Source organism: Salmo salar, chromosome 15 (assembly GCF_965601325.2).
Source record: "Salmo salar chromosome 15, fSalSal1, whole genome shotgun sequence".
In the NCBI taxonomy this organism is placed as follows: domain Eukaryota; kingdom Metazoa; phylum Chordata; class Actinopteri; order Salmoniformes; family Salmonidae; genus Salmo; species Salmo salar.
In genome coordinates, this window is record NC_138305.1 from 67,710,169 (window position 1) to 67,842,500 (window position 132,332).

At 45.8% G+C, this 132,332-nt stretch overlaps 1 protein-coding gene, 1 long non-coding RNA gene and 11 other non-coding genes across 15 annotated transcripts in view; 1 reads left to right on the plus strand and 12 right to left on the minus strand.

The window, feature by feature from the left end:
• Positions 1-10,432: 10,432 nt before the first annotated feature.
• trnap-agg (transfer RNA proline (anticodon AGG)) lies at positions 10,433-10,504 on the minus strand. The gene has a single exon. It is a non-coding gene; the product is annotated as a tRNA-Pro (tRNA).
• A 1,338-nt stretch (positions 10,505-11,842) lies between these two features.
• trnap-agg (transfer RNA proline (anticodon AGG)) lies at positions 11,843-11,914 on the minus strand. Its single transcript has one exon. It is a non-coding gene; the product is annotated as a tRNA-Pro (tRNA).
• A 1,338-nt stretch (positions 11,915-13,252) lies between these two features.
• Positions 13,253-13,324, minus strand: trnap-agg (transfer RNA proline (anticodon AGG)). The gene has a single exon. It is a non-coding gene; the product is annotated as a tRNA-Pro (tRNA).
• Positions 13,325-17,482: 4,158 nt separating this feature from the next.
• On the minus strand, positions 17,483-17,554 carry trnap-agg (transfer RNA proline (anticodon AGG)). The gene has a single exon. It is a non-coding gene; the product is annotated as a tRNA-Pro (tRNA).
• A 1,338-nt stretch (positions 17,555-18,892) lies between these two features.
• Positions 18,893-18,964, minus strand: trnap-agg (transfer RNA proline (anticodon AGG)). Its single transcript has one exon. It is a non-coding gene; the product is annotated as a tRNA-Pro (tRNA).
• Positions 18,965-20,302: 1,338 nt separating this feature from the next.
• trnap-agg (transfer RNA proline (anticodon AGG)) lies at positions 20,303-20,374 on the minus strand. Its single transcript has one exon. It is a non-coding gene; the product is annotated as a tRNA-Pro (tRNA).
• A 2,748-nt stretch (positions 20,375-23,122) lies between these two features.
• On the minus strand, positions 23,123-23,194 carry trnap-agg (transfer RNA proline (anticodon AGG)). Its single transcript has one exon. It is a non-coding gene; the product is annotated as a tRNA-Pro (tRNA).
• A 1,332-nt stretch (positions 23,195-24,526) lies between these two features.
• Positions 24,527-24,598, minus strand: trnap-agg (transfer RNA proline (anticodon AGG)). The gene has a single exon. It is a non-coding gene; the product is annotated as a tRNA-Pro (tRNA).
• Positions 24,599-25,947: 1,349 nt separating this feature from the next.
• trnap-agg (transfer RNA proline (anticodon AGG)) lies at positions 25,948-26,019 on the minus strand. Its single transcript has one exon. It is a non-coding gene; the product is annotated as a tRNA-Pro (tRNA).
• Positions 26,020-27,368: 1,349 nt separating this feature from the next.
• On the minus strand, positions 27,369-27,440 carry trnap-agg (transfer RNA proline (anticodon AGG)). Its single transcript has one exon. It is a non-coding gene; the product is annotated as a tRNA-Pro (tRNA).
• Positions 27,441-28,785: 1,345 nt separating this feature from the next.
• trnap-agg (transfer RNA proline (anticodon AGG)) lies at positions 28,786-28,857 on the minus strand. Its single transcript has one exon. It is a non-coding gene; the product is annotated as a tRNA-Pro (tRNA).
• Positions 28,858-33,057: 4,200 nt separating this feature from the next.
• Positions 33,058-120,007, minus strand: ints15 (integrator complex subunit 15). 3 transcript variants are annotated; one of them, XM_045695916.2, is made up of 10 exons: positions 119,906-120,007; positions 117,605-117,671; positions 117,398-117,505; positions 116,716-116,830; positions 111,343-111,449; positions 87,433-87,601; positions 46,989-47,266; positions 42,392-42,617; positions 42,256-42,295; positions 33,058-33,445 (listed from the first exon to the last, which is right to left on the minus strand). In XM_045695916.2, exons 2-10 carry the CDS (start codon positions 117,659-117,661, stop codon positions 33,253-33,255), a joined length of 1,293 nt encoding a protein of 430 aa, XP_045551872.1. In that variant the 5' UTR covers positions 117,662-117,671; positions 119,906-120,007; the 3' UTR covers positions 33,058-33,252. The 3 variants fall into 3 exon arrangements, with proteins under 3 accessions (XP_045551872.1, XP_045551873.1, XP_045551874.1); XM_045695917.2 differs by lacking the exon at positions 117,605-117,671 and having other exon boundaries at positions 119,906-119,988; XM_045695918.2 differs by lacking the exon at positions 117,398-117,505 and having other exon boundaries at positions 117,550-117,671; positions 119,906-119,955.
• Positions 120,008-130,675: 10,668 nt separating this feature from the next.
• Positions 130,676-132,332, plus strand: part of LOC145860897 (uncharacterized) — a 38,285-nt gene continuing 36,628 nt past the window's right edge. Inside the window, exon 1 of the long non-coding RNA XR_014380659.1 lies at positions 130,676-131,096. This is a non-coding gene — a long non-coding RNA (uncharacterized LOC145860897). The remainder of the gene's footprint in view (positions 131,097-132,332) is intronic.

Sequence of the window (132,332 nt, forward strand, 5' to 3'; positions counted from 1 at the left end):
CAAGACTCTCCTTTATCTAACCACACTGTCCGATTTCAAAAAGGCTTTACAACAAAAGCAAAACATTAGATTATGTCAGCAGAGTACCCAGACAGAAATAATCAGACACCCATTTTTCAAGCTAGCATATAATGTCACAAAAACCAAAACCACAGCTAAATGCAGCACTAACCTTTGATGATCTTCATCAGATGACACTCCTAGGACATTATGTTATACAATACATGCATGTTTTGTTCAATCATGTACATATTTATATCAAAAACCAGCTTTTTACATTAGCATGTGACGTTCAGAACTAGCATTCCCACCGAACACTTCCGGTGAATTTACTAAATTACTCATGATAAACGTTCACAAAAAGCATAACAATTATTTTAAGAATTATAGATACAGAACTCCTTTATGCAATCTCTATGTCCGATTTTAAAATAGCTTTTCGGTGAAAGCACATTTTGCAATATTCTGAGTAGATAGCTCGCCATCACGGGCTAGCTAATTTGACACCCACCAAGTTTGGTACTCACCAAACTCAGATTTACTATAAGAAAAATTGGATTACCTTTGCTGTTCTTCGTCAGAATGCACTCCCAGGACTTCTACTTCAACAACAAATGTTGGTTTGGTTCCAAATAATCCATAGTTATATCCAAATAGCGGCGTTTTGTTTGTGTGTTCAAGACACTATACGAAGGGTAACGAAGGGTGACGCGCGGATGCGTATCGTGACAAAAATTTCTAAATATTCCATTACCGTACTTCGAAGCATGTCAAACGCTGTTTAAAATCAAATTTTATGCGATTTTTCTCGTAAAATAGCGATAATATTCCGACCGGGAGTCGTTGTTTTCGTTCAAAGACTGAAAAAGTAAAATGGACTCTTCACGTGCATGCGCGCGCCCGTCTCATTGTTCTCAGATCGACCACTTACCAAATGCGCTACTGTTTTTCAGCCAGTACCTGCAGCGTCATCATTCAACGTTCTGGCGCCTTCTGAGAGCCTATGGGAGCCTTAGAAAGTGTCACGTTACAGCAGAGATCCTTTGTTTTGGATAGAGATGACAAAGAAGGCCAAGAAATGGTCAGACATGGTACTTCCTGTACAGAATCTTCTCAGGTTTTGGCCTGCCATTTGAGTTCTGTTATACTCACAGACACCATTCAAACAGTTTTAGAAACTTTGGAGTGTTTTCTATCCAAAGCTACTAATTATATGCATATTCTAGTTTCTGGGCAGGAGTAATAACCAGATTAAATCGGGTATGTTTTTTATCCGGTCGTGAAAATACTGCCCCTATCCATAACAAGTATGATGATAAATTATTACTTTGACCAATTATTATTTTTTGAATGTATTTTTTTTATAATTATTTATTACAAAAAACACAAGGAAGGGGTAACATTAAAGTATTAGAACATGAAGGACAAACAATACAGCATGAAGACACTATCAAACATGTATCAGCCTTTCCGCAACAGAGCCATCCTTATGTGTGAGGGTGCGTGTGCATGGTAGTGATATAAAATGTCATAGTTTCCTTTTTCATGATCACAATCTTGTAAAACCCGAACCCTCCAAGATCCCCCACAGTTCCCCAATAGCTGTCCCTCAACCATTTGAGACCCCTCCCACAGTCCCCCCTGGAAGAAAAATAAAACAAAAAATACAATGAATTCCATTCCCCACCCCAAAGAACCCCCAATGCACCAACAACCAAGAGAATGAACTAAAGAGAAAAAAGGAAAAGACAGAAGAAAACACCAAACAACATTGCAAAAAAATAAATACAAATAAATAAATCTAAAACAAAGGACATCAAGGACAACTGAAATCATAACAGCAATGCCTACTTTATATGTTTGCGTGCATGTCTGGCACTATTACATGTATGTGTGTGTTCTTGTATGTGTTTATTTGAATGAGAGTGTGTGTATATGCATGTGTACAAACACCTGCACGGCATCAGCCTCAGGAAAACCGGAATTAGTTGTAAAAACACTGCCTCTTAGTGTCATTCAAATGTACTTGTATTATGTTTTATTTAGACTTTTTTTCCCTTTATCTTTTGACAATCATTCTCTCTCACACACAGCAACTCCACTCTCACTTGTCTCCAATTCCACATACCAACCCTTAGCTTCCCTCAGCCCATCCCATCTATCTCTGCTGGCCACCCACTTCGTGTTTCTACGCAACACATGTCTTTCAACTATGCTATGATGTTTAACGTACAATTTCAATCGATGTAATCGAATAGAATCTACAGATTGCATGTTGAAGGTAAATACTTTTACTAAGAGTATTAGTATACTGCTCAAAAAAATAAAGGGAACACTTAAACAACACATCCTAGATCTGAATGAAAGAAATAATCTTATTAAATACTTTTTTCTTTACATAGTTGAATGTGCTGACAACAAAATCACACAAAAATAATCAATGGAAATCCAATTTATCAACCCATGGAGGTCTGGATTTGGAGTCACACTCAAAATTAAAGTGGAAAACCACACTACAGGCTGATCCAACTTTGATGTAATGTCCTTAAAACAAGTCAAAATGAGGCTCAGTAGTGTGTGTGGCCTCCACGTGCCTGTATGACCTCCCTACAACGCCTGGGCATGCTCCTGATGAGGTGGCGGATGGTCTCCTGAGGGATCTCCTCCCAGACCTGGACTAAAGCATCCGCCAACTCCTGGACAGTCTGTGGTGCAACGTGGCGTTGGTGGATGGAGCGAGACATGATGTCCCAGATGTGCTGAATTGGATTCAGGTCTGGGGAACAGGCGGGCCAGTCCATAGGATCAATGCCTTCCTCTTGCAGGAACTGCTGACACACTCCAGCCACATGAGGTCTAGCATTGTCTTGCATTAGGAGGAACCCAGGGCCAACCGCACCAGCATATGGTCTCACAAGGGGTCTGAGGATCTCATCTCGGTACCTAATGGCAGTCAGGCTACCTCTGGCGAGCACATGGAGGGCTGTGCGGCCCCCCAAAGAAATGCCACCCCACACCATGACTGACCCACCGCCAAATCGGTCATGCTGGAGGATGTTGCAGGCAGCAGAACGTTCTCCACGGCATCTCCAGACTCTGTCAAGTCTGTCACGTGCTCAGTGTGAACCTGCTTTCATCTGTGAAGAGCACAGGGCGCCAGTGGCGAATTTGCCAATCTTGGTATTCTCTGGCAAATGCCAAACGTCCTGCACGGTGTTGGGCTGTAAGCACAACCCCCACCTGTGGACGTCGGGCCCTCATACCACCCTCATGGAGTCTGTTTCTGACCGTTTGAGCAGACACATGCACATTTGTGGCCTGCTGGAGGTCATTTTGCAGGGCTCTGGCAGTGCTCCTCCTGCTCCTCCTTGCACAAAGGCGGAGGTAGTGGTCCTGCTGCTGGGTTGCTGCCCTCCTATGGCCTCCTCCACGTCTCCTGATGTACTGGCCTGTCTCCTGGTAGCGCCTCCATGCTCTGGACACTACGGTGACAGACACAGCAAACCTTCTTGCCACAGCTCGCATTGATGTGCCATCCTGTATGAGCTGCACTACCTGAGCCACTTGTGTGGGTTGTAGACTCCGTCTCATGCTACCACTAGAGTGAAAGCACCGCCAGCATTCAAAAGTGACCAAAACATCAGCCAGGAAGCATAGGAACTGAGACGTGGTCTGTGGTCACCACCTGCTGAACCACTCCTTTATTGGGGGTGTCTTGCTTATTGCCTATAATTTCCACCTGTTGTCTATTCCATTTGCACAACAGCATGTGAAATTTATTGTCAATCAGTGTTGCTTCCTAAGTGGACAGTTTGATTTCACAGAAGTGTGATTGACTTGGAGTTACATTGTGTTGTTTAAGTGTTCCCTTTATTTTTTTGAGCAGTGTATATTAGTAACTGACTGTCTCGGTCTCTCCAGATCTCCTAACAGTACTATTTCTAGGGTAAATTTTAGATCAATGCTATGCATTTTCAGCCATTCCTGAACCTGAGACCAGAAACAGGCTAATAAATAGTCTATTGATTCTGTATCCTCACAACAAAATCTGCAGAGCTTCGATGATTTTATGCCCCAAATATTCAACATTTTGTTGATGGCAAGAATTCTATATAATCATTTTAGCTGAAAAGCACGAAGTCTTGAATCTTGTGTTGTTGTCACGTCCTGGCCAGTATAAGGTTAATTGGTATTGTAGTTTGGTCAGGACGTGGCAGAGGGTATTCGTTTTATGTGGTTCGGGGTGGTGTGTTTGTTGAAGGGGCATTTGATTTAAGTATTCTGGGGTTTTTGGGCACTGTTTGGTTTTCATGTATTCTATGTTGAGTCTAGTGTGTCTGTTTCTATGTTTGGTTAATTGGGGTTGGGACTCTCAGTTGAAGGCAGGTGTTGTCTATTTGCCTTTGATTGAGAGTCCCATATATTAGGGTGTGTTTGTGTTTGTCATTTGTGGGAGATTGTTCCGTGTTTAGTGTGTCAACATTATAGGACTGTCAGTTTATCGTTCGTTCTCTTTTGTTGTTTTTGTGTTCATTTTGGAGTGAATAAATGTTCAAAATGAACAATCGCATGCCTGCTGCGTTTTGGTCCTCCATTTCTAGCGACGACCGTGACAGTTGTTTTATATATCAACTCATACACCCTGTACCATGGAATTGGTACATCAAAAATCTCTTCCCAACTATTTTGCAATCTGTATGGCACAGTTGTCAACATCTTCGTCCTCAAATGAAACTGGTATACTTTCATATTTATGCTATTTTTATTCCTCTGCCAGTTATGATCCTTTATATTGGGCAGACAGACCAGCTCCCTACATCCTCCCGCTGCCACCCACCTCCTCCATTTTTGGGACAATGCTGTAATCAATTGGTGTACTCTTGGATTGAGCAGAACTTCCCATACAATTCTGATAACTCCATGAAGGACATAACTCTACCATTACAATTTACAATATCATTTAAGAACAAAATACCCTTTTCAAACATCTTTCCCATAAATACAGGTATTTTATCAACCAGCACATTTGAGTTCAGCCATAATATTTGTTGTAATATTTGTTCTATCTTTTCAGGGGGATGAAATTGAAATTGTAGCCAGCTCTGCAATGCTTGTTTGAAAAAGACAGGTACTTAAAAAAAGCCAATTATTCTTAATACCAATGTCTAAACATGTCGAAGAGAATACAACACATTCTATTGAAACTATTTTTTCAAATTGGCTTATACTCCCCATCACACTGTCAACTTCATCTTGAACAGAGCAGAACAGAACAGAACAAACAACACAACAATACACTCCTTCACATATCACTCCATACACATAACTCAAGGTGTGTAAACTTCAATCCAAAACCTTAAGAGGACTACTCCCTCCCCCATTTTGACACATAACTCTTCATGTGAGTAAATTGTAAAAAAACAAACACTACTGGTCAAAAAATAAAACAAAGTTTAAAATAACAAAATCGAATTATAATCACTACCCTTAAGAACTCTGTAAAGAAAAATAATTGTACCCATCCGGTCATAGGAAAATAGACTTAAGGCAGCCTACCCTTAGTCAAAGGCAATGCCCTCTCCTTCTTCACATTGGTCCAAATCACAAATATGGCTAAGATCTATGAACTTCATCATAATTATCAATATTACAAATTACCTTAAATAAATTATCCAAATGGCTTTCCAATGAGGGTGACCAAACCACACTGGAATGTAAGGACAGAGGTCAGAGTTCATACAAATCGGATGACCACTCACTGGAAAGGGGAGACCCTCACGAACACGGTGGTGTTCTCAATTTGTCTCTACGTCCCCCACAAGTGTCAGGGGACTCGTCTGAAGTCGGAACACTCTATGTGCCAACTTCTGTTTGTAGAATCCAAAATCTTTGGCCTACAAACTAATGTGACCCCACTTGTCACAATGTTCTCCGTCTTGCCCTACGTTCCCCACAAGTGTCACGGGACTAATCTGAAGTTAACAGGTACTGATTAAAATGATAGATGTTTTAACCAGGGACCTCTCGCACCCTAAGCCATAATCGTACAACTATACCAACGATCCGTTTGGTCAAAGAATTTTCACTTTCCACAAAAATGACGGTCAGGATATGAATCGATGTCTCCATGTTGCTAGCGAGCTTGACACAGCATTGGTGGTATAGTGGTGCGCATAGATGCCTTCCAAGCAGTTGACCTGGGTTTGATTCCCGGCCAATGCAGAGCATGAGATATTCACTTGTTTTAGGGGCTGGGTGTCATTTCAAGTGTATTACATTGGAATCAATGTCCTTGTTCGTGGAAGTCAGATTTGCTCTTACTTTTTGCAGATTTTCTAAATGAAGTGCGACATTGAGCCAACTAGTGAATATCACAATAGATTAGCAGTCCATCGCCTAGCAATCTTCCAAACTGTTGACCAGGCTTCAGTTCAAATCTTTTGTATTTCATCTGCTGTGTCTTTCACATTCTGTCTTCTTAAGCCGCGACAGCAAACTGATGATGAGTGTTGTCAAATTAATATTGAGCAAAATGAGATCAATTAATATTTTAAAAGAGAAAATGAAAAAATAAAACTTCAAAAAGAATGGAGCTCATTTATTTTGAGTTGATTGATGCATCAGTACGCCAATCAAAGTAAACAAATGTAAAAAATACCCATTCAAATCGATCAGTTCAGTTTTCAACTAGAGAGATTGAGACGCGTCGTATCTGTCTCAAGCCTCCATAACTGTTTATGTTACACCACCACATCTGCAATGAAAGGTGGTGGAGCTAGAGCGGTGTTAGTCAAACCATGAGACATACCTATAATCGGTCTTCTCACAACAACATCTGTAGCTTCTGAACCGTTTGACCTACAAAATCGTATGACCACTCCCTGGAAAGGGGAGACCCTCACGAACACGGTGGTGTTCTCAATTTGTCTCTACGTCCCCCACAAGTGTCAGGCGACTCGTCTGAAGTCGGAACCCTTTATGTACCAACTTCTGTTTGTAGAATCCAAAACTTTGGGCTACAAACTAATGTGACCACACTTGTCACAATGTTCTCAGTTTTGCCCAACGTTCCCCAAAAGTGTCACGGGACTAATCTGAAGGTAACAGGTACTGATTAAAATGATATATTTTTTTAACCAGGGACCTCTCGCACCCTAAGCCATAATCGTACACCTACACCAACGAGCCGTTTGGTCAAAGAATTTTCACTTTCCACAAAAATGACGGTCAGGATATGAATCAATGTCTCCATGTTGCTAGCAAGCTTCACATAGCATTGGTGGTATAGTGGTGAGCATAGCTGCCTTCAAAGCAGTTGACCTGGGTTTGATTCCCGGCCAATACAGAGCATGAGATATTCACTAGTTTTAGGGGCTGGGTGTCATTTCAAGTGTATTACATTGGAATAAATGTTCGTGCAAGTCTGATTTGCTCGTACTTTTTGCAGGTTTTCTAAATGAAGTGCGACAATGAGCCAACTAGTGAATATCACAATAGATTAGCAGTCCATCGCCTAAACCATTCAGCCACCTCGTCCTGCGCCCAAGAGGTGGCTTTTTGCGACCAGCGGCCCGAGATCTGCCTGTCTGAGCTTGTTAAAAGATCTGCAAAAGGACTCATCCGGGATTTGAACCCTGGACCTCTCACACCCTAAGCTAGAATCATACCTCTACACCAACGAGCCTTACACTAGAATAAAATTGTTTTGCTTTCTGCGGCAATGACAATGAGGATATGGATTGTTGTTGTCCATGGTGCTTGGAAAGATTGAACCTCATGTGAGTGTTTGTGCTATACTTGTGAGCATAGCAGTCTTCCAAACTGTTGACCAGGCTTCAGTTCAAATCTTTTGTATTTCATCTGCTGTGTCTTTCACATTCTGTCTTCTTAAGCCGCGACAGCAAACTGATGATGAGTGTTGACAAATTAATATTGAGCAAAATGAGATCAATTAATATTTTAAAAGAGAAAATGAAAAAATAAAACTTCAAAAAGAATGGAGCTCATTTATTTTGAGTTGATTGATGCATCAGTACACCAATCAAAGTAAACAAATGTAAAAAATACCCATTCAAATCGATCAGTTTAGTTTTCAACTAGAGAGATTGAGACGCGTCGTATCTGTCTCAAGCCTCCATAACTGTTTATGTTACACCACCACATCTGCAATGAAAGGTGGTGGAGCTAGAGCGGTGTTAGTCAAACCATGAGACATACCTATAATCGGTCTTCTCACAAAAACATCTGTAGCTTCTGAACCGTTTGACCTACAAAATCGTATGACCACTCCCTGGAAAGGGGAGACCCTCACGAACACGGTGGTGTTCTCAATTTGTCTCTACGTCCCCCACAAGTGTCAGGGGACTCGTCTGAAGTCGGAACCCTTTATGTACCAACTTCTGTTTGTAGAATCCAAAATCTTTGGGCTACAAACTAATGTGACCGCACTTGTCACAATGTTCTCAGTTTTGCCCAACGTTCCCCAAAAGTGTCACGGGACTAATCTGAAGGTAACAGGTACTGATTAAAATGATAGATTTTTTTAACCAGGGACCTCTCGCACCCTAAGCCATAATCGTACACCTACACCAACGATCCGTTTGGTCAAAGAATTTTCACTTTCCACAAAAATGACGGTCAGGATATGAATCAATGTCTCCATGTTCGTAGCAAGCTTCACATAGCATTGGTGGTATAGTGGTGAGCATAGCTGCCTTCAAAGCAGTTGACCTGGGTTTGATTCCCGGCCAATACAGAGCATGAGATATTCACTAGTTTTAGGGGCTGGGTGTCATTTCAAGTGTATTACATTGGAATAAATGTTCGTGCAAGTCCGATTTGCTCTTACTTTTTGCAGGTTTTCTAAATGAAGTGCGACAATGAGCCAACTGGTGAATATCACAATAGATTAGCAGTCCATCGCCTAAACCATTCAGCCACCTCGTCCTGCGCCCAAGAGGTGGCTGTTTGCGACCAGCGGCCCGAGATCTGCCTGTCTGAGCTTGTTAAAAGATCTGCAAAAGGACTCATCCGGGATTTGAACCCTGGACCTCTCACACCCTAAGCTAGAATCATACCTCTACACCAACGAGCCTTACACTAGAATAAAATTGCTTTGCTTTCTGCGGCAATGACAATGAGGATATGGATTGTTGTTGTCCATGGTGCTTGGAAAGATTGAACCTCATGTGAGTGTTTGTGCTATACTTGTGAGCATAGCAGTCTTCCAAACTGTTGACCAGGCTTCAGTTCAAATCTTTTGTATTTCATCTGCTGTGTCTTTCACATTCTGTCTTCTTAAGCCGCGACAGCAAACTGATGATGAGTGTTGACAAATTAATATTGAGCAAAATGAGATCAATTAATATTTTAAAAGAGAAAATGAAAAAATAAAACTTCAAAAAGAATGGAGCTCATTTATTTTGAGTTGATTGATGCATCAGTACACCAATCAAAGTAAACAAATGTAAAAAATACCCATTCAAATCGATCAGTTTAGTTTTCAACTAGAGAGATTGAGACGCGTCGTATCTGTCTCAAGCCTCCATAACTGTTTATGTTACACCACCACATCTGCAATGAAAGGTGGTGGAGCTAGAGCGGTGTTAGTCAAACCATGAGACATACCTATAATCGGTCTTCTCACAAAAACATCTGTAGCTTCTGAACCGTTTGACCTACAAAATCGTATGACCACTCCCTGGAAAGGTGAGACCCTCACGAACACGGTGGTGTTCTCAATTTGTCTCTACGTCCCCCACAAGTGTCAGGGGACTCGTCTGAAGTCGGAACCCTTTATGTACCAACTTCTGTTTGTAGAATCCAAAATCTTTGGGCTACAAACTAATGTGACCGCACTTGTCACAATGTTCTCAGTTTTGCCCAACGTTCCCCAAAAGTGTCACGGGACTAATCTGAAGGTAACAGGTACTGATTAAAATGATAGATTTTTTTAACCAGGGACCTCTCGCACCCTAAGCCATAATCGTACACCTACACCAACGATCCGTTTGGTCAAAGAATTTTCACTTTCCACAAAAATGACGGTCAGGATATGAATCGATGTCTCCATGTTGCTAGCAAGCTTCACATAGCATTGGTGGTATAGTGGTGAGCATAGCTGCCTTCAAAGCAGTTGACCTGGGTTTGATTCCCGGCCAATACAGAGCGTGAGATATTCACTCGTTTTAGGGGCTGGGTGTCATTTCAAGTGTATTACATTGGAATAAATGTTCGTGCAAGTCCGATTTGCTCTTACTTTTTGCAGGTTTTCTAAATGAAGTGCGACAATGAGCCAACTAGTGAATATCACAATAGATTAGCAGTCCATCGCCTAAACCATTCAGCCACCTCGTCCTGCGCCCAAGAGGTGGCTGTTTGCGACCAGCGGCCCGAGATCTGCCTGTCTGAGCTTGTTAAAAGATCTGCAAAAGGACTCATCCGGGATTTGAACCCGGGACCTCTCGCACCCTAAGCTAGAATCATACCCCTAGACCAACGAGTCTTACACAAGAATAAAGTTGTTTTGCTTTCTGCGGCAATGACAATGAGGATATGGATTGTTGTTGTCCATGGTGCTTGGAAAGATTGAACCTCATGTGAGTGTTTGTGCTATACTTGTGAGCATAGCAGTCTTCCAAACTGTTGACCAGGCTTCAGTTCAAATCTTTTGTATTTCATCTGCTGTGTCTTTCACATTCTGTCTTCTTAAGCCGCGACAGCAAACTGATGATGAGTGTTGACAAATTAATATTGAGCAAAATGAGATCAATTAATATTTTAAAAGAGAAAATGAAAAAATAAAACTTCAAAAAGAATGGAGCTCATTTATTTTGAGTTGATTGATGCATCAGTACGCCAATCAAAGTAAACAAATGTAAAAAATACCCATTCAAATCGATCAGTTCAGTTTTCAACTAGAGAGATTGAGACGCGTCGTATCTGTCTCAAGCCTCCATAACTGTTTATGTTACACCACCACATCTGCAATGAAAGGTGGTGGAGCTAGAGCGGTGTTAGTCAAACCATGAGACCTACCTATAATCGGTCTTCTCACAACAACATCTGTAGCTTCTGAACCGTTTGACCTACAAAATCGTATGACCACTCCCTGGAAAGGGGAGGCCCTCAAGAACACGGTGGTGTTCTCAATTTGTCTCTACGTCCCCCACAAGTGTCAGGGGACTCGTCTGAAGTCGGAACCCTTTATGTACCAACTTCTGTTTGTAGAATCCAAAATCTTTGGGCTACAAACTAATGTGACCGCACTTGTCACAATGTTCTCAGTTTTGCCCAACGTTCCCCAAAAGTGTCACGGGACTAATCTGAAGGTAACAGGTACTGATTAAAATGATAGATTTTTTTAACCAGGGACCTCTCGCACCCTAAGCCATAATCGTACACCTACACCAACGATCCGTTTGGTCAAAGAATTTTCACTTTCCACAAAAATTACGGTCAGGATATGAATCAATGTCTCCATGTTGCTAGCAAGCTTCACATAGCATTGGTGGTATAGTGGTGAGCATAGCTGCCTTCAAAGCAGTTGACCTGGGTTTGATTCCCGGCCAATACAGAGCGTGAGATATTCACTAGTTTTAGGGGCTGGGTGTCATTTCAAGTGTATTACATTGGAATAAATGTTCGTGCAAGTCCGATTTGCTCTTACTTTTTGCAGGTTTTCTAAATGAAGTGCGACAATGAGCCAACTAGTGAATATCACAATAGATTAGCAGTCCATCGCCTAAACCATTCAGCCACCTCGTCCTGCGCCCAAGAGGTGGCTGTTTGCGACCAGCGGCCCGAGATCTGCCTGTCTGAGCTTGTTAAAAGATCTGCAAAAGGACTCATCCGGGATTTGAACCCGGGACCTCTCGCACCCTAAGCTAGAATCATACCCCTAGACCAACGAGTCTTACACAAGAATAAAGTTGTTTTGCTTTCTGCGGCAATGACAATGAGGATATGGATTGTTGTTGTCCATGGTGCTTGGAAAGATTGAACCTCATGTGAGTGTTTGTGCTATACTTGTGAGCATAGCAGTCTTCCAAACTGTTGACCAGGCTTCAGTTCAAATCTTTTGTATTTCATCTGCTGTGTCTTTCACATTCTGTCTTCTTAAGCCGCGACAGCAAACTGATGATGAGTGTTGACAAATTAATATTGAGCAAAATGAGATCAATTAATATTTTAAAAGAGAAAATGAAAAAATAAAACTTCAAAAAGAATGGAGCTCATTTATTTTGAGTTGATTGATGCATCAGTACGCCAATCAAAGTAAACAAATGTAAAAAATACCCATTCAAATCGATCAGTTCAGTTTTCAACTAGAGAGATTGAGACGCGTCGTATCTGTCTCAAGCCTCCATAACTGTTTATGTTACACCACCACATCTGCAATGAAAGGTGGTGGAGCTAGAGCGGTGTTAGTCAAACCATGAGACATACCTATAATCGGTCTTCTCACAACAACATCTGTAGCTTCTGAACCGTTTGACCTACAAAATCGTATGACCACTCCCTGGAAAGGGGAGGCCCTCAAGAACACGGTGGTGTTCTCAATTTGTCTCTACGTCCCCCACAAGTGTCAGGGGACTCGTCTGAAGTCGGAACCCTTTATGTACCAACTTCTGTTTGTAGAATCCAAAATCTTTGGGCTACAAACTAATGTGACCGCACTTGTCACAATGTTCTCAGTTTTGCCCAACGTTCCCCAAAAGTGTCACGGGACTAATCTGAAGGTAACAGGTACTGATTAAAATGATAGATTTTTTTAACCAGGGACCTCTCGCACCCTAAGCCATAATCGTACACCTACACCAACGATCCGTTTGGTCAAAGAATTTTCACTTTCCACAAAAATTACGGTCAGGATATGAATCAATGTCTCCATGTTGCTAGCAAGCTTCACATAGCATTGGTGGTATAGTGGTGAGCATAGCTGCCTTCAAAGCAGTTGACCTGGGTTTGATTCCCGGCCAATACAGAGCGTGAGATATTCACTAGTTTTAGGGGCTGGGTGTCATTTCAAGTGTATTACATTGGAATAAATGTTCGTGCAAGTCCGATTTGCTCTTACTTTTTGCAGGTTTTCTAAATGAAGTGCGACAATGAGCCAACTAGTGAATATCACAATAGATTAGCAGTCCATCGCCTAAACCATTCAGCCACCTCGTCCTGCGCCCAAGAGGTGGCTGTTTGCGACCAGCGGCCCGAGATCTGCCTGTCTGAGCTTGTTAAAAGATCTGCAAAAGGACTCATCCGGGATTTGAACCCGGGACCTCTCGCACCCTAAGCTAGAATCATACCCCTAGACCAACGAGTCTTACACAAGAATAAAGTTGTTTTGCTTTCTGCGGCAATGACAATGAGGATATGGATTGTTGTTGTCCATGGTGCTTGGAAAGATTGAACCTCATGTGAGTGTTTGTGCTATACTTGTGAGCATAGCAGTCTTCCAAACTGTTGACCAGGCTTCAGTTCAAATCTTTTGTATTTCATCTGCTGTGTCTTTCACATTCTGTCTTCTTAAGCCGCGACAGCAAACTGATGATGAGTGTTGACAAATTAATATTGAGCAAAATGAGATCAATTAATATTTTAAAAGAGAAAATGAAAAAATAAAACTTCAAAAAGAATGGAGCTCATTTATTTTGAGTTGATTGATGCATCAGTACGCCAATCAAAGTAAACAAATGTAAAAAATACCCATTCAAATCGATCAGTTCAGTTTTCAACTAGAGAGATTGAGACGCGTCGTATCTGTCTCAAGCCTCCATAACTGTTTATGTTACACCACCACATCTGCAATGAAAGGTGGTGGAGCTAGAGCGGTGTTAGTCAAACCATGAGACATACCTATAATCGGTCTTCTCACAACAACATCTGTAGCTTCTGAACCGTTTGACCTACAAAATCGTATGACCACTCCCTGGAAAGGGGAGACCCTCACGAACACGGTGGTGTTCTCAATTTGTCTCTACGTCCCCCACAAGTGTCAGGGGACTCGTCTGAAGTCGGAACCCTTTATGTACCAACTTCTGTTTGTAGAATCCAAAATCTTTGGGCTACAAACTAATGTGACCGCACTTGTCACAATGTTCTCAGTTTTGCCCAACGTTCCCCAAAAGTGTCACGGGACTAATCTGAAGGTAACAGGTACTGATTAAAATGATAGATTTTTTTAACCAGGGACCTCTCGCACCCTAAGCCATAATCGTACACCTACACCAACGATCCGTTTGGTCAAAGAATTTTCACTTTCCACAAAAATGACGGTCAGGATATGAATCAATGTCTCCATGTTGCTAGCAAGCTTCACATAGCATTGGTGGTATAGTGGTGAGCATAGCTGCCTTCAAAGCAGTTGACCTGGGTTTGATTCCCGGCCAATACAGAGCATGAGATATTCACTAGTTTTAGGGGCTGGGTGTCATTTCAAGTGTATTACATTGGAATAAATGTTCGTGCAAGTCCGATTTGCTCTTACTTTTTGCAGGTTTTCTAAATGAAGTGCGACAATGAGCCAACTAGTGAATATCACAATAGATTAGCAGTCCATCGCCTAAACCATTCAGCCACCTCGTCCTGCGCCCAAGAGGTGGCTGTTTGCGACCAGCGGCCCGAGATCTGCCTGTCTGAGCTTGTTAAAAGATCTGCAAAAGGACTCATCCGGGATTTGAACCCGGGACCTCTCACACCCTAAGCTAGAATCATACCTCTACACCAACGAGCCTTACACAAGAATAAAATTGTTTTGCTTTCTGCGGCAATGACAATGAGGATATGGATTGTTGTTGTCCATGGTGCTTGGAAAGATTGAACCTCATGTGAGTGTTTGTGCTATACTTGTGAGCATAGCAGTCTTCCAAACTGTTGACCAGGCTTCAGTTCAAATCTTTTGTATTTCATCTGCTGTGTCTTTCACATTCTGTCTTCTTAAGCCGCGACAGCAAACTGATGATGAGTGTTGACAAATTAATATTGAGCAAAATGAGATCAATTAATATTTTAAAAGAGAAAATGAAAAAATAAAACTTCAAAAAGAATGGAGCTCATTTATTTTGAGTTGATTGATGCATCAGTACGCCAATCAAAGTAAACAAATGTAAAAAATACCCATTCAAATCGATCAGTTTAGTTTTCAACTAGAGAGATTGAGACGCGTCGTATCTGTCTCAAGCCTCCATAACTGTTTATGTTACACCACCACATCTGCAATGAAAGGTGGTGGAGCTAGAGCGGTGTTAGTCAAACCATGAGACATACCTATAATCGGTCTTCTCACAAAAACATCTGTAGCTTCTGAACCGTTTGACCTACAAAATCGTATGACCACTCCCTGGAAAGGGGAGACCCTCACGAACACGGTGGTGTTCTCAATTTGTCTCTACGTCCCCCACAAGTGTCAGGGGACTCGTCTGAAGTCGGAACCCTTTATGTACCAACTTCTGTTTGTAGAATCCAAAATCTTTGGGCTACAAACTAATGTGACCGCACTTGTCACAATGTTCTCAGTTTTGCCCAACGTTCCCCAAAAGTGTCACGGGACTAATCTGAAGGTAACAGGTACTGATTAAAATGATAGATTTTTTTAACCAGGGACCTCTCGCACCCTAAGCCATAATCGTACACCTACACCAACGATCCGTTTGGTCAAAGAATTTTCACTTTCCACAAAAATGACGGTCAGGATATGAATCAATGTCTCCATGTTCGTAGCAAGCTTCACATAGCATTGGTGGTATAGTGGTGAGCATAGCTGCCTTCAAAGCAGTTGACCTGGGTTTGATTCCCGGCCAATACAGAGCATGAGATATTCACTAGTTTTAGGGGCTGGGTGTCATTTCAAGTGTATTACATTGGAATAAATGTTCGTGCAAGTCCGATTTGCTCTTACTTTTTGCAGGTTTTCTAAATGAAGTGCGACAATGAGCCAACTGGTGAATATCACAATAGATTAGCAGTCCATCGCCTAAACCATTCAGCCACCTCGTCCTGCGCCCAAGAGGTGGCTGTTTGCGACCAGCGGCCCGAGATCTGCCTGTCTGAGCTTGTTAAAAGATCTGCAAAAGGACTCATCCGGGATTTGAACCCGGGACCTCTCACACCCTAAGCTAGAATCATACCTCTACACCAACGAGCCTTACACAAGAATAAAATTGTTTTGCTTTCTGCGGCAATGACAATGAGGATATGGATTGTTGTTGTCCATGGTGCTTGGAAAGATTGAACCTCATGTGAGTGTTTGTGCTATACTTGTGAGCATAGCAGTCTTCCAAACTGTTGACCAGGCTTCAGTTCAAATCTTTTGTATTTCATCTGCTGTGTCTTTCACATTCTGTCTTCTTAAGCCGCGACAGCAAACTGATGATGAGTGTTGACAAATTAATATTGAGCAAAATGAGATCAATTAATATTTTAAAAGAGAAAATGAAAAAATAAAACTTCAAAAAGAATGGAGCTCATTTATTTTGAGTTGATTGATGCATCAGTACGCCAATCAAAGTAAACAAATGTAAAAAATACCCATTCAAATCGATCAGTTTAGTTTTCAACTAGAGAGATTGAGACGCGTCGTATCTGTCTCAAGCCTCCATAACTGTTTATGTTACACCACCACATCTGCAATGAAAGGTGGTGGAGCTAGAGCGGTGTTAGTCAAACCATGAGACATACCTATAATCGGTCTTCTCACAAAAACATCTGTAGCTTCTGAACCGTTTGACCTACAAAATCGTATGACCACTCCCTGGAAAGGGGAGACCCTCACGAACACGGTGGTGTTCTCAATTTGTCTCTACGTCCCCCACAAGTGTCAGGGGACTCGTCTGAAGTCGGAACCCTTTATGTACCAACTTCTGTTTGTAGAATCCAAAATCTTTGGGCTACAAACTAATGTGACCGCACTTGTCACAATGTTCTCAGTTTTGCCCAACGTTCCCCAAAAGTGTCACGGGACTAATCTGAAGGTAACAGGTACTGATTAAAATGATAGATTTTTTTAACCAGGGACCTCTCGCACCCTAAGCCATAATCGTACACCTACACCAACGATCCGTTTGGTCAAAGAATTTTCACTTTCCACAAAAATGACGGTCAGGATATGAATCAATGTCTCCATGTTGCTAGCAAGCTTCACATAGCATTGGTGGTATAGTGGTGAGCATAGCTGCCTTCAAAGCAGTTGACCTGGGTTTGATTCCCGGCCAATACAGAGCATGAGATATTCACTAGTTTTAGGGGCTGGGTGTCATTTCAAGTGTATTACATTGGAATAAATGTTCGTGCAAGTCCGATTTGCTCTTACTTTTTGCAGGTTTTCTAAATGAAGTGCGACAATGAGCCAACTAGTGAATATCACAATAGATTAGCAGTCCATCGCCTAAACCATTCAGCCACCTCGTCCTGCGCCCAAGAGGTGGCTGTTTGCGACCAGCGGCCCGAGATCTGCCTGTCTGAGCTTGTTAAAAGATCTGCAAAAGGACTCATCCGGGATTTGAACCCGGGACCTCTCGCACCCTAAGCTAGAATCATACCCCTAGACCAACGAGCCTTACACAAGAATAAAATTGTTTTGCTTTCTGCGGCAATGACAATGAGGATATGGATTGTTGTTGTCCATGGTGCTTGGAAAGATTGAACCTCATGTGAGTGTTTGTGCTATACTTGTGAGCATAGCAGTCTTCCAAACTGTTGACCAGGCTTCAGTTCAAATCTTTTGTATTTCATCTGCTGTGTCTTTCACATTCTGTCTTCTTAAGCCGCGACAGCAAACTGATGATGAGTGTTGACAAATTAATATTGAGCAAAATGAGATCAATTAATATTTTAAAAGAGAAAATGAAAAAATAAAACTTCAAAAAGAATGGAGCTCATTTATTTTGAGTTGATTGATGCATCAGTACGCCAATCAAAGTAAACAAATGTAAAAAATACCCATTCAAATCGATCAGTTCAGTTTTCAACTAGAGAGATTGAGACGCGTCGTATCTGTCTCAAGCCTCCATAACTGTTTATGTTACACCACCACATCTGCAATGAAAGGTGGTGGAGCTAGAGCGGTGTTAGTCAAACCATGAGACATACCTATAATCGGTCTTCTCACAAAAACATCTGTAGCTTCTGAACCGTTTGACCTACAAAATCGTATGACCACTCCCTGGAAAGGGGAGACCCTCACGAACACGGTGGTGTTCTCAATTTGTCTCTACGTCCCCCACAAGTGTCAGGGGACTCGTCTGAAGTCGGAACCCTTTATGTACCAACTTCTGTTTGTAGAATCCAAAATCTTTGGGCTACAAACTAATGTGACCGCACTTGTCACAATGTTCTCAGTTTTGCCCAACGTTCCCCAAAAGTGTCACGGGACTAATCTGAAGGTAACAGGTACTGATTAAAATGATAGATTTTTTTAACCAGGGACCTCTCGCACCCTAAGCCATAATCGTACACCTACACCAACGATCCGTTTGGTCAAAGAATTTTCACTTTCCACAAAAATGACGGTCAGGATATGAATCAATGTCTCCATGTTGCTAGCAAGCTTCACATAGCATTGGTGGTATAGTGGTGAGCATAGCTGCCTTCAAAGCAGTTGACCTGGGTTTGATTCCCGGCCAATACAGAGCATGAGATATTCACTAGTTTTAGGGGCTGGGTGTCATTTCAAGTGTATTACATTGGAATAAATGTTCGTGCAAGTCCGATTTGCTCTTACTTTTTGCAGGTTTTCTAAATGAAGTGCGACAATGAGCCAACTAGTGAATATCACAATAGATTAGCAGTCCATCGCCTAAACCATTCAGCCACCTCGTCCTGCGCCCAAGAGGTGGCTGTTTGCGACCAGCGGCCCGAGATCTGCCTGTCTGAGCTTGTTAAAAGATCTGCAAAAGGACTCATCCGGGATTTGAACCCGGGACCTCTCGCACCCTAAGCTAGAATCATACCCCTAGACCAACGAGCCTTACACAAGAATAAAATTGTTTTGCTTTCTGCGGCAATGACAATGAGGATATGGATTGTTGTTGTCCATGGTGCTTGGAAAGATTGAACCTCATGTGAGTGTTTGTGCTATACTTGTGAGCATAGCAGTCTTCCAAACTGTTGACCAGGCTTCAGTTCAAATCTTTTGTATTTCATCTGCTGTGTCTTTCACATTCTGTCTTCTTAAGCCGCGACAGCAAACTGATGATGAGTGTTGACAAATTAATATTGAGCAAAATGAGATCAATTAATATTTTAAAAGAGAAAATGAAAAAATAAAACTTCAAAAAGAATGGAGCTCATTTATTTTGAGTTGATTGATGCATCAGTACGCCAATCAAAGTAAACAAATGTAAAAAATACCCATTCAAATCGATCAGTTCAGTTTTCAACTAGAGAGATTGAGACGCGTCGTATCTGTCTCAAGCCTCCATAACTGTTTATGTTACACCACCACATCTGCAATGAAAGGTGGTGGAGCTAGAGCGGTGTTAGTCAAACCATGAGACATACCTATAATCGGTCTTCTCACAAAAACATCTGTAGCTTCTGAACCGTTTGACCTACAAAATCGTATGACCACTCCCTGGAAAGGGGAGACCCTCAAGAACACGGTGGTGTTCTCAATTTGTCTCTACGTCCCCCACAAGTGTCAGGGGACTCGTCTGAAGTCGGAACCCTTTATGTACCAACTTCTGTTTGTAGAATCCAAAATCTTTGGGCTACAAACTAATGTGACCGCACTTGTCACAATGTTCTCAGTTTTGCCCAACGTTCCCCAAAAGTGTCACGGGACTAATCTGAAGGTAACAGGTACTGATTAAAATGATAGATTTTTTTAACCAGGGACCTCTCGCACCCTAAGCCATAATCGTACACCTACACCAACGATCCGTTTGGTCAAAGAATTTTCACTTTCCACAAAAATGACGGTCAGGATATGAATCAATGTCTCCATGTTGCTAGCAAGCTTCACATAGCATTGGTGGTATAGTGGTGAGCATAGCTGCCTTCAAAGCAGTTGACCTGGGTTTGATTCCCGGCCAATACAGAGCATGAGATATTCACTAGTTTTAGGGGCTGGGTGTCATTTCAAGTGTATTACATTGGAATAAATGTTCGTGCAAGTCCGATTTGCTCTTACTTTTTGCAGGTTTTCTAAATGAAGTGCGACAATGAGCCAACTAGTGAATATCACAATAGATTAGCAGTCCATCGCCTAAACCATTCAGCCACCTCGTCCTGCGCCCAAGAGGTGGCTGTTTGCGACCAGCGGCCCGAGATCTGCCTGTCTGAGCTTGTTAAAAGATCTGCAAAAGGACTCATCCGGGATTTGAACCCGGGACCTCTCGCACCCTAAGCTAGAATCATACCCCTAGACCAACGAGCCTTACACAAGAATAAAATTGTTTTGCTTTCTGCGGCAATGACAATGAGGATATGGATTGTTGTTGTCCATGGTGCTTGGAAAGATTGAACCTCATGTGAGTGTTTGTGCTATACTTGTGAGCATAGCAGTCTTCCAAACTGTTGACCAGGCTTCAGTTCAAATCTTTTGTATTTCATCTGCTGTGTCTTTCACATTCTGTCTTCTTAAGCCGCGACAGCAAACTGATGATGAGTGTTGACAAATTAATATTGAGCAAAATGAGATCAATTAATATTTTAAAAGAGAAAATGAAAAAATAAAACTTCAAAAAGAATGGAGCTCATTTATTTTGAGTTGATTGATGCATCAGTACGCCAATCAAAGTAAACAAATGTAAAAAATACCCATTCAAATCGATCAGTTCAGTTTTCAACTAGAGAGATTGAGACGCGTCGTATCTGTCTCAAGCCTCCATAACTGTTTATGTTACACCACCACATCTGCAATGAAAGGTGGTGGAGCTAGAGCGGTGTTAGTCAAACCATGAGACATACCTATAATCGGTCTTCTCACAAAAACATCTGTAGCTTCTGAACCGTTTGACCTACAAAATCGTATGACCACTCCCTGGAAAGGGGAGACCCTCACGAACACGGTGGTGTTCTCAATTTGTCTCTACGTCCCCCACAAGTGTCAGGGGACTCGTCTGAAGTCGGAACCCTTTATGTACCAACTTCTGTTTGTAGAATCCAAAATCTTTGGGCTACAAACTAATGTGACCGCACTTGTCACAATGTTCTCAGTTTTGCCCAACGTTCCCCAAAAGTGTCACGGGACTAATCTGAAGGTAACAGGTACTGATTAAAATGATAGATTTTTTTAACCAGGGACCTCTCGCACCCTAAGCCATAATCGTACACCTACACCAACGATCCGTTTGGTCAAAGAATTTTCACTTTCCACAAAAATGACGGTCAGGATATGAATCAATGTCTCCATGTTGCTAGCAAGCTTCACATAGCATTGGTGGTATAGTGGTGAGCATAGCTGCCTTCAAAGCAGTTGACCTGGGTTTGATTCCCGGCCAATACAGAGCATGAGATATTCACTAGTTTTACGGGCTGGGTGTCATTTCAAGTGTATTACATTGGAATAAATGTTCGTGCAAGTCCGATTTGCTCTTACTTTTTGCAGGTTTTCTAAATGAAGTGCGACAATGAGCCAACTAGTGAATATCACAATAGATTAGCAGTCCATCGCCTAAACCATTCAGCCACCTCGTCCTGCGCCCAAGAGGTGGCTGTTTGCGACCAGCGGCCCGAGATCTGCCTGTCTGAGCTTGTTAAAAGATCTGCAAAAGGACTCATCCGGGATTTGAACCCGGGACCTCTCACACCCTAAGCTAGAATCATACCTCTACACCAACGAGCCTTACACAAGAATAAAATTGTTTTGCTTTCTGCGGCAATGACAATGAGGATATGGATTGTTGTTGTCCATGGTGCTTGGAAAGATTGAACCTCATGTGAGTGTTTGTGCTATACTTGTGAGCATAGCAGTCTTCCAAACTGTTGACCAGGCTTCAGTTCAAATCTTTTGTATTTCATCTGCTGTGTCTTTCACATTCTGTCTTCTTAAGCCGCGACAGCAAACTGATGATGAGTGTTGACAAATTAATATTGAGCAAAATGAGATCAATTAATATTTTAAAAGAGAAAATGAAAAAATAAAACTTCAAAAAGAATGGAGCTCATTTATTTTGAGTTGATTGATGCATCAGTACGCCAATCAAAGTAAACAAATGTAAAAAATACCCATTCAAATCGATCAGTTCAGTTTTCAACTAGAGAGATTGAGACGCGTCGTATCTGTCTCAAGCCTCCATAACTGTTTATGTTACACCACCACATCTGCAATGAAAGGTGGTGGAGCTAGAGCGGTGTTAGTCAAACCATGAGACATACCTATAATCGGTCTTCTCACAAAAACATCTGTAGCTTCTGAACCGTTTGACCTACAAAATCGTATGACCACTCCCTGGAAAGGGGAGACCCTCACGAACACGGTGGTGTTCTCAATTTGTCTCTACGTCCCCCACAAGTGTCAGGGGACTCGTCTGAAGTCGGAACCCTTTATGTACCAACTTCTGTTTGTAGAATCCAAAATCTTTGGGCTACAAACTAATGTGACCGCACTTGTCACAATGTTCTCAGTTTTGCCCAACGTTCCCCAAAAGTGTCACGGGACTAATCTGAAGGTAACAGGTACTGATTAAAATGATAGATTTTTTTAACCAGGGACCTCTCGCACCCTAAGCCATAATCGTACACCTACACCAACGATCCGTTTGGTCAAAGAATTTTCACTTTCCACAAAAATGACGGTCAGGATATGAATCAATGTCTCCATGTTGCTAGCGAGCTTCACACAGCATTGGTGGTATAGTGGTGAGCATAGCTGCCTTCAAAGCAGTTGACCTGGGTTTGATTCCCGGCCAATGCAGAGCATGAGATATTCACTAGTTTTACGGGCTGGGTGTCATTTCAAGTGTATTACATTGGAATAAATGTTCGTGCAAGTCCGATTTGCTCTTACTTTTTGCAGGTTTTCTAAATGAAGTGCGACAATGAGCCAACTAGTGAATATCACAATAGATTAGCAGTCCATCGCCTAAACCATTCAGCCACCTCGTCCTGCGCCCAAGAGGTGGCTGTTTGCGACCAGCGGCCCGAGATCTGCCTGTCTGAGCTTGTTAAAAGATCTGCAAAAGGACTCATCCGGGATTTGAACCCGGGACCTCTCGCACCCTAAGCTAGAATCATACCCCTAGACCAACGAGCCTTACACAAGAATAAAATTGTTTTGCTTTCTGCGGCAATGACAATGAGGATATGGATTGTTGTTGTCCATGGTGCTTGGAAAGATTGAACCTCATGTGAGTGTTTGTGCTATACTTGTGAGCATAGCAGTCTTCCAAACTGTTGACCAGGCTTCAGTTCAAATCTTTTGTATTTCATCTGCTGTGTCTTTCACATTCTGTCTTCTTAAGCCGCGACAGCAAACTGATGATGAGTGTTGACAAATTAATATTGAGCAAAATGAGATCAATTAATATTTTAAAAGAGAAAATGAAAAAATAAAACTTCAAAAAGAATGGAGCTCATTTATTTTGAGTTGATTGATGCATCAGTACACCAATCAAAGTAAACAAATGTAAAAAATACCCATTCAAATCGATCAGTTTAGTTTTCAACTAGAGAGATTGAGACGCGTCGTATCTGTCTCAAGCCTCCATAACTGTTTATGTTACACCACCACATCTGCAATGAAAGGTGGTGGAGCTAGAGCGGTGTTAGTCAAACCATGAGACATACCTATAATCGGTCTTCTAACAAAAGCATCTGTAGCTTCTGAACCGTTTGACCTACAAAATCGTATGACCACTCCCTGGAAAGGGGAGACCCTCACGAACACGGTGGTGTTCTCAATTTGTCTCTGCGTCCCCCACAAGTGTCAGGGGACTCGTCTGAAGTCGGAACCCTTTATGTACCAACTTCTGTTTGTAGAATCCAAAATCTTTGGGCTACAAACTAATGTGACCGCACTTGTCACAATGTTCTCAGTTTTGCCCAACGTTCCCCAAAAGTGTCACGGGACTAATCTGAAGGTAACAGGTACTGATTAAAATGATAGATTTTTTTAACCAGGGACCTCTCTAAGCCATAATCGTACACCTTCACTAACGATCCGTTTGGTCAAAGAATTTTCACTTTCCACAAAAATGACGGTCAGGATATGAATCGATGTCTCCATGTTGCTAGCGAGCTTCACACAGCATTGGTGGTATAGTGGTGCGCATAGATGCCTTCCAAGCAGTTGAGCTGGGTTTGATTCCCGGCCAATGCAGAGCATGATATATTCACTAGTTTTAGGGGCTGGGTGTCATTTAAAGTGTATTACATTGGAATCAATGTTCGTGGAAGTCCGATTTGCTCTTACTTTTTGCAGGTTTTCTAAATGAAGTGCGACAATGAGCCAACTAGTGAATATCACAATAGATTAGCAGTCCATCGCCTAAACCATTCAGCCACCTCGTCCTGCGCCCAAGAGGTGGCTGTTTGCGACCAGCGGCCCGAGATCTGCCTGTCTGAGCTTGTTAAAAGATCTGCAAAAGGACTCATCCGGGATTTGAACCCGGGACCTCTCGCACCCTAAGCGAGAATCATACCCCTAGACCAACGAGCCTTACACAAGAATAAAATTGTTTTGCTTTCTGCGGCAATGACAATGAGGATATCCATTGTTGTTGTCCATGGTGCTTGGAAAGATTGAACCTCATGTGAGTGTTTGTGCTATACTTGTGAGCATAGCAGTCTTCCAAACTGTTGACCAGGCTTCAGTTCAAATCTTTTGTATTTCATCTGCTGTGTCTTTCACATTCTGTCTTCTTAAGCTGCGACAGCAAACTGATGATGAGTGTTGACAAATTAATATTGAGCAAAATGAGATCAATTAATATTTTAAAAGAGAAAATGAAAAAATAAAACTTCAAAAAGAATGGAGCTCATTTATTTTGAGTTGATTGATGCATCAGTACGCCAATCAAAGTAAACAAATGTAAAAAATACCCATTCAAATCGATCAGTTCAGTTTTCAACTAGAGAGATTGAGACGCGTCGTATCTGTCTCAAGCCTCCATAACTGTTTATGTTACACCACCACATCTGCAATGAAAGGTGGTGGAGCTAGAGCGGTGTTAGTCAAACCATGAGACATACCTATAATCGGTCTTCTCACAAAAACATCTGTAGCTTCTGAACCGTTTGACCTACAAAATCGTATGACCACTCCCTGGAAAGGGGAGACCCTCACGAACACGGTGGTGTTCTCCATTTGTTCTCCATTTGTCTCTACGTCCCCCACAAGTGTCAGGGGACTCGTCTGAAGTCGGAACCCTTTATGTGCCAACTTCTGTTTGTAGAATCCAAAATCTTTGGGCTACAAACTAATGTGACCGCACTTGTCACAATGTTCTCAGTTTTGCCCAACGTTCCCCAAAAGTGTCACGGGACTAATCTGAAGGTAACAGGTACTGATTAAAATGATAGATTTTTTTAACCAGGGACCTCTCGCACCCTAAGCCATAATCATACACCTACACCAACGATCCGTTTGGTCAAAGAATTTTCACTTTCCACAAAAATGACGGTCAGGATATGAATCGATGTCTCCATGTTGCTAGCGAGCTTCACACAGCATTGGTGGTATAGTGGTGCGCATAGATGCCTTCCAAGCAGTTGACCTGGGTTTGATTCCCGGCCAATGCAGAGCATGATATATTCACTAGTTTTAGGGGCTGGGTGTCATTTAAAGTGTATTACATTGGAATCAATGTTCGTGGAAGTCCGATTTGCTCTTACTTTTTGCAGGTTTTCTAAATGAAGTGCGACAATGAGCCAACTAGTGAATATCACAATAGATTAGCAGTCCATCGCCTAAACCATTCAGCCACCTCGTCCTGCGCCCAAGAGGTGGCTGTTTGCGACCAGCGGCCCGAGATCTGCCTGTCTGAGCTTGTTAAAAGATCTGCAAAAGGACTCATCCGGGATTTGAACCCGGGACCTCTCGCACCCTAAGCGAGAATCATACCCCTAGACCAACGAGCCTTACACAAGAATAGAATTGTTTTGCTTTCTGCGGCAATGACAATGAGGATATCCATTGTTGTTGTCCATGGTGCTTGGAAAGATTGAACCTCATGTGAGTGTTTGTGCTATACTTGTGAGCATAGCAGTCTTCCAAACTGTTGACCAGGCTTCAGTTCAAATCTTTTGTATTTCATCTGCTGTGTCTTTCACATTCTGTCTTCTTAAGCTGCGACAGCAAACTGATGATGAGTGTTGACAAATTAATATTGAGCAAAATGAGATCAATTAATATTTTAAAAGAGAAAATGAAAAAATAAAACTTCAAAAAGAATGGAGCTCATTTATTTTGAGTTGATTGATGCATCAGTACGCCAATCAAAGTAAACAAATGTAAAAAATACCCATTCAAATCGATCAGTTCAGTTTTCAACTAGAGATATTGAGACGCGTCGTATCTGTCTCAAGCCTCCATAACTGTTTATGTTACACCACCACATCTGCAATGAAAGGTGGTGGAGCTAGAGCGGTGTTATTCAAACCATGAGACATACCTATAATCGGTCTTCTCACAAAAACATCTGTAGCTTCTGAACCGTTTGACCTACAAAATCGTATGACCACTCCCTGGAAAGGGGAGACCCTCACGAACACGGTGGTGTTCTCCATTTGTTCTCCATTTGTCTCTACGTCCCCCACAAGTGTCAGGGGACTCGTCTGAAGTCGGAACCCTTTATGTGCCAACTTCTGTTTGTAGAATCCAAAATCTTTGGGCTACAAACTAATGTGACCCCACTTGTCACAATGTTCTCAGTTTTGCCCAACGTTCCCCAAAAGTGTCACGGGACTAATCTGAAGGTAACAGGTACTGATTAAAATGATAGATTTTTTTAACCAGGGACCTCTCGCACCCTAAGCCATAATCATACACCTACACCAACGATCCGTTTGGTCAAAGAATTTTCACTTTCCACAAAAATGACGGTCAGGATATGAATCGATGTCTCCATGTTGCTAGCAACCTTCACACAGCATTGGTGGTATAGTGGTGCGCATAGATGCCTTCCAAGCAGTTGAGCTGGGTTTGAATCCCGGCCAATGCAGAGCATGATATATTCACTAGTTTTAGGGGCTGGGTGTCATTTAAAGTGTATTACATTGGAATCAATGTTCGTGGAAGTCCGATTTGCTCTTACTTTTTGCAGGTTTTCTAAATGAAGTGCGACATTGAGCCAACTAGTGAATATCACAATAGATTAGCAGTCCATCGCCTAAACCATTCAGCCACCTCGTCCTGCGCCCAAGAGATGGCTGTTTGCGACCAGTGGCCCGTGATCTGCCTGTCTGAGCTTGTTAAAAGATCTGCAAAAGGGCTCATCCGGGATTTGAACCCGGGACCTCTCGCACCCTAAGCGAGAATCATACCCCTAGACCAACGAGCCTTACACAAGAATAAAATTGTTTTGCTTTCTGCGGCAATGACAATGAGGATATCCATTGTTGTTGTCCATGGTGCTTGGAAAGATTGAACCTCATGTGAGTGTTTGTGCTATACTTGTGAGCATAGCAGTCTTCCAAACTGTTGACCAGGCTTCAGTTCAAATCTTTTGTATTTCATCTGCTGTGTCTTTCACATTCTGTCTTCTTAAGCTGCGACAGCAAACTGATGATGAGTGTTGACAAATTAATATTGAGCAAAATGAGATCAATTAATATTTTAAAAGAGAAAATGAAAAAATAAAACTTCAAAAAGAATGGAGCATCATTTATTTTGAGTTGATTGATGCATCAGTACATGAATCAAAGTAAACGAATGTAAAAAATACCCATTCAAATCGATCAGTTTTCAACGAGAGAGATTGAGTCGCGTCATATCTGTCTCAAGCCTCCATAACTGTTTATGTTACACCACCACATCTGCAATGAAAGGTGGTGGAGCTAGAGCGGTGTTAGTCAAACCATGAGACATACCTATAATCGGTCTTCTCACAAAAACATCTGTAGCTTCTGAACCGTTTGACCTACAAAATCGTATGACCACTCCCTGGAAAGGGGAGACCCTCACGAACACGGTGGTGTTCTCCATTTGTTCTCCATTTGTCTCTACGTCCCCCTCAAGTGTCAGGGGACTCGTCTGAAGTCGGAACCCTTTATGTGCCAACTTCTGTTTGTAGAATCCAAAATCTTTGGGCTACAAACTAATGTGACCCCACTTGTCACAATGTTCTCAGTTTTGCCCAACGTTCCCCAAAAGTGTCACGGGACTAATCTGAAGGTAACAGGTACTGATTAAAATGATCGATTTTTTTAACCAGGGACCTCTCGCACCCTAAGCCATAATCGTACACCTTCACCAACGATCCGTTTGGTCAAAGAATTTTCACTTTCCACAAAAATGACGGTCAGGATATGAATCGATGTCTCCATGTTGCTAGCGAGCTTCACATAGCATTGGTGGTATAGTGGTGCGCATAGATGCCTTCCAAGCAGTTGACCTGGGTCTGATTCCCGGCCAATGCAGAGCATGATATATTCACTAGTTTTAGGGGCTGGGTGTCATTTAAAGTGTATTACATTGGAATCAATGTTCGCGGAAGTCCGATTTGCTCTTACTTTTTGCAGGTTTTCTAAATGAAGTGCGACATTGAGCCAACTAGTGAATATCACAATAGATTAGCAGTCCATCGCCTAAACCATTCAGCCACCTCGTCCTGCGCCCAAGAGATGGCTGTTTGCGACCAGTGGCCCGTGATCTGCCTGTCTGAGCTTGTTAAAAGATCTGCAAAAGGGCTCATCCGGGATTTGAACCCGGGACCTCTCGCACCCTAAGCGAGAATCATACCCCTAGACCAACGAGCCTTACACAAGAATAAAATTGTTTTGCTTTCTGCGGCAATGACAATGAGGATATCCATTGTTGTTGTCCATGGTGCTTGGAAAGATTGAACCTCATGTGAGTGTTTGTGCTATACTTGTGAGCATAGCAGTCTTCCAAACTGTTGACCAGGCTTCAGTTCAAATCTTTTGTATTTCATCTGCTGTGTCTTTCACATTCTGTCTTCTTAAGCTGCGACAGCAAACTGATGATGAGTGTTGACAAATTAATATTGAGCAAAATGAGATCAATTAATATTTTAAAAGAGAAAATGAAAATATAAAACTTCAAATAGAATGGAGCATCATTTATTTTGAGTTGATTGATGCATCAGTACATGAATCAAAGTAAACGAATGTAAAAAATACCCATTCAAATCGGTCAGTTTTCAACGAGAGAGATTGAGTCGCGTCATATCTGTCTCAAGCCTCCATAACTGTTTATGTTACACCTCCACATCTGCAATGAAAGGTGGTGGAGCTAGAGCGGTGTTAGTCAAACCATGAGACATACCTATAATCGGTCTTCTCACAAAAACATCTGTAGCTTCTGAACCGTTTGACCTACAAAATCGTATGACCACTCCCTGGAAAGGGGAGGCCCTCACGAACACGGTGGTGTTCTCCATTTGTTCTCCATTTGTCTCTACGTCCCCCACAAGTGTCAGGGGACTCGTCTGAAGTCGGAACCCTTTATGTGCCAACTTCGTTTGTAGAATCCAAAATCTTTGGGCTACAAACTAATGTGACCCCACTTGTCACAATGTTCTCAGTTTTGCCCAACGTTCCCCAAAAGTGTCACGGGACTAATCTGAAGGTAACAGGTACTGATTAAAATGATCGATTTTTTTAACCAGGGACCTCTCGCACCCTAAGCCATAATCGTACACCTTCACCAACGATCCGTTTGGTCAAAGAATTTTCACTTTCCACAAAAATGACAGTCAGGATATGAATCGATGTCTCCATGTTGCTAGCGAGCTTCACACAGCATTGGTGGTATAGTGGTGCGCATAGATGCCTTCCAAGCAGTTGACCCAGGTTTGATTCCTGGCCAATGCAGGGCATGAGATATTCACTAGTTTTAGGGGCTGGGTGTCATTTCAAGTGTATTACATTGGAATCAATGTCCTTGTTTGTGGAAGTCAGATCTGCTCTTACTTTTTGCAGGTTTTCTAAATGAAGTGCGACATTGAGCCAACTAGTGAATATCACAATAGATTAGCAGTCCATCGCCTAAACCATTCAGCCACCTCGTCCTGCGCCCAAGAGGTGGCTGTTTGCGACCAGTGGCCCGTGATCTGCCTGTCTGAGCTTGTTAAAAGATCTGCAAAAGTGCTCATCTGGGATTTGAACCAGGGACCTCTCGCACCCTAAGCGAGAATCATACCCCTAGACCAAAAAGCCTTACACAAAAATAAAATTGTTTTGCTTTCTGCGACAATGATAATGAGGATATCGATTGTTGTTGTCCATGGTGCTTGGAAAGATTGAACCTCATGTGAGTGTTTGTGCTATACTTGTGAGCATAGCAGTCTTCCAAACTGTTGACCAGGCTTCAGTTCAAATCTTTTGTATTTCATCTGCTGTGTCTTTCACATTCTGTCTTCTTAAGCCGCGACAGCAAACTGATTATGAGTGTTGACAAATGAATATTGAGCAAAATGAGATCAATTAATATTTTAAAAGAGAAAATGAAAAAAATAAAACTTCAAAAAGAATGGAGCTCATTTATTTTGAGTTGATTGATGCATCAGTACATGAATCAAAGTAAACGAATGTAAAAAATACCCATTCAAATCGATCAGTTTTCAACTAGAGAGATTGAGTCGCGTCGTATCTGTCTCAAGCCTCCATAACTGTTTATGTTACACCTCCACATCTGCAATGAAAGGTGGTGGAGCTAGAGTGGTGTCAGTCAAACCATGAGACATACCTATAATCGGTCTTCTCACAAAAACACCTGTAGCTTCTGAACCGTTTGACCTACAAAATCGTATGACCCACTCCCTGGAAAGGGGAGACCGTCACGAACACGGTGGTGTTCTCAATTTGTCTCTACGTCCTCCACAAGTGTCAGAGGGCTCGTCTGAGTTCGGAACCCTTTATGTGCCAACTTCTGTTTGTAGAATCCAAAATCTTTGGGCTACAAACTAATGTGACCCCAATTGTCACAATGTTCTCAGTTTTACCCTACGTTCCCCACAAGTGTCTTGGGACTAATCTGAAGGTAACAGGTACTGATTACTCAAACTCAGAAGCTAGGATATGCATATAATTAATACTTGTGGATAGAAAACACCCTAAAGTTTCTAAAACTGTTTGAATGGTGTCTGTGAGTATAACAGAACTCATATGGCAGTCAAAACCTCGAGACAGATCGTAACAGGAAGTGGAATTCTGAATTACGGACTCAACTTCATCACTTTGCCTATAAATCACACCGTGAGCAATGGTTCATTGAGCACTTCCTATTGCTTCCACTAGATGTCCCCAGTCTTTACAAAGTGGTTTGAGCCTTCTACTGTGAAAACTGACAATGAGAGTCTGTGGAACGTGGTCACATGAGGAGGGCCATCACCATTATGACGCCGGCGCCCCAGGCTACCCTCCCCTTTCGAAACGTTTTGAAAGACAATGCAATCGTCCCTATTGAATGTTATTAGAGCTCTGGTTGAAAAAGGCCCTAAAGATTTATGTTATACAACGTTTGACATGTTTGAACGAACCTAAATAAATAAAAAATGCATTTAGTTGAAAGAGGAGTCCCGCGGCCGACGGAACTTTTGGAGCAGCCTTCAGAACGCGCTAACAAGAACAAGCTATTGGAACATAAAGGATTAACTTTTTCGAACGAAAATACATTTGTTGTGGACCTGGAATTCCTGGAAGTGCCTTCTGATGAAGATAATCAAAGGTAAGGGATTATTGACAATAGTATACAAGAGTAGATTTGATATGCGATTGTTCCAAGATGGCGCTGACCTGTAACGGTAGCCTATTTTTCTGAGTATCGCACCCCCTTTTATCGAAAAGTGTGATTACCCAGTAAAGTTATTTTTAAATCTGGCATTACAGGTGCTTACAAGAGATATTCATATATATAATCTTAGAATGACAATATTACATTTTAAAAATGTTTTCGTATAGTAAGTTAGTAAATTGTAGCGCTGTTTCACCGGATGCATTTGAGGGAAAATAGTTAGTCAACGTCACGCGCCGATGTAAAATGCTGTTTTTATATATAAATATGAACTTTATCGAACAAAAAAATGCATGTATTGTGTAACATGATGTCCTAGGAGTGTCATCTGATGAAGATTGTCAAAGGTTAGTGCTGCATTTAGCTGTTTTTTTGGTTATTTGTGATGCATGTGGTTGGTCGGAAAATGGCTATGTGGCTACTTTTACGATATACTCCTCTAACGTAATCCAATGTTTTGCTTTGCTGTAAAGCCTTTTTGAAATCGGACAACGTGGTTCGATTCAGGAGAGGTGTATCTATAAAACGATATAACATAGTCCTATATTTGAAAAAAAAAAATATTACATTTTGTTATGCTAATGGTGCTAGGATTTTTCGCTGGATGTCCGTCCCGTATGAGGTTAATGAACAGAAAAGGTGGGAGGGCATACAGGCTGTCGCCAATTTATTAACGAACAGATAGGTGGGAGGGCATACAGGCTGTCGCCAATTTATTAACGAACAGATAGGTGGGAGGGCATACAGGCTGTGGTCAATTTATTAATGAACAGACAGGTGGGAGGGCATAAGGGCTGTCGCCAATTTATTAATGAACAGATAGGTGGGAGGGCATACAGGCTGTGGTCAATTTATTAATGAACAGACAGGTGGGAGGGCATACAGGCTGTGGTCAATTTATTAATGAACAGACAGGTGGGAGGGCATACAGGCTGTGGTCAATTTATTAATGAACAGACAGGTGGGAGGGCATACAGGCAGTGGTCAATTTATTAATGAACAGATAGGTGGGAGGGCATACAGGCTGTGGTCAATTTATTAATGAACAGACAGGTGGGAGGGCATACAGGCTGTGGTCAATTTATTAATGAACAGACAGGTGGGAGGGCATACAGGCTGTGGTCAATTTATTAACGAACAGACAGGTGGGAGGGCATACAGGCTGTGGTCAATTTATTAATGAAGAGACAGGTGGGAGGGCATACAGGCTGTGGTCAATTTATTAACGAACAGACAGGTGGGAGGGCATACAGGCTGTCACCAATTTATTAATGAACAGATAGGTGGGAGGGCATACAATTTATTAATGAAACATTGTAAAATCAATTTGTTTTACTAACGGTCCAAATACTCAGTATACACCAATGTTGTTGTCTTCCATGTGTCCACACATCTCTTCAGTGGCTGGGGCGGAAGGGAAAGGCCATGCTTGGAAGGAAAGGTTGAGAAGGGAAGGAGGTGTGAGGAGAGTGAGAGGAGGGGTGAGGTCCTAAGGGGCCGGGCCGGGGGCTGTACCCCAGGGGAGGGGTGTGGATGTGGGGGTAGAATCCACTCTGCTGCACTGGACCAGACATCACCAGCTGGAGCAAACTGAGAGACACCATAGAATTAGGAATTACAACTCACTCTGATTGTCCTGCATATGTAAAAGCAGGAAATGCATCCCCTATGTCTCTATGTAAAAGGAGGAAATGCATCCCCTATGCCTCTATGTAAAAGCAGGAAATGCATCCCCTATGCCTCTATGTAAAAGCAGGAAATGCATCCCCTATGTCTCTATGTAAAAGCAGGAAATGGATCCCCTATGCCTCTATGTAAAAGCAGGAAATGGATCCCCTATGCCTCTATGTAAAAGCAGGAAATGGATCCCCTATGCCTCTACTGCTATTCATTCCAATTCAGTCAATGCATTCTGAGCACCTTCCACATTCCATTCTCATTACCGGGGTTTCATTACGGTTCAACTTCGGTTTGAATTCCGTCCTGTCGCAATGCTTTGCTAACTTAGGGAGGGAGGACATGTCGCTAAATATGGATGAAATGTATTGAAAAAGGCTAAATTCCATTCATAGAGTTAGTACGCTACAGCTAGGCCTGGGGGAAAAAAATGGAAGACATTTTTTACAAGCGTTTGTACAACATTTCCGCTACAAAGCTGACACTAGTTAGCTTCCTTTTCATTCAAATAACATGGCTGGTTAGCTAGCTAGCATTAGAGCCTTCTGGCTAGCCTGTAACTTATGGTTGTTGTTATTACGTTGTGTAACAGAGCAAAAAGGTCTATGTACTTGTCATTTGATCGAATCTAACATTAGTTTATGTTGGTTAGCTAGCTAATGTTTTGAGGAGAACAGGCTAGCTCCCTGGAGAATCTAGACAGGAGGTGATGCTCGAGGAAGAAGATCAGCAGTGTTGCCAACTCCTCAGTAAGGAATGTAGCTATTGGCTGTCCTAAAAGTCGCTAAATTATGTCATCACCTAATTTGCCATGTGCATGTAATTGTGATGGATGCTGTAGGAGAGAGGAATAACGCTGTAGGAGAGAGGAATAACGCTGTAGGAGAGAGGAATAACGCTGTAGGAGAGAGGAATAACGCTGTAGGAGAGGAATAACGCTGTAGGAGAGAGGAATAACGTCATGGGAGAGAGGAATAACGCTGTAGGAGAGAGGAATAACGCTGTAGGAGAGAGGAATTACACTGTGGGAGAGGAATAACGCTGTAGGAGAGAGGAATTACACTGTGGGAGAGAGGAATAACGCTGTAGGAGAGAGGAATTACACTGTAGGAGAGAGGAATTACACTGTGGGAGAGAGGAATAACGCTGTGGGAGAGAGGAATTACACTGTGGGAGAGAGGAATAACACTGTAGGAGAGAGGAATAACACTGTAGGAGAGGATTAACGTCGTAGGAGAGAGGAATAACGTCGTGGGAGAGAGGAATAACGCTGTAGGAGAGAGGAATTACACTGTAGGAGAGGAATAATGCTGTAGGAGAGGAATAACGCTGTAGGAGAGGAATAATGCTGTAGGAGAGGAATAACGCTGTAGGAGAGAGGAATTACACTGTGGGAGAGAGGAATAACGCTGTAGGAGAGAGGAATAACACTGTAGGAGAGGAATAACGTCGTAGGAGAGAGGAATAACGTCGTGGGAGAGAGGAATAACACTGTAGGAGAGGAATAATGCTGTAGGAGAGGAATAACGCTGTAGGAGAGGAATAATGCTGTAGGAGAGGATTAACGCTGTAGGAGAGAGGAATTACACTGTGGGAGAGAGGAATAACGCTGTAGGAGAGAGGAATAACACTGTAGGAGAGGATTAACGTCGTAGGAGAGAGGAATAACGTCGTGGGAGAGAGGAATAACGCTGTAGGAGAGAGGAATTACACTGTAGGAGAGGAATAATGCTGTAGGAGAGGAATAACGCTGTAGGAGAGGAATAATGCTGTAGGAGAGGAATAACGCTGTAGGGGAGAGGAATTACACTGTGGGAGAGAGGAATAACGCTGTAGGAGAGAGGAATAACACTGTAGGAGAGGAATAACGTCGTAGGAGAGAGGAATAACGTCGTGGGAGAGAGGAATAATGCTGTAGGAGAGAGGAATAACGTCGTGGGAGAGAGGAATAATGCTGTAGGAGAGGAATAACGCTGTAGGAGAGGAATAAAGCTGTAGGAGAGACAAAAAGTGAGTAAAAACCACCCTAAATATGTTTAGAACTACAAATGAACTTTCTTCTGTCGATTCTTGTTTTTTTTTATGTCACATTTCCAACCCTCCTCCTTTACCCGGGCCTGGGACCGACAGAACAGACCCAAACACTGGGGGAGTTACTCATTTTATTAGGTGACATTTCCATCCCTCCTCCTTTACCCGGGCCTGGGACCGGCATAACAGACCCAAACACTGGGGGAGTTACTCATTTTATTATGTGACATTTCCATCCCTCCTCCTTTACCCGGGCCTGGGACCGGCAGAACAGACCCAAACACTGGAGGAGTTATCATTTTTGTAACGACGGTCGTCAGGAATGGACCAAGGCGCAGCGGGTTGAGTGCTCATAATTAACTTTTTAATGAAAACACTTACTCAAACAAAACACAACAAAACGATGGACGACGAATACAGACTTGAAGGCAAAACGACAGCAATTCAAGTGACAACCTCCCACAAATACAAACACACCCTAATATATAGGACTCTCAATCAAAGGCAACTAGACAACACCTGCCTTCAATTGAGAGTCCACACCCCAATTAACTAAACATAGAAACAGACTAACTAGAAAGAACATAGAAATAGACTAACATAGAGCAGTGACCAAAAAACCCCGGAATACATAAATCAACTACCCTCTAGATAATACACACACCCCGAACCACATAAACCAAATACCCTCTGCCACGTCCTGACCAGCCTACACTAACAAAATAACCCTCATACTGGTCAGAACGTGACAATTTTATTATGTGACATTTCCATCCCTCCTCCTTTATCCGGGCCTGGGACCGGCAACAGGGACCCAAACCCTGGGGGAGTTACTCATTTTATTATGTTGGTGTTTTACATTTACATCCTGCCCTGAATGTAAGCCAGGGCTGGATCAGCCAGCGGCGGATTCCCGCATGCGCGAGTCATTTGCAGTCTGGACGCGGAGGGGTGAACATCTCCTGCTCTGACTGCAGCTGGGAGGGACTGCTGCGCGAGGACTGGGCCGCCTGGGAGTGCTTTGGGACGGGGACGGGGGTGGGGCCCACGGGGGACTGGGGCCCACGAGGGACTGCTGCGCGAGGACTGGGCCGCCTGGGAGTGCTTTGGGACGGGGGTGGGGCCCACGAGGGACTGCTGCGCGAGGACTGGGCCGCCTGGGAGTGCTTTGGGACGGGGCTGGGGCCCACAGCAGCACCCGCTGCTCGTTGAGAAGAGTAAGTACGATACGTGCTTTCATGTCAGAGTCTCCAAAAGTCTCCAATAACACCAGAAAGTCGCTAGATTTGTCGCTAGTCGCTTTTTTGAAAATGTGTCGCTAGAGGGGTCTGAATACTCACTAAATATAGTGACAAAGTAGCTAAGTTGGCAACAATGAAGATCAGATGTGCAGCTGTTTCTGTCTGGCTGATGAAGAGCCCAGACGAGATGACAGCTGCTTCTGTCTGGCTGATGAAGAGCCCAGACGAGATGACAGCTGCTTCTGTCTGGCTGATGAAGAGCCCAGACGAGATGACAGCTGCTTCTGCCTGGCTGATGCAGAGCCCAGACGAGATGACAGCTGCTTCTGCCTGGCTGATGCAGAGCCCAGACGAGATGACAGCTGCTTCTGTCTGATGAAGAGCCCAGACGAGATGACAGCTGCTTCTGTCTGATGAAGAGCCCAGACGAGATGACAGCTGCTTCTGCCAGGCTGATGAAGAGCCCCAGACGAGATGACAGCTGCTTCTGCCTGGCTGATGAAGAGCCCAGACGAGATGACAGCTGCTTCTGCATGGCTGATGCAGAGCCCAGACGAGATGACAGCTGCTTCTGCCTGGCTGATGCAGAGCCCAGACGAGATGACAGCTAACTGCTACAGAGATAGAATCTGAGAGAGCTCTCCGCTTTAACCAATGCAAAGATGCATTTTATTGGCTTGCTAAATGAGCTGCTTTTCCTGAAAATATCTACACAACATGGGCAAAAGTATGCTCGTAAAACATCTCATTCCAACATCATGGGCATTAATAGGAGGTTGGTCCCCCATTGCTGCTATAACAGCCTCCACTCTTCTGGGAAGGTTTTCCACTAGATGTTGGAACACTGCTGCTATAACAGCCTCCACTCTTCTGGGAAGGCTTTCCACTAGATGTTGGAACATTGCTGTGGGGATGTTATTTTTGTTCTTTATTTTGGTTAGGCCAGGGTGTTACATTGCGTGGGCGTTCTATGTTCCTTTTTCTATGTTTTTGTATTTCTTTGTTTTGGGCCGTGTGTGTGGCTCCCAATCAGGCACAGCTGAAGCTCGTTGTTGCTGATTGGGAGTCACACATAAGGAGCATGTTTCCCCTTTGGGTTTTGTGGGTAATTGTTTCTGTTAATGTTTGCACCTGACAGGACTGTTGGCTGTCAGTTTTCTTGTTTTTTGTATAGTGTTCACGTTGTTCTATTAAAAACCTTTTATGATGAACACTCACTCCGCTGCTCCTTGGTCTCTCTCTCACGACAGCCCTTACAAGGGGACTTGCTTCCATTCAGCCATAAGAGCATTAGTGAAGTCGGGCACTGATGTTGGGCGATTAGACCTGGCTCACAGTCGGCGTTCCAATTCATCCTAAAGGTGTTTGATGGGGTTGAGGTCAGGGCTCTGTGCAGGCCAGTCAAGTTCTTCCACACCGATCGACAAACCATTTATGTATGGACCTTGCTTTGTGCACGGGGGCATTGTCATGCTAAAACAGGAAAGGGCCTTCCCCAAACTGTTGCCTCAAAGTTGGTAGCACAGAATTGTCTAGAATGTCATTGTTTGCTGTAGCGTTAAGATTAGCCTTCACTGCCCCCGTTATTTAATGAAGCTCCTGACGGACAGTTATTGTGCTGACGTTGCTTCCAGAGGCATTTTAGAACTTGGTAGTGAGTGATGTAGCCGAGGACAGACCATTTTTATGCGCTACGTGCTTCAGCACTTGGCGGTCCCGTTCTGTGAACTTGTGTGGCCTACCACTTTGCGGTTGAGCCGTTGCTGCTCCATGACGTTTTCACGTCACAATAACAGCCCTTACAGTTGACCGCGCCAGCTCCAACAGGGCAGAAATCTGATGAACTGACTTGTTGGAAAGGTGGCATCCTATGACGGTGCCACGTTTAAAGTCACTGAGCTCTTCAGTAAGGCCATTCTACTGCCAATATTTGTCTATGGAGATTGCATGGCTGTGTGCTCAATTTTATACACCTGTCAGCAACGGGTGTGGCTGAAATAGCCAAATCCACTAAATCCACTAATTTGAAGAGGTGTCCACATACTTTTAGCCATGTAGTGTATCTGATAAAGCTAGCTAGTTGTTCTAATGTAACGTCCATGAAATGTTAGCCACATACAGCATCATAATCATCCATCTGCAGAGCAGCAAGGAGGAGGAAAGCCTATAGGACAATAATAACTAGCTAGTGTTACAGCCACATACAGCATCATACTCTACCATCTGCAGAGCAGCGAGGAGGAGGAAAGCCTATAGGACAATAACAACTAGCTAGTGTTACAGCCACATACAGCATCATAATCATCCATCTGCAGAGCAGCGAGGAGGAGGAAAGCCTATAGGACAATAACAACTAGCTAGTGTAACAGCCACATACAGCATCATACTCTACCATCTGCAGAGCAGCGAGGAGGAGGAAAGCCTATAGGACAATAACAACTAGCTAGTGTAACAGCCACATACAGCATCATACTCTACCATCTGCAGAGCAGCGAGGAGGAGGAAAGCCTATAGGACAATAACAACTAGCTAGTGTAACAGCATCATATTCTACCATCTGCAGAGCAGCAAGGAGGAGGAAAGCCTATAGGACAATAACAACTAGCTAGTGTTACAGCCACATACAGCATCATAATCATCCATCTGCAGAGCAGCGAGGAGGAGGAAAGCCTATAGGACAATAACAACTAGCTAGTTATTGTATTTGTTGACACGTTAGTCATGTAGCAGATGCTCTGATCCAGAGCCACTAACAGGAGGAAATAGGGCTAAGTGCCTTGCTCAAGGCAACATCAGATGGTTTCGAACCAGCGACCTTACGGTTACTGTCCCAACGCTCTTAACTGCTAGGCTACCGTTATCAGATAGACATTTTCAGAAAAAAGCAGGGATAGAGCAAGCTAGTAGTAACACTATTATTCAGAACTACCACATTATCTGTGTTATATTCCAGATTATGTTTACATCTATTTGTACTGGATTGCTTTCTGTCTCATGTTGTACACATCATCAGCATGAAGATTGAATTCTGTTGAATTGTCAAGTGGACTAAACTCTCATTAAAATAACATGGTGCCTCTCATTCAGATGTGCCAAGCACACCTCTGCCAGCTTCTCCCTGCACTGACCGATGGACAGTACCCATGATCTCTGCCATTGATGGGCTCCTGGCCAAGCACCACAGAGAGAAAGCTGATATCTGCCATTGATGGGCTCCTGGCCAAGCACCACAGGGAGAAAGCTGATATCTGCCATTGATGGGCTCCTGGCCAAGCACCACAGGGAGAAAGCTGATATCTGCCATTGAAGGGCTCCTCCTGGCCAAGCACCACAGGGAGAAAGCTGGTATCTGCCATTGATGGGCTCCTCCTGGCCAAGCACCACAGGGAAAAAGCTGATATCTGCCATTGAAGGGCTCCTCCTGGCCAAGCACCACAGGGAGAAAGCTGATATCTGCCATTGAAGGGCTCCCTCCTGGCCAAGCACCACAGGGAGAAAGCTGATATCTGCCATTGAAAGGCTCCTCTTGGCCAAGCACCACAGGGAGAAAGCTGATATCTGCCATTGATGGGCTCCTGGCCAAGCACCACAGGGAGAAAGCTGATATCTGCCATTGAAGGGCTCCTCCTGGCCAAGCACCACAGGGAGAAAGCTGATATCTGCCATTGATGGGCTCCTGGCCAAGCACCACAGGGAGAAAGACATCCTGAAGCGGGTGGATAGAACATACAGCTCTACCACCAGTATCATGACTGTGTCATGGTCATTAGCTGCTACAGCTAAACTAATTTACGATTGTTTATTGTCATTAGTGCTACGGCTAAACTAATTTACTATTGTTTATTGTCATTAGCTGCTACGGCTAAACTCATTTACTATTGTTTATTGTCATTAGCTGCTACAGCTAAACTCATTTACTATTGTTTGTTGTCATTAGCTGCTACAGCTAAACTAATTTACTAATTAGGATACGGGTTACCCTAACCCTGGGTCTCGACCCCGCCCTGTGCAACTGGGTCTTGGACTTCCTGACGGGCCGCCCCCAGGTGGTGAAGGTAGGAAACAATATCTCCACTTCACTGATCCTCAACACTGGGGCTCCACAAGGGTGCGTTCTCAGCCCCCTCCTGTACTCTGTTCACCTATGGCCACGCACGCCTCCAACTCAATCATCAAGTTTGCAGACGACACAACAGTAGTGGGCTTGATCACCAACAACAAAAAGACGGCCTACAGGGAGGAGGTGAGGGCCCTCAGAGTGTGGTGTTAGGAAATTAACCTCTCCCTCAACAAAACAAAGGAGATGATCGTGGACTTAGGGAAACAGCAGAGGGAGCAGCCCCCTATCCACATCGACGGGACAGCAATGAAGAGGGTGCAAAGTTAAGTTCCTGGGAGTACAAATCACTGACAAACTGAAATGCTCCACCCACACAGGAAGTGTGGTGAAGAAGGCGCAGCAGCGCCCTGCTGCTAGCATCAGCTATGTAGTGGTTTTACTATGTTGAAACACTCGTTTTTAAATGTTCTTACATTTTTCCTCACAAGCGCATTGCTGTAGCTTCTAAATCCTCGATGTCATTTAGTAGTTTTAACGAATTTAAACCATATTTAACGAGATCTCCTCCCTGTTGGCAATGCCTGACAACGCACCAGGGAACGATTCAACCGTAGAATGTGCATTGAGGGCATTAGACTGGTTTGGATTTCTCCTTCAACAAAATGGCCGCCATCATCATAACATTCTGGAACTATGAGGGTCTATGACATCATGCACCGCTTGGGGAGATCACACACACACACACACACACACACACACACACACACACACACACACACACACACACACACACACACACACACACACACACACACACACACACACACACACACACACACACACACACACACACACACACACACACACACACACACACACACACACACACAACTCTTAGGCTGGAGACAGGACAGAACAGGTCTAGACAGGAGGAGGGTTAGTGGTGCATTGTGATTGGTTGTGGGGGAGGGTTAGGAGTGTACTGTGATTGGTTGTGGGGGAGGGTTAGGAGTGTACTGTGACTGGTTGTGGGGGAGGGTTAGGAGTGTACTGTGACTGGTTGTGGGGGAGGGTTAGGGGTGTACTGTGATTGGTTGTGGGGGAGGGTTAGGAGTGTACTGTGACTGGTGTACTGTGACTGGTTGTGGGGGAGGGTTAGGGGTGTACTGTGATTGGTTGTGGAGGAGGGTTAGGGGTGTACTGTGATTGGTTGTGGGGGGGAGGGTTAGGGGTGTACTGTGATTGGTTGTGGGGGGGAGGGTTAGGGGTGTACTGTGACTGGTTGTGGGGGAGGGTTAGGGGTGTACTGTGATTGGTTGTGGGGGAGGGTTAGGAGTGTACTGTGATTGGTTGTGTGGGAGGGTTAGGGGTGTATTGTGATTGGTTCTTACTTGTTGTGTGGGAGGCGGGAACAGAGAGCTCTCAGGTCCTCTGTGGAGAGAACACACAGGATAAGACATCACAACTGTAGAAGACAGGATATGACATCACAACTGAAGAACACACAGGATATGACATGCCTACTACCTCTAGAGCAGAGCAGCGCCCCTGCTGCCATGGAGACCTGCAGGGCCTGGGCCAGCCTATCCAGAGTGAGCTGGATGTGTGTTTGTGTATCGGAGTGGAGAGGGTTCAGTTCCTCCAGATCACCAGAGAGGTCAGAGATCAGAGAAGTCAGCTGGTCGGGCTGCAGCAACGCCAGACGACCCAGAAGCCCCTTCTCTCTCAGAATGCCCGGGAGGAGCAGCAACACCTGGAACAGATAAGTGGTTAGAGTTCATCACCTCTGACCTCTAAACATGACCTACCGTGACCCAGGACTCCCGGGAGGAAGAGTCGATGACCTCTAAACATGACCTAACCCTGACCCAGGACTCCCGGGAGGAAGAGTCGATGACCTCTAAACATGACCTAACCGTGAACCAGGACTCCCGGGAGGAAGAGTCGATGATCTCTAAACATGACCTAACCCAGGACCTCTGAGAGATGGCTGAAGAAAAACAAGGTTAGAGTTCTACGGGGTTGCGGTTCCACGGGGGTGCGGTTCCACGGGGGTGCAGTTCCAAGGGGTTGCGGTTCCACGGGGTTAAGGATCCACGGGGGTGCGGTTCCACGGGGGGTGCGGTTCCACGGGGGTGCGGTTCCACGGGGTTGCGGTTCCACGGGGTTGCTGTTCTACGAGGTTGCGGTTCCACGGGGGTGCTTTATGTTTGCTTTACTGTACACTGGCAGGTATTGTTATTTGTCCCTCTTGAGTCACGGTAGAAATAACTTAACCTGTAATTAATGTTGACGTTTCTGCCAGTGGGGGTCTACGTCGAGCTGAGGTGTTTGATGCAGTGTTTCTGCCAGTGGGGGTCTACGTTGAGCTGAGGTGTTTGATGCAGTGTTTCTGCCAGTGGGGGTCTACGTTGAGCTGAGGTGTTTGATGCAGTGTTTCTGCCAGTGGGGGTCTATGTCGAGCTGAGGTGTTTGATGCAGTGTTTCTGCCAGTGGGGGTCTACGTAGAGCTGAGGTGTTGGATGCAGTGTTTCTGCCAGTGGGGGTCTACGTCGAGCTGAGGTGTTTGATGCAGTGTTTCTGCCAGTGGGGGTCTACGTCGAGCTGAGGTGTTTGATGCAGTGTTTCTGCCAGTGGGGGTCTACGTAGAGCTGAGGTGTTTGATGCAGTGTTTCTGCCAGTGGGGGTCTACATAGAGCTGAGGTGTTTGATGCAGTGTTTCTGCCAGTGGGGGTCTACATAGAGCTGAGGTGTTGGATGCAGTGTTTCTGCCAGTGGGGGTCTACGTCGAGCTGAGGTGTTGGATGCAGTGTTTCTTAAGCAGAAACATGAAAGAATCAGTAGACAGTATGGAGCCAGTTGCTGCTGGCTGCGTTCAGGACTGATTTCTGAGAACACGTCTACAAGTTCTTCATCAGCAAGCTGTCAAACGATCCTGAATAGAGCACAAGCTGCTACAAGCCATATATCAGTACCCCAAACCACTAGTTGGCTAAGTTCCATCTCTGCTTGTCAATGAAGCTAGCTAGTAAATAGCAGGCAGCATGAGCAGGCAGGTCACGTTCGCTAAATCAGCTTATCAAGTCACTGGCGAGTGGTGAGGTTTGGTTTTTACCTCTTTCTCACAATCTATTACCAGAGTGCATCTGTCTGGTAGTGTTTCACAGGGAATCATGTTACTGGGCTCCTGAGTGGTTCAGTGGTCTAAGGCACTGCATCTCAGTGCTGGAGGCGTCACTACAGACACCCTGGTTCAGTGGTCTAAGGCACTGCATCTCAGTGCTAGAGGAGTCACTACAGACCCTGGTTCAGCAGTCTAAGGCACTGCACCTCAGTGCTAGAGGCGTCACTACAGACCCTGGTTCAGTGGTCTAAGGCACTGCATCCCAGTACTGGAGGCGTCACTACAGACCCTGGTTCAGCGGTCTAAGGCACTGCATCTCAGTACTACAGGCGTCACTACAGACCCTGGTTCAGTGGTCTAAGGCACTGCATCTCAGTGCTAGAGGAGTCACTACAGACCCTGATTCAGTGGTCTAAGGCACTGCATCCCAGTGCTGGAGGCGTCACTACAGACACCTTGGTTTGAATCCAGGCTGTATCACAACCGGCCGTGATTGGGAGTTCCATAGGGCGGCATACAAGTGGTCCAGGTTTGGCTGGTGTAAGCTGTCAATGTAAATAAGAATTTGTTCTTAACTGACTTGCCTAGTTAAATAAAGGTTACATTTAAATTGTTTTAAAGAAAATAAACAGCAGGCAGCGGGACACAATATGCTCGCCAATGGGTTTAGAATTACGGAATCTTCACAAGTTGCAGTTGGGATGCAAGTGCACATCATCTCAATTCTCATTGGCCCAAAACATTAGCTAGGCTTCCATCCAGGTGGAGACAGATTTGGCCCAGAACAGTAGCTAGGCTTCCATCCAGGTGGAGACAGATTTGGCCCAGAACAGTAGCTAGGCTTCCATCCAGGTGGAGACAGATTTTCATGCCAATATTCTAAAATCCACATCAAAACAGAGATGTGTTTCCTTGAAATTGACACAGCAAGATTGGATGGAAACCTGGTTAGGAGCAGACTGGAACTATCAAACACAGCAAGATTGGATGGAAACCTGGTTAGTAGCAGACTGGAGTGATCACTATCAAACACAGCAAGATAGGATGGAAACCTGGTTAATAGCAGACGAACTATCAAACACAGCAAGATAGGATGGAAACCTGGTTAGTAGCAGACGAACTATCAAACACAGCAAGATTGGATGGAAACCTGGTTAGTAGCAGACTGGAACTATCAAACACAGCAAGATTGGATGGAAACCTGGTTAGTAGCAGACTGGAACTATCAAACAGCAAGATTGGATGGAAACCTGGTTAGTAGCAGACTGGAACTATCAAACACAGCAAGATTGGATGGAAACCTGGTTAGTAGCAGACTGGAACTATCAAACACAGCAAGATTGGATGGAAACCTGGTTAGTAGCAGACTGGAACTATCAAACACAGCAAGATAGGATGGAAACCTGGTTAGTAGCAGACTGGAACTATCAAACACAGCAAGATAGGATGGAAACCTGGTTAGTAGCAGACTGGAACTATCAAACACAGCAAGATAGGATGGAAACCTGGTTAGTAGCAGACTGGAGTGATCACTATCAAACACAGCAAGATAGGATGGAAACCTGGTTAGTAGCAGACCGGAGTGATCACTATCAAACACAGCAAGATTGGATGGAAACCTGGTTAGTAGCAGACTGGAACTATCAAACACAGCAAGATTGGATGGAAACCTGGTTAGTAGCAGACTGGAACTATCAAACACAGCAAGATAGGATGGAAACCTGGTTAGTAGCAGACTGGAGTGATCACTATCAAACACAGCAAGATTGGATGGAAACCTGGTTAGTAGCAGACTGGAGTGATCACTATCAAACACAGCAAGATTGGATGGAAACCTGGTTAGGAGCAGACTGGAACTATCAAACACAGCAAGATTGGATGGAAACCTGGTTAGTAGCAGACTGGAGTGATCACTATCAAACACAGCAAGATAGGATGGAAACCTGGTTAGTAGCAGACTGGAGTGATCACTATCAAACACAGCAAGATAGGATGGAAACCTGGTTAGTAGCAGACTGGAACTATCAAACACAGCAAGATAGGATGGAAACCTGGTTAGTAGCAGACTGGAGTGATCACTATCAAACACAGCAAGATAGGATGGAAACCTGGTTAGGAGCAGACTGGAGTGATCACTATCAAACACAGCAAGATAGGATGGAAACCTGGTTAGTAGCAGACTGGAGTGATCACTATCAAACACAGCAAGATAGGATGGAAACCTGGTTAGGAGCAGACTGGAGTGATCACTATCAAACACAGCAAGATAGGATGGAAACCTGGTTAGGAGCAGACTGGTTCTGCTGCTATGATGGTCTGTCTGGAGGTTCTGCTGCTATGATGGTCTGTCTCACTGTCTGGAGGTTCTGCTGCTATGATGGTCTGTCTGGAGGTTCTGCTGCTATGATGGTCTGTCTGGAGGTTCTGCAGCTATGATGGTCTGTCTCACTGTCTGGAGGTTCTGCTGCTATGATGGTCTGTCTGGAGGTTCTGCTGCTATGATGGTCTGTCTGGAGGTTCTGCTGCTATGATGGTCTGTCTGAAGGTTCTGCTGCTATGATGGTCTGTCTCACTGTCTGGAGGTTCTGCTGCTATGATGGTCTGTCTGAAGGTTCTGCTGCTATGATGGTCTGTCTGGAGGTGCTGCTGCTATGATGGTCTGTCTGGAGGTTCTGCTGCTATGATGGTCTGTCTGGAGGTGCTGCTGCTATGATGGTCTGTCTCAATGTCTGGAGGTTCTGCTGCTATGATGGTCTGTCTGGAGGTTCTGCTGCTATGATGGTCTGTCTGAAGGTTCTGCTGCTATGATGGTCTGTCTGAAGGTTCTGCTGCTATGATGGTCTGTCTGAAGGTTCTGCTGCTATGATGGTCTGTCTGGAGGTTCTGCTGGACATTGAGCCTGGACATTGAAGCTGGACATTGAGTCTGGACATTGAGGCTGGACATTAAGCCTGGACATTGAGGCTGGACATTGAGGCTGGACATTGAGACTGGACAAACCTGTAGAACACTGAGATGTAGCTCAGAGAAGAGAGGCCCTGCCTCCAGCTCAGTCTCTGTCGTCCCATTGGCCAAGCCCTGCTTCCCGTCTCTTCTGTAAGCCAATGGGGCTTTGACACACCAGCGCACCAGCCCAGCCAGCGGTGTGAGGTCCAGGGAGCCGATTGGCTGGCTGGACGAGGGGGGCGTGTTCAGCAGAGTGATGAGGACCAATCGAGGGTGGTCTCGGATCCACGACACCACCATCTGTAACAGCTGTACAGGGAGAGTCAACTCCTCTATACACACCAAAACACACAGCAAGAGGAATTTAGAGATGTTTACCTGACATAGTAACAGCTGAACAGGGAGAGTCAACTCCTCTATACACACAGCAAGAGGAATTTAGAGATGTTTACCTGACATAGTAACAGCTGAACAGGGAGAGTCAACTCCTCTACACACACAGCAAGAGGAATTTAGAGATGTTTACCTGACATAGTAACAGCTGAACAGGGAGAGTCAACTCCTTTATACACACAGCAAGAGGAATTTAGAGATGTTTACCTGACATAGTAACAGCAGAGACACTGGCAGCAAAATACAAAAACTAAAGCAAAAGTAAGCAAGTGTGTGTGTCTGTGTGTGTGTGTGTGTCAGGGTTTCTGTTAGCCGGTAATAGATGGTTTTTGGCCTATGAATAAAATTGCCACCAGCCAATTGTACAGGAAATGAAAAAAATCCCATAGAAAAATAATGTTTTTTAGCCTCTTCATTGGTGGACATACCAGTCGATGAAAATACATGACCGATCATCTGATGGTCTGTATCACTGTCTGATGGTCTGTATCACTGTCTGATGGTCTGTATCACTGTCTGATGGTCTGTATCACTGTCTGAATCACTGTCTGATGGTCTGTATCACTGTCTGATGGTCTGTATCACTGTCTGAGGGTCTGTATCACTGTCTGAATCACTGTCTGATGGTCTGTATCACTGTCTGACGGTCTGTATCACTGTCTGATGGTCTGTATCACTGTCTGATGGTATGCTTGATGGTCTGTATCACTGTCTGATGGTCTGTATCACTGTCTGATGGTCTGTATCACTGTCTGACGGTCTGTATCACTGTCTGATGGTCTGCCTGATGGTCTGTATCACTGTCTGATGGTCTGTATCACTGTCTGATGGTCTGCCTGATGGTCTGTATCACTGTCTGATGGTCTGTATCACTGTCTTATGGTCTGTCTGATGGTCTGTATCACTGTATGATGGTCTGTATCAATGTCTGATGGTCTGTCTGATGGTCTGTATCACTGTCTGATGGTCTTTATCAATGCCTGAGCGTCTGTATCGCTGTCTGATGGTCTGCCTGATGGTCTGTATCACTGACTGATGGTCTGTATCACTGTCTGACGGTCTGTACCACTGTCTGATGGTCTGTATCACTGTCTGATGGTCTGCATCACTGTCTGATGGTCTGCATCACTGTCTGATGGTCTGTCTGATGGTCTGTCTGATGGTCTGTATCACTGTCTGATGGTCTTTATCACTGCCTGAGCGTCTGTATCGCTGTCTGATGGTCTGCCTGATGGTCTGTATCACTGTCTGACGGTCTGTATCACTGTCTGACGGTCTGTCTGATGGTCTGTATCACTGTCTGACGGTCTGTATCACTGTCTGATGGTCTGTCTGATGGTCTGTAACACTGTCTGATGGTCTGTCTGAAGATCTGTATCACTGTCTGAAGGTCTGTATCACTGTCTGAGGGTATGTAACACTGTCTGAGGGTCTGTAACACTGTCTGAGGGTCTGTATCACTGTCTGATGGTCTGTCTGATGGTCTGTATCACTGTCTGAAGGTCTGTATTACTGTCTGATGGTCTGTCTGATGGTCTGTATCACTGTTTGATGGTCTGTATCACTGTCTGATGGTCTGTATCACTGTCTGACGGTCTGTATCAAGGTCTGTATCACTGTCTGACGGTCTGTATCTCTGTCTGATGGTCTGTATCGCTGTCTGATGGTCTGTCTGCAGGTCTGTATCACTGTCTGATGGTCTGTCTGATGGTCTGTAACACTGTCTGATGGTCTGTCTGATGGTCTGTATAACTGTCTGACGGTCTGTATCACTGTCTGACGGTCTGTATCACTGTCTGACGGTCTGTATCAAGGTCTGTATCACTGTCTGACGGTCTGTATCTCTGTCTGATGGTCTGTATCGCTGTCTGATGGTCTGTCTGCAGGTCTGTATCACTGTCTGATGGTCTGTCTGATGGTCTGTAACACTGTCTGATGGTCTGTCTGATGGTCTGTATCACTGTCTGACGGTCTGTATCACTGTCTGAAGGTCTGTATCACTGTCTGAGTGTCTGAATCACTGTCTGAGGGTATGTAATCACTGTCTGATGGTCTGTATCACTGTCTGATGGTCTGTCTGATGGTCTGTATAACTGTCTGAAGGTCTGTATTACTGTCTGATTGTCTGTCTGATGGTCTGTATCACTGTTTGATGGTCTGTATCACAGTCTGATGCTCTGTATCACTGTCTGATGGTCTGTATCACTGTCTGACGGTCTGTATCACTGTCTGACGGTCTGTATCACTGTCTGACGGTCTGTATCACTGTCTGATGGTCTGTATCACTGTCTGATGGTCTGTCTGATGGTCTGTATCGCTGTCTGATGGTCTGTCTGCAGGTCTGTATCACTGTCTGACAGTCTGTATCACTGTCTGACGGTCTGTATCAAGGTCTGCATCACTGTCTGACGGTCTGTATCTCTGTCTGATGGTCTGTATCGCTGTCTGATGGTCAGTATCACTGTCTGACGGTCTGTATCACTGTCTGATGGTCTGCCTGATGGTCTGTATCACTGTCTGATGGTCTGTATCACTGTCTGACGGTCCGTATCGCTGCCTGATGGTCTGTATCGCTGCCTGACGGTCTGTATCGCTGCCTGACGGTCTGTATCGCTGTCTGATGGTCTGTATCGCTGTCTGATGGTCTGTATCACTGTCTGATGGTCTGTATCACTGTCTGATGGTCTGTATCGCTGTCTGATGGTCTGTCTGCAGGTCTGTATCACTGTCTGATGGTCTGTATCACTGTCTGATAGTCTGTATCACTGTCTGCTAGTCTGTATCACTGTCTGATAGTCTGTATCACTGTCTGATGGTCTGTATCGCTGTCTGACGGTCTGTATCGCTGTCTGATGGTCTGTCTGAAGGTCTGTATCACTGTCTGATGGTCTGTATCACTGTCTGACGGTCTGTATCACTGTCTGACGGTCTGTATCACGGTCTTTATCACTGTCTGATGGTCTGTATCACTGTCTGACGGTCTGTATCACTGTCTGACGGTCTGTATAATTGTCTGAGGGTCTGTATCAAGGTCTGTATCACTGTCTGACGGTCTGTATCACGGTCTTTATCGCTGTCTGATGGTCTGTATAACTGTCTGACGGTCTGTATCACTGTCTGACGGTCTGTATCACTGTCTGACGGTCTGTATCAAGGTCTGTATCACTGTCTGACGGTCTGTATCTCTGTCTGATGGTCTGTATCGCTGTCTGATGGTCTGTCTGCAGGTCTGTATCACTGTCTGATGGTCTGTCTGATGGTCTGTAACACTGTCTGACGGTCTGTATCACTGTCTGAAGGTCTGTATCACTGTCTGAGTGTCTGAATCACTGTCTGAGGGTATGTAACACTGTCTGATGGTCTGTATCACTGTCTGATGGTCTGTCTGATGGTCTGTATAACTGTCTGAAGGTCTGTATTACTGTCTGATTGTCTGTCTGATGGTCTGTATCACTGTTTGATGGTCTGTATCACAGTCTGATGCTCTGTATCACTGTCTGATGGTCTGTATCACTGTCTGACGGTCTGTATCACTGTCTGACGGTCTGTATCACTGTCTGACGGTCTGTATCACTGTCTGATGGTCTGTATCACTGTCTGATGGTCTGTCTGATGGTCTGTATCGCTGTCTGATGGTCTGTCTGCAGGTCTGTATCACTGTCTGACAGTCTGTATCACTGTCTGACGGTCTGTATCAAGGTCTGCATCACTGTCTGACGGTCTGTATCTCTGTCTGATGGTCTGTATCGCTGTCTGATGGTCAGTATCACTGTCTGACGGTCTGTATCACTGGCTGATGGTCTGCCTGATGGTCTGTATCACTGTCTGATGGTCTGTATCACTGTCTGACGGTCCGTATCGCTGCCTGATGGTCTGTATCGCTGCCTGACGGTCTGTATCGCTGCCTGACGGTCTGTATCGCTGTCTGACGGTCTGTATCGCTGTCTGACGGTCTGTATCACTGTCTGATGGTCTGTATCACTGTCTGATGGTCTGTATCACTGTCTGATGGTCTGTATCGCTGTCTGATGGTCTGTCTGCAGGTCTGTATCACTGTCTGATGGTCTGTATCACTGTCTGATAGTCTGTATCACTGTCTGCTAGTCTGTATCACTGTCTGATAGTCTGTATCACTGTCTGATGGTCTGTATCGCTGTCTGACGGTCTGTATCGCTGTCTGATGGTCTGTCTGAAGGTCTGTATCACTGTCTGATGGTCTGTATCACTGTCTGACGGTCTGTATCACTGTCTGACGGTCTGTATCACGGTCTTTATCACTGTCTGATGGTCTGTATCACTGTCTGACGGTCTGTATCACTGTCTGAGCGGTCTGTATAATTGTCTGAGGGTCACTGTCTGATGGTCTGTATCACTGTCTGACGGTCTGTATCACTGTCTGAGGTCTGTCTGATGGTCTGTATCACTGTCTGACGGTCTGTATCACTGTCTGAAGGTCTGTACTGACTGGTCTGTATCACTGTCTGATGGTCTGTCTGATGGTCTGTATCACTGTCTGATGGTCTTTATCACTGCCTGAGCATCTGTATCGCTGTCTGATGGTCTGCCTGATGGTCTGTATCACTGTCTGATGGTCTGTATCACTGTCTGATGGTCTGTCTGATGGTCTGTATCACTGTCTGACGGTCTGTACCACTGTCTGACGGTCTGTAACACTGTCTGACGGTCTGTATCACTGTCTGAATCACTGTCTGACGGTCTGTAACACTGTCTGACGGTCTGTCTGATGGTCTGTATCACTGTCTGATGGTCTGTCTGATGGTCTGTATCACTGTCTGATGGTCTGTATCACTGTCTGAAGGTCTGTATCACTGTCTGAGGGTCTGTAACACTGTCTGAGGGTCTGTAACACTGTCTGACGGTCTGTATCACTGTCTGATGGTCTGTCTGATGGTCTGTATCACTGTCTGAAGGTCTGTAGTACTGTCTGATGGTCTGTCTGATGGTCTGTCTAACGGTCATTATCACTGTTTGATGGTCTGTATCACTGTCTGATGGTCTGTATCACTGTCTGACGGTCTGTATCACTGTCTGTATCACTGTCTGACGGTCTGTATCACTGTCTGACGGTCTGTATCACTGTCTGACGGTCTGTATCACTGTCTGACGGTCTGTATCACTGTCTGACGGTCTGTATCACTGTCTGACGGTCTGTATCACTGTCTGACGGTCTGTAACACTGTCTGACGGTCTGTATCACTGTCTGATGGTCTGTCTGATGGTCTGTATCACTGTCTGATGGTCTGTATCACTGTCTGAAGGTCTGTATCACTGTCTGAAGGTCTGTAACACTGTCTGAGGGTCGGTAAAACTGTCTGAGGGTCGGTAAAACTGTCTGATGGTCTGTATCACTGTCTGAAGGTCTGTATTACTGTCTGATGGTCTGTAACACTGTCTGATGGTCTGTATCACTGTCTGATGGTCTGTATCACTGTCTGACGGTCTGTAACACTGTCTGATGGTCAGTATCACTGTCTGAAGGTCTGTATCAATGTCTGATGGTCTGTATCACTGTCTGATGGTCTGTATCACTACCTGATGGTCTATATCACTGTCTGATGGTCTGTATCACTGTATCACTGTCTGATGGTCTGTATCACTGTCTGATGGTCTGTCTGAGGGTCTGTATCACTGTCTGACGGTCCGTATCACTGCCTGATGGTCTGTATCCCTACCTGATGGTCTGTAACACTGTCTGATGGTCTGTAACACTGTCTGATGGTCTGTATCACTGTCTGATGGTCTGTATCACTGTCTGATGGTCTGTATCACTGTCTGATGGTCTGTATCACTGTCTGATAGTCTGTATCGCTGTCTGAAGGTCTGTATCACTGTCTGATGGTCTGTATCACTGTCTGACGGTCTGTATCACTGTCTGACGGTCTGTATCACGGTCTTTATCACTGTCTGAATCACTGTCTGACGGTCTGTATCACTGTCTGAGGGTCTGTCTGATGGTCAGTATCACTGTCTGATGGTCTCTATAACTGTCTGACGGTCTGTATCACTGTCTGATGGTCTGTCTGATGGTCTGTATCACTGTCTGACGGTCTGTAACACTGTCTGACGGTCTGTAACACTGTCTGACGGTCTGTATCACTGTCTGATGGTCTGTATCACTGTCTGATGGTCTGTATCACTGTCTGATGGTCTGTATCACTGCCTGATGGTCTGTCTGATGGTCTGTATCACTGCCTGATGGTCTGTCTGATGGTCTGTATCACTGTCTGATGGTCTTTATCACTTCCTGAGCGTCTGTATCGCTGTCTGATGGTCTGCCTGACGGTCTGTATCACTGTCTGATGGTCTGTATCACTGTCTGATGGTATGTCTGATGGTCTGTAACACTGTCTGAATCACTGTCTGAAGGTCTGTATCACTGTCTGAAGGTCTGTATCACTGTCTGAGGGTGTGTATCACTGTCTGAAGGTCTGTAACACTGTCTGATGGTCTGTAACACTGTCTGATGGTCTGTAACACTGTCTGAATCACTGTCTGATGGTCTGTATCACTGTCTGATGGTCTGTCTGATGGTATGTATTACTGTCTGATGGTCTGTCTGATGGTCTGTCTGATGGTCTGTAACACTTTTTGATGGTCTGTATCACTGTCTGACGGTCTGTAACACTGTCTGAAGGTCTGTATCACTGTCTGAGGGTCTGTAACACTGTCTGAGGGTCTGTAACACTGTCTGAGGGTCTGTATCACTGTCTGATGGTCTGTCTGATGGTCTGTATCACTGTCTGAAGGTCTGTATTACTGTCTGATGGTCTGTCTGATGGTCTGTATCACTGTCTGATGGTCTGTATCACTGTCTGACGGTCTGTCTGAGGGTCTGTATCACTGTCTGACGGTCCGTATCACTTCCTGATGGTCTGTATCGCTGCCTGATGGTCTGTATCACTGACTGATGGTCTGTATCACTGTCTGATGGTCTGTATCACTACCTGATGGTCTATATCACTGTCTGACGGTCTGTATCACTGTCTGATGGTCTGTATCACTGTATCACTGTCTGATGGTCTGTATCACTGTCTGATGGTCTGTCTGAGGGTCTGTATCACTGTCTGACGGTCCGTATCACTGCCTGATGGTCTGTATCCCTACCTGATGGTCTGTAACACTGTCTGATGGTCTGTAACACTGTCTGATGGTCTGTATCACTGTCTGATGGTCTGTATCACTGTCTGATGGTCTGTATCACTGTCTGATGGTCTGTATCACTGTCTGATGGTCTGTATCACTGTCTGATGGTCTGTATAACGTCTGATAGTCTGATCAGGTCTTTATCACTGTCTGAATCACTGTCTGACGGTCTGTATCACTGTCTGATGGTCTGTCTGATGGTCTGTATCACTGTCTGATGGTCTGTCTGCAGGTCTGTATCACTGTCTGATGGTCTGTATCACTGTCTGATGGTCTGTCTGATGGTCTGTATCACTGTCTGATGGTCTGTATCGCTGTCTGATGGTCTGTATCACTGTCTGACGGTCTGTATCACTGTCTGACGGTCTGTATCACTGTCTGACGGTCTGTATCACTGTCTGACGGTCTGTAACACTGTCTGACGGTCTGTAACACTGTCTGACGGTCTGTATCACTGTCTGATGGTCTGTATCACTGTCTGATGGTCTGTATCACTGCCTGATGGTCTGTCTGATGGTCTGTATCACTGCCTGATGGTCTGTCTGATGGTCTGTATCACTGTCTGATGGTCTGTATCAATTTCTGATAGTCTGTATCACTGTCTGATGGTCTGTATCGCTGTCTGATGGTCTGTATCGCTGTCTGACGGTCTGTATCACTGTCTGACGGTCTGTATCACTGTCTGACGGTCTGTATCACTGTCTGAGGGTCTGTCTGATGGTCAGTATCACTGTCTGATGGTCTCTATAACTGTCTGACGGTCTGTATCACTGTCTGATGGTCTGTCTGATGGTCTGTATCACTGTCTGATGGTCTGTCTGCAGGTCTGTATCACTGTCTGATGGTCTGTATCAATTTCTGATAGTCTGTAACACTGTCTGATGGTCTGTATCACTGTCTGATGGTCTGTATCACTGTCTGACGGTCTGTAACACTGTCTGATGGTCAGTATCACTGTCTGAAGGTCTGTATCAATGTCTGATGGTCTGTATCACTGTCTGATGGTCTGTATCACTACCTGATGGTCTATATCACTGTCTGATGGTCTGTATCACTGTATCACTGTCTGATGGTCTGTATCACTGTCTGATGGTCTGTCTGAGGGTCTGTATCACTGTCTGACGGTCCGTATCACTGCCTGATGGTCTGTATCTCTACCTGATGGTCTGTAACACTGTCTGATGGTCTGTATCACTGTCTGATGGTCTGTATCACTGTCTGATAGTCTGTATCGCTGTCTGAAGGTCTGTATCACTGTCTGAAGGTCTGTATCACTGTCTGACGGTCTGTATCACTCTCTGACGGTCTGTATCACGGTCTTTATCACTGTCTGAATCACTGTCTGACGGTCTGTATCACTGTCTGAGGGTCTGTCTGATGGTCAGTATCACTGTCTGATGGTCTCTATAACTGTCTGACGGTCTGTATCACTGTCTGATGGTCTGTCTGATGGTCTGTATCACTGTCTGACGGTCTGTAACACTGTCTGACGGTCTGTAACACTGTCTGACGGTCTGTATCACTGTCTGATGGTCTGTATCACTGTCTAATGGTCTGTATCACTGTCTGATGGTCTGTATCACTGCCTGATGGTCTGTCTGATTGATGGTCTGTAACACTGTCTGATGGTCTGTATCACTGTCTGATGGTCTGTATCACTGTCTGATGGTCTGTATCACTGTCTGATGGTCTGTATCACTGTCTGATAGTCTGTATCGCTGTCTGAAGGTCTGTATCACTGTCTGATGGTCTGTATCACTGTCTGACGGTCTGTATCACTCTCTGACGGTCTGTATCACGGTCTTTATCACTGTCTGAATCACTGTCTGACGGTCTGTATCACTGTCTGAGGGTCTGTCTGATGGTCAGTATCACTGTCTGATTCACTGTATCACTGTCTGATGGTCTGTATCACTGTCTGATGGTCTGTCTGAGGGTCTGTATCACTGTCTGACGGTCCGTATCACTGCCTGATGGTCTGTATCCCTACCTGATGGTCTGTAACACTGTCTGATGGTCTGTAACACTGTCTGATGGTCTGTATCACTGTCTGATGGTCTGTATCACTGTCTGATGGTCTGTATCACTGTCTGATGGTCTGTATCACTGTCTGATGGTCTGTATCACTGTCTGATAGTCTGTATCAAGGTCTTTATCACTGTCTGAATCACTGTCTGACGGTCTGTATCACTGTCTGAGGGTCACTGTCTGATGGTCTGTATCACTGTCTGATGGTCTGTATCACTGTCTGATGGTCTGTATCACTGCCTGATGGTCTGTCTGATGGTCTGTATCACTGCCTGATGGTCTGTCTGATGGTCTGTATCACTGTCTGATGGTCTTTATCACTTCCTGAGCGTCTGTATCGCTGTCTGATGGTCTGCCTGACGGTCTGTATCACTGTCTGACGGTTTGTACCACTGTCTGACGGTCTGTATCACTGTCTGATGGTCTGTATCACTGTCTGATGGTATGTCTGATGGTCTGTAACACTGTCTGAATCACTGTCTGAAGGTCTGTATCACTGTCTGAAGGTCTGTATCACTGTCTGAGGGTGTGTATCACTGTCTGAAGGTCTGTAACACTGTCTGATGGTCTGTAACACTGTCTGATGCGTCCTGTCTGATGGTCTGTATTACTGTCTGATGGTCTGTCTGATGGTCTGTCTGATGGTCTGTAACACTTTTTGATGGTCTGTATCACTGTCTGACGGTCTGTAACACTGTCTGAAGGTCTGTATCACTGTCTGAGGGTCTGTAACACTGTCTGAGGGTCTGTAACACTGTCTGAGGGTCTGTATCACTGTCTGATGGTCTGTCTGATGGTCTGTATCACTGTCTGAAGGTCTGTATTACTGTCTGATGGTCTGTCTGATGGTCTGTATCACTGTCTGATGGTCTGTATCACTGTCTGACGGTCTGTCTGAGGGTCTGTATCACTGTCTGACGGTCCGTATCACTTCCTGATGGTCTGTATCGCTGCCTGATGGTCTGTATCACTGACTGATGGTCTGTATCACTGTCTGATGGTCTGTATCACTACCTGATGGTCTATATCACTGTCTGACGGTCTGTATCACTGTCTGATGGTCTGTATCACTGTATCACTGTCTGATGGTCTGTATCACTGTCTGATGGTCTGTCTGAGGGTCTGTATCACTGTCTGACGGTCCGTATCACTGCCTGATGGTCTGTATCCCTACCTGATGGTCTGTAACACTGTCTGATGGTCTGTAACACTGTCTGATGGTCTGTATCACTGTCTGATGGTCTGTATCACTGTCTGATGGTCTGTATCACTGTCTGATGGTCTGTATCACTGTCTGATGGTCTGTATCACTGTCTGATAGTCTGTATCAAGGTCTTTATCACTGTCTGAATCACTGTCTGACGGTCTGTATCACTGTCTGAGGGTCTGTCTGATGGTCAGTATCACTGTCTGATGGTCTCTATAACTGTCTGACGGTCTGTATCACTGTCTGATGGTCTGTCTGATGGTCTGTATCACTGTCTGATGGTCTGTCTGCAGGTCTGTATCACTGTCTGATGGTCTGTATCAATTTCTGATAGTCTGTATCACTGTCTGATGGTCTGTATCGCTGTCTGATGGTCTGTATCACTGTCTGACGGTCTGTATCACTGTCTGACGGTCTGTATCACTGTCTGACGGTCTGTATCACTGTCTGACGGTCTGTAACACTGTCTGACGGTCTGTAACACTGTCTGACGGTCTGTATCACTGTCTGATGGTCTGTATCACTGTCTGATGGTCTGTATCACTGCCTGATGGTCTGTCTGATGGTCTGTATCACTGCCTGATGGTCTGTCTGATGGTCTGTATCACTGTCTGATGGTCTGTATCAATTTCTGATAGTCTGTATCACTGTCTGATGGTCTGTATCGCTGTCTGATGGTCTGTATCGCTGTCTGACGGTCTGTATCACTGTCTGACGGTCTGTATCACTGTCTGACGGTCTGTATCACTGTCTGAGGGTCTGTCTGATGGTCAGTATCACTGTCTGATGGTCTCTATAACTGTCTGACGGTCTGTATCACTGTCTGATGGTCTGTCTGATGGTCTGTATCACTGTCTGATGGTCTGTCTGCAGGTCTGTATCACTGTCTGATGGTCTGTATCAATTTCTGATAGTCTGTATCACTGTCTGATGGTCTGTATCGCTGTCTGATGGTCTGTATCGCTGTCTGACGGTCTGTATCACTGTCTGACGGTCTGTATCACTGTCTGACGGTCTGTATCACTGTCTGACGGTCTGTAACACTGTCTGACGGTCTGTATCACTGTCTGACGGTCTGTAACACTGTCTGACGGTCTGTAACACTGTCTGATGGTCTGTATCACTGTCTGATGGTCTGTATCACTGTCTGATGGTCTGTATCACTGTCTGATGGTCTGTATCACTGCCTGATGGTCTGTCTGATGGTCTGTATCACTGCCTGATGGTCTGTCTGATGGTCTGTATCACTGTCTGATGGTCTGTATCACTGTCTGATGGTCTGTATCACTGTCTGATGGTCTGTATCACTGCCTGATGGTCTGTCTGATGGTCTGTATCACTGTCTGATGGTCTTTATCACTTCCTGAGCGTCTGTATCGCTGTCTGATGGTCTGCCTGATGGTCTGTATCACTGTCTGACGGTTTGTACCACTGTCTGACGGTCTGTATCACTGTCTGATGGTCTGTATCACTGTCTGATGGTATGTCTGATGGTCTGTAACACTGTCTGATCGTCTGTATCACTGTCTGAAGGTCTGTATCACTGTCTGAAGGTCTGTAACACTGTCTGATGGTCTGAATCACTGTCTGATGGTCTGTATCACTGTCTGATGGTCTGTCTGATGGTATGTATTACTGTCTGATGGTCTGTCTGATGGTCTGTAACACTGTTTGATGGTCTGTATCACTGTCTGACGGTCTGTAACACTGTCTGAAGGTCTGTATCACTGTCTGAGGGTCTGTAACACTGTCTGATGGTCTGTCTGATGGTCTGTATCACTGTCTGAAGGTCTGTATTACTGTCTGATGGTCTGTCTGATGGTCTGTATCACTGTTTGATGGTCTGTATCACTGTCTGATGGTCTGTATCACTGTCTGACGGTCTGTATCACTGTCTGACGGTCTGTATCACTGTCTGACGGTCTGTATCAAGGTCTGTATCACTGTCTGACGGTCTGTATCTCTGTCTGATGGTCTGTATCGCTGTCTGATGGTCTGTCTGCAGGTCTGTATCACTGTCTGATGGTCTGTCTGCAGGTCTGTAACACTGTCTGACGGTCTGTATCACTGTCTGACGGTCTGTATCACTGTCTGACGGTCTGTATCAAGGTCTGTATCACTGTCTGACGGTCTGTATCACTGTCTGAAGGTCTGTATCACTGTCTGAGTGTCTGAATCACTGTCTGAGTGTCTGTAACACTGTCTGATGGTCTGCATCACTGTCTGATGGTCTGTCTGATGGTCTGTATAACTGTCTGAAGGTCTGTATTACTGTCTGATTGTCTGTCTGATGGTCTGTATCACTGTTTGATGGTCTGTATCACAGTCTGATGCTCTGTATCACTGTCTGATGGTCTGTATCAATGTCTGACGGTCTGTATCACTGTCTGACGGTCTGTATCACTGTCTGACGGTCTGTATCACTGTCTGACGGTCTGTATCACTGTCTGACGTCTGTAACACTGTCTGACGGTCTGTAACACTGTCTGACGGTCTGTAACACTGTCTGACGGTCTGTAACACTGTCTGATGGTCTGTATCACTGTCTGATGGTCTGTATCACTGTCTGATGGTCTGTATCACTGCCTGATGGTCTGTCTGATGGTCTGTATCACTGCCTGATGGTCTGTCTGATGGTCTGTATCACAGTCTGATGCTCTGTATCACTGTCTGATGGTCTGTATCACTGTCTGACGGTCTGTATCACTGTCTGACGGTCTGTATCACTGTCTGATGGTCTGTATCACTGTCTGATGGTCTGTATCACTGTCTGATGGTCTGTCTGATAGTCTGTATCGCTGTCTGACGGTCTGTATCACTGTCTGATGGTCTGTATCACTGTCTGATGGTCTGCCTGATGGTCTGTATCACTGTCTGATGGTCTGTATCACTGTCTGATGGTCTGTATCACTGTCTGATGGTCTGTTTGAGGGTCTGTATCACTGTCTGACGGTCCGTATCACTGCCTGATGGTCTGTATCGCTGCCTGATGGTCTGTATCGCTGTCTGACGGTCTGTATCGCTGTCTGATGGTCTGTATCACTGTCTGATGGTCTGAATCACTGTCTGATGGTCTGAATCACTGTCTGATGGTCTGTCTGATGGTCTGTATCGCTGTCTAATGGTCTGTCTGCAGGTCTGTATCACTGTCTGATGGTCTGTATCACTGTCTGCTAGTCTGTATCACTGTCTGCTAGTCTGTATCACTGTCTGATGGTCTGTATCACTGTCTGACGGTCTGTATCACGGTCTTTATCACTGTCTGATGGTCTGTATCACTGTCTGACGGTCTGTATCACTGTCTGACGGTCTGTATCATTGTCTGAGGGTCTGTCTGATGGTCTGTATCACTGTCTGACGGTCTGTATCACTGTCTGACGGTCTGTATCACTGTCTGACGGTCTGTATCACTGTATGAAGGTCTGTCTGATAGTCTGTATCACTGTCTGATGGTCTGTCTGATGGTCTGTATCACTGTCTGATGGTCTGTATCACTGTCAGATGGTCTGTATCACTGTATGATGGCCTGTCCGATGGTCTGTATCACTGTCTGACAGTCTGTACCACTGTCTGAAGGTCTGTATCACTGTCTGACGGTCTGTAACACTGTCTGAGGGTCTGTAACACTGTCTGAGGGTCTGTAACACTGTCTGAGGGTCTGTAACACTGTCTGATGGTCTGTATCACTGTCTGAAGGTCTGTATTACTGTCTGATGGTCTGTCTAATGGTCTGTCTAACGGTCTGTATCACTGTTTGATGGTCTGTATCACTGTCTGATGGTCTGTATCACTGTCTGACGGTCCGTATCGCTGCCTGACGGTCTGTATCGCTGTCTGACGGTCCGTATCGCTGTCTGACGGTCTGTATCGCTGTCTGACGGTCTGTATCGCTGTCTGACGGTCTGTATCGCTGTCTGATGGTCTGTATCACTGTCTGATGGTCTGTCTGATGGTCTGTATCGCTGTCTGATGGTCTGTCTGCAGGTCTGTATCACTGTCTGATGGTCTGTATCACTGTCTGATGGTCTGTATCACTGTCTGATAGTCTGTATCACTGTCTGATAGTCTGTATCACTGTCTGATGGTCTGTCTGAATGTCTGTATCACTGTCTGATGGTCTGTATCACTGTCTGACGGTCTGTATCACTGTCTGTATCACGGTCTTTATCACTGTCTGATGGTCTGTATCACTGTCTGACGGTCTGTATCACTGTCTGACGGTCTGTATCACTGTCTGACGGTCTGTCTGATGGTCTGTATCACTGTCTGACGGTCTGAATCACTGTCTGACGGTCTGTATCACTGTCTGAAGGTCTGTCTGATGGTCTGTATCACTGTCTGATGGTCTGTCTGCAGGTCTGTATCACCGTCTTATGGTCTGTATCACTTTCTGATAGTCTGTATCTCTGTCTGATGGTCTGTATCACTGTCTGATGGTCTGTATCGCTGTCTGATGGTCTGTATCGCTGTCTGATGGTCTCTGAAGGTCTGTTTCACTGTCTGACGTTCTGTATCACTGTCTGACGGACTGTATCACTGTCTGACGGACTGTATCACTGTCTGACGGTCTGTATCACTGTCTGACGGTCTGTATCACTGTCTGTATCACTGTCTGACGGTCTGTATCACTGTCTGACGGTCTGTATCACTGTCTGACGGTCTGTATCACTGTCTGACGGTTTGTATCACTGTCTGACGGACTGTCTGACGGTTGTATCACTGTCTGAGGTCTGTATCACTGTCTGACGGTCTGTATCACTGTCTGATGGTCTGTATCACTGTCTGATGGTCTGATGGCTGTATCACTGTCTGATGGTCTGTATCACTGTCTGATGGTCTGTTGAGGGTCTGTATCACTGTCTGACGGTCCGTATCACTGCCTGATGGTCTGTATCGCTGCCTGATGGTCTGTATCGCTGTCTGACGGTCTGTATCGCTGTCTGATGGTCTGTATCACTGTCTGATGGTCTGAATCACTGTCTGATGGTCTGAATCACTGTCTGATGGTCTGTCTGATGGTCTGTATCGCTGTCTAATGGTCTGCCTGCAGGTCTGTATCACTGTCTGATGGTCTGTATCACTGTCTGCTAGTCTGTATCACTGTCTGCTAGTCTGTATCACTGTCTGATGGTCTGTATCACTGTCTGACGGTCTGTATCACGGTCTTTATCACTGTCTGATGGTCTGTATCACTGTCTGACGGTCTGTATCACTGTCTGACGGTCTGTATCATTGTCTGAGGGTCTGTCTGATGGTCTGTATCACTGTCTGACGGTCTGTATCACTGTCTGACGGTCTGTATCACTGTCTGACGGTCTGTATCACTGTATGAAGGTCTGTCTGATAGTCTGTATCACTGTCTGATGGTCTGTCTGATGGTCTGTATCACTGTCTGATGGTCTGTATCACTGTCAGATGGTCTGTATCACTGTATGATGGCCTGTCCGATGGTCTGTATCACTGTCTGACGGTCTGTACCACTGTCTGAAGGTCTGTATCACTGTCTGACGGTCTGTAACACTGTCTGAGGGTCGCCTGCTGAGGTCGACACTGCTGGGGCTGCACGCTGGTCTGTATCACTGTCTGAAGGTCTGTATTACTGTCTGATGGTCTGTCTAATGGTCTGTCTAACGGTCTGTATCACTGTTTGATGGTCTGTATCACTGTCTGATGGTCTGTATCACTGTCTGACGGTCCGTATCGCTGCCTGACGGTCTGTATCGCTGTCTGACGGTCCGTATCGCTGTCTGACGGTCTGTATCGCTGTCTGACGGTCTGTATCGCTGTCTGACGGTCTGTATCGCTGTCTGATGGTCTGTATCACTCTCTGATGGTCTGTCTGATGGTCTGTATCGCTGTCTGATGGTCTGTCTGCAGGTCTGTATCACTGTCTGATGGTCTGTATCACTGTCTGATGGTCTGTATCACTGTCTGATAGTCTGTATCACTGTCTGATAGTCTGTATCACTGTCTGATGGTCTGTCTGAATGTCTGTATCACTGTCTGATGGTCTGTATCACTGTCTGACGGTCTGTATCACTGTCTGTATCACGGTCTTTATCACTGTCTGATGGTCTGTATCACTGTCTGACGGTCTGTATCACTGTCTGACGGTCTGTATCACTGTCTGACGGTCTGTCTGATGGTCTGTATCACTGTCTGACGGTCTGAATCACTGTCTGACGGTCTGTATCACTGTCTGAAGGTCTGTCTGATGGTCTGTATCACTGTCTGATGGTCTGTCTGCAGGTCTGTATCACCGTCTTATGGTCTGTATCACTTTCTGATAGTCTGTATCTCTGTCTGATGGTCTGTATCACTGTCTGATGGTCTGTATCGCTGTCTGATGGTCTGTATCGCTGTCTGATGGTCTCTGAAGGTCTGTTTCACTGTCTGACGTTCTGTATCACTGTCTGACGGACTGTATCACTGTCTAACGGACTGTATCACTGTCTGACGGTCTGTATCACTGTCTGACGGTCTGTATCACTGTCTGTATCACTGTCTGACGGTCTGTATCACTGTCTGACGGTCTGTATCACTGTCTGACGGTCTGTATCACTGTCTGACGGTTTGTATCACTGTCTGACGGTCTGTATCACTGTCTGATGGTCTGCCTGATGGTCTGTATCACTGTCTGATGGTCTGTATCACTGTCTGATGGTCTGCCTGATGGTCTGTATCACTGTCTGATGGTCTGTATCACTGTCTGATGGTCTGTATCACTGTCTGATGGTCTGCCTGATGGTCTGTATCACTGTCTGATGGTCTGTATCACTGTCTGATGGTCTGTATCACTGTCTGATGGTATGTCTGATGGTCTGTATCACTGTCTGATGGTCTTTATCACTGCCTGAGCGTCTGTATCGCTGTCTGATGGTCTGCCTGGTGGTCTGTATCACTGTCAGATGGTCTGTATAAATGTCTGATGGTCTGTCTGATGGCCTGTATCACTGTCTGTCGGTCTGTACCACTGTCTGACGGTCTGTAACACTGTCTGATGGTCTGTACCACTGTCTGATGGTCTGTCTGATGGTCTGTATCACTGTCTGAAGGTCTGTATCACTGTCTGAAGGTCTGTATCACTGTCTGACGGACTGTATCACTGTCTGACGGACTGTATCACTGTCTGACGGTCTGTATCACTGTCTGACGGTCTGTATCACTGTCTGACGGTCTGTATCACTGTCTGACGGTCTGTATCACTGTCTGACGGTCTGTATCACTGTCTGACGGTCTGTATCACTGTCTGACGGTTTGTATCACTGTCTGACGGTCTGTATCACTGTCTGATGGTCTGCCTGATGGTCTGTATCACTGTCTGATGGTCTGTATCACTGTCTGATGGTCTGCCTGATGGTCTGCCTGATGGTCTGTATCACTGTCTGATGGTCTGTATCGCTGTCTGACGGTCTGTATCGCTGTCTGACGGTCTGTATCGCTGTCTGACGGTCTGTATCGCTGTCTGACGGTCTGTATCACTGTCTGATGGTCTGTATCACTGTCTGATGGTCTGTATCACTGTCTGATGGTCTGTCTGACGGTCTGTATCGCTGTCTGACGGTCTGTATCACTGTTTGATGGTCTGTATCACAGTCTGATGCTCTGTATCACTGTCTGATGGTCTGTATCACTGTCTGACGGTCTGTATCACTGTCTGACGGTCTGTATCACTGTCTGACGGTCTGTATAACTGTCTGATGGTCTGTATCACTGTCTGATGGTCTGTCTGATGGTCTGGATCGCTGTCTGATGGTCTGTCTGCAGGTCTGTATCACTGTCTGACAGTCTGTATCACTGTCTGACGGTCTGTATCACTGTCTGTATCACTGTCTGACGGTCTGTATCTCTGTCTGATGGTCTGTATCGCTGTCTGCAGGTCTGTATCACTGTCTGATGGTCTGTATCACTGTCTGATGGTCTGTCTGATGGTCTGTATCACTGTCTGATGGTCTTTATCACTGCCTGAGCATCTGTATCGCTGTCTGATGGTCTCCCTGATGGTCTGTATCACTGTCAGATGGTCTGTATCACTGTCTGACGGTCTGTATCACTGTCTGACGGTCTGTACCACTGTCTGACGGTCTGTATCACTGTCTGACGGTCTGTATCACTGTCTGACGGTCTGTAACACTGTCTGACGGTCTGTATCACTGTCTGATGGTCTGTCTGATGGTCTGTAAAACTGTCTGATGGTCTGTCTGATGGTCTGTATCACTGTCTGAAGGTCTGTATCACTGTCTGAGGGTCTGTAACACTGTCTGAGGGTCTGTAACACTGTCTGATGGTCTGTATCACTGTCTGATGGTCTGTATCACTGTCTGAAGGTCTGTATTACTGTCTGATGGTCTGTCTGATGGTCTGTCTAACGGTCTGTATCACTGTTTGATGGTCTGTATCACTGTTTGATGGTCTGTATCACTGTCTGATGGTCTGTATCACTGTCTGATGGTCTGTATCACTGTCTGACGGTCTGTATCACTGTCTGACGGTCTGTATCACTGTCTGACGGTCTGTATCACTGTCTAAAGGTCTGTCTGATGGTCTGTATCACTGTCTGATGGTCTGTATCACGGTCTTTATCACTGTCTGATGGTCTGTATCACTGTCTGACGGTCTGTATCACTGTCTGACGGTCTGTCTGATGGTCTGTATCACTGTCTGACGGTCTGAATCACTGTCTGACGGTCTGTATCACTGTCTGAAGGTCTGTCTGATGGTCTGTATCACTGTCTGATGGTCTGTCTGCAGGTCTGTATCACCGTCTTATGGTCTGTATCACTTTCTGATAGTCTGTATCTCTGTCTGATGGTCTGTATCACTGTCTGATGGTCTGTATCGCTGTCTGATGGTCTGTATCGCTGTCTGATGGTCTCTGAAGGTCTGTTTCACTGTCTTATGGTCTGTATCACTTTCTGATGGTCTAAATCACTGTCTGATGGTCTGTATCCTGTCGATGGTCTGTATCGCTGTCTGATGGTCTGTATCGCTGTCTGATGGTCTGTATCGCTGTCTGATGGTCTCTGAAGGTCTGTATCACTGTCTGACGTTCTGTATCACTGTCTGACGGACTGTATCACAGTCTGACGGTCTGTATCACTGTCTGACGGTCTGTATCACTGTCTGTATCACTGTCTGACGGTCTGTATCACTGTCTGACGGTCTGTATCACTGTCTGACGATCTCTATCACTGTCTGACGGTCTGTATCACTGTCTGACGGTTTGTATCACTGTCTGACGGTCTGTATCACTGTCTGATGGTCTGCCTGATGGTCTGTATCACTGTCTGATGGTCTGTATCACTGTCTGATGGTCTGCCTGATGGTCTGTATCACTGTCTGATGGTCTGTATCACTGTCTGATGGTCTGTCTGATGGTCTGTATCACTGTCTGATGGTCTTTATCACTGCCTGAGCGTCTGTATCGTTGTCTGATGGTCTGCCTGATGGTCTGTATCACTGTCAGATCGTCTGTATCACTGTCTGATGGTCTGTCTGATGGTCTGTATCACTGTCTGTCGGTCTGTACCACTGTCTGACGGTCTGTAACACTGTCTGATGGTCTGTATCACTGTCTGATGGTCTGTCTGATGGTCTGTATCACTGTCTGAAGGTCTGTATCACTGTCTGACTGGTACTGTATCACTGTCTGACGGACTGTATCACTGTCTGACGGACTGTATCACTGTCTGACGGACTGTATCACTGTCTGACGGACTGTATCACTGTCTGACGGACTGTATCACTGTCTGACGGTCTGTATCACTGTCTGACGGTCTGTATCACTGTCTGACGGACTGTATCACTGTCTGATGGTCTGTATCACTGTCTGACGGTCTGTATCACTGTCTGACGGTCTGTATCACTGTCTGACGGTTTGTATCACTGTCTGACGGTCTGTATCACTGTATGATGGTCTGCCTGATGATCTGTATCAATGTCTGATGGTCTGTATCACTGTCTGATGGTCTGCCTGATGGTCTGTATCACTGTCTGATGGTCTGTATCACTGTCTGACGGTCTGTATCGCTGTCTGACGGTCTGTATCGCTGTCTGACGGTCTGTATCGCTGTCTGATGGTCTGTATCACTGTCTGATGGTCTGTATCACTGTCTGATGGTCTGTCTGATGGTCTGTATCGCTGTCTGATGGTCTGTCTGCAGGTCTGTATCACTGTCTGATGGTCTGTATCACTGTCTGATAGTCTGTATCACTGTCTGATGGTCTGTATCACTGTCTGATGGTCTGTCTGAATGTCTGTATCACTGTCTGATGGTCTGTATCACTGTCTGACGGTCTGTATCTCTGTCTGATGGTCTGTATCGCTGTCTGATGGTCTGTCTGATGGTCTGTAACACTGTCTGAGGGTCTGTATCACTGTCTGATGGTCTGTCTGATGGTCTGTATCACTGTTTGATGGTCTGTATCACTGTCTGATGGTCTGTATCACTGTCTGACGGTCTGTATCACTGTCTGACGGTCTGTATCAAGGTCTGTATCACTGTCTGACGGTCTGTATCTCTGTCTGATGGTCTGTATCGCTGTCTGATGGTCTGTCTGCAGGTCTGTATCTCTGTCTGATGGTCTGTATCACTGTCTGATGGTCTGTCTGATGGTCTGTAACACAGTCTGATGATCTGTCTGATGGTCTGTATCACTGTCTGAAGGTCTGAATCACTGTCTGAGGATCTGTAACACTGTCTGAGGGTCTGTATCACTGTCTGATGGTCTGTCTGATGGTCTGTATCACTGTCTGAAGGTCTGTATTACTGTCTGATGGTCTGTATCACTGTTTGATGGTCTGTATCACAGTCTGATGCTCTGTATCACTGTCTGATGGTCTGTATCACTGTCTGACGGTCTGTATCACTGTCTGACGGTCTGTATAACTGTCTGATGGTCTGTATCACTGTCTGATGGTCTGTATCACTGTCTGATGGTCTGTCTGATGGTCTGTATCGCTGTCTGATGGTCTGTCTGATGGTCTGTATCACTGTTTGATGGTCTGTATCACTGTCTGTATCACTGTCTGATGGTCTGTATCGCTGTCTGATGGTCTGCCTGATGGTCTGTATTTCTGTCTGATGGTCTGTATCACTGCCTGAGCGTCTGTATCGCTGTCTGATGGTCTGCCTGATGGTCTGTATCACTGTCTGATGGTCTGTATCACTGTCTGACGGTCTGTATCACTGTCTGACGGTCTGTATCACTGTCTGACGGTCTGTCTGATGGTCTGTAACACTGTCTGAGGGTCTGTATCACTGTCTGATGGTCTGTATCACTGTTTGATGGTCTGTATCACTGTCTGATGGTCTGTATCACTGTCTGACGGTCTGTATCACTGTCTGACGGTCTGTATCACTGTCTGACGGTCTGTATCAAGGTCTGTATCACTGTCTGACGGTCTGTATCTCTGTCTGATGGTCTGTATCGCTGTCTGATGGTCTGTCTGCATGTCTGTATCTCTGTCTGATGGTCTGTATCACTGTCTGATGGTCTGTAACACAGTCTGATGGTCTGTAACACAGTCTGATGGTCTGTATCACTGTCTGAAGGTCTGTATCACTGTCTGAAGGTCTGTATCACTGTCTGAGGGTCTGTAACACTGTCTGAGGGTCTGTAACACTGTCTGAGGGTCTGTAACACTGTCTGAGGGTCTGTATCACTGTCTGATGGTCTGTCTGATGGTCTGTATCACTGTCTGAAGGTCTGTATTACTGTCTGAAGGTCTGTCTGATGCTCTGTATCACTGTCTGACGGTCTGTATCACTGTCTGACGGTCTGTATCACTGTCTGACGGTCTGTAACACTGTCTGACGGTCTGTAACACTGTCTGATGGTCTGTATCACTGTCTGATGGTCTGTCTGATGGTCTGTATCGCTGTCTGATGGTCTGTCTGATGGTCTGTATCACTGTTTGATGGTCTGTATCACTGTCTGATGGTCTGTATCACTGTCTGACGGTCTGTATCACTGTCTGACGATCTGTATCACTGTCTGACAGTCTGTATCAAGGTCTGTATCACTGTCTGACGGTCTGTATCTCTGTCTGATGGTCTGTATCGCTGTCTGATGGTCTGTCTGCAGGTCTAGATCTCTGTCTGATGGTCTGTATCACTGTCTGACGGTCTGTCTGATGGTCTGTATCACTGTCTGACGGTCTGAATCACTGTCTGACGGTCTGTATCACTGTCTGAAGGTCTGTCTGAGGTCTGTATCACTGTCTGATGGTCTGTCTGCAGGTCTGTATCACCGTCTTATGGTCTGTATCACTTTCTGATAGTCTGTATCTCTGTCTGATGGTCTGTATCACTGTCTGATGGTCTGTATCGCTGTCTGATGGTCTGTATCGCTGTCTGATGGTCTCTGAAGGTCTGTTTCACTGTCTTAGGTCTGTATCACTTTCTGATGGTCTGAATCACTGTCTGATGGTCTGTATCACTGTCTGATGGTCTGTATCGCTGTCTGATGGTCTGTATCGCTGTCTGATGGTCTCTGAAGGTCTGTATCACTGTCTGACGTTCTGTATCACTGTCTGACGGACTGTATCACAGTCTGACGGTCTGTATCACTGTCTGACGGTCTGTATCACTGTCTGACGGTCTGTATCACTGTCTGACGATCTCTATCACTGTCTGACGGTCTGTATCACTGTCTGACGGTTGTATCACTGTCTGACGGTCTGTATCACTGTCTGATGGTCTGCCTGATGGTCTGTATCACTGTCTGATGGTCTGTATCACTGTCTGATGGTCTGCCTGATGGTCTGTATCACTGTCTGATGGTCTGTATCACTGTCTGATGGTCTGTTTGAGGGTCTGTATCACTGTCTGACGGTCCGTATCACTGCCTGATGGTCTGTATCGCTGCCTGATGGTCTGTATCGCTGTCTGACGGTCTGTATCACTGTCTGATGGTCTGTATCACTGTCTGATGGTCTGAATCACTGTCTGATGGTCTGAATCACTGTCTGATGGTCTGTCTGATGGTCTGTATCGCTGTCTAATGGTCTGTCTGCAGGTCTGTATCACTGTCTGATGGTCTGTATCACTGTCTGCTAGTCTGTATCACTGTCTGCTAGTCTGTATCACTGTCTGATGGTCTGTATCACTGTCTGACGGTCTGTATCACGGTCTTTATCACTGTCTGATGGTCTGTATCACTGTCTGATGGTCTGTATCACTGTCTGACGGTCTGTATCATTGTCTGAGGGTCTGTCTGATGGTCTGTATCACTGTCTGACGGTCTGTATCACTGTCTGACGGTCTGTATCACTGTCTGACGGTCTGTATCACTGTATGAAGGTCTGTCTGATAGTCTGTATCACTGTCTGATGGTCTGTCTGATGGTCTGTATCACTGTCTGATGGTCTGTATCACTGTCAGATGGTCTGTATCACTGTATGATGGCCTGTCCGATGGTCTGTATCACTGTCTGACGGTCTGTACCACTGTCTGAAGGTCTGTATCACTGTCTGACGGTCTGTAACACTGTCTGAGGGTCTGTAACACTGTCTGATGGTCTGTATCACTGTCTGAAGGTCTGTATTACTGTCTGATGGTCTGTCTAATGGTCTGTCTAACGGTCTGTATCACTGTTTGATGGTCTGTATCACTGTCTGATGGTCTGTATCACTGTCTGACGGTCCGTATCGCTGCCTGACGGTCTGTATCGCTGTCTGACGGTCCGTATCGCTGTCTGACGGTCTGTATCGCTGTCTGACGGTCTGTATCGCTGTCTGACGGTCTGTATCGCTGTCTGACGGTCTGTATCACTGTCTGATGGTCTGTCTGATGGTCTGTATCGCTGTCTGATGGTCTGTCTGCAGGTCTGTATCACTGTCTGATGGTCTGTATCACTGTCTGATGGTCTGTATCACTGTCTGATAGTCTGTATCACTGTCTGATAGTCTGTATCACTGTCTGATGGTCTGTCTGAATGTCTGTATCACTGTCTGATGGTCTGTATCACTGTCTGACGGTCTGTATCACTGTCTGACGGTCTGTATCACGGTCTTTATCACTGTCTGATGGTCTGTATCACTGTCTGACGGTCTGTATCACTGTCTGACGGTCTGTATCACTGTCTGACGGTCTGTCTGATGGTCTGTATCACTGTCTGACGGTCTGAATCACTGTCTGACGGTCTGTATCACTGTCTGAAGGTCTGTCTGATGGTCTGTATCACTGTCTGATGGTCTGTCTGCAGGTCTGTATCACCGTCTTATGGTCTGTATCACTTTCTGATAGTCTGTATCTCTGTCTGATGGTCTGTATCACTGTCTGATGGTCTGTATCGCTGTCTGATGGTCTGTATCGCTGTCTGATGGTCTCTGAAGGTCTGTTTCACTGTCTGACGTTCTGTATCACTGTCTGACGGACTGTATCACTGTCTGACGGACTGTATCACTGTCTGACGGTCTGTATCACTGTCTGACGGTCTGTATCACTGTCTGTATCACTGTCTGACGGTCTGTATCACTGTCTGACGGTCTGTATCACTGTCTGACGGTCTGTATCACTGTCTGACGGTTTGTATCACTGTCTGACGGTCTGTATCACTGTCTGATGGTCTGCCTGATGGTCTGTATCACTGTCTGATGGTCTGTATCACTGTCTGATGGTCTGCCTGATGGTCTGTATCACTGTCTGATGGTCTGTATCACTGTCTGATGGTCTGTATCACTGTCTGATGGTCTGCCTGATGGTCTGTATCACTGTCTGATGGTCTGTATCACTGTCTGATGGTCTGTATCACTGTCTGATGGTATGTCTGATGGTCTGTATCACTGTCTGATGGTCTTTATCACTGCCTGAGCGTCTGTATCGCTGTCTGATGGTCTGCCTGGTGGTCTGTATCACTGTCAGATGGTCTGTATCACTGTCTGATGGTCTGTCTGATGGTCTGTATCACTGTCTGTCGGTCTGTACCACTGTCTGACGGTCTGTAACACTGTCTGATGGTCTGTACCACTGTCTGATGGTCTGTCTGATGGTCTGTATCACTGTCTGAAGGTCTGTATCACTGTCTGAAGGTCTGTATCACTGTCTGACGGACTGTATCACTGTCTGACGGACTGTATCACTGTCTGACGGTCTGTATCACTGTCTGACGGTCTGTATCACTGTCTGACGGTCTGTATCACTGTCTGACGGTCTGTATCACTGTCTGACGGTCTGTATCACTGTCTGACGGTCTGTATCACTGTCTGACGGTTTGTATCACTGTCTGACGGTCTGTATCACTGTCTGATGGTCTGCCTGATGGTCTGTATCACTGTCTGATGGTCTGTATCACTGTCTGATGGTCTGCCTGATGGTCTGCCTGATGGTCTGTATCACTGTCTGATGGTCTGTATCGCTGTCTGACGGTCTGTATCGCTGTCTGACGGTCTGTATCGCTGTCTGACGGTCTGTATCGCTGTCTGACGGTCTGTATCACTGTCTGATGGTCTGTATCACTGTCTGATGGTCTGTATCACTGTCTGATGGTCTGTCTGACGGTCTGTATCGCTGTCTGACGGTCTGTATCACTGTTTGATGGTCTGTATCACAGTCTGATGCTCTGTATCACTGTCTGATGGTCTGTATCACTGTCTGACGGTCTGTATCACTGTCTGACGGTCTGTATCACTGTCTGACGGTCTGTATAACTGTCTGATGGTCTGTATCACTGTCTGATGGTCTGTCTGATGGTCTGGATCGCTGTCTGATGGTCTGTCTGCAGGTCTGTATCACTGTCTGATGGTCTGTATCACTGTCTGACAGTCTGTATCACTGTCTGACGGTCTGTATCACTGTCTGTATCACTGTCTGACGGTCTGTATCTCTGTCTGATGGTCTGTATCGCTGTCTGCAGGTCTGTATCACTGTCTGATGGTCTGTATCACTGTCTGATGGTCTGTCTGATGGTCTGTATCACTGTCTGATGGTCTTTATCACTGCCTGAGCATCTGTATCGCTGTCTGATGGTCTCCCTGATGGTCTGTATCACTGTCAGATGGTCTGTATCACTGTCTGATGGTCTGTCTGATGGTCTGTATCACTGTCTGACGGTCTGTACCACTGTCTGACGGTCTGTATCACTGTCTGACGGTCTGTATCACTGTCTGACGGTCTGTAACACTGTCTGACGGTCTGTATCACTGTCTGATGGTCTGTCTGATGGTCTGTAAAACTGTCTGATGGTCTGTCTGATGGTCTGTATCACTGTCTGAAGGTCTGTATCACTGTCTGAGGGTCTGTAACACTGTCTGAGGGTCTGTAACACTGTCTGATGGTCTGTATCACTGTCTGATGGTCTGTATCACTGTCTGAAGGTCTGTATTACTGTCTGATGGTCTGTCTGATGGTCTGTCTAACGGTCTGTATCACTGTTTGATGGTCTGTATCACTGTTTGATGGTCTGTATCACTGTCTGATGGTCTGTATCACTGTCTGATGGTCTGTATCACTGTCTGACGGTCTGTATCACTGTCTGACGGTCTGTATCACTGTCTGACGGTCTGTATCACTGTCTAAAGGTCTGTCTGATGGTCTGTATCACTGTCTGATGGTCTGTATCACGGTCTTTATCACTGTCTGATGGTCTGTATCACTGTCTGACGGTCTGTATCACTGTCTGACGGTCTGTATCACTGTCTGACGGTCTGTCTGATGGTCTGTATCACTGTCTGACGGTCTGAATCACTGTCTGACGGTCTGTATCACTGTCTGAAGGTCTGTCTGATGGTCTGTATCACTGTCTGATGGTCTGTCTGCAGGTCTGTATCACCGTCTTATGGTCTGTATCACTTTCTGATAGTCTGTATCTCTGTCTGATGGTCTGTATCACTGTCTGATGGTCTGTATCGCTGTCTGATGGTCTGTATCGCTGTCTGATGGTCTCTGAAGGTCTGTTTCACTGTCTTATGGTCTGTATCACTTTCTGATGGTCTAAATCACTGTCTGATGGTCTGTATCACTGTCTGATGGTCTGTATCGCTGTCTGATGGTCTGTATCGCTGTCTGATGGTCTCTGAAGGTCTGTATCACTGTCTGACGTTCTGTATCACTGTCTGACGGACTGTATCACAGTCTGACGGTCTGTATCACTGTCTGTATCACTGTCTGACGGTCTGTATCACTGTCTGACGGTCTGTATCACTGTCTGACGATCTCTATCACTGTCTGACGGTCTGTATCACTGTCTGACGGTTTGTATCACTGTCTGACGGTCTGTATCACTGTCTGATGGTCTGCCTGATGGTCTGTATCACTGTCTGATGGTCTGTATCACTGTCTGATGGTCTGCCTGATGGTCTGTATCACTGTCTGATGGTCTGTATCACTGTCTGATGGTCTGTCTGATGGTCTGTATCACTGTCTGATGGTCTTTATCACTGCCTGAGCGTCTGTATCGCTGTCTGATGGTCTGCCTGATGGTCTGTATCACTGTCAGATCGTCTGTATCACTGTCTGATGGTCTGTCTGATGGTCTGTATCACTGTCTGTCGGTCTGTACCACTGTCTGACGGTCTGTAACACTGTCTGATGGTCTGTATCACTGTCTGATGGTCTGTCTGATGGTCTGTATCACTGTCTGAAGGTCTGTATCACTGTCTGATGGTCTGTATCACTGTCTGACGGACTGTATCACTGTCTGACGGACTGTATCACTGTCTGACGGTCTGTATCACTGTCTGACGGACTGTATCACTGTCTGACGGACTGTATCACTGTCTGACGGACTGTATCACTGTCTGACGGTCTGTATCACTGTCTGACGGTCTGTATCACTGTCTGACGGACTGTATCACTGTCTGATGGTCTGTATCACTGTCTGACGGTCTGTATCACTGTCTGACGGTCTGTATCACTGTCTGACGGTCTGTATCACTGTCTGACGGTTTGTATCACTGTCTGACGGTCTGTATCACTGTATGATGGTCTGCCTGATGGTCTGTATCAATGTCTGATGGTCTGTATCACTGTCTGATGGTCTGCCTGATGGTCTGTATCACTGTCTGATGGTCTGTATCACTGTCTGACGGTCTGTATCGCTGTCTGACGGTCTGTATCGCTGTCTGACGGTCTGTATCGCTGTCTGATGGTCTGTATCACTGTCTGATGGTCTGTATCACTGTCTGATGGTCTGTCTGATGGTCTGTATCGCTGTCTGATGGTCTGTCTGCAGGTCTGTATCACTGTCTGATGGTCTGTATCACTGTCTGATAGTCTGTATCACTGTCTGATGGTCTGTATCACTGTCTGATGGTCTGTCTGAATGTCTGTATCACTGTCTGATGGTCTGTATCACTGTCTGACGGTCTGTATCTCTGTCTGATGGTCTGTATCGCTGTCTGATGGTCTGTCTGATGGTCTGTAACACTGTCTGAGGGTCTGTATCACTGTCTGATGGTCTGTCTGATGGTCTGTGTCACTGTTTGATGGTCTGTATCACTGTCTGATGGTCTGTATCACTGTCTGACGGTCTGTATCACTGTCTGACGGTCTGTATCAAGGTCTGTATCACTGTCTGACGGTCTGTATCTCTGTCTGATGGTCTGTATCGCTGTCTGATGGTCTGTCTGCAGGTCTGTATCTCTGTCTGATGGTCTGTATCACTGTCTGATGGTCTGTCTGATGGTCTGTAACACAGTCTGATGATCTGTCTGATGGTCTGTATCACTGTCTGAAGGTCTGAATCACTGTCTGAGGATCTGTAACACTGTCTGAGGGTCTGTATCACTGTCTGATGGTCTGTCTGATGGTCTGTATCACTGTCTGAAGGTCTGTATTACTGTCTGATGGTCTGTATCACTGTTTGATGGTCTGTATCACAGTCTGATGCTCTGTATCACTGTCTGATGGTCTGTATCACTGTCTGACGGTCTGTATCACTGTCTGACGGTCTGTATAACTGTCTGATGGTCTGTATCACTGTCTGATGGTCTGTATCACTGTCTGATGGTCTGTCTGATGGTCTGTATCGCTGTCTGATGGTCTGTCTGATGGTCTGTATCACTGTTTGATGGTCTGTATCACTGTCTGTATCACTGTCTGATGGTCTGTATCGCTGTCTGATGGTCTGCCTGATGGTCTGTATTTCTGTCTGATGGTCTGTATCACTGCCTGAGCGTCTGTATCGCTGTCTGATGGTCTGCCTGATGGTCTGTATCACTGTCTGATGGTCTGTATCACTGTCTGACGGTCTGTATCACTGTCTGACGGTGTGTATCACTGTCTGACGGTCTGTCTGATGGTCTGTAACACTGTCTGAGGGTCTGTATCACTGTCTGATGGTCTGTATCACTGTTTGATGGTCTGTATCACTGTCTGATGGTCTGTATCACTGTCTGACGGTCTGTATCACTGTCTGACGGTCTGTATCACTGTCTGACGGTCTGTATCAAGGTCTGTATCACTGTCTGACGGTCTGTATCACTGTCTGATGGTCTGTACGCGTCGAGGCTGTCTGCATGCGCTCTGTCAGAGGCGACACGTCTGATGGTCTGTAACACAGTCTGATGGTCTGTATCACTGTCTGAAGGTCTGTATCACTGTCTGAAGGTCTGTATCACTGTCTGAGGGTCTGTAACACTGTCTGAGGGTCTGTAACACTGTCTGAGGGTCTGTAACACTGTCTGAGGGTCTGTATCACTGTCTGATGGTCTGTCTGATGGTCTGTATCACTGTCTGAAGGTCTGTATTACTGTCTGAAGGTCTGTCTGATGCTCTGTATCACTGTCTGACGGTCTGTATCACTGTCTGACGGTCTGTATCACTGTCTGACGGTCTGTAACACTGTCTGACGGTCTGTAACACTGTCTGATGGTCTGTATCACTGTCTGATGGTCTGTCTGATGGTCTGTATCGCTGTCTGATGGTCTGTATCACTGTTTGATGGTCTGTATCACTGTCTGATGGTCTGTATCACTGTCTGACGGTCTGTATCACTGTCTGACGATCTGTATCACTGTCTGACAGTCTGTATCAAGGTCTGTATCACTGTCTGACGGTCTGTATCTCTGTCTGATGGTCTGTATCGCTGTCTGATGGTCTGTCTGCAGGTCTGGATCTCTGTCTGATGGTCTGTATCACTGTCTGATGGTCTGTCTGATGGTCTGTATCACTGTCTGAAGGTCTGTATCACTGTCTGAAGGTCTGAATCACTGTCTGAAGGTCTGAATCACTGTCTGAGGGTCTGTAACACTGTCTGATGGTCTGTAACACTGTCTGATGGTCTGTATCACTGTCTGATGGTCTGTCTGATGGTCTGTATCACTGTTTGATGGTCTGTATCACAGTCTGATGCTCTGTATCACTGTCTGATGGTCTGTATCACTGTCTGACGGTCTGTATCACTGTCTGACGGTCTGTATCACTGTCTGACGGTCTGTATAACTGTCTGATGGTCTGTATCACTGTCTGATGGTCTGTATCACTGTCTGATGGTCTGTCTGCAGGTCTGTATCACTGTCTGATGGTCTGTATCAGTGTCTGACAGTCTGTATCACTGTCTGATGGTCTGTATCACTGTCTGACAGTCTGTATCACTGTCTGACGGTCTGTATCACTGTCTGTATCACTGTCTGATGGTCTGTATCGCTGTCTGATGGTCTGTCTGCAGGTCTGTATCACTGTCTGATGGTCTGTATCACTGTCTGATGGTCTGTCTGCAGGTCTGTATCACTGTCTGATGGTCTGTATCACTGTCTGACGGTCTGTATCACTGTCTGACGGTCTGTATCACTGTCTGACGGTCTGTATCACTGTCTGACGGTCTGTATCGCTGTCTGATGGTCTGAATCACTGTCTGATGGTCTGAATCACTGTCTGATGGTCAGTATCACTGTCTGACGGTCTGTATCACTGTCTGATGGTCTGTATCACTGTCTGATGGTCTGTATCACTGTCTGATGGTCTGCCTGATGGTCTGTATCACTGTCTGATGGTCTGTATCACTGTCTGATGGTCTGTATCACTGTCTGATGGTCCGTATCACTGCCTGACGGTCTGTATCGCTGTCTGACGGTCTGTATCGCTGTCTGACGGTCTGTATCGCTGTCTGACGGTCTGTATCGCTGTCTGATGGTCTGTATCACTGTCTGACGGTCTGTATCACTGTCTGACGGTCTGTATCGCTGTCTGACGGTCTGTATCGCTGTCTGACGGTCTGTATCGCTGTCTGATGGTCTGTATCACTGTCTGATGGTCTGTATCACTGTCTGATGGTCTGTCTGAATGTCTGATGGTCTGTATCACTGTCTGACGGTCTGTATCACTGTCTGACGGTCTGTATCACTGTCTGACGGTCTGTATCACTGTCTGACGGTCTGTATCACGGTCTTTATCACTGTCTGATGGTCTGTATCACTGTCTGACGGTCTGTATCACTGTCTGACGGTCTGTATCACTGTCTGACGGTCTGTATCACTGTCTGACGGTCTGTATCACTGTCTGACGGTCTGTCTGATGGTCTGTATCACTGTCTGACGGTCTGAATCACTGTCTGACGGTCTGTATCACTGTCTGAAGGGCTGTCTGATGGTCTGTATCACTGTCTGATGGTCTGTCTGCAGGTCTGTATCACCGTCTTATGGTCTGTATCACTTTCTGATAGCCTGTATCTCTGTCTGATGGTCTGTATCACTGTCTGATGGTCTGTATCGCTGTCTGATGGTCTGTATCGCTGTCTGATGGTCTGTATCACTGTCTGACGGTCTGTATCACTGTCTGACGGTCTGTAACACTGTCTGACGGTCTGTATCACTGTCTGATGGTCTGTCTGATGGTCTGTATCGCTGTCTGATGGTCTGTCTGATGGTCTGTATCACTGTTTGATGGTCTGTATCACTGTCTGATGGTCTGTATCACTGTCTGATGGTCTGTATCACTGTCTGACGGTCTGTATCACTGTCTGACGATCTGTATCACTGTCTGACAGTCTGTATCAAGGTCTGTATCACTGTCTGACGGTCTGTATCTCTGTCTGATGGTCTGTATCGCTGTCTGATGGTCTGTCTGCAGGTCTGGATCTCTGTCTGATGGTCTGTATCACTGTCTGATGGTCTGTCTGATGGTCTGTATCACTGTCTGAAGGTCTGTATCACTGTCTGAAGGTCTGAATCACTGTCTGAAGGTCTGAATCACTGTCTGAAGGTCTGAATCACTGTCTGAAGGTCTGAATCACTGTCTGAGGGTCTGTAACACTGTCTGATGGTCTGTAACACTGTCTGATGGTCTGTATCACTGTCTGATGGTCTGTCTGATGGTCTGTATCACTGTCTGATGGTCTGTATCACAGTCTGATGCTCTGTATCACTGTCTGATGGTCTGTATCACTGTCTGACGGTCTGTATCACTGTCTGACGGTCTGTATCACTGTCTGACGGTCTGTATCACTGTCTGACAGTCTGTATCAAGGTCTGTATCACTGTCTGACGGTCTGTATCTCTGTCTGATGGTCTGTATCGCTGTCTGATGGTCTGTCTGCAGGTCTGGATCTCTGTCTGATGGTCTGTATCACTGTCTGATGGTCTGTCTGATGGTCTGTATCACTGTCTGAAGGTCTGTATCACTGTCTGAAGGTCTGAATCACTGTCTGAAGGTCTGAATCACTGTCTGAAGGTCTGAATCACTGTCTGAGGGTCTGTAACACTGTCTGATGGTCTGTAACACTGTCTGATGGTCTGTATCACTGTCTGATGGTCTGTCTGATGGTCTGTATCACTGTTTGATGGTCTGTATCACAGTCTGATGCTCTGTATCACTGTCTGATGGTCTGTATCACTGTCTGACGGTCTGTATCACTGTCTGACGGTCTGTATCACTGTCTGACGGTCTGTATAACTGTCTGATGGTCTGTATCACTGTCTGATGGTCTGTATCACTGTCTGATGGTCTGTCTGCAGGTCTGTATCACTGTCTGATGGTCTGTATCAGTGTCTGACAGTCTGTATCACTGTCTGATGGTCTGTATCACTGTCTGACAGTCTGTATCACTGTCTGACGGTCTGTATCACTGTCTGTATCACTGTCTGATGGTCTGTATCGCTGTCTGATGGTCTGTCTGCAGGTCTGTATCACTGTCTGATGGTCTGTATCACTGTCTGATGGTCTGTCTGCAGGTCTGTATCACTGTCTGATGGTCTGTATCACTGTCTGATGGTCTGTATCACTGTCTGACGGTCTGTATCACTGTCTGACGGTCTGTATCACTGTCTGACGGTCTGTATCGCTGTCTGATGGTCTGAATCGCTGTCTGATGGTCTGAATCACTGTCTGACGGTCAGTATCACTGTCTGACGGTCTGTATCACTGTCTGATGGTCTGTATCACTGTCTGATGGTCTGTATCACTGTCTGATGGTCTGCCTGATGGTCTGTATCACTGTCTGATGGTCTGTATCACTGTCTGATGGTCTGTATCACTGTCTGATGGTCTGTATCACTGCCTGACGGTCTGTATCGCTGTCTGACGGTCTGTATCGCTGTCTGACGGTCTGTATCGCTGTCTGACGGTCTGTATCACTGTCTGACGGTCTGTATCGCTGTCTGACGGTCTGTATCGCTGTCTGACGGTCTGTATCGCTGTCTGACGGTCTGTATCGCTGTCTGATGGTCTGTATCACTGTCTGATGGTCTGTATCACTGTCTGATGGTCTGTCTGAATGTCTGATGGTCTGTATCACTGTCTGACGGTCTGTATCACTGTCTGACGGTCTGTATCACTGTCTGACGGTCTGTATCACTGTCTGACGGTCTGTATCACGGTCTTTATCACTGTCTGATGGTCTGTATCACTGTCTGACGGTCTGTATCACTGTCTGACGGTCTGTATCACTGTCTGACGGTCTGTATCACTGTCTGACGGTCTGTATCACTGTCTGACGGTCTGTCTGATGGTCTGTATCACTGTCTGACGGTCTCGTAATCACTGTCTGACGGTCTGTATCACTGTCTGAAGGGCTGTCTGATGGTCTGTATCACTGTCTGATGGTCTGTCTGCAGGTCTGTATCACCGTCTTATGGTCTGTATCACTTTCTGATAGCCTGTATCTCTGTCTGATGGTCTGTATCACTGTCTGATGGTCTGTATCGCTGTCTGATGGTCTGTATCGCTGTCTGATGGTCTGTATCACTGTCTGACGGTCTGTATCACTGTCTGACGGTCTGTAACACTGTCTGACGGTCTGTATCAATGTCTGATGGTCTGTCTGATGGTCTGTATCGCTGTCTGATGGTCTGTCTGATGGTCTGTATCACTGTCTTGATGGTCTGTATCACTGTCTGATGGTCTGTATCACTGTCTGATGGTCTGTATCACTGTCTGACGGTCTGTATCACTGTCTGACGATCTGTATCACTGTCTGACAGTCTGTATCAAGGTCTGTATCACTGTCTGACGGTCTGTATCTCTGTCTGATGGTCTGTATCGCTGTCTGATGGTCTGTCTGCAGGTCTGGATCTCTGTCTGATGGTCTGTATCACTGTCTGATGGTCTGTCTGATGGTCTGTATCACTGTCTGAAGGTCTGTATCACTGTCTGAAGGTCTGAATCACTGTCTGAAGGTCTGAATCACTGTCTGAAGGTCTGAATCACTGTCTGAAGGTCTGAATCACTGTCTGAGGGTCTGTAACACTGTCTGATGGTCTGTAACACTGTCTGATGGTCTGTATCACTGTCTGATGGTCTGTCTGATGGTCTGTATCACTGTTTGATGGTCTGTATCACAGTCTGATGCTCTGTATCACTGTCTGATGGTCTGTATCACTGTCTGACGGTCTGTATCACTGTCTGACGGTCTGTATCACTGTCTGACGGTCTGTATAACTGTCTGATGGTCTGTATCACTGTCTGATGGTCTGTATCACTGTCTGATGGTCTGTCTGCAGGTCTGTATCACTGTCTGATGGTCTGTATCAGTGTCTGACAGTCTGTATCACTGTCTGATGGTCTGTATCACTGTCTGTATCACTGTCTGACGGTCTGTATCACTGTCTGTATCACTGTCTGATGGTCTGTATCGCTGTCTGATGGTCTGTCTGCAGGTCTGTATCACTGTCTGATGGTCTGTATCACTGTCTGATGGTCTGTATCACTGTCTGATGGTCTGTATCACTGTCTGACGGTCTGTATCACTGTCTGACGGTCTGTATCACTGTCTGACGGTCTGTATCACTGTCTGACGGTCTGTATCACTGTCTGATGGTCTGTATCACTGTCTGACGGTCTGTATCACTGTCTGACGGTCTGTATCACTGTCTGACGGTCTGTATCACTGTCTGACGGTCTGTATCACTGTCTGATGGTCTGCCTGATGGTCTGTATCACTGTCTGATGGTCTGTATCACTGTCTGATGGTCTGTATCACTGTCTGATGGTCCGTATCGCTGCCTGACGGTCTGTATCGCTGTCTGACGGTCTGTATCGCTGTCTGACGGTCTGTATCGCTGTCTGACGGTCTGTATCGCTGTCTGACGGTCTGTATCACTGTCTGACGGTCTGTATCGCTGTCTGACGGTCTGTATCGCTGTCTGACGGTCTGTATCGCTGTCTGACGGTCTGTATCACTGTCTGACGGTCTGTATCACTGTCTGACGGTCTGTACTCACTGTCTGATGGTCTGTATCACTGTCTGACGGTCTGTATCACTGTCTGACGGTCTGTATCACGGTCTTTATCACTGTCTGATGGTCTGTATCACTGTCTGACGGTCTGTATCACTGTCTGACGGTCTGTATCACTGTCTGACGGTCTGTATCACTGTCTGACGGTCTGTATCACTGTCTGACGGTCTGTCTGATGGTCTGTATCACTGTCTGACGGTCTGTAATCACTGTCTGACGGTCTGTATCACTGTCTGAAGGGCTGTCTGATGGTCTGTATCACTGTCTGATGGTCTGTCTGCAGGTCTGTATCACCGTCTTATGGTCTGTATCACTTTCTGATAGCCTGTATCTCTGTCTGATGGTCTGTATCACTGTCTGATGGTCTGTATCGCTGTCTGATGGTCTGTATCGCTGTCTGATGGTCTGTATCGCTGTCTGATGGTCTCTGAAGGTCTGTTTCACTGTCTTATGGTCTGTATCACTTTCTGATGGTCTAAATCACTGTCTGATGGTCTGTATCACTGTCTGATGGTCTGTATCGCTGTCTGATGGTCTGTATCGCTGTCTGATGGTCTCTGAAGGTCTGATGGTCTCTGAAGGTCTGTATCACTGTCTGACGGTCTGTATCACTGTCTGACGGACTGTATCACTGTCTGACGGTCTGTATCACTGTCTGACGGTCTGTATCACTGTCTGACGGTCTGTCTGACGGTCTGTATCACTGTCTGACGGTCTGTATCACTGTCTGACGGTCTGTATCACTGTCTGACGGTCTGTATCACTGTCTGACGGTCTGTATCACTGTCTGACGGTTTGTATCACTGTCTGACGGTCTGTATCACTGTCTGATGGTCTGCCTGATGGTCTGTATCACTGTCTGATGGTCTGTATCACTGTCTGATGGTCTGCCTGAAGGTCTGTAACACTGTCTGATGGTCTGTATCACTGTCTGACGGTCTGTACCACTGTCTGACGGTCTGTACCACTGTCTGACGGTCTGTACCACTGTCTGACGGTCTGAAGGTTCTGCTTCATTGATGAAATACCAGTCGATGTAAACACGTGACCGATCATGCTCATCGGTTAATTTGCATAAACTAGCGGAATTAAATGTGTATATATTTGTTAGTCATTATGATTCTTATTTATACATAAATTAGTGGAATTAAATGTGTATTTTTGTTAGTCATTATGATTCTTATTTATACATAAATTAGTGGAATTAAATGTGTATATTGTTGTTAGTCATTATGATTCTTCTTTATAATATCTGCTATTTAGCAGACACCTTTATCTAAAACGACTTACAGTAATGCAACCCCTAACCCCTACCCTAACCTTTAACCCCTAACCCTTAACCCCTAACGCTAACCCCTAACCCCTAACCCTTAACCCCTAACCCCAACCCTAAACCCAACCCTAAACCCTAACCCTTAACCCCTAACCCCTAACCCATTTTACATATGTGTGGTCCATACGGAAGCAGTACGCACTTTGAAATCATATATTTAATTGTGTGAAACCTGAATGTTTTACTTCCTATTATGAGACTGTCTTACCTTGCTTCAAAGTAGCTTTTATAAACGTTGAGGCAATATTTTTATATAAGAGATTTTCATCTGCCATTGAAACAAGTAGCCTATTTATCCCACATTTTATTGGTTTTCGAATCAACTTTCTTTCATTGGGGCGGCCGGTAGCCTAGTGGTTAGAGCATTGGGCCGGCAGGTAGCCTAGTGGTTAGAGCGTTGGGCCGGCAGGTAGCCTAGTGGTTAGAGCATTGGGCCGGCAGGTAGCCTAGTGGTTAGCGCATTGGGCCGGCAGGTAGCCTAGTGGTTAGAGCATTGGGCCGGCAGGTAGCCTAGTGGTTAGAGCATTGGGCCGGCAGGTAGCCTAGTGGTTAGAGCATTGGGCCGGCAGGTAGCCTAGTGGTTAGAGCATTGGGCCTTCAGGTAGCCTAGTGGTTAGAGCATTGGGCCAGTAACCGAAAGGTTGGTGGATCGAATCCCTAAGCTGACAAGGTACAACTCTGTCGTTCTGCCCCTGAACGAGGCAGTTTAACCCACTGTTCTACGGTAGGCCGTCATTGTAAATAAGAATTTGTTCTTAACTGACTTGACAAGTTAAATAAAAAAGTAGCCAAAGACACCACCTAGTCATATTAGCAACCCGTGCTTGTTGTTGCATCTTTAGATCTTTCTAATCTATATTTATCTCTGTTACATGAAACCGCTCGCATGTACAGTGTGCTTTTGACCATGGTGTTTTCCCGCTAACTGCATTATGGAATGAACATTCGCAGTATTCGCATTGCTGCACTTATAATGTGAGTAAATAATAGTGTAGCAACATTTGAAGCTAAATGGTTCTGATCTGTTGCATCAGCCTCGTTGCTTTTTAAAGTTATTTTTGATGTACTGGTTATATGGACTTGCGATCTACCTTCGGACAACTGTCCCAGAATCTGGTTTGGAATAGGCTATTTATTTCTCACACAGAATGACAAGCTAACCAATAGAATATGTAAACTTTTCTAATATGGGGGATAGTAGGTTGACAGGCTAGTGATTTAGCTGTTCGTTACTCATCTTGTTGGCTAGTGATTTAGCTGTTCGTTACTCATCTTGTTGGCTGATAGTAGATTGACAGGCTAGTGATTTAGCTGTCCGTTACTCATCTTGTTGGCTGAAAGTAGATTGACAGGCTAGTGATTTAGCTGTTCGTTACTCATCTTGTTGGCTAGTGATTTAGCTGTTCGTTACTCATCTTGTTGGCTGATATTACATTGACAGGCTAGTGATTTAGCTGTCCGTTACTCATCTTGTTGGCTGATAGTAGATTGACAGGCTAGTGATTTAGCTGTTCGTTACTCATCTTGTTGGCTGATAGTAGGTTGACAGGCTAGTGATTTAGCTGTTCGTTACTCATCTTGTTGGCTGATAGTAGATTGACAGGCTAGTGATTTAGCTGTTCGTTACTCATCTTGTTGGCTGATAGTAGATTGACAGGCTAGTGATTTAGCTGTTCGTTACTCATCTTGTTGGCTGATAGTAGGTTGACAGGCTAGTGATTTAGCTGTTATTTACTCATCTTGTTGGCTGAGGAATAGATCATGTGGACAGTTCTTCTAACATCTGCATGGGATTTCAGTCAGGACGCACGGCGTTAAATCCTCCACTTACACCTTCTGTTAAGTTGAATTACCATAAATGTTATTTCCGTCATTCTGAGCACTGCGGCTGGAAGCCCTAATTAGGTTACGCACCCAATGCATATGGGTTAGGGTCAGGGTCAGGGTTAGGGTTAGGGTAAGGGTCAGGGTTAGGGTCAGGGTTAGGGTAATGCATATGGGTTATGGTCAATTAAAACGCTGCCGTCAAATGTCTGCCACCACATTTTCCTAACGGTGTGTGTACCTGTAGAGAAGTCATACAGGGTGGTAATGGCAGTGTGTACCTGTAGAGAGGTCATACAGGGTGGTAACGGCAGTGTGTACCTGTAGAGAGGTCATACAGGGTGGTAACAGTGTGTACCTGTAGAGAGGTCATACAGGGTGGTAACGGCAGTGTGTGTACCTGTAGGGAGGTCATACAGGGTGGTAACAGTGTGTTCCTGTAGAGCGGTCATAGAGGGTGGTAACGGCAGTGTGTACCTGTAGAGAGTTCATACAGGGTGGTAACGGAAGTGTGTGTACCTGTAGAGAGATCATACAGGGTGGTAACGGCAGTGTGTGTACCAGTAGAGAGATCATACAGGGTGGTAACGGCAGTGTGTGTGCCTGTAGAGAGGTCATACAGTGTGGTAACGGCAGTGTGTACCTGTAGAGAGATCATACAGGGTGGTAACGGCAGTGTGTGTACCTGTAGAGAGGTCATACAGGGTGGTAACGGCAGTCCGTGTACCTGTAGAGAGGTCATACAGGGTGGTAACGGCAGTGTGTGTACCTGTAGAGAGGTCATACAGGGTGGTAACGGTAGTGTGTGTACCTGTAGAGAGGTCATACAGGGTGGTAACGGCAGTGTGTGTACCTGTAGAGAGGTCATACAGGGTGGTAACGGCAGTGTGTGTACCTGTAGAGAGGTCATACAGGGTGGTAACGGCAGTGTGTGTACCTGTAGAGAGGTCATACAGGGTGGTAACGGCAGTGATGAACTGGCAGCAGAATGGAGGACAGGAAGAGCTGAGGTTGTTGAGGGTTGGAACCATGGAACCAGGAAGTAGGGAACAATAGTCATCCACCAGCACTCTGGCTAGTCTTCTACAGTAGACAGGATGGGAGCGCTGGAACACACACAATATCAAGTCATTTCTGGGTAACAATTAAGTACCTCACTGTGATTGTTTTACATTAAAATGGTCAAAAAGAAACAAACATAGCTTCTTAGCAAAGAGCAACTTCTCAAGCAAGAATTTAGCTAGGACTGTATGGGAGTGGTCTGAGTGGGGAAGTGAAAACAGAAAACTACTCGTTATTGACAGAGAGGTTGGGAAAGCTCTTTCTTAATGGTCTTTGGGATAGGGGAGCGGTATTTTGACGTTCGGATGAAAAGCGTGCCCAAAGTAAACTGTGTGCTACTCAGGCCCAGAAGCTAGGATATGCATATAATTGGTCGATTTGGATAGAAAACACTCTAAAGTTTCTAAAACTGTTAAAATAATGTCTGTGAGTATAACAGAACTGAAATGGCAGGCGAAACCCCGAGGATAAACCATCAACAAAACAATTAATAAATAATTCAGCATACCACCTGGCACTGTTATAATAGGGCAAAATCATCCCCGATTGCAGTTCCTAGGGCTTCCACTAGATGTCAACAGTCTTTAGAAAGAGTTTCAGGCTGGTTTTTGGAGAAATGAGGGAGAAGATGTAGTTTTTCTAGTGGCTCCCATTTTGGCTGTAGTGTTTGCAAGCGCATGGCTGAGAGAGAACGTTCTTTTTGTTTATCTCCGGTAAAGACAATAACGATTCTCCGTCTTAAATTTTATTGTTTATTTGCGTATTAGGGTACCTAATGTTTGATTATAAACATTGATTGACTTGTTTGGATAAGTTTATTGGTAACGTTTGGGATTCATTTTGAAGTAGGGAAACCGAGTGGATTATTGACTGAAGCGCGCCAGCTAAACTGGTCCTTTTGTTCAATAAATTCCATCTTTATATCCATAAAAACTATGGATATAAAGATGGAATTTATTGAACAAAAGGACCATTTGTGATGTAACTGGGACATTTTGGAGTGCCAACATTAGAAGATCTTCAAAGGTAAGGCATATATTATATCGCTATTTCTGACTGTCGTGTCGCAACTACCTGGTTGAAAATGATTTGTTATGCATTTGTGTGCTGGGTGCTGTCCTCAGATAATCGCATGGTTTGCTTTCGCCGTAAAGCCTTTTTGAAATCTGACACGGCGGCTGGATTAACAACAAGTTCAGCTTTATTTTGATGTATTACACTTGTGATTTCATGAAAGTTAAATATTTATAGTAATTTAATTTGAATTTGGCGCTCTGCCATTTCACCGGGTGTTGGCCAGGTGGGACGCTCCCGTCCCAGGTACCCATAAGAAGTTAACTAATTTACCGCCTGGTGATGTCACCAGGCAGGCCAAAACTCCATCCCACCAAAACAGGCTGAGATTTCAGGCAGTCTTTTCAAACAGCTCTTACACTAAAATGGTATTATCTTCATTTTCACAGTATTATATAGTGTGGAAATATATACACTGAGTGTACAAAACATTAGGAACACCTGCTCTTTCCATGACAGACTGACCAGGTGAAAGCCATGATCCCTAATTGATGTCACCTGTTAAATCCACTTCAATATCAGTGTAGATGAAGGGGAGGAGACAGGTTAAAGAAGGATTTTTAAGCCTAGAGACAAATGAGACATGGATTGTGTATGTGTGCTTTTGAATGGGGTATGGTAGTAGGTGTCAGGCGAACCGGTTTGAGTGTGTCAAGAACTGCATGGGTTTCATGCTCAACAGTTTCCTGTGTGTTTCAAGAATGGTCCACCACCCAAAGGACATCCAGCCAACTTGACACAACTATGGGAAGCATTGGAGTCAACATGGACCAGCGTCCCTGTGGAACGCTTTCAGCACCTTGTAGAGTCCATGCCTAACTAAATGAGGCTGTTCTGAGGATAAAAAGGGGGTGCAACTCAATATTAGGAAGGTGTTCCTAATGTTTTGTACACTCAGTGTATATAAGACAGCTAAATCCTGTTTTTGACTGGCTTGCCCTTTACCATCATCTACCAACACCGTGTTTAAACACAAACAGGGAGGAACGCTGGACCTTTACCACCATCTACCAACACCGTGTCTAAACACAGACAGGGTGGAACACTGGACCTTTACCATCATCTACCAACACCGTGTCTAAACACAGACAGGGTGAAACACTGGACCTTTAACATCATCTACCAACACCGTGTCTAAACACAGACAGGGAGGAACGCTGGACCTTTACCATCATCTACCAACACCGTGTCTAAAAACAAACAGGGTGGAAGGCTGGACCTTTAACATCATCTACCAACACCGTGTCTAAACACAGACAGGGAGGAACGCTGGACCTTTACCATCATCTACCAACACCGTGTCTAAAAACAAACAGGGTGGAAGGCTGGACCTTTAACATCATCTACCAACACCGTGTCTAAACACAGACAGGGAGGAAAGCTGGACCTTTACCACCATCTACCAACACCGTGTCTAAACACAGACAGGGTGGAACACTGGACCTTTACCACCATCTACCAACACCGTGTCTAAACACAGACAGGGTGGAACACTGGACCTTTACCATCATCTACCAACACCGTGTCTAAACACAGACAGGGTGGAACACTGGACCTTTACCATCATCTACCAACACCGTGTCTAAACACAAACAGGGAGGAACGCTGGACCTTTACATCATCTACCAACACCGTGTCTAAAAACAGACAGGGAGGAACACTGGACCTTTACCATCATCTACCAACACCGTGTCTAAACACAAACAGGGTGGAACACTGGACCTTTACCATCATCTACCAACACCGTGTCTAAAAAAAAACAGGGTGGAACACTGGACCTTTACCACCATCTACCAACACCGTGTCTAAACACAGGGTGGAACACTGGACCTTTACCACCATCTACCAACACCTTGTCTAAACACAGGGTGGAACACTGGACCTTTACCACCATCTACCAACACCGTGTATAAACACAGACAGGGTGGAACACTGGAATACTTCAGCTAAAGAGAGTCTCAGCTTTCAGGAATGGGGGTCATAGCTTATAGCTCAAACAGTTCAAATGCTAGAGACAAATTCATAGGATGAAAATCAATTCAACATATTGGCATCAGAAACAGTCAGAACCCGTTCCGTTGGTAGTGCTAGCTACGGTTTACCTCTACCAGGATGTAGTCTCTGGTGCTAGCTACCGTTTACCTCTACCAGGATGTAGTCTCTGGTGCTAGCTACTGTTTACCTCTACCAGGATGTAGTCTCTGGTGCTAGATACGGTTTACCTCTACCAGGATTTAGTCTCTGGTGCTAGCTACGGTTTACCTCTACCAGGATGTAGTCTCTGGTGCCAGCTACTGTTTACCTCTACCAGGATGTAGTCTCTGGTGCTAGCTACTGTTTACCTCTAACAGGATGTAGTCTCTGGTGCTAGCTACTGTTTACCAGGATGTAGTCTCTGGTGCTAGCTACTGTTTACCTCTACCAGGATGTAGTCTCTGGTGCTAGCTAACGTTTACGTCTACCAGGATGTAGTCTCTGGTGCTAGCTACAGTTTACCAGGATGCAGTCTCTGGTGCGAGCTACTGTTTACCTCTACCAGGATGTAGTCTCTGGTGCTAGCTACCGTTAACCTCTACCAGGATGTAGTCTCTGGTGCTAGCTACCGTTTACCTCTACCAGGATGTAGTCTCTGGTGCCAGCTACAGTTTACCTCTACCAGGATGTAGTCTATGGTGCCAGCTACGGTTTACCTCTACCAGGATGTAGTCTCTGGTGCTAGCTACGGTTTACCTCTACCAGGATGTAGTCTCTGGTGCTAGCTACTGTTTACCTCTACCAGGATGTAGTCTCTGGTGCTAGCTACTGTTTACCAGGATGTAGTCTCTGGTGCCAGCTACTGTTTACCTCTACCAGGATGTAGTCTCTGGTGCTAGCTACTGTTTACCAGGATGTAGTCTCTGGTGCTAGATACTGTTTACCAGGATGTAGTCTCTGGTGCTAGCTACTGTTTACCTCTACCAGGATGTAGTCTCTGGTGCTAGCTACCGTTTACGTCTACCAGGATGTAGTCTCTGGTGCTAGCTACTGTTTACCAGGATGCAGTCTCTGGTGCGAGCTACTGTTTACCTCTACCAGGATGTAGTCTCTGGTGCTAGCTACCGTTAACCTCTACCAGGATGTAGTCTCTGGTGCTAGCTACCGTTTACCTCTACCAGGATGTAGTCTCTGGTGCCAGCTACAGTTTACCTCTACCAGGATGTAGTCTATGGTGCCAGCTACGGTTTACCTCTACCAGGATGTAGTCTCTGGTGCTAGCTACGGTTTACCTCTACCAGGATGTAGTCTCTGGTGCTAGCTACTGTTTACCAGGATGTAGTCTCTGGTGCTAGCTACTGTTTAACAGGATGTAGTCTCTGGTGCCAGCTACTGTTTACCTCTACCAGGATGTAGTCTCTGGTGCCAGCTACGGTTTACCTCTACCAGGATGTAGTCCCTGGTGCCAGCTACTGTTTACCTCTACCAGGATGTAATCTCTGGTGCTAGCTACTGTTTACCTCTACCAGGATGTAATCTCTGGTAATAGCTACCGTTTACCTCTACCAGGATGTAGTCTCTGGTGCTAGCTACCGTTTACATCTACCAGGATGTAGTCTCTGGTGCTAGCTACTGTTTACCAGGATGTAGTCTCTGGTGCTAGCTACCGTTTACCTCTACCATGATGTAGTCTCTGGTGCTAGCTACTGTTTACCTCTACCAGGATGTAGTCTCTGGTGCTAGCTACGGTTTACCTCTACCAGGATTTAGTCTCTGGTGCTAGCAACGGTTTACCTCTACCAGGATGTAGTCTCTGGTGCCAGCTACTGTTTACCTCTACCAGGATGTAGTCTCTGGTGCTAGCTACTGTTTACCTCTAACAGGATGTAGTCTCTGGTGCTAGCACTGTTTACCAGGATGTAGTCTCTGGTGCTAGCTACTGTTTACCTCTACCAGGATGTAGTCTCTGGTGCTAGCTACCGTTTACGTCTACCAGGATGTAGTCTCTGGTGCTAGCTACTGTTTACCAGGATGCAGTCTCTGGTGCGAGCTACTGTTTACCTCTACCAGGATGTAGTCTCTGGTGCTAGCTACCATTAACCTCTACCAGGATGTAGTCTCTGGTGCTAGCTACCGTTTACCTCTACCAGGATGTAGTCTCTGGTGCCAGCTACAGTTTACCTCTACCAGGATGTAGTCTATGGTGCCAGCTACGGTTTACCTCTACCAGGATGTAGTCTCTGGTGCTAGCTACGGTTTACCTCTACCAGGATGTAGTCTCTGGTGCTAGCTACTGTTTACCAGGATGTAGTCTCTGGTGCTAGCTTCTGTTTACCAGGATGTAGTCACTGGTGCTAGCTACTGTTTACCTCTACCAGGATGTAGTCTCTGGTGCCAGCTACTGTTTACCTCTACCAGGATGTAGTCTCTGGTGCCAGCTACTGTTTACCTCTACCAGGATGTAGTCTCTGGTGCCAGCTACGGTTTACCTCTACCGGGATGTAGTCCCTGGTGCCAGCTACTGTTTACCTCTACCAGGATGTAATCTCTGGTGCTAGCTACTGTTTACCTTTACCAGGATGTAATCTCTGGTGCTAGCTACCGTTTACCTCTACCAGGATGTAGTCTCTGGTGCTAGCTACCGTTTACATCTACCAGGATGTAGTCTCTGGTTCTAGCTACTGTTTACCAGGATGTAGTCTCTGGTGCTAGCTACCGTTTACCTCTAACAGGATGTAGTCTATGGTGCCAGCTACGGTTTACCTCTACCAGGATTTAGTCTCTGGTGCCAGCTACTGTTTACCTCTACCAGGATGTAGTCTCTGGTGCTAGCTACGGTTTACCTCTACCAGGATGTAGTATCTGGTGCTAGCTACGGTTTACCTCTACCAGGATGTAGACTCTGGTGCTAGCTACTGTTTACCAGGATGTAGTCTCTGGTGCTAGCTACTGTTTACCAGGATGTAGTCTCTGGTGCTAGCTACTGTTTACCTCTACCAGGATGTAGTCTCTAGTGCCAGCTACGGTTTACCTCTACCAGGATGTAGTCTCTGGTGCCAGCTACGGTTTTCCTCTACCAGGATGTAGTCTCTGGTGCCAGCGACGGTTTACATCTACCAGGATGTAGTCTCTGGTGCCAGCTACTGTTTACCTCTACCAGGATGTAGTCTCTGGTGCCAGCTACGGTTTACCTCTACCAGGATGTAGTCCCTGATGCCAGCTACTGTTTACCTCTACCAGGATGTAATCTCTGGTGCTAGCTACTGTTTACCTCTACCAGGATGTAATCTCTGGTGCTAGCTACTGTTTACCTCTACCAGGATGTAGTCTCTGGTGCTAGCTACCGTTTACATCTACCAGGATGTAGTCTCTGGTGCTAGCTACTGTTTACCAGGATGTAGTCTCTGGTGCTAGCTACTGTTAACCTCTACCAGGATGTAGTCTCTGGTGCTAGCTACCGTTTACCTCTACCAGGATGTAGTCTCTGGTGCCAGCTACAGTTTACCTCTACCAGGATGTAGTCTATGGTGCCAGCTACGGTTTACCTCTACCAGGATGTAGTCTCTGGTGCTAGCTACGGTTTACCTCTACCAGGATGTAGTCTCTGGTGCTAGCTACTGTTTACCAGGATGTAGTCTCTGGTGCTAGCTTCTGTTTACCAGGATGTAGTCACTGGTGCTAGCTACTGTTTACCTCTACCAGGATGTAGTCTCTGGTGCCAGCTACTGTTTACCTCTACCAGGATGTAGTCTCTGGTGCCAGCTACTGTTTACCTCTACCAGGATGTAGTCTCTGGTGCCAGCTACGGTTTACCTCTACCAGGATGTAGTCCCTGGTGCCAGCTACTGTTTACCTCTACCAGGATGTAATCTCTGGTGCTAGCTACTGTTTACCTTTACCAGGATGTAATCTCTGGTGCTAGCTACCGTTTACCTCTACCAGGATGTAGTCTCTGGTGCTAGCTACCGTTTACATCTACCAGGATGTAGTCTCTGGTGCTAGCTACTGTTTACCAGGATGTAGTCTCTGGTGCTAGCTACCGTTTACCTCTACCAGGATGTAGTCTCTGGTGCCAGCTACGGTTTACCTCTACCAGGATGTAGTCTCTGGTGCCAGCTACTGTTTACCTCTAACAGGATGTAGTCTCTGGTGCTAGCTACGGTTTACCTCTACCAGGATGTAGTCTCTGGTGCTAGCTACGGTTTACCTCTACCAGGATGTAGTCTCTGGTGCTAGCTACGGTTTACCTCTACCAGGATGTAGTCTCTGGTGCTAGCTACGGTTTACCTCTACCAGGATGTAGTCTCTGGTGCTAGCTACTGTTTACCAGGATGTAGTCTCTGGTGCTAGCTACTGTTTACCTCTACCAGGATGTAGTCTCTGGTGCCAGCTACGGTTTACCTCTACCAGGATGTAGTCTCTGGTGCCAGCTACGGTTTTCCTCTACCAGGATGTAGTCTCTGGTGCCAGCTACGGTTTACCTCTACCAGGATGTAGTCTCTGGTGCCAGCTACGGTTTACCTCTACCAGGATGTAGTCTCTGGTGCCAGCTACGGTTTACCTCTACCAGGATGTAGTCTCTGGTGCTAGCTACTGTTTACCAGGATGTAGTCTCTGGTGCTAGCTACTGTTTACCTCTACCAGGATGTAGTCTCTGGTGCCAGCTACTGTTTACCTCTACCAGGATGTAGTCTCTGGTGCCAGCTACGGTTTACCTCTACCAGGATGTAGTCTCTGGTGCCAGCTACGGTTTACCTCTACCAGGATGTAGTCTCTGGTGCTAGCTACTGTTTACCAGGATGTAGTCTCTGGTGCTAGCTACTGTTTACCTCTACCAGGATGTAGTCTCTGGTGCTAGCTACTGTTTACCTCTACCAGGATGTAGTCTCTGGTGCCAGCTACTGTTTACCTCTACCAGGATGTAGTCTCTGGTGCTAGCTACTGTTTACCTCTACCAGGATGTAGTCTCTGGTGCTAGCTACTGTTTACCTCTACCAGGATGTAGTCTCTGGTGCTAGCTACTGTTTACTCTACCAGGATGTAGTCTCTGGTGCTAGCTACCGTTTACCTCTAACAGGATGTAGTCTATGGTGCTAGCTACGGTTTACCTCTACCAGGATGTAGTCTCTGGTGCTAGCTACGGTTTACCTCTACCAGGATGTAGTATCTGGTGCTGGCTACGGTTTACCTCTACCAGGATGTAGTCTCTGGTGCTAGCTACGGTTTACCTCTACCAGGATGTAGACTCTGGTGCTAGCTACTGTTTACCAGGATGTAGTCTCTGGTGATAGCTACTGTTTACCAGGATGTAGTCTCTGGTGCTAGCTACTGTTTACCTCTACCAGGATGTAGTCTCTAGTGCCAGCTACGGTTTACCTCTACCAGGATGTAGTCTCTGGTGCCAGCTACGGTTTTCCTCTACCAGGATGTAGTCTCTGGTGCCAGCTACGGTTTACCTCTACCAGGATGTAGTCTCTGGTGCTAGCTACTGTTTACCAGGATGTAGTCTCTGGTGCTAGCTACTGTTTACCTCTACCAGGATGTAGTCTCTGGTGCTAGCTACTGTTTACCTCTACCAGGATGTAGTCTCTGGTGCTAGCTACTGTTTACCTCTACCAGGATGTAGTCTCTGGTGCTAGCTACTGTTTACCTCTACCAGGATGTAGTCTCTGGTGCTAGCTACCGTTTACCTCTACCAGGATGTAGTCTCTGGTGCTAGCTACTGTTTACCTCTACCAGGATGTAGTCTCTGGTGCTAGCTACGGTTTACCTCTACCAGGATTTAGTCTCTGGTGCTAGCTACGGTTTACCTCTACCAGGATGTAGTCTCTGGTGCCAGCTACTGTTTACCTCTACCAGGATGTAGTCTCTGGTGCTAGCTACTGTTTACCTCTAACAGGATGTAGTCTCTGGTGCTAGCTACTGTTTACCAGGATGTAGTCTTTGGTGCTAGCTACTGTTTACCTCTACCAGGATGTAGTCTCTGGTGCTAGCTACCGTTTACATCTACCAGGATGTAGTCTCTGGTGCTAGCTACTGTTTACCAGGATGTAGTCTCTGGTGCTAGCTACCGTTTACCTCTACCAGGATGTAGTCTCTGGTGCCAGCTACTGTTTACCTCTACCAGGATGTAGTCTATGGTGCCAGCTACGGTTTACCTCTACCAGGATTTAGTCTCTGGTGCCAGCTACTGTTTACCTCTAACAGGATGTAGTCTCTGGTGCTAGCTACGGTTTACCTCTACCAGGATGTAGTCTCTGGTGCTAGCTACGGTTTACCTCTACCAGGATGTAATATCTGGTGCTAGCAACGGTTTACCTCGACCAGGATGTAGTCTCTGGTGCTAGCTACGGTTTACCTCTACCAGGATGTAGACTCTGGTGCTAGGTACTGTTTACCAGGATGTAGTCTCTGGTGCTAGCTACTGTATACCTCTACCAGGATGTAGTCTCTGGTGCCAGCTACGGTTTACCTCTACCAGGATGTAGTCTCTGGTGCCAGCTACGGTTTTCCTCTACCAGGATGTAGTCTCTGGTGCCAGCTACGGTTTACATCTACCAGGATGTAGTCTCTGGTGCCAGCTACGGTTTACCTCTACCAGGATGTAGTCTCTGGTGCCAGCTACGGTTTACCTCTACCAGGATGTAGTCTCTGGTGCTAGCGACTGTTTACCAGGATGTAGTCTATGGTGCTAGCTACTGTTTACCTCTACCAGGATGTAGTCTCTGGTGCCAGCTACTGTTTACCTCTACCAGGATGTAGTCTCTGGTGCCAGCTACGGTTTACCTCTACCAGGATGTAGTCCCTGGTGCCAGCTACTGTTTACCTCTACCAGGATGTAATCTCTGGTGCTAGCTACTGTTTACCTCTACCAGGATGTAATCTCTGGTGCTAGCTACTGTTTACCTCTACCAGGATGTAGTCTCTGGTGCTAGCTACCGTTTACATCTACCAGGATGTAGTCTCTGGTGCTAGCTACTGTTTACCAGGATGTAGTCTCTGGTGCTAGCTACTGTTTACCAGGATGTAGTCTCTGGTGCTAGCTACTGTTTACCAGGATGTCGTCTCTGGTGCTAGCTACTGTTTACCAGGATGTAGTCTCTGGTGCTAGCTACTGTTTACCTCTACCAGGATGTAGTCTCTGGTGCTAGCTACCGTTTACATCTACCAGGATGTAGTCTCTGGTGCTAGCTACTGTTTACCAGGATGTAGTCTCTGGTGCTAGCTACCGTTTACCTCTAACAGGATGTAGTCTATGGTGCTAGCTACGGTTTACCTCTACCAGGATGTAGTCTCTGGTGCTAGCTACGGTTTACCTCTACCAGGATGTAGTATCTGGTGCTGGCTACGGTTTACCTCTACCAGGATGTAGTCTCTGGTGCTAGCTACGGTTTACCTCTACCAGGATGTAGACTCTGGTGCTAGCTACTGTTTACCAGGATGTAGTCTCTGGTGATAGCTACTGTTTACCAGGATGTAGTCTCTGGTGCTAGCTACTGTTTACCTCTACCAGGATGGAGTCTCTAGTGCCAGCTACGGTTTACCTCTACCAGGATGTAGTCTCTGGTGCCAGCTACGGTTTTCCTCTACCAGGATGTAGTCTCTGGTGCCAGCTACGGTTTACCTCTACCAGGATGTAGTCTCTGGTGCTAGCTACTGTTTACCAGGATGTAGTCTCTGGTGCTAGCTACTGTTTACCTCTACCAGGATGTAGTCTCTGGTGCTAGCTACTGTTTACCTCTACCAGGATGTAGTCTCTGGTGCCAGCTACTGTTTACCTCTACCAGGATGTAGTCCCTGGTGCCAGCTACGGTTTACCTCTACCAGGATGTAGTCCCTGGTGCCAGCTACTGTTTACCTCTACCAGGATGTAATCTCTGGTGCTAGCTACTGTTTACCTCTACCAGGATGTAATCTCTGGTGCTAGCTACTGTTTACCTCTACCAGGATGTAGTCTCTGGTGCTAGCTACCGTTTACATCTACCAGGATGTAATCTCTGGTGCTAGCTACTGTTTACCAGGATGTAGTCTCTGGTGCTAGCTACTGTTTACCAGGATGTAGTCTCTGGTGCTAGCTACTGTTTACCTCTACCAGGATGTAGTCTCTGGTGCTAGCTACCGTTTACCTCTACCAGGATGTAGTCTCTGGTGCTAGCTACCGTTTACCTCTACCAGGATGTAGTCTCTGGTGCTAGCTACTGTTTACCTCTACCAGGATGTAGTCTCTGGTGCTAGCTACTGTTTACCTCTACCAGGATGTAGTCTCTGGTGCCAGCTACGGTGTACCTCTACCAGGATGTAGTATCTGGTGCTAGCTACGGTTTACCTCTACCAGGATGTAGACTCTGGTGCTAGCTACGGTTTACCTCTACCAGGATGTAGACTCTGGTGCTAGCTACTGTTTACCAGGATGTAGTCTCTGGTGCTAGCTACTGTTTACCAGGATGTAGTCTCTGGTGCTAGCTACTGTTTACCTCTACCAGGATGTAGTCTCTAGTGCCAGCTACGGTTTACCTCTACCAGGATGTAGTCTCTGGTGCCAGCTACGGTTTTCCTCTACCAGGATGTAGTCTCTGGTGCCAGCTACGGTTTACCTCTACCAGGATGTAGTCTCTGGTGCTAGCTACTGTTTACCAGGATGTAGTCTCTGGTGCTAGCTACTGTTTACCTCTACCAGGATGTAGTCTCTGGTGCTAGCTACTGTTTACCTCTACCAGGATGTAGTCTCTGGTGCCAGCTACTGTTTACCTCTACCAGGATGTAGTCTCTGGTGCCAGCTACGGTTTACCTCTACCAGGATGTAATCTCTGGTGCTAGCTACTGTTTACCTCTACCAGGATGTAGTCTCTGGTGCTAGCTACTGTTTACCTCTACCAGGATGTAGTTTCTAGTGCCAGCAACGGTTTACCTCTACCAGGATGTAGTCTCTGGTGCCAGCTACGGTTTTCCTCTACCAGGATGTAGTCTCTGGTGCCAGCTACGGTTTACCTCTACCAGGATGTAGTCTCTGGTGCTAGCTACTGTTTACCAGGATGTAGTCTCTGGTGCTAGCTACTGTTTACCTCTACCAGGATGTAGTCTCTGGTGCTAGCTACTGTTTACCTCTACCAGGATGTAGTCCCTGGTGCCAGCTACTGTTTACCTCTACCAGGATGTAATCTCTGGTGCTAGCTACTGTTTACCTCTACCAGGATGTAATCTCTGGTGCTAGCTACTGTTTACCTCTACCAGGATGTAGTCTCTGGTGCTAGCTACCGTTTACATCTACCAGGATGTAGTCTCTGGTGCTAGCTACCGTTTACCTCTAACAGGATGTAGTCTATGGTGCTAGCTACGGTTTACCTCTACCAGGATGTAGTCTCTGGTGCTAGCTACGGTTTACCTCTACCAGGATGTAGTATCTGGTGCTGGCTACGGTTTACCTCTACCAGGATGTAGTCTCTGGTGCTAGCTACGGTTTACCTCTACCAGGATGTAGACTCTGGTGCTAGCTACTGTTTACCAGGATGTAGTCTCTGGTGATAGCTACTGTTTACCAGGATGTAGTCTCTGGTGCTAGCTACTGTTTACCTCTACCAGGATGTAGTCTCTAGTGCCAGCTACGGTTTACCTCTACCAGGATGTAGTCTCTGGTGCCAGCTACGGTTTTCCTCTACCAGGATGTAGTCTCTGGTGCCAGCTACGGTTTACCTCTACCAGGATGTAGTCTCTGGTGCTAGCTACTGTTTACCAGGATGTAGTCTCTGGTGCTAGCTACTGTTTACCTCTACCAGGATGTAGTCTCTGGTGCTAGCTACTGTTTACCTCTACCAGGATGTAGTCTCTGGTGCCAGCTACGGTTTACCTCTACCAGGATGTAGTCCCTGGTGCCAGCTACGGTTTACCTCTACCAGGATGTAGTCTCTGGTGCTAGCTACTGTTTACCTCTACCAGGATGTAGTCTCTGGTGCTAGCTACCGTTTACCTCTACCAGGATGTAGTCTCTGGTGCTAGCTACTGTTTACATCTACCAGGATGTAGTCTCTGGTGCTAGCTACTGTTTACCAGGATGTAGTCTCTGGTGCTAGCTACTGTTTACCAGGATGTAGTCTCTGGTGCTAGCTACTGTTTACCTCTACCAGGATGTAGTCTCTGGTGCTAGCTACCGTTTACCTCTACCAGGATGTAGTCTCTGGTGCTAGCTACCGTTTACCTCTACCAGGATGTAGTCTCTGGTGCTAGCTACTGTTTACCTCTACCAGGATGTAGTCTCTGGTGCTAGCTACTGTTTACCTCTACCAGGATGTAGTCTCTGGTGCCAGCTACGGTGTACCTCTACCAGGATGTAGTATCTGGTGCTAGCTACGGTTTACCTCTACCAGGATGTAGACTCTGGTGCTAGCTACGGTTTACCTCTACCAGGATGTAGACTCTGGTGCTAGCTACTGTTTACCAGGATGTAGTCTCTGGTTACCAGGATGTAGTCTCTGGTGCTAGCTACTGTTTACCTCTACCAGGATGTAGTCTCTGGTGCTAGCTACTGTTTACCTCTACCAGGATGTATCTCTGGTGCAGCTACGTTTACCTCTGTAGTCTCTGGTGCCAGCTACTGTTTACCTCTACCAGGATGTAGTCTCTGGTGCCAGCTACGGTTTACCTCTACCAGGATGTAGTCTCTGGTGCCAGCTACGGTTCCTCTACCAGGATGTAGTCTCTGGTGCTAGCTACTGTTTACCAGGATGTAGTCTCTGGTGCTAGCTACTGTTTACCAGGATGTAGTCTCTGGTGCTAGCTACTGTTTACCTCTACCAGGATGTAGTCTCTGGTGCTAGCTACTGTTTACCTCTACCAGGATGTAGTCTCTGGTGCTAGCTACTGTTTACCTCTACCAGGATGTAGTCTCTGGTGCTAGCTACGGTTTACCTCTACCAGGATGTAGTCTCTGGTGCTAGCTACTGTTTACCTCTACCAGGATGTAGTCTCTGGTGCTAGCTACTGTTTACCTCTACCAGGATGTAGTCTCTGGTGCCAGCTACGGTTTACCTCTACCAGGATGTAGTCTCTGGTGCTAGCTACTGTTTACCTCTACCAGGATGTAGTCTCTGGTGCCAGCTACTGTTTACCTCTACCAGGATGTAGTCTCTGGTGCCAGCTACGGTTTACCTCTACCAGGATGTAGTCTCTGGTGCCAGCTACGGTTTACCTCTACCAGGATGTAGTCTCTGGTGCCAGCTACGGTTTACCTCTACCAGGATGTAGTCTCTGGTGCTAGCTACTGTTTACCAGGATGTAGTCTCTGGTGCTAGCTACTGTTTACCTCTACCAGGATGTAGTCTCTGGTGCTAGCTACTGTTTACCTCTACCAGGATGTAGTCTCTGGTGCTAGCTACCGTTTACCTCTACCAGGATGTAGTCTCTGGTGCTAGCTACTGTTTACCTCTACCAGGATGTAGTCTCTGGTGCTAGCTACTGTTTACCTCTACCAGGATGTAGTCTCTGGTGCTAGCTACGGTTTACCTCTACCAGGATGTAGTCTCTGGTGCTAGCTACTGTTTACCTCTACCAGGATGTAGTCTCTGGTGCTAGCTACTGTTTACATCTACCAGGATGTAGTCTCTGGTGCTAGCTACTGTTTACCAGGATGTAGTCTCTGGTGCTAGCTACTGTTTACCTCTACCAGGATGTAGTCTCTGGTGCTAGCTACCGTTTACCTCTACCAGGATGTAGTCTCTGGTGCTAGCTACTGTTTACCAGGATGTAGTCTCTGGTGCTAGCTACTGTTTACCTCTACCAGGATGTAGTCTCTGGTGCTAGCTACCGTTTACCTCTACCAGGATGTAGTCTCTGGTGCTAGCTACCGTTTACCTCTACCAGGATGTAGTCTCTGGTGCTAGCTACTGTTTACCTCTACCAGGATGTAGTCTCTGGTGCCAGCTACGGTTTACCTCTACCAGGATGTAGTCTCTGGTGCTAGCTACGGTTTACCTCTACCAGGATGTAGTCTCTGGTGCTAGCTACGGTTTACCTCTACCAGGATGTAGTCTCTGGTGCTAGCTACTGTTTACCTCTACCAGGATGTAGTCTCTGGTGCTAGCTACTGTTTACCAGGATGTAGTCTCTGGTGCTAGCTACTGTTTACCTCTACCAGGATGTAGTCTCTGGTGCCAGCTACGGTTTACCTCTACCAGGATGTAGTCTCTGGTGCCAGCTACGGTTTTCCTCTACCAGGATGTAGTCTCTGGTGCCAGCTACGGTTTACCTCTACCAGGATGTAGTCTCTGGTGCCAGCTACGGTTTACCTCTACCAGGATGTAGTCTCTGGTGCTAGCTACGGTTTACCTCTACCAGGATGTAGTCTCTGGTGCTAGCTACTGTTTACCAGGATGTAGTCTCTGGTGCTAGCTACTGTTTACCAGGATGTAGTCTCTGGTGCTAGCTACTGTTTACCTCTACCAGGATGTAGTCTCTGGTGCTAGCTACTGTTTACCTCTACCAGGATGTAGTCTCTGGTGCTAGCTACTGTTTACCTCTACCAGGATGTAGTCTCTGGTGCTAGCTACTGTTTACCTCTACCAGGATGTAGTCTCTGGTGCTAGCTACCGTTTACCTCTACCAGGATGTAGTCTCTGGTGCTAGCTACTGTTTACCAGGATGTAGTCTCTGGTGCTAGCTACTGTTTACCTCTACCAGGATGTAGTCTCTGGTGCTAGCTACCGTTTACCTCTACCAGGATGTAGTCTCTGGTGCTAGCTACTGTTTACCTCTACCAGGATGTAGTCTCTGGTGCCAGCTACTGTTTACCTCTACCAGGATGTAGTCTCTGGTGCCAGCTACGGTTTACCTCTACCAGGATGTAGTCTCTGGTGCTAGCTACGGTTTACCTCTACCAGGATGTAGTCTCTGGTGCTAGCTACTGTTTACCTCTACCAGGATGTAGTCTCTGGTGCTAGCTACTGTTTACCTCTACCAGGATGTAGTCTCTGGTGCTAGCTACTGTTTACCTCTACCAGGATGTAGTCTCTGGTGCTAGCTACTGTTTACCTCTACCAGGATGTAGTCTCTGGTGCTAGCTACTGTTTACCTCTACCAGGATGTAGTCTCTGGTGCTAGCTACTGTTTACCTCTACCAGGATGTAGTCTCTGGTGCTAGCTACGGTTTACCTCTACCAGGATGTAGTCTCTGGTGCCAGCTACTGTTTACCTCTACCAGGATGTAGTCTCTGGTGCTAGCTACTGTTTACCTCTACCAGGATGTAGTCTCTGGTGCTAGCTACTGTTTACCAGGATGTAGTCTCTGGTGCTAGCTACTGTTTACCTCTACCAGGATGTAGTCTCTGGTGCTAGCTACTGTTTACCTCTACCAGGATGTAGTCTCTGGTGCTAGCTACTGTTTACCAGGATGTAGTCTCTGGTGCTAGCTACTGTTTACCTCTACCAGGATGTAGTCTCTGGTGCTAGCTACTGTTTACCTCTACCAGGATGTAGTCTCTGGTGCCAGCTACGGTTTACCTCTACCAGGATGTAGTCTCTGGTGCCAGCTACGGTTTACCTCTACCAGGATGTAGTCTCTGGTGCTAGCTACGGTTTACCTCTACCAGGATGTAGTCTCTGGTGCTAGCTACTGTTTACCAGGATGTAGTCTCTGGTGCTAGCTACTGTTTACCAGGATGTAGTCTCTGGTGCTAGCTACTGTTTACCTCTACCAGGATGTAGTCTCTGGTGCTAGCTACTGTTTACCTCTACCAGGATGTAGTCTCTGGTGCTAGCTACTGTTTACCTCTACCAGGATGTAGTCTCTGGTGCCAGCTACTGTTTACCTCTACCAGGATGTAGTCTCTGGTGCCAGCTACGGTTTACCTCTACCAGGATGTAGTCTCTGGTGCCAGCTACTGTTTACCTCTACCAGGATGTAGTCTCTGGTGCTAGCTACGGTTTACCTCTACCAGGATGTAGTCTCTGGTGCTAGCTACGGTTTACCTCTACCAGGATGTAGTCTCTGGTGCTAGCTACGGTTTACCTCTACCAGGATGTAGTCTCTGGTGCTAGCTACTGTTTACCAGGATGTAGTCTCTGGTGCTAGCTACTGTTTACCAGGATGTAGTCTCTGGTGCTAGCTACTGTTTACCTCTACCAGGATGTAGTCTCTGGTGCCAGCTACGGTTTACCTCTACCAGGATGTAGTCTCTGGTGCCAGCTACGGTTTACCTCTACCAGGATGTAGTCTCTGGTGCCAGCTACGGTTTACCTCTACCAGGATGTAGTCTCTGGTGCCAGCTACGGTTTACCTCTACCAGGATGTAGTCTCTGGTGCCAGCTACGGTTTACCTCTACCAGGATGTAGTCTCTGGTGCTAGCTACTGTTTACCAGGATGTAGTCTCTGGTGCTAGCTACTGTTTACCTCTACCAGGATGTAGTCTCTGGTGCTAGCTACTGTTTACCTCTACCAGGATGTAGTCTCTGGTGCCAGCTACTGTTTACCTCTACCAGGATGTAGTCTCTGGTGCCAGCTACGGTTTACCTCTACCAGGATGTAGTCTCTGGTGCCAGCTACTGTTTACCTCTACCAGGATGTAATCTCTGGTGCTAGCTACTGTTTACCTCTACCAGGATGTAGTCTCTGGTGCTAGCTACCGTTTACCTCTACCAGGATGTAGTCTCTGGTGCTAGCTACTGTTTACCAGGATGTAGTCTCTGGTGCTAGCTACTGTTTACCAGGATGTAGTCTCTGGTGCTAGCTGCTGTTTACCAGGATGTAGTCTCATGCCCTAGCTACGGTTTACCTCTACCAGGATGTAGTCTCTGGTGCTAGCTACGGTTTACCTCTACCAGGATGTAGTATCTGGTGCTAGCTACGGTTTACCTCTACCAGGATGTAGTCTCTGGTGCTAGCTACGGTTTACCTCTACCAGGATGTAGACTCTGGTGCTAGCTACTGTTTACCAGGATGTAGTCTCTGGTGCTAGCTACTGTTTACCAGGATGTAGTCTCTGGTGCTAGCTACTGTTTACCTCTACCAGGATGTAGTCTCTGGTGCCAGCTACGGTTTACCTCTACCAGGATGTAGTCTCTGGTGCCAGCTACGGTTTTCCTCTACCAGGATGTAGTCTCTGGTGCCAGCTACGGTTTACATCTACCAGGATGTAGTCTCTGGTGCCAGCTACGGTTTACCTCTACCAGGATGTAGTCTCTGGTGCTAGCTACTGTTTACCTCTACCAGGATGTAGTCTCTGGTGCTAGCTACTGTTTACCAGGATGTAGTCTCTGGTGCTAGCTACTGTTTACCTCTACCAGGATGTAGTCTCTGGTGCTAGCTACTGTTTACCTCTACCAGGATGTAGTCTCTGGTGCCAGCTACGGTTTACCTCTACCAGGATGTAGTCCCTGGTGCCAGCTACTGTTTACCTCTACCAGGATGTAATCTCTGGTGCTAGCTACTGTTTACCTCTACCAGGATGTAATCTCTGGTGCTAGCTACTGTTTACCTCTACCAGGATGTAGTCTCTGGTGCTAGCTACCGTTTACATCTACCAGGATGTAGTCTCTGGTGCTAGCTACTGTTTACCAGGATGTAGTCTCTGGTGCTAGCTACTGTTTACCAGGATGTAGTCTCTGGTGCTAGCTACTGTTTACCAGGATGTAGTCTCTGGTGCTAGCTACTGTTTACCTCTACCAGGATGTAGTCTCTGGTGCTAGCTACCGTTTACCTCTACCAGGATGTAGTCTCTGGTGCTAGCTACCGTTTACCTCTACCAGGATGTAGTCTCTGGTGCTAGCTACTGTTTACCTCTACCAGGATGTAGTCTCTGGTGCTAGCTACTGTTTACCTCTACCAGGATGTAGTCTCTGGTGCCAGCTACGGTGTACCTCTACCAGGATGTAGTATCTGGTGCTAGCTACGGTTTACCTCTACCAGGATGTAGTCTCTGGTGCTAGCTACGGTTTACCTCTACCAGGATGTAGACTCTGGTGCTAGCTACTGTTTACCAGGATGTAGTCTCTGGTGCTAGCTACTGTTTACCAGGATGTAGTCTCTGGTGCTAGCTACTGTTTACCTCTACCAGGATGTAGTCTCTAGTGCCAGCTACGGTTTACCTCTACCAGGATGTAGTCTCTGGTGCCAGCTACGGTTTTCCTCTACCAGGATGTAGTCTCTGGTGCCAGCTACGGTTTACCTCTACCAGGATGTAGTCTCTGGTGCCAGCTACGGTTTACCTCTACCAGGATGTAGTCTCTGGTGCTAGCTACGGTGTTACCTCTACCAGGATGTAGTCTCTGGTGCTAGCTACTGTTTACCTCTACCAGGATGTAGTCTCTGGTGCCAGCTACTGTTTACCTCTACCAGGATGTAGTCTCTGGTGCCAGCTACGGTTTACCTCTACCAGGATGTAGTCTCTGGTGCCAGCTACTGTTTACCTCTACCAGGATGTAGTCTCTGGTGCTAGCTACTGTTTACCTCTACCAGGATGTAGTCTCTGGTGCTAGCTACGGTTTACCTCTACCAGGATGTAGTCTCTGGTGCTAGCTACTGTTTACCTCTACCAGGATGTAGTCTCTGGTGCTAGCTACGGTTTACCTCTACCAGGATGTAGTCTCTGGTGCTAGCTACTGTTTACCTCTACCAGGATGTAGTCTCTGGTGCTAGCTACTGTTTACCTCTACCAGGATGTAGTCTCTGGTGCTAGCTACTGTTTACCTCTACCAGGATGTAGTCTCTGGTGCTAGCTACTGTTTACCTCTACCAGGATGTAATCTCTGGTGCTAGCTACTGTTTACCTCTACCAGGATGTAGTCTCTGGTGCTAGCTACTGTTTACCTCTACCAGGATGTAGTCTCTGGTGCTAGCTACCGTTTACCTCTACCAGGATGTAGTCTCTGGTGCTAGCTACTGTTTACCTCTACCAGGATGTAGTCTCTGGTGCTAGCTACTGTTTACCTCTACCAGGATGTAGTCTCTGGTGCTAGCTACTGTTTACCTCTACCAGGATGTAGTCTCTGGTGCCAGCTACGGTTTACCTCTACCAGGATGTAGTCTCTGGTGCTAGCTACGGTTTACCTCTACCAGGATGTAGTCTCTGGTGCTAGCTACTGTTTACCAGGATGTAGTCTCTGGTGCTAGCTACTGTTTACCAGGATGTAGTCTCTGGTGCCAGCTACTGTTTACCTCTACCAGGATGTAGTCTCTGGTGCTAGCTACTGTTTACCAGGATGTAGTCTCTGGTGCTAGCTACTGTTTACCTCTACCAGGATGTAGTCTCTGGTGCTAGCTACTGTTTACCTCTACCAGGATGTAGTCTCTGGTGCCAGCTACTGTTTACCTCTACCAGGATGTAGTCTCTGGTGCCAGCTACGGTTTACCTCTACCAGGATGTAGTCTCTGGTGCTAGCTACGGTTTACCTCTACCAGGATGTAGTCTCTGGTGCTAGCTACGGTTTACCTCTACCAGGATGTAGTCTCTGGTGCTAGCTACTGTTTACCAGGATGTAGTCTCTGGTGCTAGCTACTGTTTAACAGGATGTAGTCTCTGGTGCTAGCTACTGTTTACCTCTACCAGGATGTAGTCTCTGGTGCTAGCTACGGTTTACCTCTACCAGGATGTAGTCTCTGGTGCTAGCTACTGTTTACCAGGATGTAGTCTCTGGTGCTAGCTACTGTTTACCAGGATGTAGTCTCTGGTGCTAGCTACTGTTTACCAGGATGTAGTCTCTGGTGCTAGCTACTGTTTACCTCTACCAGGATGTAGTCTCTGGTGCTAGCTACCGTTTACCTCTACCAGGATGTAGTCTCTGGTGCCAGCTACTGTTTACCTCTACCAGGATGTAGTCTCTGGTGCCAGCTACGGTTTACCTCTACCAGGATTTAGTCTCTGGTGCCAGCTACTGTTTACCTCTACCAGGATGTAGTCTCTGGTGCTAGCTACGGTTTACCTCTACCAGGATTTAGTCTCTGGTGCTAGCTACTGTTTACCTCTACCAGGATGTAGTCTCTGGTGCTAGCTACCGTTTACATCTACCAGGATGTAGTCTCTGGTGCTAGCTACTGTTTACCAGGATGTAGTCTCTGGTGCTAGCTACCGTTTACCTCTACCAGGATGTAGTCTCTGGTGCCAGCTACTGTTTACCTCTACCAGGATGTAGTCTATGGTGCCAGCTACGGTTTACCTCTACCAGGATTTAGTCTCTGGTGCCAGCTACTGTTTACCTCTAACAGGATGTAGTCTCTGGTGCTAGCTACGGTTTACCTCTACCAGGATGTAGTCTCTGGTGCTAGCTACGGTTTACCTCTACCAGGATGTAATATCTGGTGCTAGCAACGGTTTACCTCGACCAGGATGTAGTCTCTGGTGCTAGCTACGGTTTACCTCTACCAGGATGTAGACTCTGGTGCTAGCTACTGTTTACCAGGATGTAGTCTCTGGTGCTAGCTACTGTTTACCTCTACCAGGATGTAGTCTCTGGTGCCAGCTACGGTTTACCTCTACCAGGATGTAGTCTCTGGTGCCAGCTACGGTTTTCCTCTACCAGGATGTAGTCTCTGGTGCCAGCTACGGTTTACATCTACCAGGATGTAGTCTCTGGTGCCAGCTACGGTTTACCTCTACCAGGATGTAGTCTCTGGTGCCAGCTACGGTTTACCTCTACCAGGATGTAGTCTCTGGTGCTAGCGACTGTTTACCAGGATGTAGTCTCTGGTGCTAGCTACTGTTTACCTCTACCAGGATGTAGTCTCTGGTGCTAGCTACTGTTTACCTCTACCAGGATGTAGTCTCTGGTGCCAGCTACTGTTTACCTCTACCAGGATGTAGTCTCTGGTGCCAGCTACGGTTTACCTCTACCAGGATGTAGTCTCTGGTGCTAGCTACTGTTTACCTCTACCAGGATGTAATCTCTGGTGCTAGCTACTGTTTACCTCTACCAGGATGTAGTCTCTGGTGCTAGCTACTGTTTACTCTACCAGGATGTAGTCTCTGGTGCTAGCTACTGTTTACCAGGATGTAGTCTCTGGTGCTAGCTACTGTTTACCAGGATGTAGTCTCTGGTGCTAGCTACTGTTTACCAGGATGTAGTCTCTGGTGCTAGCTACTGTTTACCAGGATGTAGTCTCTGGTGCTAGCTACTGTTTACCTCTACCAGGATGTAGTCTCTGGTGCTAGCTACCGTTTACATCTACCAGGATGTAGTCTCTGGTGCTAGCTACTGTTTACCAGGATGTAGTCTCTGGTGCTAGCTACCATTTACCTCTAACAGGATGTAGTCTATGGTGCCAGCTACGGTTTACCTCTACCAGGATGTAGTCTCTGGTGCCAGCTACGGTTTACCTCTACCAGGATGTAGTCTCTGGTGCTAGCTACCGTTTACCTCTACCAGGATGTAGTCTCTGGTGCCAGCTACGGTTTACCTCTAGTAGGATGTAGTCTCTGGTTCCAGCTACGGTTTACCTCTACCAGGATGTAGTCTCTGGTGCTAGCTACGGTTTACCTCTACCAGGATGTAGTCTCTGGTGCTAGCTACTGTTTACCAGGATGTAGTCTCTGGTGCTAGCTACTGTTTACCAGGATGTAGTCTCTGGTGCTAGCTACTGTTTACCAGGATGTAGTCTCTGGTGCTAGCTACTGTTTACCAGGATGTAGTCTCTGGTGCTAGCTACTGTTTACCTCTACCAGGATGTAGTCTCTGGTGCTAGCTACTGTTTACCTCTACCAGGATGTAGTCTCTGGTGCTAGCTACCGTTTACCTCTACCAGGATGTAATCTCTGGTGCTAACTACTGTTTAACAGGATGTAGTCTCTGGTGCTAGCTACTGTTTACCTCTACCAGGATGTAGTCTCTGGTGCTAGCTACTGTTTACCTCTACCAGGATGTAGTCTCTGGTGCTAGCTACCGTTTACCTCTACCAGGATGTAATCTCTGGTGCTAACTACTGTTTAACAGGATGTAGTCTCTGGTGCTAGCTACTGTTTACCTCTACCAGGATGTAGTCTCTGGTGCTAGCTACCGTTTACCTCTACCAGGTTGTAGTCTCTGATGCTAGCTACCGTTTACCTCTACCAGGATGTAGTCTCTGGTTTGGAATCTGAATTTAGAGAACTGAACCTGAATGCATCTGAGAAGGTAAATATATACAAACTTTGGTCAACTTCAAATGCTAGTTTGTAAACTTGATAAACAGATAATGAATGCTATTATTATTTACCTATACCTAAATCACTCAGACCAGTCCTGTCCACAGTAAGTGAAGGTGTATGTTATTGATAACCTATACCTAAATCACTCCATAGTCCTGTCCACGGTAAGTGAAGGTGTGTTATTGATAACCTATACCTAAATCACTCCATAGTCCTGTCCACGGTAAGTGAAGGTGTGTTATTGATAACCTATACCTAAATCACTCCATAGACCAGTCCTGTCCACGGTAAGTGAAGGTGTGTTATTGATAACCTATACCTAAATCACTCCATAGACCAGTCCACGGTAAGTGAAGGTGTGTTATTGATAACCTATACCTAAATCACTCCATAGACCAGTCCTGTCCACGGTAAGTCAAGGTGTGTTATTGATAACCTATACCTAAATCCCTCCATAGACCAGTCCTGTCCACCGTAAGTGAAGGTGTGTGTTATTGATAACCTATACCTAAATCACTCCATAGACCAGTCCTGTCCACGGTAAGTGAAGGTGTGTGTTATTGATAACCTATACCTAAATCACTCCATAGACCAGACCTGTCCACGGAAAGTGAAGGTGTGTGTGTGTTCGAACCTGTAACCAGGTAGCAGCACACTCCAGGATGGGGACCCTGCCCACAGCGATTGCCATGGAGACTAGCTTGCCTAGCAACGCCATGCGACTCTCGTCAGCCTGGTTACCTTGGCGACAGAAGAAGAAGAAAAACACAGATTCAATAAAACTTGAACACAAAGATAAAAACACACACAAGACACACACACACACACACTGAAGAGACACACACACACTGAAGAAACACACACACTGAACACACACACAGAGGCCCACTGTGAAGCCCATCTTTTTAAGGAATCCGTGACCAACAGATGCATATCTGTATTCCCAGTCATGTGAAATCTATAGATAAGGGCCTAATGAATGTATTTAAACTGACTAATTCCCTCATGTGAAGGGTAACTGTAAAATCTTTGAGACTGTTGCCTGTTGTGATCAGGATATCTACAGAAATAAGACAGGCTGCCGTTGCCTGTTGTGATCAGGATATCTACAGAAATAAGACAGGCTACTGTTGTGATCAGGATATCTACAGAAATAAGACAGGCTGCCGTTGCCTGTTGTGATCAGGATATCTACAGAAATAACACAGGCTACCGTTGTGATCAGGATATCTACAGAAATAACACAGGCTACAGTTGTGATCAGGATATCTACAGAAATAACACAGGCTACCGTTGTGATCAGGATATCTACAGAAATAACACAGGCTATCGTTGTGATCAGGATATCTACAGAAATAACACAGGCTATCGTTGTGATCAGGATATCTACAGAAATAACACAGGGTACCGTTGTGATCAGGATATCTACAGAAATAACACAGGGTACCGTTGTGATCAGGATATCTACAGAAATAACACAGGCTACCGTTGTGATCAGGATATTTACAGAAATAACACAGGCTACCATTGTGATCAGGATATCTACAGAAATAACACAGGCTACCGTTGTGATCAGGATATCTACAAAAATAAGACAGGCTACTGTTTGTTTAATAGCCGACTGAATCTGTGAGCACCAAGCCTCACGCAACAACTTCACAAATTCAGCTGTTTTTAATATCTTTGCTGTAATAAAAGGCTTTACACGTTTCTGGTGGTTAAACCAGCCTCCGTATTATTTATTCATGATTATTATAATTTTGTTAAGGGGATAGGTCAGCTTTAATATTGCAGATAGATTGTTGCTTCCATAAATGTAAATGTCATTTCCAATCCTCCATATATTTTGGGGTTAAATAAATAAAATATACACATACACACTTTTATAATGTACCTTTATTATTCCCCTAACCCCAACCCCTAACCCCTAACCCCACCACCAATTGGAGTAAACTAATAAACAATAACACTTAGGCTTCTACTTCCAGCTGATATATACAGTTGAAATCGGAAGTTTACATCCACTTAGGTTGGAGTCATTAAAACTCATTTTTTTCAACCACTCCACAAATTTCTTGTTAACAAAGTATAGTTTTTGGCAAGTCGGTTAGGACATCTACTTTGTGCATGACACAAGTCATTTCTCCAACAATTGTTTACAGACAGATTATTTCACTGTATCACAATTCCAGTGGGTCAGACGTTTACATACACTAAGTTGCTTTTATACCGTTTGGAAAATTCCAGAAAATGATGTCATGCTTTAGAAGCTTCTGATAGGCTAATTGACATCATTTGAGTCAATTGGAGGTGTACCTGTGGATGTATTTCAAGGCCTACCTTCAAACTCAGTACCTCTTTGCTTGACATCATGGGAAAATCAAAAGAAATCAGCCAAGACCTCAGGAAAAAAATTGTAGACCTCCACAAGTCTGGTTCATCCTTGGGAGCAATTTCCAAACGCCTGAAGGTACCACGTCCATCTGTACAAACAATAGTACGCAAGTATAAACACCATGGGACCACTCTGCCGTCATAGGAAGGAGACGTGTTCTGTCTCCTAGAGATGAACGTACTTTGGTGCGAAAAGTGAAAATCAATCCCAGAACAGCAAAGGACCTTGTGAAGATGCTGGAGGAAACAGGTACAAAAGTATCTATATCCACAGTAAAACGAGTCCTATATCGACATAACCTGAAAGGCCGCTCAGCAAGGAAGAAGCCACTGCTCCAAAACCGCCATAAAAAAGCCAGACTACAGTTTGCAACTGCACATGGGGACAAAGATCGTACTTTTTGGAGAAATGTCCTCTGGTCTGATGAAACAAAAAAATTGAACTGTTTGGCCATAATGACCATCGTTATGTTTGGAGGAAAAAGGGGGAGGCTTGCAAGCCGAAGAACACCATCCCAACCGTGAAGCACGGGGGTGGCAGCATCATGTTGTGGGGGTGCTTTGCTGCAGGAGGGACTGGTGCAATTCACAAAATAGATGGCATCATGAGGAGGAACATTATGTGGATATATTGAAGCAACATCTCAAGACAGTCAGGAAGTTAAAGCTTGGTCGCAAATGGGTCATCCAAATGGACAATGACCCCAAGCATACTTCCAAAGTTGTGGCAAAATGGCTTAAGGACAACAAAGTCAAAGTATTGGAGTGGCCATCAAAAGCCCTGACCTCAATCCTATAGAAAATGTGTGGGCAGAACTGAAAAAGCGTGTGCGAGCAAGGAGGCCTACAAACCTGACTTAGTTACACCAGCTCTGTCAGGAGGAATGGGCCAAAATTCACCCAACTTATTGTAGGAAGCTTGTGGAAGGCTACACGAAACGTTTGACCCAAGTTAAACAATTTAAAGGCAATGCTACCAAATACTAATTGAGTGTATGTAAACTTCTGACCCATTGGGAATGTGATGAAAGAAATAAAAGCTGAAATAAATCATTCCCTCTAATATTATTCTGACATTTCACATTATTAAAATAAAGTGGTGATCCTAACTGACCTAAAACAGGGAATGTTTACTGGGATTAAATGTCTGGAATAGTGATAAACTGAGTTTAAATATATTTGGCTAAGGTGTATTTAAACTTCCGACTTCAACTGTACTAGACACAAACTATTTTACAACAGTTATATTTAGTTTGTTTTATTTCTGATGTCTAACCACCATATATTTATAACTGTGCTATTTCACAACATTTCTGAACCTATATACATTTTACAGACCCCGTATGTTTTACATTTGTTATCTTGTTGTTAGTCCCATCCTTCAGCTCCCGTCAACCCCTCCCATCTCTCTCAACACCATCCAGTCCCATCCTTCAGCACCATCCAGTCCCATCCTTCAGCTCCATCCAGTCCCATCCTTCAGCTCCCCTCAACCCCTCCCATCTGTTTCTCTGAACACCATCCAGTCCCATCCTTCAGCTCCATCCAACCCCTCCCATCTGTCGCTCAACACCATCCAGTCCCATCCTTCAGCTCCATCCAGTCCCATCCTTCAGCTCCCCTCAACCAATCCCATCTGTCTCTCAACACCATCCAGTCCCATCCTTCAGCTCCATCCAACCCCTCCCATCTCTCTCAACACCATCCAGTCCCATCCTTCAGCTCCATCCAGTCCCATCCTTCAGCTCCATTCAACCCCTCCCATCTGTCTCTGAATACCATCCAGTCCCATCCTTCAGCTCCCCTCAAATCTGTCTCTCTGAACACCATCCAGTCCCATCCTTCAGCTCCATCCAGTCCCATCCTTCAGCTCCATCCAACCCCTCCCATCTATCTCTGAACACCATCCATATTGGATTTCTATTTGCCAGATATTACCCAACTGTGCTGCGATGCTTCACAAAAGTTCTGAACCTTTCTATTCTCAGTTTTATTTATAATTAATTTAGTGTTGTTTACACTGTTCCAAATTGTAAAAAAAAAAGTATATTTATAATAACCATAATCATTATAATAAGTAATGTCATTATCATTAGTAGACAGTACAGCAGCCTTGTTTAACCACCATGTCATTATCATTAGTAGACAGTACAGCAGCCTTGTTTAACCACCATGTCATTATCATTAGTAGACAGTACAGCAGCCTTGTATAACCACCATAGAGCTTAGTCTAAATACCGTAACTTACTTAGGCTACTGTATTAATCACTCAGTGGTTCATGTCATCACACAGTATACGACTCACTCATGATGTGAAAGCCTACCCCTAACCCCTAACCCTAAACCCTAACCCCTAAACCCTAACCCCTAAACCCTAACCCCCAACCCTAAATTAAATAAAGCGACCATTAAATAATTAGAGTAAACAACCAATAGGCCTAATCCGTTCCATTTCGTAAAGTGCATCACGAATGAATGTGACCGTTTAGTCTCTGCTGTAATAAAGGATTTACAACAAAAAAACATGACAACAGACTCTCTGGTAGGGCTTATAAATGATTTAGTGTTGTTTACATGGTTCCAAATGGTCAGAGAAATGATGCTGTAATCTGACAGCACCTGTTTGGCCACTGAATATGAACGCAGCTCTTACCTTCTGGATCTCCAGTATTTACATCTGACTTCCCCTTTACCTCCAGATCAAACCATCCCCCTTTACCTCCAGAACAAACCATCCCCCCCTTTCAAAACATCTGACTTCCCCTTTACCTCCAGATCAAACCATCCCCCTGGAGTTAACTGGACGAGACGGGTCTCAACGCCTACAGACTGGAGTTAACTGGACGAGACGGGTCTCAGCAACTACAGACTGGAGTTAACTGGACGAGACGGGTCTCAACAACTACAGGAAGCGTTTGGTTGGAGTCATTGCAGCTAAAGGTGGCCTGATCAACAACTACAGGAGGCATTTGGTTGGAGTCATTGCAGCTAAAGGTGGCCTGATCAACAACTACAGGAAGCTAAAGATTGCACAAACTACTTTAAATATATAATATATATTATAAATGAAATAAGTACGTAATTGTTGTGTTATTTGTTCACTCAGGTTCCTTTGATCTAATATTAAGTTTTGGGAGCAGAGAAGATGAGTTAGGGTTAAAGATCACCTTGTAGAGTGAACAGAGGAGATGAGTTGTGGTTAAAGATCACCTTGAAGAGTGAACAGAGAAGATGAGTTGGGGTTAAAGATCACCTTGTAGAGTGAGCAGAGCAGAGAAGATGAGTTGGGGTTAAAGATCACCTTGTAGTGTGAACAGAGAAGATGAGTTAGGGTTAAAGATCACCTTGTAGAGTGAACAGAGAAGATGAGTTGGGGTTAAAGATCACCTTGTAGAGTGAACAGAGCAGAGAAGATGAGTTGGGGTTAAAGATCACCTTGTAGAGTGAACAGAGCAGAGAAGATGAGTTGGGGTTAAAGATCACCATGTAGAGTGAACAGAGAAGATGAATTGGGGTTAAAGATCACCTTGTAGAGTGAACAGAGAAGATGAGTTGGGGGTTAAAGATCACCTTGTAGAGTGAACAGAGAAGATGAGTTGGGGTTAAAGATCACCTTGTAGAGTGAACAGAGCAGAGAAGATGAGTTGTCTCACAGCGTCTCGACTCTGTTCCTGGAAACAGCTGCACATGATCTCCAACAGCTGCAGTTCCTGTAAGGCACTCATCCTCTCACACACACACACACACACACACACACACACACACACACACACACACACACACACACACACACACACACACACACACACACACACACACACACACACACACACACACACACACACACACACACACACAGTTGTGAAGCCATGGAGACGGGACATAAAGGCAACCTAAAGAGACAACATTGAGAGAGTGTGTGTGGTGTATGTGTGTGTGTGTGTGTGTGTGGTGTATGGTGTGTGTATGGTGTATGGTGTGTGGTGTACATTTATTTTTATTTTTTTTGGTGTGTGTGGTGTGTATGGTGTGTATGGTGTGTGTGGTGTGTGTATGGTATGGTGTGGTGTATGGTGTGTATGTGGTGTATGGTGTTTGGTGTGTGGTGTATGGTGTGTGGTGTGTGTGTGGTGTGTGGTGTGTGTATGGTTTGTGGTGTGTGTGGTGTATGGTGTATGGTATGTGGTGTGTGTGGTGTGTGTGTGGTGTGTGTGTGGTGTATTGGTGTGTGTGTGGTGTATGTGTGGTGTGTGTATGGTGTATGGTGTGTTTGTATGGTGTATGGTGTGTGGTACCCTGTGCAGTATAAACTCCTCCACCAGTTCCAGAGTGGTGGTGTCCACTGAGGGGGAGGGGCTATTCTGAACCTGGCCAGACAGGTAGATGTCCAGATGATACAGCACCTGAAACACATTAATAACCAATAACGGGGCTACCTCCAACTAACCTATAATCATTACAACACAATAGCAGACGGATAAATATCCAGACGTGGTCAGAACCTCTTTAGCGGCGCTCAGCGCATCTCGACGTAGCAACGACTGACGCATGTCACACATCACCAGGTCCCTGAAACACAGACAGTAACACACTGATCACCAGGTCCCTGAAACACACACAGTAACACACTGATCACCAGGTCCCTGAAACACACACACAGTAACACACTGATCACCAGGTCCCTGAAACACACACAGTAACACACTGATCACCAGGTCCCTGAAAGACACACACAGTAACACACTGATCACCAGGTCCCTGAAACAACACAGACAGTAACACACTGATCACCAGGTCCCTGAAACACACACTGATCACCAGGTCCCTGAAACACACACAGTAACACACTGATCACCAGGTCCCTGAAACACACACAGTAACACACTGATCACCAGGTCCCTGAAACACACACAGTAACACACTGATCACCAGGTCCCTGAAACACACACACAGTAACACACTGATCACCAGGTCCCTGAAACAACACAGACAGTAACACACTGATCACCAGGTCCCTGAAACACACACAGTAACACACTGATCACCAGGTCCCTGAAACACACACAGTAACACACTGATCACCAGGTCCCTGAAACACACACACAGTAACACACTGATCACCAGGTCCCTGAAACACACACACAGTAACACACTGATCACCAGGTCCCTGAAACACACACACAGTAACACACTGATCACCAGGTCCCTGAAACACACACAGTAACACACTGATCACCAGGTCCCTGAAACACACACAGTAATACACTCATCATCAGGTCCATTAAACAAGCCAGAATGATCTTACATAGCAAAGCCTAGCATTGATAAACTCAATGGAAAATAATTTTAAAACTTCACTTGCTGCACTTAGCTAGCTAGCTAGTGTATCTGACAGCCATCACTCAGGGGAGCTAGCTAGCGTATCTGACAGCCGTCACTCAGGGGAGCTAGCCAGCGTAGTGTATCTGACAGCCGTCCCCCAGGGGAGCCAGCTAGCTAGTGTATCTGACAGCCGTCACTCAGGGGAGTTAGCCAGCGTAGTGTATCTGACAGCCGTCCCCCAGGGGAGCCAGCTAGCTAGCGTATCTGACAGCCGTCCCCCAGGGGAGCTAGCCAGCGTAGTGTATCTGACAGCCGTCCCCCAGGGGAGCCAGCTAGCTAGTGTATCTGACAGCCGTCACTCAGGGGAGCCAGCTAGCTAGTGTATCTGACAGCCGTCCCCCAGGGGAGTTAGCCAGCGTAGTGTATCTGACAGCCGTCCCCCAGGGGAGCCAGCTAGCTAGTGTATCTGACAGCCGTCCCCCAGGGGAGCCAGCTAGCTAGTGTATCTGACAGCCGTCCCCCAGGGGAGCCAGCTAGCTAGTGTATCTGACAGCCGTCCCCCAGGGGAGCCAGCTAGCTAGTGTATCTGACAGCCGTCCCCCAGGGGAGCCAGCTAGCTAGTGTATCTGACAGCCGTCCCCCAGGGGAGCCAGCTAGCTAGTGTATCTGACAGCCGTCCCCCAGGGGAGCCAGCTAGCTAGTGTATCTGACAGCCGTCCCCCGGGGGAGCTAGCTAGTGTATCTGACAGCCGTCACTCATGGGAGCTAGCTAGCTAGTGTATCTGACAGCCGTCACTCGGGGGAGCTAGCTACCTAGTGTATCTGACAGCCGTCACTCGGGGGAGCTAGCTACCTAGTGTATCTGACAGCCGTCACTCGGGGGAGCTAGCTACCTAGTGTATCTGACAGCCGTCACTCGGGGGAGCTAGCTACCTAGTGTATCTGACAGCCGTCACTCGGGGGAGCTAGCTACCTAGTGTATCTGACAGCCGTCACTCAGGGGAGCTAGCTAGTGTAGTGAACCAGAATCTGGCCTTACAGGAGAAGTTGAACATGGCGATCCTTCCTAATGCCCAGGAAGCAGCCATTCAACTTGTAGTTGACCAGCTATTCAAGCTTAATAATGTGAAGATACGTTCGGTAAGGCACTCATACCACCAAATAATGGAGGTACGTAAAGCAACTAGTCATTACTGCCATCCCAAAAAGGCATACCAACCAATATACAGACTCCCCATGTTATATCCCAAAACTACAATACTCTCTCTGCCTAATAAGCAAACCACAGAAGGAGGCTAACGGTTCCTAACGTTAGCTAACGTTAGCTAGCTGCTTAACGGGCAAACCACGGAAAGAGGCTAGTTATGCTCGGTTTGTTTGTATCCCAGAAGCTAATGTTGCTGTTGATTGCTATATTACAACGTAACAAGGGTATGTGTAACTACACGAGTTACGCAGTTAATATATAAACGCTTTCTTACCCTGAAAGAGAGATATTTGAAACCAACAGGGCGCCTACCCCGCTGTTTACACTTTCAACTACGGAAGCCCAGGAAGTACAATCAGCCCGCGGAGGAGAGGAGAACTGTATCCTGTCTGTCACAACGCGTTTGTTTCTGTTCTTCTTCTTCAATGGTATTTATCGGCATCCAACGTTTTGTTCTGTTCTGATGGGGTTTATCGGCATCCAACATTTGATTATGTTGTGATGGGGTTTATCAGCATCCAACTTTTGTTTATGTTCTGATGGGGTTTATCGGCATCCAACGTTTGGTTCTGTTCTGATGGGGTTTATCGGCATCCAACGTTTGGTTATGTTCTGATGGGGTTTATCGGTATCCAACGTTTGGTTCTGTTCTGATGAGGTTTATCGGTATCCAACGTTTGGTTCTGTTCTGATGGGGTTTATCGGTATCCAACGTTTGGTTCTGTTCTGATGGGGTTTATCGGCATCCAACGTTTGGTTCTGTTCTGATGGGGTTTATCGGTATCCAACGTTTGGTTCTGTTCTGATGAGGTTTATCGGTATCCAACGTTTGGTTCTGTTCTGATGGGGTTTATCGGTATCCAACGTTTGGTTCTGTTCTGATGGGGTTTATCAGCATCCAACGTTTGTTTATGTTCTGATGGGGTTTATCGGTATTCAACGTTTGGTTCTGTTCTGATGAGGTTTATCGGTATCCAACGTTTGGTTCTGTTCTGATGGGGTTTATCGGCATCCAACGTTTGGTTCTGTTCTGATGGGGTTTATCGGTATCCAATGTTTGGTTCTGTTCTGATGGGGTTTATCGGCATCCAACGTTTGGTTCTGTTCTGATGGGGTTTATCGGCATCCAACGTTTGGTTCTGTTCTGATGAGGTTTATTCGGCATCCAACGTTTGGTTCTGATGAGGTTTATCAGCATCCAACGTTTGGTTATGTTAGTTGGTACTGAACCAGAAAACACACAGAGTATGATGACAGATAGTTCTACTTTTAACTGACTTTACCTCTAGTGGAAACTAATAGGCTGCTAGCTGCTTAACCAAATGGATATGTGGGATTATCTAAAATCAATTCAAATTGTATTGGTCCTTACGCAGATGTTGCGTAATATCTAACAATTCACGACAATACACACAAATAGTTTGAGGACAGTTCTCTCCTCCTCTCTATTCCTCTCCTCTCATAGGTGAGAGAATCTTTTGCTAGGAATTAGCTCTCAGTTGAGAGGAATAAGGAGAGGAGATAAATCAAATCAAACTTTATTTGTCACATGCGCCGAATAAAACAAGTGTAGACCTTACTGTGAACTGCTTACTTACAAGCCCTTAACCAACAGTGCAGTTCAATAAGAGTTAAGAAAATACCTACCAAATAAACTAAAGTAAAAAAAATTATAAAAAGTAACACAATAAAATAACAATAACGAGACTATATACAGGGGGTACCGGTACCGAGTCAGTGTGGAGGCTACATACAGGGGGTACCGGTACAGAGTCAGTGTGGAGGCTATATACAGGGGGTACCGGTACAGAGTCAGTGTGGTGGCTATATACAGGTGGTACCGGTTCCAAGTCGATGTGCAGGGCGACAGGTTAGTCGAGAAATTTGTACATGTAGGTAGGGGTGAAGGGACTATGCATAGATAATAAACAGTAGGTAGGGGTGAAGTGACTATGCATAGATAATAAACAGTAGGTAGGGGTGAAGTGACTATGCATAGATAATAAACAGTAGGTAGGGGTGAAGTGACTATGCATAGATAATAAACAGTAGGTAGGGGTGAAGTGACTATGCATAGATAATAAACAGTAGGTAGGGGTGAAGTGACTATGCATAGATAATAAACAGTAGGTAGGGGTGAAGTGACTATGTATAGATAATAAACAGTAGGTAGGGGTGAAGTGACTATGCATAGATAATAAACAGTAGGTAGGGGTGAAGTGACTATGCATAGATAATAAACAGTAGGTAGGGGTGAAGTGACTATGCATAGATAATAAACAGTAGGTAGGGGTGAAGTGACTATGCATAGATAATAAACAGTGAGTAGCAGTGGTGTACAAAACAAATGGAGGGGGGTCAATGTAATAGTCCAGTGGCCATTTGATTAATTGTTCAGCAGTCTTATGGCTTGGGGTTAGAAGCTGTTATAGAGTCTTTTGATACTAGACGTGACGCTCCGGTGCCGCTTGCCGTGCGGTAGCAGAGAAAACAGTCTATGACGTGTGACGAGTCTCTGGCAATTTTATGGGCTTTCCTCTGCCACCGCCTATTATATAGGTCCTGGATTGCAGGAAACTTGGTCCCTGTGATGTACTGGGCCGTACCCACTACCTTCTTTAGAGCCTTACGGTCGGATGCCGAGCAGTTGCCATACCAGGCGATGATGCAACCAGTCAGGATGCTCTTGATGGTGCAGCTGTAGAACTTTTTGATGATCTGGGGACCCATGCCAAATCTTTTCAGTTTCCTGAGGGGGAAAAAGTTTTGTAGTGCCCTCTTCACTACTGTCTTGGTGTGTTTGGACCATGATAGTTTGTTGGTGATGTGGACACCAAGGCACTTGAAGCTCTCAACCTGCTCCACTACATCTCCGTCGATGTTAATGGGGGCCTGTTCGGCCCGCCTTTTCCTGTAGTCCACGATCAGCTTCTTTTTCTTGCTCACATTGAGGGAGAGGTTGTTTTCCTGGCACCACATTGCCAGTTCTCTGACCTCCTCCCTATAGGCTGTCTCATCGTTGTCGGTGATCAGGCCTAACCCCGGGGGTGTCGTCAGCAAACTTAATGATGGTGTTGGAGTCGTGTTTGGCCACGCAGTCGTGTGTGAACAGGGAGTACAGGATAGGACTAAGTACACACCCCTGAGGGGCCCCAGTGTTGAGGATCAGCATGGCAGGCGTGTTGTTGCCTACTCTTATCACCTGGTGGTGGCCCGTCAGGAATTCCAGGATCCAGTTGCATAGGGAGGTGTTTAGTCCCACAGTCCTTAGCTTCGTGGGCACTATGGTGTTGAACGCTGAGCTGTAGTCAATGAACAGTATTCTCACATAGGTGTTCGTTTTGTCCAGGTGGGAAAGGGCAATGTGGAGTGCTATTGAGATTGCGTCATCTGTGAATCTGTTGGTGCGATATGCAAATTGAAGTGGGTCTAGGGTATCTGGGAGGATGCTGTTGATGTGAGCCATGACCAGCCTTTCAAAGCACTTCATGGCTACCGACGTGAGTGCCACGGGGCGGTAATCATTTAGGCAGGTTACCTTTGCTTCCTTAGGCACAGGGATTATGACGGTCTGCTTGAAACATGTAGGTATTAGAGACTCAGTCAGGGAGAGGTTGAAAATGTCAGTGAAGACACTTGCCAGTTAGTCAGCGCATGCTTTGAGTATATGTCCTGGTAATCCGTCTGGCCCTGCGGCTTTGTGAATGTTGACCTGTTTAAAGGTCTTGCTCACATCGGCTACCGAGAACGTTATCACATAGTCAACCAGAACAGCTGGTGCTCTCGTGCATGCTTCAGTGTTTCTTGCCTCAAAGCGAGCATAAAAGGCATTTAGGTTCACCTGAGGGCATAGAGGGATTTCTTTCTTAGGCGTCCAGATTAGTGTCTCTCTCTCCTTGAAAGCGGTAGCTCTAGCCTTTAGCTCGGTGTGGATGTTACCTGTAATCCATAGCTTCTGGTTGGGATATGTACGTACGGTCACTGTGGGGTTGATGTCATCGATGCACTTATTAATCAAGCTGGTGACTGATGTGGGATACACCTCAGTGCCATTGTATGAATCCAGGAACATATTCCAGTCTGTGCTGCAAAACAGTCCTGTAGCCAGTCCTGACCACCTCCGTATTTAGCGAGTCACTGGTACTTCCTGCTTCAGTTTTTGCTTGTAAGCAGGAATCAGGAGGATAGAGTTATGGTATGTTTTGCCAAATGGAGGGCGGGGGAAGGCTTTGTATGCATCTCTGTGTGTGGAGTAAAGGTGGTCTAGAGTTTTTTTCCCTCTGGTTGCACATTTAACATGCTGGTAAAAATTAGGTAAAACTGATTTAAGTTTGCTTGCATTAAAGTCCCCAGCCACTAGGAGCACTGCTTCTGGGTGAGCAATTTCTTGTTTGCTTATGGCATAGAGTTGGTTGAGTGCGGTCTTAGTGCCAGCATCGGTCTGTGGTGGTAAATAGACAGCTACAAATAATATAGATGAGAACTTTCTTGGTAGATAGTGTGGTCTACAGCTTTATCATGAGGTACTCTACCTCAGGCGAGCAATACCTCAACACTTCTTTAATATTAGACAAGGAGAGTGATACGGAGAAGACATGGATAGGAATAAGGAGAGGAGACAAGCACATGAATAAAGAATGGAGGCAAGTTCTCCCATGTTCAACCTTCCCAAGTTCTTGCATGTCACACCACTCCACTGGCTTCCAATTGAAGCTCGCTACAAGACAATGGTACTTGCCTACAGAGCAGCAAGAGGAACTCCCCTCCCTACCTTCAGGCTATGCCCACCTCTGGTCTCTAGGCCCTCCCACCCCTTTCCCTGAAGCTAGGACAGCAGAGTCCCCCTCCCTACCTTCAGACTATGCCCACCTCTGGTCTCTAGGCCCTCCCACCCCTTTCCCTGAAGCTAGGACAGCAGAGTCCCCCTCCCTACCTTCAGGCTATGCCCACCTCTGGTCTCTAGGCCCTCACACCCCTTTCCCTGAAGCTAGGACAGCAGAGTCCCTGCCCACCTCTGGTCTCTAGGCCCTCCCACTCCTTTCCCTGAAGCTAGGACAGCAGCGTCCCTGCCCACCTCTGGTCTCTAGGCCCTTCCCACCCCTTTCCCTGAAGCTAGGACAGCAGAGTCCCCCTCCCTACCTTCAGACTATGCCCACCTCTGGTCTCTAGGCCCTCCCACCCCTTTCCCTGAAGCTAGGACAGCAGAGTCCTTGCCCACCTCTGGTCTCTAGGCCCTCCCACTCCTTTCCCTGAAGCTAGGACAGCAGAGTTCTTGCCCATCTTCCGGAAACATCTGAATCCCTACCGCTTCAAAGAATCTCTTAAATAATCCCACAGCATCCCCCTTGCACCTCCTCCTCCTCATCCAGACCCCCCCCAATGTTTTCATTTTTTTATAATAACAATAAAAATAATATGCCTTTCGTGAACTAACACTTGCACTTGACTTTCTTCCCCCTTACTAGCTCTGACTTTGCTGATAGTTATTTATTGAAGAAAAATTGACTTACTATTCTTATATGTGGTTGTCCCACCTAGCTACCTTCAGGCTATGCTTCCAGTTGGCTCATTCATCCCCCCTCCTCTCCCCTGTAACTATTCCCCAGGTCATTGCTGTAAATGAGAATGATGTGTTCTCACTCAACTTACCTGGTAAAATAAGGGTTAAATAAAAAGCTATCTTAAGATGAATGCATTAACTGTAAGTTGCTCTGGATAAGAGTGTCTGCTAAATTACTAAAATGTAAATGTAACAAGGAGAGGAATAAGGAAATAAGACAAGAAGAAGACACTTTAATGTTAAAGAGATTCTCCGGTACTTTTCTATACTTTTTAGCCAGTAGTTCTTAAAGTAGCGCCCACGAGCCAAAAGCGGTTGCCGAAAATTGAGTACAACATCACATATGTGCAGATATGTGCACCACTTCATTGGTCTCGCTCCGTTGCGTGCGCATCTTGCTAGCTGTCACTCAAATGGCGAGGGACTGAAGATCATTGGCTAGAACTCAAATTGCTAGGGGGCTGGCCCACGTGGGAGAAAATGTAGGGAAAATGGAGCAGCACAGCTTCCAGAAAAACAGTCGCTTTCAAGCTAGCGATTTCATAGCTAACTGAGGTAAAACAGTAATTCTGCTAATAGATTATCTATGTATGAACTCCACATACATATAGCTAACTATATTGATAGCTAACTGAGGTAAGACAGTAATTCTGCTAATAGACTCAGCATGTATGAACTCCATATACATATAGCTAACTATATTGATAGCTAACTGAGGTAAAACAGTCATTCTGCTAATATACTCAACATGTATGAACTCCACATACATATAGCTAACTATATTGATAGCTAACTGAGGTAAGACAGTAATTATGCTAATAGACTCAACATGTACGAACTCCACATTGAAACATCCAGACAAAGAGGATTAGATAATACATAGTAGTTGTTCCCAAGCAAGTCTTTAAAAAGGTTTTATATATATTTTAAATTAACCTTTATTTAACTAGGAAAGTCAGTTAAGAACTAATTCTTATTTACAATGACGCCCTACCCCAGCGACGCTGGGCCAATTGTGCTCCGCCCTATGGGACTCCCAATCACGGCTGGATGTGATACAGCCTGGATTTCAACCAGGGACTGTAGTGACACCTCTTGCACTGAGATGCAGTGCCTTAGACCGCTGTGCCACTTGGGAGCCCTTTAAGATGCACCTGATCTGTATGAAACCAGTTTCTTAGGTCTGACAGCAGTGGAACTAGTATCCTAGGAACAGGGTTAGACGTATCAGTGGAAGAAGACCTGGGGGCGAGGCGGCTGCTCAGGGATTACTTTCTCTCTCCTGGCGCCCTGGGACTACTTTCTTGTTTGCAACTTCTCTGTGGTGTGGTAAGGCTGCTGCCTAGGTTACCCTAACACTGCTGCCTGGATGATGAGCCTTAGAAAATACTTAATATATGAATAAAGTCTTACTAACATAAATATACCTACTAAATATATGAATAAAGTATTACTAACATAAATCTACCTACTAAATATATTAATAAAGTATTACTAAGATAAATATACCTACTAAATATATTCATAAAGTATTACTAACATAAATATACCTACTAAATATATTAATAAAGTATTACTAACATAAATATACCTACTAAATATATTAATATATTAATAAAGTATTACTAACATAAATATACCTACTAAATATATTAATATATTAATAAAGTATTCCTAACAGAAATGTATGCACTAAATATATTAATAAAGTATTACTAACATAAATATACCTACTAAATATATTAATAAAGTATTCCTAACATAAATGTATCTACTAAATATATTCATATATTAATAAAGTATTCCTAACATAAATATACCTACTTAATATATTAATAAAGTATTACTAACATAAATGTATCTACTAAATATATTAATAAAGTATTCCTAACATAAAGTTCCTAACAACAAGTTCTCATTTACAACTGCGACCTGGCCAAGTTAAAGCATAGCAATTCGACACATACAACAACACAGAGTTACACATGGCGTAAACAAGAGTACAGTCAATAACACCATAGAAAAATAAGAAAGTCTATATACAGTGTGTACAAATGGCATGAGGAGGTAAGGTAAGGTAATAAATAGGCCATAGTAGCGAAATAATTACAATTTAGCAAATTAACACTGGAGTGATAGATGTGCAGATGATGATGTGCAAGTAGAAATACTGGTGTGCAAAAGAGCAGAAAAGTAAATAAAAACAATATGGGGATGAGGTAGGTAGATTGGATGGGCTATTTTCAGACGGACTATGTACAGCTGCAGCGATCGGTTAGCTGCTCAGATAGCTGATGTTTAAAGTTAGTGAGGGAAATATAAGTCTCCAGCTTCAGCGATTTTTGCGATTCGTTCCAGTCATTGGCAGCAGAGAACTGGAAGGAAAGGCGGCCAAAGGAGGTGATGGCTTTGGGGGTGACCAGTGAGATATACCTGCTAGAGCGCGTGCTACGGGTGGGTGTTGTTATGGTGACCAGTGAGCTGAGATACTTCAGAGCTATACCTAGCAGAGACTTGTAGATGACCTGGAGCCAGCATGTAGGGAGGGCCAGCCAGCGAGAGCAGACAGGTCGCAGTGGTGGGTGGTATACGGGGCTTTTGGTGACAAAACAGATAGCACTGTGATAGACTGCATCCAGTTTGCTGAGTAGAGTGTTGGAGGCTATTTTGTAAATGACATCACCGAAGTCGAGGATCGGTAGGATAGTCAGTTTTTACGAGGGTATGTTTGGCGGCGTGAGTAAAGGAGGCTTTGTGTTACGGGTGCGTAAGGGAGGCGAAGTCAGGTGCAGGAGAGTAGCGTGTAGTAGCAGGCGCACTTTGATTCCGTTCCAAAACGACAGCACAGAATACAATAAACGTGCCCAAATCACGGAACATGAACAAAAATCAGGCGCGTGATAAATACCCACATAACATACAACAATTTCACACAAAGACATGGAGGGGAACAGAGGACTAAATACATGCAGTGTGATTAGGGAATAAAAACCAGGTGTGTATGGAACAAGACAAAACAAATAGAAATATGAAAAATGGAACGGCGATGGCTAGAAAGCCGGTGACGAACTCCGCCCGAACAAGGAGAGAAGCCGACTTCGGCAGAAGTTGTGACACTTTGTTGCAAAATAGGAAGCCGATTCTAGATTTTATTTTGGATTGGAGATATTTAATATGAGTCTGGAAGGAGAGTTTACAGTCTAGCCAGACACCTAGGTATTTGTAGTTGTCCACATATTCTAAGTCAGAGCCGTCCAGAGTAGTGATGCTAGTAGGGCGGGCGGGTGCGGGCAGCGAGTGGTTGAAAAGCATGCATTTAGTTTTACTAGTGTTTAAGAGCAGTTAGAGGCCACGGAAGGAGTGTTGTATGGCATTGAAGCTCGTTTGGAGGTTTGTTAACACAGTGTCCAAAGAAGGGCCAGATGTATACAGAATGGTGTCGTCTGCGTAGAGGTGGATCAGGGCATCACCCGAAGCAAAAGCGACATCGTTGATATATACAGAGAAAAGAGTCGGCCTGAGAATTGAACCCTGTGGTACCCCCATAGAGACTGCCAGAGGTTCGTACAACAGGCCCTCCGATTTGACACACTGAACTCTATCTGAGAAGTAGTTGGTGAACCAGGCGAGGCAGTCATTTGAGAAACCAAGGCTGTTGAGTCTGCCGATAAGAATGCGGTGATTGACAGAGTCGAAAGCCTTGGCCAGGTCGATGAAGACGGCTGCACAGTACTGTCTTTTATCGATGGCGGTTATGATATCATTTAGTACCTTGAGCGTGGCTGACGTGCACCCGTGACCAGCTCGGAAACCGGATTGCACAGCGGAGAAGGTACAGTGGGATTCTAAATGGTCAGTGATCTGTTTATTAACTTGGCTTTCGAAGACTTTAGAAAGGCAGGGCAGGAAGGATATAGGTCTATAACAGTTTGGGTCTAGAGTGTCTCCCCCTTTGAAGAGGGGGATGACCGCGGCAGCTTTCCAATCTTTGGGGAACTCAGACGATATGAAAGAGAGGTTGAACAGACTGGTAATAGTGGTTGCAACAATGGCGGCAGATAATTTTAGAAAGAGAGGGTCAAGGTTGTCTAGCGCAGCTGATTTGTACGGGTCCAGGTTTTGCAGCTCTTTCAGAACATCTGCTATCTGGATTTGGGTGAATGAGAAGCTGGGGAGGCTTGGGCAAGTAGCTGCGAGGGGTTGGGGTAGCCAGGAGAAGAGCATGGCAGCCGTAGAGAAATGCTTATTAAAATTCTCGATTATCGTGGATTTATCGGTGGTGACAGTGTTACCTAGCCTCAGTGCAGTGGGCAGCTGGGAGGAGGTGCTCTTATTCTCCATGGACTTTACAGTGTCCCAAAACGTTTTGGAGTTAGAGCTTCAAAAAGTGCAAATTTCTGTTAAGAAAAATGTTGCCTTTGCTTTCCTGACTGACTGCGTGTATTGGTTCCTGACTTCCCTGAACAGTTGCATATCGCGGGGACAATTTGATGCTATTGCAGTCCGCCACAGGATGTTTTTGTGCTGGTCAAGGGCAGTCAGGTCTGGGGTGAACCAAGGGCTATATCTGCTCTTAGTTCTATATTTTTTGAAAGGGGCATGCTTATTTAAGATGGTGAGGAGATTACTTTTAAAGAACGACCAGACATCCTCGACTGACGGGATGAGGTCAATATCCTTCCAGGATACCCGGGCCAGGTCGATTAGAAAGGCCTGCTCGCAGAAGTGTTTTAGGGAGCGTTTGACAGTTTTGAGGGGTGGTCGTTTGATCGCGGACCCATAGCGGATGCAGGCAAGGAGGCAGTGATTGCTGATATCCTGATTGAAAACAGCAGAGATGTATTTGGAGGGCAAGTTGGTCAGGATAATATCTATGAGGGTGCCCATGTTTACGGATTTAGAGTTGTACCTGGTGGGTTCGTTGATAGTTTGTGTGAGATTGAGGGCATCTAGTTTAGATTGTAGGATTGCCGGGGAGTTAAGCATATCCCAGTTTAGGTCACCTAACAGAATGAACTCTGAAGATAGATGGGGGTCAATCAATGCACATATGGTGTCCAGGGCACAGCTGGGAGCTGATGGGGGTCTATTAAAGGCATCAACAGTGAGAGACTTATTTCTGGAGAGATACATTTTTAATATTAGAAGCTAGAACTGTCTGGGCATAGACCTGGAAAGTATGACAGAACTTTGCAGGCTATCTCTGCAGTAGATTGCAACTCCTCCCCCTTTGGCAGTTCTATCTTGATGGAAAATGTTGTAGTTGGGAATGGAAATCTCAGAATTTTTGGTGGCCTTCCTAAGCCAGGATTTGGACACGGCAAGGACATCAGGGTTGGCAGAGTGTGCTAAAGCAGTGAGTAAAACAAACTTAGGGAGGAGGTTTCTGATGTTAACATGCATGAAACCAAGGCTTTTTCGTCAACAAATGAGGGTGGTGGGGACACGAAGGGCCGGGGTTAACCTCCACATCACCCGAGGAACAGAGGAGGAGTAGGATGAGGGTACGGCTAAAGGGTGTCAAAACTGGTCGTCTAGTGCGTTGGGGACAGAGAATAAAAGGAGCAGATTTCTGGGCGTGGTAGAATAGATTCAGGGCATAATGTACAGACAGGGGTATGGTGGGGTGCAGGTACAGTGGAGGTAAACCCAGGCATTGAGTGATGATAAGAGAGGTTGCATCTCTGGACGCGCTAGTTATGCTGGATGAGGTCACCGCATGTGTGGGAGGTGGGACAAAGGAGGTATCTGAGGCATGTTGAGTGGGACTAGGGGCTAAACTAAAAACAATGATAACTATCCTAAACAACAGTATACAAGGCATATTGACATTAGAGGGAGACATAAAGCGAGGCATAAAGCATTCACAGGTGTTGATTGGGAGAGCTAGCTAAGACAACAACGGGTAAGACAACAACAGCTAATCAGCTAAGACAACAACAACAGGTAAAATGGAGATGAATGGGCAGAGAGGGTCGGTTAACTACACACAGGGCCTGAGTTCGAGGCTAGGGCCGACAGATAAACAAAACAAAAATAAACAAAATGGAGTACCGTGATTAAGGAACAGTACAGCAGGCATCAGCTATGTAGCCAAGTGAACATAGGGTCCAGTGAACAGCAATAGATGAAACAGGGAAGCCGGGGTAGTCGTCACTACGCTAGCAAGCGGGAGACACGGCATTTAAAGTTAGCAGGCCGGGGCTAGTAAAAGCTTCTGCTCAGATGTCCGGCAAAGGCCGGTTGATGGCACAGCGGATGTAGTTACGTTGGCAGGCCAGTCGTGGTGGTACGGCGGGGCGCCATGTCGACAAAGGGACCAGGCCAGTTGGCGAAAGAGGTATTGTAGTTGTAGTAATTTTGTTTGCTAGCCTGGAGATGTGCCTGGCTCGCGGCTAACTGGTGCTAGCTTCGGGACAGGGAAATTAGCCGCTATAGCCACTCGGTAGCAGCTAGCTAGCAGCGATGATGCGATGCAAAGGTCCAGAGCTTACGGCAAGGATCCGGTGGAGTAGTGGATTCTAGCCGTGTTGGGGTAGAGTCCGGGAGGGATCAGCTGTGTAGCCGAGTGATCACTGGGCCTGGCTCAGGGCTAGCTTCGGGGCCGGGCCACTCGGTGGCAGCTAGCTAGCTGTGATGATCAGAAGTAATGGTCCAGGGCTTACGGCAGGAATCCGGCGTTGTAGTGGAGAAAACAGTCCGATACTGGCAGGCTGGCAAGTATTATCCAGGCTAAAAGTGGCTGGTGTCTGTGCAAAAGGTAAAGGCCGCTAGCAGTGGCTGACCATGACTAAATAGCTAGTAGCTAATTAGCTGGTTAGCTTCTGATGGCTAGCTGCTGATGGAGGTTCTGATGGCTAGCTGCTGATGGAGGTTCTGATGGCTAGCTGCTGATGCAGGTTCTGATGGCTAGCTGCTGATGGAGGTTCTGATGGCTAGCTGCCGATGGAGGTTCTGATGGCTAGCTGCTGATAGAGGTTCTGATGGCTAGCTGCTGATGGAGGTTCTGATGGCTAGCTGCTGACGGAGGTTCTGATGGCTAGCTGCTGATGGAGGTTCTGATTGCTAGCTGCTGATGGAGGTTCTGATGGCTAGCTGCTGATGGAGGTTCTGGCTACAAGGTCTAAAAAATAGTGGATCC

Excerpts from the sequence above, each read along its gene's own strand:
- ints15 (XM_045695916.2), bottom strand. The coding sequence starts at position 117,661 with ATGTGTGACATGCGTCAGTCGTTGCTACGTCGAGATGCGCTGAGCGCC. Across the intron at positions 42,618-46,988 it reads TACATCTCAGTGTTCTACAG|GTGTTGCTGCTCCTCCCGGG; the intron begins GTTTGTCCAGTC and ends TATCTGTTCCAG. Across the intron at positions 33,446-42,255 it reads TCCCGCCTCCCACACAACAA|TTTGCTCCAGCTGGTGATGT; the intron begins GTAAGAACCAAT and ends GGTGTCTCTCAG.